The following is a 144,179-nucleotide window of genomic DNA, read 5'->3' as shown; positions in this document are numbered from 1 at the left end:
CTTATGCAGTGAGTCCCCCAACAACATGAGACATTGATCAAAATTAAAGACTACAAAATGATTACAACAATAGTCAAGAACATAAAAGCATACAAATATAATTTCTAAAAATATACAAATGCACAAATTAATAGATTCAGTGCAAGCAATAGAGATGCTTTTCTGCCATAATAATGTCTTCTTTTTCTTCCTTTTCCTTTGGCTGCTCCCATTAGCATCCCCCAGTAGCTGTGTTTCTGCCATAATAATCTAATGGTCCCATTTAGAGAACATTGGGGTCCTCCAGTGAAGGAAGTGATGCTCTGATATTAGTCTGGACATTTCTTACCACCCACTACATGATGACACCAATTTAATAAAACAACTGTGAAGCTTTCGCCTTTAAAATGGAACTAATTAACAGATGCAATGTTAGAAAGGAGGAGCTAAATGCACAGCTGACTGAATGACAGATGGTTCTCATTCATTGGTGAAAAAAGCAAGGTAAGAAGGTAGAGCAGAACGCGAGACATCACAGGTCGAATTTTTTCTCCCCCTCTTATTAACACTTCGTTGATGGTTACAGCAGGGGGTTAGAAGCCATCATTCCCGTCAAGGTAAAATATTGATTTAAAAATAATTTTGTATTGATTTTAATTGTACTTTTCACATTCCCCATCTCTTGCTGTGCAGTACTCTACCAGAAAGACACAGTACCCCCGCACAACCTCCAAATACACGCACATTTTCTTCAGGACACACACACACACACTTTCATACACATCACATTTCAACCTGTTTTTCCTTATCTCACCATGGCCTGTGAGTTGCACATTTGGAGCTAAGATGCTTGGGTAAATTTTAATTAGCTTAAATTAGCTGTGAACCTCCTGGGGCCAGTGTGCTGTCAGAGATTATTCTTTAATATTCATCAGAGCAGCCACACAGCCAGCCTTTGCCAGGTACTGATAAAGACATATTGAGAGTCGTGTCTAAACAAGTTGGAGGTAGAATTGCATTGTCCATTGTGTCAGTTATGAAAGTGCCATGGACTGGCATTGCGGGGTGCTCCGGATCAGCGTCCGGACCGGAGATTACTGTGGAGTGTAATCTAATTCCTGAGTGTTTGCACCTGCTGTTATCAGTATAAATCTTACTTGTTTGTATCTTCTTCGGGTCATTGTGTGTGTTATAGGTCCTGTGTACTTTGTATCCATGTCTGTAATAAACCCACTGTTCTTTATAGATGTTGTGCTAATGCATCCTCCAATACCACACCGGCAACCGTGACAAAAAGCCATGATCAACTGTTATGACATCCTTATCATTATCAATGATTTTTAGTCATAAAGGTATTATTTAACTCATAAACCTTTTGACTGCATGGCAATCATGCAAAAACTACATAACCATGAGGGATCAAAACAGTCAGGCTCTTCTTCTTTCAGCTCTTAATTTATTACGTCCCTCTGTGATCCTTGGATGTGCATGAAACATACAGAATGTTCTGTTAGATCAATAAAGAGTGTTGCATAATGACACAAGATCAATATACTGTTCACAGGAATATTGATTAGCTTTGCAGTGAACGTTGTATTTCATGTCATGTTCAGTATGTGAATACATGTGGTCTATATAGATAATCTGCATCATTAGTATATAGTAATTTTATATTATATTTGTTGCCAATGTGCTTATTTGATCATGTGATTGTCTATAGTAATCAATTACAACACATGCACAAGCATTTAAGGGATTAAATTTTATTCATTTAGTTTTTTTTTTATTCTACAATGATTGTACTGAATGAATGACTGTACCTGTATTGCATCGTGCACCAGACGGATCAGGTGGATGTTGTCATTACATTTAGATTCCAATATTGACCAAGATGTTATTTTTTGTCAGCCGCACCATTAGAGCAATTCTTTCTGTGTGAATCACAGTTCTCCACTTTATTTCACATTGCTGAGCAAACACACCCCAAAAATAACTTTATTTCTGTTTCAGGAGGGTTAAAAAAAGCATAATAATATCTTATATTCTGGATTCAAAATGTAATTTATTTTTTTTATTTTTATTTTATTGATTTAATTTTGCTGTATAAGCATGACAGAGCAGATGAAGGGAGGGGGAGAGAGCGAGAAATATGGAGGACCAATGCCAATGAGACAGAGGGCAGGAATGGAATTTAATCTGAAGAAGAATAACAGAACCCCAGCAGAGGCTAAAGAGGTCACACAAATGTCATCAAAATGTCATTAAAACAGGCCTTGCCCTTTGCATGCTTTCATCACATAAAATTCAGGGAAAAGAGAGCAATGTGTGGACTCGTTCCTCCCTAAATGAAAAGGTCGTTGTTGGGCAGCCATTGGTATTAAAAGGCTTCTGTTGCATCAAAGTAATACATTCATCTCTCCTTGTGCCAACAGCCCTTTAATGAAGCAACCGAGCTAAAGGGCAGTATACTGTCATATTTTCTCTAGTTATTACGATTATTGGTTGTTTCTTGTAATTTTCTGATAGAAACTTGGCATTTATGGGGCATATATAGGCATTTAAGATGAAAAAACAAGAACCAATGAATAGAGCTAATTTTATTCATGAAAAGTATATGGGAATTTTTTTTTTTATTATATAAACATATTGTGGGAAATGTGGATTGTCACCACAGAAAGTGGACAGCAGAAATGCAGCAAAACATGTTTTTTAACTAAATGTAATATTCTATAGCAGCAATCTGACTCACTCACACACTTTTCGGTTGCCAGAGCACAATTTGACACACTGGATTCAAATTCATGACCTTGGAGATGCGAGGACGCACCATGCTGTGGTCCTGGAACATTTTAACTACTGTTGATAATGGAACTGGTAATTAGCTGCTATATATAACTTATTACAGCTGCTTAACGATGGGCTACCTACAGTAGTCCTCACACCATAATTGGCCACTAAAGAAAAGGTTTCTTTGAGGTAGAAAGCAGTGTAATTCTGATATTATTTGACAAGGCAAGCAATTCGTTTTTTTAGTTTCTTAATTTCCAAAACTAAATGTAATATCCAAAGTGATTATGTCCGGTTCACATAAGTCCAATTATTCCAATTGCTAAAGTGGCTCGGTGTCCAGCACTTCAGGTTTACTTCAGGTACACGCTGCCAAAAAACCCTGCCAGCCTTTTCCTTAGTTGTACCTTTCATACCATGCCACCGGGATGGTGGATTTGGAGTTTTACTGCGTGGTGGCACATAGTCCTGTCTACTTCCATCAGGGTTAAGACTCCATTGGTTCAGGTAAGTGTAGCTGCGATGTTACTTTCAGGTAGATCAGAGAACAAAAGACGTATTTTGGTTTTATTAAACCCTTTCAAACAAACAGCATTTTTTAAATTTGATTATAACTGAAACTTTTTGGGCTGTGTTCTCATGCAAAATCTCCATGTCTGTATTGTGTGTACGATGTCTGTCCAGTGTAAAACTGAATTTCCCTGTGGGATGATGAAAGTGTCAATAAAAAATAATACATACTACTAAATAGTCAAAGTAATTTGTGATCTATTGGTTTAGGTACCGACAAAGTCCTGGATCGGTATTACCGACCCAAGCCTGGCTTCTGCTGGGTTCGATTAGCATCTTTGAATTTAGCTCTGATGCATGCAGAGCACACGCTGCAGGAATATTTCAGTGGCAGTTCAGCCTTGAAAGCTTGAGGATTGACCCCACCTCTGACCGCGCTGCTGTTTCTTTGCAGACACTGGAGATTGCTTCAGTGCCGGAGAAGATTAAAACTGTTGATCTCTCACCGCTTTTAGAGCGGCAGCAGGGCGAGGTGAGGCGCATCTGTGTTTTCTGGTCCTGAGGGTGAGTTTGGTCGTTCTAACCTAATATCCTGTGACATGAAGTGACATAGACATGTCCTTCCATGTAAAGATGAAATGATGGTATTGCAGATGATGGTGTGCTGGTTGAAAAATGAAAGTTTCCATTAGTGGTGGGCCGTTATCGGCGTTAACGTGCTGCGTTAACGTGAGACTCTTATCGGGCGATAAAAAAAATATCGCCATTAATCTATTCACAAAGTAATGGGAGCTGGGTCTATACTACGCAAGCTATTGTGCATGAGATAAAATGGTTACACTAGATTTATAAGTATATTTCTTCTTTCTTGTGTCTTTTATTTTCTTATTTCCTAAAGACTTTTATTTTGTTTTTGAGACCCGGTTCAGGTCTCTTGGACACATGGCGTGAGTTGTGAGAGGTGCGTGGGGTTTGTGTGCAAAAAGTTATTTCTTTCATTTTAATTTATGTACATATTAGGAATATTTTGCATGTGTGTTATTTTGTGAATATTTTTTTTATGTTTTTTAATACTGTATATTGTAGAGAGAGGTGCAGAAAGACGTGATGTGTGACGCGATGTTCTGACGCGACCTTGCTTTTTGTACAGAACACACTTTGCACAGAAAATCTCTTGGGTGTCAGCTCATCATTTGCGGTTCAAGAAACAAAATCAAAAAGTTACACAACGCAGAAGAAGAACCGCTACACTATCATGACTTTCACCTTGATATTTTAGCGCGGATGTATACCTAGCCGAATTGCGCTGTAGGGGGCGAGAATGAGTCTTCGAACAGTGAAATGACCACATCAAACGTGACGTGGTAACATGGATGCAGCTATTTAACTGAATAAACAGTTGGTAAACACAAGTACAGATTATTGAACATAATTTATTTTTATCACCAATTATCATAGTAGAACAGCTTTCTCAAGCAGTTTGTGATGCATTTTGGAAACAGGAGATGAGCCCCTGGTCTAATGCGCCACCTGGCTTGAGAAACCCGTTCTCAAAGACTTACTTTTAGTCATTATTTGGGTAGCACACATATTCTCAATGCCTTCGGCAGAATCCAAATAAGACATTTTAATCTAGATTAATCTAGATTAATTCCAAGATTACAGTGAGATTAATCTATTTTTAAAAAAATAATCTATGCCCACCTCTAGTTTCCATCCATGCAATAAAGACAATCCTGGACGTGTTGAACACGAGAAAACAGCTTATGAGGAAGACTCTTCATGGACAACATGTTCAAATGCAGACAGTCTGCTGAATCTGCTGAATCAGGTACACAAGAGTGACAATTCACAAACTTGAACATTAAAAAGAATTTGACGCTATGCTGAGTGGTTATGTCTGAAATCCTGACAGAAATCCTGCGACTCAGAGCAGTGTTCATATTCAATCTTGGCCCGGATAATTAGATCTGTGTGGTCAGATTTTATTTTTTTCTGACAAAGCGCCTGGCTCTTCTAATAATTCTGCACCCCGAGAGAGGTCACACATGGCAATTTCTACCCTCCGTTTCAATTACCAGCCATTTTATTTGCTGCCAGTAGGTTTCCACAAGTACCCCTGTCCCCGACAGAATTCCCATTGTATTTTGATTCCAAATAATTACTGTGCAACATTTGCACACAGACTGCAAAACAAAGAGGCTATAGACAGCATAAAACTTCTCATTCACATTGTGTAATGAGAATTTGACTTTTTCTCCACGACCACGAGGTGTAAACGCAGTCAGTTGTAAATGTGCCATTTCTGGACATTGCAGGGGCTGAGCATTTTCAAACACGTTTTAAAAAAGTGAAAAAGTGAAATGATTGACATTGTGAAACACTGAATCACAACACAAGGTGACACAACGAAATGTGCCCTCTGCTTTTAACCATCATCATCATCATCATTAGTGAGCAGTGGGCAGCCATGACAAGCACCCGGGGAGCAGTGTGTGGGGACGGTGCTTTGCTCAGTGGCACCTCAGTGGCACCTTGGCGGATCGGGATTCGAACCGGCAACCTTCTGATTACAGGGCCGCTTCCTTAACCGCTAGGCCACCACTGCCCCATATGACTCCATGCCTGGCCAGAGCCCACCGTGCCCACCATGGTTACCTGGAATCAGCGGTGAAAAGAGTACTAAAAAAAATTAATTAAGTAAAAGTATTTTAACTTTGCTTAAATTCTACTCAAGTAAAAGTACCCATCTAAAAATCTACTAGAGTAAAAAATTACGTAACTTAAAATTTACTTTGAGTAAAAGTGAATTAGTTACCTTCAACAGCACTAGTCGTTTTTATTGAACATTTGGGTGATATAATGTGCAAACCCATATAAATACACAGATGGCCACAAAAGTATCAAATTCTGAATTGTATGGTCCAACTCAAATATTACAATAAAAAGGGAAAATAAAGCAAAAATCTAAGTATCCATCAACAATCCCTTATTAAAAAATTTAGCTGTTTGTTCTTTTTATAGCAAACAGTTGTATATTGGCTGTTTTTACTGACAAATGAGCACAGTGACTGCTGATATAAGAAATAAAATGAAGTGTCCTGCCCCACAGAATACTACAGCATTAGAATGTAAGGCTTTTGTTCAGTTTGAGCAATGTAATGTATGGAATACACAGGCAAAAAGCATATACATCCAATAAGTAATCACAGCACATCACATAGTCTACATTTTGTTATGATGCAAACTTATTCCAAAATGGATTAAATTCATTTTTTACTCATTGAACATCTCTAGAGAGATTTTAAAATGGTTGTGCACCAACACTTTCAGAGATGCTGCAAAGAGGAATGGGCCAAACTTGCCAAGTATAGGTGTTCCAAGCATGTAGCATCATATTTAAAAAGCCTTGAGACTGTAATTGCTGCCAAAGGTACATCTATGAAGTATTGAGCAAAGGCTGTGAATACAGGCTGTGATGTGCAACATTCTCTAACAGCAGTCGTTGTTGTCATTAGTGTCAAATAGTGAATTTATTATAACATTAAAACAAAACACGACTTACTCTTTGCTTGAAGTGATGTTTGGGTCAACAACCTGTTCGGAAGATTTAATCACAAATAGCAGAATAACATAATAAAGAATAAATCCCCGGACACCTTTTCATTGGTTGTTGTGCTGCGTTCTGCCCAGATACAGTATTGCTGTTTTCTGATTGGCTGTTGTGTAGGCCTGTTCTTTATTTAGATTGGCTGGGGTAACTGGCTTTAGGACCCAGTGGTTGTTTCAAGGTGAGGCGCTGCGGTCTGAGAAATATGCCGCGCGGGAACCTGCGCGATTTCCTCTCAGGTCAGACGGATATAGTATATTTATATATATATATATTTTCCAATGTAGCGAAGTAAAATAGTTGTCTAAAAATGTAATTGAGTAAAGGTAAAATGACCTATTTCAAAAACAACTTAAAAATAAATAAATTAAAAATTACTCACAAAAATTACTCAATTACTCAAGTAATTGAGTGAATGTAATTCCTTACTTTCCACCTGTAATATTCACAACCCGAGGAAAGGGCACATTCGGCTTAAGCAAGGTAGCTGATAAAAGTCTGACAAAGTCCGTGCTGCCATTAATTCAGCGCAGCCCGAGCCGTGGAAAGCAGCTGGAAGCATAAGTAATTAATTTCTCAAGGTCAATTATTTTTAAAAGATTTATGAGGCACAACCATCTCAGGTAAAAGAACGTTTTAAGTGAAAATGTGCCCGCCCTAGGCAGTGCAAATGGGAGGAGAATGAATACAGATGAAAAAAAAATGTGTTAATTCTGAGGCAAATGGGCATGTTTGTTAATGTACGTTATTTTATTCTCAGCAACAATTATTCCATACACTATAGATTTTGTTACTCAACATTGTTTTTGGGATGATTCTATCACAGCTAAGAATTTAGGTTACTCAATGTGCATTTATCAACGTCACAAAAAAAAAGAAAATGTTTGTCGCACAGATAAAATAGTGAATAGTGGATTTTCCTATACATTTGTAAACTTGTCTAATTTATTGTAGTATAAAAAAAAACATTCTGAGGAAATCTGTGAAAGATGACATGTCCAGGTTGACGCTGCTTTGTTAATTGAAATTTGTTCTCTCTGAGACTGTCAGGGATTCTGATGACAGGGTATTCTGGTAAGGGTGAGGAAGATTTTGTAAAGCAATGTGATCAATACTCTCTTTTTTCAACCCTCTACCGTCCAAAGAAATTGGGCTTGATCAATAAGCCTCCTGCATGCCAAATGGTTGATGGTCAGTCCTATTCAGTCCTGACTGTATAGGCAGGTGCATTTCCTCGAGGGCACGTCCTGAGTGCCTATGTTGCAGAATATTCATGAGGTCTCTTCGACAATACCTGTCTTCGGCATGGAACCCGTCCTCACTAAGATGAGGGCAGCGATTGACAGCGAGTTTGGCAACCCTCAGTGGGTTTTGCTGACATGCATTTAAGACGGGGAAGCCACTGATGCACGCCCAAAACTCACAACCCAGAGCCCTGCTGCAGCGACTGGCTCACTTCCTGCTTGACTGAGCCCAGGCCTGACTGACTGTAGGTGGAGCAGCGACCAGGCAGCGCTGACACGATCTGATCAGCAGAGAAACATATACACATTTATATACACGTTTGTAACGTGGCCACTATGCACAGACAGGCTGAAGCAGTGTCTCTTTCAGACCCTCTTTGCACGTACGCTGTTGGCCTGCTGACGGTGCAGACTGTGACACCAGAACCAACCAAGGTACCACTGAGGTGCCACTGAGCAAAGCACCGTCCCCACACACTGCTCCCCGGGCGCCGGTCATGGCTGCCCACTGCTCACTCAGGGTGATGGGATAAATGCAGAGGACAAATTTCACTGTGTGCACCATGTGCTGTGCTGCTGTGTATCACATGTTACAATCACTTCACTTTAAAGAAGATGTGTATTTTTTATGTCTGCCGAACGTCTAGGCTGACATTGTGAATGTCTTTTCTACGTAACATTTAAACTCTTTTTAGAGATCATTTCTGCGGGTGTACTGTTTCTAGGCTCTGCACATAACTGTAATGCCATTTCAGGAGGTGGTGTACAGCATCTTTAAACAGGAAATGCATCTTTGAATGCATCTGGATAATCAATGCCCACTCATTTCTTTCCTTTTTTATTAATTCTATCCACCCACTACATACAATATATATAAAGTACAAATCACCCTTATAAAGCCCTCTGTGGCTGACCTGTCGAATTTCATGACTCCATCTGTATGAGTAGAAAAAGTGATTAGAAATATGAAGGTAATCAGCAGTCATACAGCAAGTCCATAAATACATTACCTATCCCAGCAAATGTTAAAGATAGGCACGGTAGATATTTGACGTGGTATTTTTAACGTCAACAGGAGAGGACATCAAGTTATTCAAGTTATTAATCAAGTCGAGTTATCAAATTTAGTGTTAAGAAATTACAGATTGGCAAGAGCTAATTTTCTTATCATGAACAAACATGAAATATGGGCTTACCATATTTCCCATAAGGTTTCCCATAACCTTATCTTGCCCTTTTTTTTGCCCGTTTCTTGCCCTTTTTCAAATGATATATGTAGGAACAGCATCAATCAGAATAAAGGCTTTATGACGTGACAATTGACGGTAGTAAAAAGAAAAAAGCATATTGCTCAGTGTCTTGTTGTCTCACACTGCCAATGTGGTGCAGTGGGCAGTGGTGGCATAGCGGTTAAGGAAGCGGCCATGTAATCAGAAGGTTGCCGGTTCGAATCCCGATCTGCCAAGGTGCCACTGAGGTGCCACTGAGCAAAGCACCGTCCCCACACACTGCTCCCCGGGCGCCTGTCATGGCTACCCACTGCTCAGGGTGATGGGTTAAATCCAGAGGACAAATTTCACTGTGTGCACCGTGTGCTGTGGTGCTGTGTATCACATGTGACAATCACTTCACTTTTTCTTTTTTTTTTTTAATAGAATGGAACATAAACAAAAGTGGAACAAAGATCCTTCAAGAAGGTCAGGAAGTGACATTACTAAGATCACAGCTGCATTCCAGCTTTAAATTTACCCCAGGTTGTGCTTGTAATACTAAAATATAATAAAAACTGGAAAAGAGATTGTTTTGATTGATTAATTGTTCAGTAATAAATAGGAATATCATAACAATATATAAATTATAGATCATCATCATGTTATATCCAGACATTGATATTTTAAAATTTGATGGCTTTTCACAGCAATCAGATTGGCCTTCTGTCTAGTCTAGTCTTAGTCAAAAACAGGTAACACTGGGAAAGCCGGGACGTGTAACACCCCAGAAATGACAGCCATTGACACGTTTACTGTTCAATAACAGTGGGGTTGAAAGTGATTGCAGCCCCGCTTTCCTCCCACAGTGCAAAAGCATGTAGATTAGGTGAAATGCTGAGGTAAAATTGGCTCTAGGGTGTGTGTGTGTGCGTTTGCCCGTGTGCAGAGGTGGACGTTTGCCCTTCTTTGAACTTGTGTCCTATCCAGAGGCTGTTCCTGTCAGGCTCTCAAATATTGCTGGCTAAGACTCCAGCAATGCTGTACAAACAGAACAAAATCATTTTTTATGATAATATTACTTCTTGCTTTACTGTGGTAAATACTGGAAAGTCTGGTCACCTGAGCCCATGTGTGAAAACTAGAAGGTGTTCTGGTTGACCAAATATTTATTTTTAGAGGATCAAGTTGGGATCAAGTTGGGAACAGGGATGAACAACAGACTTACTGTCCTGCTGCCGCCAGAATGTTTTGCGTTTAATCCGTCAGTGGCGCCCAATAGGAACGCTCAGTGGAACGTCCAGCAGCGTGGAACTCCACCCCGGTCAGTGATCCCTGCCAAGTCTGGTGGGGTGGTCTCATCATCATTATAATCACAAACATGGGACTCATGACGGTATTCATACTTTGTGACAGTGTTTTTCATGCTTTTTCACCATCAACAGTTTTAAATATCCACTTAGAGGATATTAATGTTTGAAACCTTAAGCAGTAGTGAGAATAAAAAAAAAAGAAAGAGTGAACATGTGCTCTCACCGTTCACATAACATAAAAGCTGATTACCAGCAGGCTGAAATATTAATTTGTGTTTGTCTGTCTGCAAGACCTGTTTATCATAGCTGGGGACGGGGAGTCTGTGGAGGAGAGGCCGGGACGTGCCGATGAAAAGGCCGCGGCTAATTAAAATGAAGGAGCCGCGAGCAGCTGGCCCGTCCACAGCTGGAAGCGCCTCAGCGCCTGCCAGCTTCCCGCCCTGCCGACGCGGCCCAAGATCCAAAGGGACAAACACCTGTCCCGTTCACTTAATGTCGTGGGCGCGGTTTCACCGTCCTCATGTTTCAGCCAAGCTTTCCACCCTCCGTCCTCATCCTAAATGAGCAAGCTAGACTTGAATATTTCACACACTAGTGCATATATTAATTAGATATTAATCAGTTTAACAAAGAGATATCCTCTCAAGGACTGTCATTGAGAAATGCTCAAGCTACGGCTTTGCCATCCTACTTCAACAAAGATTTTCTAATTTCACATTCACCAGGTCACCCACTAGAATGCTTGAAGTTATGGTGTTCATAACCTGCATGTTATGTAGAGGGTGTGGTCGTGTTTGTGGCGTGCACTGATACCATGTGTGCAAGGGGTGTGAGGAATGTTGGGAACGGAGGGAAGTGGCAGAAAAAGGGAAGAGCCAGGATACTGCACTACTTCCACGATGAGGAGGAAAGGTCATCCTGAAAATGAGGAATGCTCCTCTCCAAGCATTCCTGTCTCATTTCTATGTCTTTATTTCTGTAAATCCCTGAAACAGACTTCATGTGACTGTCACAACTACGGACTTATGGGGGAAGGAAGCGCAAAGGTGTGACATGTTGGGAAGGGGTTTTATTACACATAAACACAAATAAAGAATGGCGCAGTGGCCAAGAACGGGAAATAAAAGGGGAACAACTAAAACTAACCCGTAGGCGTGTGGCGATTGCCAGAACTCAAAATACAAACATACACACGGTTGCCAAGTGAAGTTCACGAAAATGCCAGAGATTTCGAAGGGGCGGAAGCCGTCATGATTGGCCTCTGGTGTTGAGCCCAGCTGCAATCAGTCCTGACAGTGACATTAAGAATATGTGCAAATCGGTGTCAGTTGTCATTAGACCAATATCCTCAAGTAATTATTATATTAATCATTAATTCGTTTTTTTCATTATAATCTGCCTTACATTCACCATTATTGCACTTTAAAAACAGAGATCAGAACTAATCATTTGCTTTTTCTTGACAAAGGTGATTTCAGGCTCATGCTAGTATCTATGTAAAATAAAAGTGCGTCTGGCAAATTTATAAAGTGCTTTACCTAAAGTGGAGAAGAAGAAGAAGAAGAAGAAAAAAAACTGTTAAAGCAACTTTTTTAAATTGTACCCTATTTCATCATGAGGGCTCCCATACCATCTGCTGCACATTCATTCAATGGCTGACTGATCCAATCAAGAAAAGGTCAGATGCTGATGGCGTGAAAGCCGCACTTGCCAATGGGAAGGCAGGAAGCCGGTCGACACCGGCGTCGAGGGGCCACCAGAGTTTGCTGAAACTCACCTTTTTGCGTCGCAGCGGGGGGGAAACATTGCAGCTCTGCTGAGCGCCATATGCATTTTATCATGTGTTGCTGGGACGGCAGCCTCTGATAGTGGCCCTGTAAATGATTAACACGGACCGCTGCCAGCCCTGTCTCTTTACTAAACTGCCGAGACAGTCAGAGACATTTAAAATGGGACTTCCTGCTGCAATATTCATTTCTATAATTCATTAATAATCATTTCACTCTATAATTGATGTGTATGGCAGGGGGTTACTTTTGAAATGCGACACCAAGAAGCCGTGCCTGATTAGCGAAACGACTCTGGATTAAATGACGTACAGCTAATCATTTTTACATGGCAAAAGAAAGTAGCCTGTGGCAGTTCGACTGTAAAGGAAAGTTTTTAAAAATTGCTTTCAAGTCCACCGAACGGTGGCCTTCCATGTTCACACACAATTATTTTATGTCAGTTGCTTAGGATTCCAGTGTGCATAATACATCTGAAGCCACATTGCATGGGTATTTAAAGACAGTAGGTCACCCACTTTGTCTCTGCAAATCTAAACATGCAATTACATTTGAATATTTAAATCTTTCATATCTTATACATTATTGCCTAATTTTCAATGATATTGAATATCAGAGTAATGCTGATAATGGGCCATCTACAGGCCCAGCACCTTAATCGCAGCTAGCAGCAGTATGAGTACAGATGAAGGACCTGAACAAGGGTTGTAAATGGGAGGGGAAGTATCAGTAACAACTACAGTGAAAAAAAATTAAAACTATTATTATTTTTATTATTATTATTATAAATACATTTAAAAATACAGATTAATTGCACATTTTGTAATCAATTAGTTATGATGAATTTAATTAAATACAAAATTGCTTATTATAATGCATATTTAAAACTATGACAAACAAATGTCGGAAGGAGGCTCAGACGGGAAGACACTGGAAAGTTATTTGGTAATTCCGTTGAAAGGAAAAACACTGCAGACAGTAAATAAGACAGAAAGTGCAAATTCAGAGGATCAGTGTGAAAACACAGTACACCATGTCAGGTACTGTATGTATTGAAGTAATTCTATCTGGTCACACACTCTGCCGCCTGAAATCAAGTCATGTCACGGTGGTGGCGACATGGCATGGATGAAGGACGCAAATGACTTTCACAAGATGGGACATTGTGCCTCAGCTGCTGTGTGTCTCCATTTGAATCTAATGTATATGCGCACTCAAAATGTTTGACATCTGATTTTATGTTGCTGTAAGAATTGTCTCTGTCTAGGTTGAATTTGGACTTTGTGTCCTATTTCAGACCGTACATGAAGTAAACAAGCACGACTGCATCAATTGCATTTATTTATTTTAATTTAGGATTTTTTTAGCCGCAATGTTTCATTATGACAGCCTTAAAAAATAATAGTAGTAATAATAACAGCATTAGCCATAAATCAATTGCTGCTATAAATGGGATAAATATTTTTTTACTAGATGTATTCTGAAGAGGTTATCACTCAGCTGATGCAGTTAAAAGTTGTGGTGTGATGTGCCATTGTGTACACATGGCTCTTCAGCCATAGGATACAACCTGTTATGTCTTGTTCAGAACAACGAACTTGCAGTCAATCTGGTATCTCGAGCCGCGTTGCAGAGTTGTCCCGGTCCACTAACTCGGAACAATGATGTTTAAAAATCCTATTACCCAGCGCAAATATTTGACCAGTTCACCATGGACCGATATGATCAGGTGACTGCAGCCTTATCTCTGGGAGAGAAGCAAGCAGTAGGCCACTTAATTCAGTTTCTTAAGGCTCACATAAAGCCAAGCAGCTGGAAAAGATTTTTTTTTTCATGCGGACCCAGGCTAGACTCACCAGGCCATCAATCGGTTCCAGAAAAAGTAGAAAAGAAAAGCTGCCCCTCATCCTTAATTTTAAATACGTTATAGCTGCTGATGGACAGGGTCCAGGGAAAATGTCTCTCAACTGCCGCCATGCTGGAAAAGATCTTAATTATGTGACCCCAAATTGTTGCGGTCAGCTTAACTCGGACATGAACCCGACCTCCCGTGTCTGTACGTTGGGCCGTTCCCGTCCTCCCCCGCCATATGACTGCATCGCACACCTCAAAACCGCTGAGTAATCAGCAGACGTACTTTATCAGACAGGCAAGGACATGTATTAAATCCCGCTTAGGTTTCAAAATTCATTTGAAAAGCTTTTGAAGGGCAATCACATCTTATTAATTGCCTTTATCTCATTTAAACGGGTTTCAGTCTGGAAGTTGGCACGTGCACTTTACTTTTTTTTATAAATCTTCCCTGTTTAACAAGGTTAAAATTCAAAGTCAAACACTGAGCTCAGGTTAGGGACACATCCAAATGTGTGGGACCATGAACACACATGTTCATGGGGGGGGGGGGGGGGGGGGGGGGGGGGGTGACCCGAATTGATTGCGCTATCGCTGTGACAGATGCAAAGAGAACATCCCCACTGTACATCTGCAGGCTTTTCCCTTTAGCCACTCACCGTATGCACAAGCGGACGTATTTCATTTACATACATTTTGAAGTTTACAGGCATATAAAGGTGCTAAAGGTTAGTGGTTAATTATTGGGGATTTTGTTCTACTAATGAAGTGCACTGGAGGCTGTAATTAAGAGTAAAATGGGATAAACATATTTATTTCAAATAAAGCTCATGGTCTTAAATCAGAGGAGGATAGTGTTCATGATTGGATTCTAGTGGCAGGACCATATACATTGCCTTGAGCTATATGGGTCTAAAGTGAACATTATTCAATGTCCAAGACCAGTTAGAGGAAGCATGGCAAGTCAATTAAATCAATTAATTAATTGAAGTTCATTGACCATTCTCCCGATATTGACCATTCTCTGGAGATGTTTCTTATGGGATTGAGGGCATGATTATAATGAGATCAAGAAAAAAATGATGAAAAGAGCCTGACAACATAGATATCATTATCCTAATTTATATCTTTATAGCTTAAGTTACTTTGGTAATTAAAATCACAATATTGAAATTGAAAATGGCACTTACACCTTCACTGATGTTAATTTTTGGTATTGGCTGGAAAGGTGTTCCTCAATGTTCCTGTAGTAATGAATTATGGCTTCAAAGTGATTAAGATGCCAAAAAAATACAAATGGTTTTGCAATACACATACTGTACTACAAATTTCAAAAATCCCAGAACTCACCAGAAAGAATAGTGATGACATGTTCTCTCTAGAGCTGGCAGATATTCCTTTATCCCTTACCACAGAAGTCTTTAGCTATTGATGGAGGTGGGAGAAGGTTTACATGCCATCTTTTTTTCACCATGTTTTTTTACAGAAGATAAAACATTTGTAATAATGAATATAGTCCCTTTCCTCTTCAGCCTTTCATCACGTCACATAATCATGCAATTTTCTATATAGGAGCCTATGTCAGCCATAATAAGACACTATAACAAAGGCAGCCAACAAAGTTGTGCTTAAGCATTTCCTCAGATGAAATATGCTAAACATTAGTTGCCTCTTGGGGCGATGGCAGAGCTCTTCTTTCAAAAAATGTATTTGTTTTCAAGCCGCACATGGAGACATTTTTTATTCTTTACTTGTGTGATTCAGTGGAGCACAAACATTTGGGATCTACTTTCCAACCTGACAATGCAAGCACACCACCATTATCATCGGAAGAGGGAATGATTGGTCCAGGAGATTTCCCAAACAACAAAGGGGATCTTATTAAAAGTGAGAAGAGAGATGGCCATTAAAATCTATGCATTTTGTGTTTTGAAATTAGACACAGTATGAAAAAATGTCACAAGCAACATGGTTGTTTTAGCTTTAGCTTTTATATTCTTTTACATTCACGCGAAAATAAAAAAAGTAATAGATGAGGCCGTTTTAGTGTTTAAAAGTAGATTTATGTTTATATTTGCGTTGTATGTTTTCTGCCTGTGTTTTATGCAGTGGGTGGCCTAATTGCTCTAGTGACTGCGTTGGGTTGGACTGGAGCCTGGCCCTTTAAATGGAGGCCGCTTACGTCACCCGTGGGGATCGCATTCATGCAACGCAGTTTTTGATCAGTTGGTGCTGCGTGCCACACTCCACGCCAACTCCGCCCCAAGCACGTTCTCGTGTTTACCCACGTCCTTGATTTCCCTAGACTGGGACATCACACAAACACACACACACACACAACTCTAATATCAGAATGCAGGATTTTCTTTGTCAGTCAATAGACCCATCATGTCACCTACCAGAATAATCCAATAATGGGCATCAGTCTGAAGGCTGAATACTCTTTAACTTGCGGCATGAAAACAGCCGCGCCTCCCTCTAAACTGGGCCTGCGCTTGATGGTTCAATCAATAACCACAGTCCACCAGTTTATGACTGTCTCTGTCCTTCAGCAACCACGCAGGTGCTGAGCCTCAGCAACCTCGACCGGGTTTTATTGCCCCCGGAGCATAAGCTGAGCCAAGCCATCTACAGAAGATGCATAATGAGAGATCGGCCGCAGAATTATTGTGGTTTGAACTGATGGATGGGCCTGTGGTTCCTGTTATGAGAACATTTACTAAGACACTATTTGTCAGAAATCAAGGTTTAATGTGTATTAAAAAATACAATCAGTTGTGAACAATCACAAATTTAACCATCTAGTTGTTGACAGTCAGAAAGCATTGTTTATGATTGTAATGTCACACAATATGCTGCTGCTTGAATGACTTTGTATAAGAGCCACTAGAGGTGACACTGTGACTTCAAGTGCAGACGAACTGGGAATACAGGAAGTGGTGCCTGAGGAGGGCTATACTCACAAGGCATAATTTATTGAGCTCAACACAGGCTAATTGGGTGTGTGAAAATAATTAGAGAAGTCATTACCTACATGTCACATGTGATTATGTAACCTCTCTTCACTCTGCTTACTGGACTTGGTCCCATTTTTCCACCTCTTAACAAGACCCCAGTGCAAAATAATAATGTTTAATTCGCCGGCTTTTCCATTCTTGTTAATTAGGTTACTTAATGTGACACCTACTTTTGAATTCTGTGTTATAAACCATTGATTTTGTTTACTTCCTCATAGAAAGTGATATTATAGTTTTGATCAAGTTTGTTTGCCCTCATGAACACCTGATGTATTTCAACCATTGTAAAGTGAATGGAAAATGTTAAAATTCCAGTTTTTATTTGATGTTATTAGACCACTTTGACTCATCAAAAATATTCTAATAGTAAAGAAGGTTTATTTGCCATTAATGAAACCCTCTCTAACATACAATTAAACTGAAAAACATGACGAGTTGGTTGCATAAGTGTGCACACGAATAAGTTTAATTGGTTTGTTGGATTTAATTGCAGCATTCGGTCTTCTTGAGTTCAATTCATTAACGAAAGGTTTTGATTCACCCCAAATAAAGTTCAGCTGTACTATTAGGATTTTCTGACATTTACTCATGGTTCACAGAGAGCTTAAAAAGCACCAAAGTGCCCTCGTTGTTGGGAGGTATCCATCAGGAGATAGGAAGCAAACATTTCTATAGCATTGGCTATACCATGGCACCCAGAAAAGACAGACTGCTTGTGCAAAAACAATCTCTTGTTTTCTCCACACGTCTGAAATATGGGTAGGATTGCAAGACTGAAGGTTTTTACAGTTTTTTTTTTAATTGAACGATTTTCCACTAAAGAATATTTATAGAGAAAATAGACATGTGACTACACTAAGGATCTAGGAATGTTTCTGTGTGTGTACTGTACTGTGGCATTCTGTGCTGAAATATGTCCCTTTCAACCCTCATTAGCGCCTGCTTTAGAGCACTAATTTCTCTAAAAGCATTCTTCTCTCATAATAATCCAGTAGTTGTCCATAGACCAATTCCAATCAGAAGATCTTGACAGGATTGTAAAGTACATCTGCATACCAAATTAAACAAATCACTCGGCAGTCTGCAACAGAATATTTCAGTGTGGACAGAAGCAGAGGATGAGCTTCACAATGGACTCTCTGCAGTCAACAGACAAATGGAATTAAAAAGTTTGTGTTTTTGCCTCCTTTATTATTTCAGAGACCAAATTAATTATATAACGCACATCATAATTTAACAGAAAGGTAGTTTAGCCATGCATCTATATCTCTTTTCCAATTACAGACACAATTATGTTAATGTGTAAGTATTTATGCTTTAAACAATATATTTTATTGCTCTCACTGAAACCCTCTCGCTGTACTTCCCACACTCAATCTAGTTGTTAAAGCACATTCCCATGGTTGGAAATCTGATGCAAGGGTGGCCATGTGGATTTCATTCACAGGTGCGATTGCATATGGATTGCATGTGTGTCTAAAATTAGTAATGTGAGCGAGCTCCCCTTCATGCTTTTAAATAGATTAGTCGCATGTTGATTCCCAGATTAACAATGCCCTCCCTGCTAATTACCACAAAGTTCTTGATTTGGATTCTTGCATCAGAGCAAGAAATTAGCCACTTGTCCAGGTCAAGATTTTTTCACCCATCAACTGTAATCCACTTTCTGCCTACGTTCTTAACTCCTCCCACCTCCATGTATTCAAACATGAAATTGTCCACCAGTCCATCATCAGTAACCAGTGATTACAGTTCCTGTAGGAAGCGGACCCTAAATCAGAAGGTTGCCGGTTCGAATCCTGATCCGCAAAGGTACCACTTTGGTACCACTGAGCAAAGCACCGTCCCCATCACACTGCTCCCCGGGCGCCTGTCATGGCTTCACACTGCTCACCAAGGGTGATGGTTAAATGCAGAGAACATGTTGTGTCACAGTGTGCTGTGCTGCAGTGTCTCACAATGACAATCCCTTCACATTCACTGTCAAGTGAAAACCATGGCATCTCCTGCATATGGTGTCTCCAAGGGACAATGCTGGACAGGTTATCACTGCAAATGAGGCAAACTAAAACTCTGTTTTATTCCACTTAACAGTGTTTCTGACTGCCATCCTCCGAGCAGGCTCCATCTCTGGCTAGCTTTTTACTCTCCAAAGTCTCCCTTTGGGACCTCTGAAGAGCAAATCAAAGGAAATAGAAATCTCACAGAGTAGGACCATCACAATTCAGATATTTACACAAAATGTGACGTATATGTGACACAATAATACAGCAAAATGATTCTAGAATCCATCTCTCAGCTTTACGCACATCTTACACACACTCGTGCAGACATCCTCCAGGAGAGGAGCTGAGTGGCGGCTCTCTCAGCCTCTTGAGATGGTCTCTCAGCTTTTGGATGTCCGTGTGCCTTGTGGTTGTATTGCATTTGTATGTAGCAGCTTTTAGTTTTGACCGAAAACTGTTTTCTAGAGAAGGAAACGTCACAAGAGAACATGGTACCCTACTCCTGCATCATGGATTGGGGCTCTTGAAAGGCATTCCTGAAAATGACTGAAACTTAGAGTAGTATGGAATTAAGTTTTTTGTTGCTATGACTGATTTCCTTTTCAACGGAAGAGTCTTTTCAAATACATGGGTGTCCATTTCAAATACCTGGGTGTCTACACCTTGGAGGACCTGACAAACCACATCAGAACTCATTCAGGTTTAGACCAAAAGGGCAAAACAGCACCTGTAGACAGCTGAGGAAGTTCAGGGTGTCTCCAGGCCTCCTAAAGACTTTCTATATGGGTGCTGTGGAGAGCATCCTGACACAGAACCTTACTTCATGGTTTGGTAACAGCTGTGTCCAGGATTCCAAAGCCCTACAGAGGGTGATCCATGAGTGTGTGTTCATTTCATCATCACCTACTACACCGGTTATCAATGCACAATGCACTTCAACTCACTACTGTACTTTATAACTCACTACTGTACCCTGCTGTGGCATTTTTCTGGCATTTTAGCTTGCGGTCCTTTTGTCTTTTTTACTTATCTCTCTTTTATTCCGTCTTATGCCCCCCCCTTCCCCCAATCTAAGAAATTATCCATAATGTCTGTGTTTTTAGATACAGGCCGATTGTGTACTCCGTACTATCTGCTGGGCTTTGAGTAAATATGCTGTGAACTGGATGCTGTACTTTGACAGATCTGAAGTTGGAGTACACACTCAGTTCTTTCAGGCAGTTTTCTTCTCTGCATGATTTCTCTTTAGCCTCAATCTAAAGTCTTCAAGCCCTGTGTTTATTTCTCCGACATCGTTCAGAAGCTCTGCTTTTGTTGTGAAGACGGCTGCTAAATGAAGAATCAGAAAGACGTTGGTTTAATCGCAGCAAACAAACAAAAAAACATCTACGGTCCTGCAAGGTTTAGTGATGCAGCCCTCATGACGGGACAGTACAGATTAGTATTAATTTGGTTTCATTAGAAATGCTAAAGTGCCACTCCAGTGAGAAATATATATTACCTGGACTTGCTTGACTCTAATAATGGATGAGCTTAATAAAAAAAATCAAATATTATCACGTCAAAATTTCAGCGCATATGTGGAAATGCGTTTATTACTTATTCAGCCTCCCCTGCCAGTTTGTTTGTCTGATCCACACATCTGGGTTAAGCATCAAACATTCAGCAGCGGAAACATGTTGGTGTGTTAAAAAGGCACGGTGCCTTAACACACAGGCAGAGGGGTCATTTTACCAGCGGCGGGCCTATACATCACCTCCGGTGATGCTTCAGCACATTCACAACAGCACACAGAGCAGGGGGAGGAAATGGAGCGTGGAGCGCTCATTGCTCAAATCCACCACTCTGCACCCTGCTGCACTCCCGCCTCGTCCAACGGTTCCCTCGCATCCTCGGCTCGTGGGCTCAGACAAGCGCCTCGGTTCGATGCGCTCCAGTCACTCTGACAATATTCTTTTGTTTTTAATTTTTTATCTGCCTCTGACAATCCCGCCATGTCCCTTTATTCAGATTACCCTGTCACTTTCTTTTTTTTTTATCTTATCACATTCTGTTTTCATTTCAATAGAAGAACTGAATTAATTATTGATTTATTTCATATTAAGCATCAGCTGCACTGGACTATATCTTTGCATAAAATAACCATAGTGTGCCCTTAGGGTGTTCCATGGCCATCAATATGGATCTGCAGCAAACAACCTAAGTGTTCCCATGTGTTCAGTTTAGGGCTGCAGTGTCCATTTTAAGGTCTAACTGATCAGTGAGCCAAAATCAAAAACACATTTTAAAACCCAGAAGCTGCATGGAACTACATACAAATGCGGCGAATGAACATCTGGAGTTGACAGGTAAGACTTTAATTGAGGTGGTGGGGGTGCTGAGTCTCATTTTTCATGACAGAAATGAGCGCTTGGAGACCTTGAGTGATGTACAGAGAATTTCGCATGAACAGATACTGCAGTATTGATCCAAGTTTCATAGCTCACCGACTATTGAGCTGAAAAGTATGCATCAATCTAGATAGCAGCCTTTTAACCCATTAAACACCAGAAATCAGCACTATAGACAGCTCCCCTCTTGAAGCAATAATGCAATGGAACAAAGCCATGGGAATGTGGGGTTCTGCAGGTCTGGTTTGTTGTTTGCTGCTTGTGCCTTTGCTGTGCTCAAAAGGCACTTTTGCCCTGTGTGTTCATTTAAACAGTCATAAAACGATTTATTTTTCAATTATAATCCTCGATTCATAGGAGTCTCTAGTAACCACAGAGAAAACACCTAATACATAACATACAGTGATCAGTCATAACATTATGACAGATGAAGTGAATAACATTGATTATCTCATTACAGTGGCACCCATCAATGGGTGAGACATTAAGCAGCAAGTGAACACTTTGTCCTTGAAGCAGGCCCATGTTCTTAGTAGATCAAATTGCCGAACAGTTAATTCTGGTTCTGATAGAAAGGTGTCATAACACACACTGCATTCTGGTTTGTTGTGTATGGAGCTGTGCCGCTGAAAACTGGTCAGGGTGTCACCAGGGCGACCAATGATCACAAACAAAAGTGCCTACAATGGGCGCCTGAGCATCAGAACTGTAGTAGGCGGCAATGAAAGAAGGTCGCCTGTAAGGGACACATACATCTACGCTAAATGTACACCCATTGATGGAAACAGTATGTCTTTATGGCAGATTCTACAGATCTATATTTCATCCCAGATGGAATATATTCCATGGAATATATTCCATCTACAAATATTCTGGCAAAACAAATCTGATCCTTGGATGTAGCACTTCACAGCCTACACAATTTAACCAGATACCAGAGCATAGACCTTCAGAAGTCTTGTGGAGTCCATAATTTAGTAGGTCAGGGAAGTTTTAGTGGGTAAAGGAAGACCTATATATAATGTATAATGTTATGGCTAGTTAATAAATGGTGCATTTATCTGATCTAACATTCTGACATACCAGCCAAATAATTTTAGCCAAATAAAACCAGGCAGTAATAATTTCAGTACAACAAATAAGAACCTGTATGTCCAATAAATGCTACAAACAGCAGTCACACATTTGCAAAGATATTTATTGAAGACAAGCACAATGTTAGTCAGAGCTTCACATGTATAACAGAAGCATGTGTATGATGTGTAAATAAGCAGGTATAAATAGCAAGCAATGGGAAATGTGACACGTGAGGACAATAAGGAACATAATCATGTTGCATCAATAAAACAAGGAAGTCACTGTATGAGAGGCATTCATTTGTGTCACGTCTGGGTGCTGCTGCACCGATCAACATTTCTTTCTTATGTATCCCAAAATCACATACAGTATGTCTCAATGGGCTTTGACAGGCCTTACAGTTGACACCCCCCACACTTGACCCTTCTGCACACAAAAAAAAAAAACTCTAGGAGAGAGAAAAAAAAAGAAAGGAAGAAACCTTGGGAAGGAGTGATACAGAGAGGGACCCCCTTCCAGGGTAGAGTGAGCCTCCAAATGGTGTCAGTGCAGGGTTGGTGATGGTTTGTACAATAGGAAGGAAAGAACGAAAACATAATAATAAGTCCTACAGTTGTAGGGTTGAAGTCCAGGATGTAGTCCAGTGTCATGGTCTACATTACATATCCATTATGGTGTTACTGGTCCACTTGAAGACCCCTGAAGCTGTAGTTGTTATGGTGGTGGTGGCTGTGGTGACCCTCTGGTTCGTTTCATGTTATGTCCACGTTTAGCAGTTGTCAGGAACCAGGATTTATCTGCTGGTCTCCTCACTGGACGCTTGATTCCGGGCACTTGATTCCGTGTCTCGTAGAGAACAAACAGAAGCAGCGGCAGATGGTGGCACTGTATGACCGTTACTGAAATATTTGGTAATAGTGGTATATTGGTGCTACAGTGGCCTGGTACCCTAACTAGGACAGCCTAATTAGGGTGAATTTAACTCTGTCTGTGTCTAACAGGGGGACTCTGTGATAAACTGGACTTTATGATTGACACTGTGTCAGTGATGTGAAGTGAAATGAGTGTCTAGGACTTTAACAAAAAGCCAGAGAAAACAGATTGAGATTGGATTTAAACACTGAGACTGTGTCTGAGTCCCGGACATTGACAGGCAAGCCGTTCCACAACTGCGGAGCTCTATAGGAGAAGGATCTGCTCCCATCTGTGACCTTCTGTACTTTTGGTACCAGTAGTGAACCCGCACCCATTGATCGAAGGGGGCATGGTGGGTCCTAAAAAACTAAAAGTTCACTCAGGTATTGCGGGGCGAGACCATTTAGAGCTTTATAGGTCAAAAGTAGGATTTTGTAGTCAATCCTAAATTTGATGAGTAACCAGTGCAGTGATTGTAAGTCTGGGTGATGTGGTCCAATTTCCTAGTTCCAATTAGAACTCTGGCTGCAGCATTCTGTACTAGCTGGAGTTTACTCAGGCACCTACTAGAGCATCCAGACAGTAATGCATTGCAGTAATCTAACCTTGATGTAATAAATGCATGGACCAACTTTTCTGCATCATGCATTGAAATGATATTTCTTATTTTCACAATATTTCTAAGGTGAAAGAATGCTATCCTAGTGATATTATCTACATGCGAATTTTATGAGAGACCTGCATCAATGATGACACCTAGATCCTTTACTTCAATACTTGGTGAAATAGAAAGGCTATCCAGGATTATGGTGTAGTCAGCCATCTTATGTCTGGCTGCTTGAGGCCCAAGTACAAGAGCTTCTGTCTTGTCAGGGTTTAACAGGAGAAAGTTGGTGAGGATCCACTGTCTAATGTCCTTCAGACAATTCTCTATTGTGTTCAGCTGCTGCCTCTAATCTGGCATTGCTAACAGATACTGCTGTGTGTCAGCGTTGCAATGAAAGCTAATACCGTGTTTGCGGATGACGTCACCTAAAGGTAACATGTATAGGGAAAAAAGTAACGGACCTAGTACAGATCCTTGTGGAACACCAAACTTTACTATGTGAAGACGAGACACCATTGATGTCCACAAACTGATATCGGTTGGTCAGATATGATCTGAACCATTCAAGGGCTGTTCCCTTAATCCCAATACCATTCTCTAACCTGGCAAGGAGAATAGCGTGATCAATAGTGTCAAACGCTGCACTCAGATCAAGCAGGACAAGCAGCGAGATGCGTTCCTGTCATGGCCAACGTGCCTCCAGCCCGCCAGAGGGCGCCGGACCAGCCAGGGAGCCAACGACCCGGAAGAGGAAATGGAAGCGGGCAGTGGCGAGTATAAAAGTGAGGTGACCCCGAGGAGACACGCCCGCTCTTTGAATGGGATTATTCACCAGAGACGCTAGCTCTCTCACCCACGCCCAAGATACTTTGATCCATGAAAAATGACCTTCGCCTGCCCCCGACTTTGAGAATTGCCTGACCCCCTTGAAACCACGAAAGAACCCTGACTGGAACTTCCTGGCCACGACCTCTGCCTGCCCCTGAACTTGAGCCTGCCTGATCTATCGGTTAAGACGTGATTCCATGCTCCCCTACCTTCCTGCTGACCAAGACGTGGTAGTAGCCTAGGGTGGTAGTAGTCTAGTGGGTAAAACACTCGCCTATGAACCAGAAGACCCAGGTTCAAATCCCGCTTACTACCATTGTGTCCCTGAGCAAGACACTTAACCCTGAGTTGCTCCAGGGGGGACTGTCCCTGTAACTACTGATTGTAAGTCGCTCTGGATAAGGGCATCTGATAAATGCTGTAAATGTAAATGTAAGATGTCCTCCCGTCCAGTCCACGCTCCCGGACCATCCTGAAACCCGCCATCTTCCGGTTCTCCTTTGCCCCATCTCTCCCTCACAGACCAAACGCCTCCGGTCCTCCTCCCCAGCGCGTCCAGTTTCCTCTCCCAATACGACGGCTTGTCCCCCCCACCCATAGTATGTCTGCAAGTGCATCACCGGATTCCCCCTGATCAGAGGCCAACAGCAGGTCATTAACCACTTTAACCAGTGCTGTCTCAGTGCTATGATGAGGTTAAATCCCGATTGATATACTTTGTGGATATTGTTGCTGTCTAGGTATGCACTCAGCTGCTGGGCTACGACTTTTTCTAAGATTTTTGATATAAACGGAAGGTTGGATATCGGTCTATAATTTGAAAGCTGACTGCGATCAAGATCAGGCTTTTTATCATCACCAGCCCTGCACTGATACCATTTGCAGGCTCTCTCTACCCTGGAAGGGGGTCCCTCTCTGTATCACTCCTTCCCAAGGTTTTTTTCTCTCTCCTAGAGTTTTTTTTTGTGTGGAGAATTTCCTTGTGTGCAGAAGGGTCAAGTGTGGGGGGGTGTTGTTGTTTTGAGGATAAAATTTATAATATCGGGTGCTACTTGTTTATGGAACCTTGTTGGAATTGGATCCAAAGCGCAAGTACATTGATTTGACGACGAGATTAATTTAATTAATTCATGCTCTTTAATAAGGTTGAAGCGTTCAATTGGTGGTCAGCTATTTGAAGATTATTTTCCAATATCGGCAGAGCAATTTGTTGTGCTTATAATCTTTTCTCTATTCGCGACTATTTTAGACTATATCGCTACTATGATGATATTGAGTGGTAGTATCCATTTCTGTCTTTTTCCTGGTTAGTTAGGCTATAGTTTTAAACAGGAATCCGGGATTATTTTTGTTTTTGTCTATTAACGAGGAGAGATACATTGATCGAGCCACGCTAAGAGCCTTCTTATAGTTAAGTAGGCTCTCCCTCCACTCTATTATGAATACGTTTAATTTACTTCAATGCCATTTACGTTCTAATTTCCGGGTGGTCTTCTTAAGCAAGTGCGTGTGATCATTATACCAAGGAATTAAGTTTTTATCTCTTACTGTCTTCCTTTTGAGGGGAGCGACTTTATCTAATGCACTACACAGTGTTAATCCTAGACATTTGGTTCAGTGGGGTCTGACGGTGAGTTTATCAGCGTTGATTAATCTGGTAGGGTATTAATAAACCTCTGTGCCGTACTTGATGTAATTGTCCATTTGTCTCTATAACAAGGGGGGGTGAGTTTCATGAGTAGGTCCTGTTATATGTCTTTACTAGACTCCAACTGAGTCTAGTAAAGACAGGAATGCTGTTCTTATTGAGTCTTCTCATTTTTAAATCTCCAACAATTAGGGCTTTATCCACAGATACAACTAAGTTGGAGACAAAATCTGTAAATTCACTAAGAAACTCGGAATAAGGTCCAGGGGGTCTGTAAATGATAATCAATGGAATTAATTTAGGATTTTTATTTTGTGAGACTACCGCCTGATTAGCCTGACAACAGGCTATTCATGGACAAGTGCCGCTGGAGATGGCAGCAGGACAACTCTGCTGCATCGATGTGGACACTGACCTTATGGTTTTTTTTTGTTCCTGATTTCATATCACTTGCCTTCGGGTTGGTTTCACTTCAGTTCTGTAACTTTTTGCCCTTGTGCCATTTATTTTGTATTATAATAAAATCCCCTTTATTATTTTGTCCCACTTCTTTCCTCCCTGAGTCATGACAGTATAAATTATTCAAATTAGTTCATCCTTGGATTATCTTTTTTTCAATCCTAAAAAGTAGTTTTTAAATGATATGTAATATTATCATGTAATTTGTATTCAATTACAAGGCCTGCCTGTCCTTTGGGTTCTTGTTTGTCCAAAAAAAAAGGTAGTCACACTTCATTTTACTATTTCTGGTCTATTATACACTTCGCCAAGACTCCGATTTCATATTTTGCACCTACGTCCTCCACATCCAGCTCTGTCAGTTGTGCTGGTAAAGCTACTCATAGCTGTAGATGTGTTCACCTCATCAAAATAAATGAAGACCAATTTCTCCATGGGAACAAATATATTTCCAACCATAACTAGAGTATTCATTCCAGTCACTGCTGGGGGAGATAAAAAGTATTTTTTTGCTCAGTTAAGTGGCATTTCTGCTGTAGCAAATGGAAAAAGCTTGTTATGAAAATTCAAGAAAATTGCACATTAGCCAAGTTCACAGGAGAGGCACTGCTGTGTAATTTTCTTAACAAGTCCAAAACAATAAGCCCAACAGAGGAAAGAGAAATCATTGCTGGGCTTGCTGCTTTGTTTTGGTAAAAAAAAAAAAAAAAAAAAAAAGGAGAGCCCTTGCATGGTGGTTCAGTGGTAGAATTCTCACCTGCCACGCGGGAGACCCGGGTTCAATTCCCAGCCAATGCAGCTCTGCTGTTGGGGCAGTGGTGGCCTAGCAGTTAAGGAAGCGGCCCCGTAATCATAAGGTTGATGGTTTGAATCCCGACCCGCCAACGTGCCACTGAGGTGGCAAAGCACCATCCCCACACACTGCTCCCAGATTTGCACCGGAAGAATTACCGAGTAAATTCTTACCATGCTGTGCAGAACAGGTAAGAAACATGGGAAATAAATCATTAAAATACAATGATTTCATATTTCTATTTACTCTGGCAGGATGTACAGCTTCTCTCTTTCTGTCTTTCATGCTTAGGAAAAAAATTCTTCCTACAGAACGAATCCCTCAGTAGAAAATAATTTCCCGAGAGTTTGGGTGAGGAAATAATTGTGAAAAAAAATGGTTGGAGGAGTAATTGTTTGACCTAGAACCGTAGCACATTTGTTAGAAATAAAATGTTAATTTTCAAGCTTTTAAAGAAAAAATGCAGTTTAATGTTAAACCTCATTCTTCTACATTCACCAGAGCATTCAATCCACTCGTCCCCGGCAGCACACAATAGTAAATGACAGTGAGGTCTTGGGGTTTATTGCCTCATAAGTGTCCTGTTCAGAGTCCTAAGTGGAGCTACACTGTGACCCACCCCTCAAGGCCCTCATTTTTGATTGGATGACAGGCTGGCCTCTTACCCATTAACCTACTTGCAGACACCTGAAGGAGCCCTTTTTGCTTTTATTTGGTCATTTATTAAAGAAAGGAAGCTGTGAACAGACAAGCACGTTACATTGTTATTTGAAAGGATTGTCAAGGCCGATCGCATTCTTTCAATTGCACTTTCAGAAAATATTAAATCAGTGATTAAAGAACACAGGACATTGTTTTTACAGGTAAATTCTAAAGTGCGTTGTTTGCCAAAATTCAGCAGATCCACTGAAAAAAATGTTTTGCTGCTATGGAAAATCACAATGAACATTATGAGAATAAAATAAAGCCACTGTGCATTGGCTGTGTTCAGGAATGTTAGACAGATCAATAGATATATATATATTCTTTATTCATCCAAAAAGGGAAATTCACAGATTTTGCCGCAGATTAAACTTACAAATAGACACACTGGACAGAGAATACATAATACACACATTGTGGACATGTTTATTCCCCTTGGTGGCGTGGGGCAGGCAACCTTCTCTGTCTGCATCCTGTCGCTAAAGCTGCTTCTTTGCTTTTTTTTTTTTTGTGCAGTGGATGCAGTGGAGTATGCGTCGCTCTGCCATGGATGACAAATTCTCCACTCTCCTGTGCAAACAACATAGCCGGCCTTCTTCACCCTTTTCTACATTTGTTCATTTTGGATTTACTACTTGGCCAATCAGTTTATTTCATAATGTGATGACATGTGATGTGATGACAATGTGATGACATGTAACAAACATGTTTTATGTTGCCAAATTGGGTGGGTTTTAATTTGTATTTTTGCAGAAATTACTTGTCAAGATTTAAGTTCCTTGGTATTGCAGAACTCAATTCTCATTTAACTATATTAGGCTGGTGTGGCAACTAAATACTTATCTAATATTTTTGGCATTTGTGGCTTATTTTTGGGTTTAAACATTCAGGAATCTGACATCACGGCTTCAACTAGAGTCACCGTTTCATTTTAGGATATAATTTAATATGAAAGTAAAAAGTGAAGTGATTGTCATTGTGAAATACTGCTTTTAACCATCACCCTTGTGAGCAGTGCGCAGCCATGGCAGGCGCCCGGGGAGCAGTGTGTGGTGACGATGCTTTGCTCAGTGGCACCTCAGTGGCACCTTGGCGGATCGGGATTCAAACCAGCAAACTTCTGATAACTGGTCCGTTTCCTTACCTGCTAGGCCATTACTGCCCCAACATCAAGTTCTGGGTGGCAGAAATTATTACATATACTATTACAAAAGGTTGATTTTTATTAAAAATCCTGAGGTTGCATTTGACCTTTCACTGGTGAGCAACTACTAAAAATCTTTATCTCTTCTGTAATTTAAAGTTCTGACTGTTTTTTGTTACTTAAGCTAATATTACAGGATTGTTTTATACAGTTTCAGTGACATCTGTTTGAGTAAAAAGTTGAATCTGGGAAAGTGACTTGGCCACTGTAGGGCCTGGATACGCCAAATCGATTTTCCACTGACACGCAGATTTGTTTGGCGTGTGGAGGGGAATATGATTCGTGTAACATGGCAGAAATGATGCACATGTCATCCGATCACTGAGTCTTAACTGAGGCAGAGACGCAGGATTTGGAAGACACCTGTGCTGCTCATCACTCATGCAGATTATTCAGGGTTTGTTCTTTCTTATTTTATTCACACAGAACTGTGTTATGGTAAGAAAATTAAGCTTTTCTTACAGATTTTTTTCCATTAATAGTGTAATTTATGCAAAACATAGGATGCCCATCTGTCAAACTAGGTAAAAGAAATTCTTAAATTTTTCAGTATTAATAAATAATATGCAGACATGCACATTTTATGCATACAATGTGGGTATGTATATTGTAATTGAAATACATATGTCATAATATTTATTTATACTGTGTTAGATTTAATATGGACTGATGATGAGCTGTTAATTCCGTGTAGCTGTTCCATTTGGCTACCATTATTGATCCCAAAGGAAAATTCTGGAATCCAGAAGCTTGTACAAACATTGAAGACAGGTCATATACACAATTCACAGCCACGTGGTGTCTAGATTCGTCAAGGTCACTTTAAAGGGCACATAAATAGAGAGAGTGCAATCACATTGCAACAACAGAAGCACTGTATGCATATAAATATATATATATATATTGAGTGTTCTGTTCTTTATTTTACCTTGTACTTAACAATTATTGATACTTGCAGCATCCAGTGCTTCTGCAGTTGCGATGTGATCACACACTCTCTATATATATAGTGAGCCTCAATGTTATATTGAAAGTACAGTGAGGAATAACAGTTGTGTATTAACATGTAACATCAGTGTTAAAGAAGTCGACAAGCATTTGACGAGTAGTTTGCAGTGGCACCATGACAGTTATAAAGCTGTGTGACCTGGGGTATGAAGGACTTCCTCACGTCTGACTGAGAGAGCAGCCTGCAACCAATAAAAACGTTCCTCTGCCTGGTGTTAATGCTGGACTGAGCATGGAGGGCATTGTCCATGATGGATAGCAGTTTTGTTGAGGGTCCCCTTTCTGCCACTAAGGTTAAAGAGTCCAGCTCCATGCCAACCGAGTCAGCGACTTGTCCAGCCACTGCCTTCCCAGCATGCCACAGAGTAGAAAAGAACACTGGTGACGACTGCCTAGTAGAACATCTTCCAAGAAGTACTAACAGAGCAGTTGCTGATTGCTGTGTTAAAGGGTCATGATGACAGTGTTTAAATGGCTGTGAGGGGGAAAAAGCATCAGTGCGGGAACAGCCTTTTCCCGTATGTACCCTGTGAACACTGAACAATGTCGGAAAGCTTTCACTCACGCTGGATCTGCTGAGTGACTCAGGAGTGCTAGGAAGTTCACAGGAGTCCCTGAGGTTTTTCAGACATCAGTGAATATATGTCCATGTGAGCAGAGGTCATATGTCCTACAGGTAACACTAAACTACTTATTACTGACAATTCATTCAGTCACTGATCACATACATCATCTACTATATGTGTATGCATATTTTTCTGCTGAGTGTGTGTGTTTGTGTGTGTGTGTTGAACTGAATTGAACATTGTCACAGCCTCTTTCTTAATGGTTTACATATTAACAAATGGCAATTTAAGTGAATAGTGATCTTAAATAATGTGTCTGGTAGTTGAAGTGTAGGGCTATGATTGTTACATAAAGGTAGTTACACATTTAAAGAAAGCATGCATTAAACAAAAAAAATTGTATACATAAAAGAGTAATACTCGCTAGCAACAGACCGTCAGGGTTGAAATGACGTTTGCGGATGTTTGGGGAAAATTGTATGTCAGGACGTCAGTCTTTGATCCTATCTGCTTTACCAGCCTGGAGTCACACTGCCTGCACTCCACACTCTGGTGGCTTCACTAAGCATGGCTGATTTAGGCCCAGCAAACATCAAAGCTCCAAATGTAATAATGCTTTAAACAAAAAATTCCTCTGTTTGAATATTTAATTCTGTGTACAGGAAGCCAATTTAAAAATACACTGTGTGTGTCCACCAAATACACAGCTGTAGGGAAAGGGTAATATTTGAAATGATTTCATGTCTTTTTTAGCAAACTAAATTGGATTTTCTCAATCGGTTCATCTCAATTAAACTCAAGCTATGCTGCCCTAAGCCGTCCCTGGCTTGGCACTCCTTGGAAAATGTCCTGGTTTTCCTCCAGGGGGATGAAACTCCCAGGAACAGATGAAGTGGATCCTGATGCGAACCCTGATTTGAGATTTTCCACTGTACAATCACAGTTTGTTCTTAATTAAATGATATTTTGGACATGCATCCATGCTCAGTCTTGCAAATCAGGATGAGCAAAAGACTAAATGCAAATTCTGCTGAATATAAACTAATTAACAGCAGGAACCTTGCGCTCATATCATGCTTCATATTATAGTTTCCCTGTACAGCAAATTGTCTTTGTGCAGGTGCCATGGTTCACTTTAGATAAAGCAGAGCCTTTCCTTGGATGACATTTCATCCCAGATACATTATCATAATGAAGCAGACCAAATCTGTCAAAGAGAATCCAAATTAAATATTAACGATAATTTGAGAGGCCAACTTTAAAAAGCAGCAGCCATTGAAGCCAAAGGCCATTAGGCCCAATTGAGCTGTTGCAGGGAAGAGGGGATTGTAGTGATGTGCCTCTGTGCTTTGGTGCAGAAGATGGTGCAGCTTTTTTGAAAATAGTCACACCAGTTTTAACCCTGGTTCAGTGTAGCCTGTATGTACAGTGTTGGCATGTACTGTAATAGCATTGTCATGATCCGGACCGGCAGGGGTTACTCCGGATCCAGAGTTCGGACCGGAGTTTCATGTTCGTCTCGTGTAATGTTCCCTGATCGTGTTCACCTGGTGTCTATTTATATAATTGTATAAAACTATCCTGTTCGTGTCTGTTCGCCATCGGGTCATTGTGCGTGTTTATGTTCCCTTGTCTCATAGAGTTTGTATTAAACCCCTGTCGCATGAAATCGTGCAAATGCGTCCTCCTTCATCGCCATGTCCAGCCCACCCGTGACAAGCATACATGTAACAGTTTTTTTGAGAGTACAGTATGTGTTGGCAGTAATCAATGGCCGTATATAGAATACTAAAAAAGAAAATAGGCACTGGCGTTAAATTCAGATGAATTACGCATACGTAACTTGCAGTGTTATCAGGTGTCATGTTTACCTGCTTAACATTAAGCATTGTCTGAGGAGGCTTACAAAATGCCACCTGTACAGTTGTGTGGTCTTTTTATTGGGCGGCCGATTTGTATGATCATCAGATTTTAATAGTCACTAGTATATCTCAACTAGCCATACAGCTGCATTCAATGCTGTCACAAACAATAAATGTAGATTTATTTACACGCTGCTGCACTAAACATTGGTTGAGCTTCATGTGCACAGTCATGCTTGATTACAAATAATTCTTTATGAATAAAACTATGAAGTCAGCAAGATAACTTAACATTCAGTGTTTTTGGAAAACAAATCCCAGTTTCATTTAAAAAGCTCCAGATTCCAATTAGCATTCAGCAAGCAGAAATGTGTGTTAAAAAAACACATTATTAAGTCACCTAGGGGGGGGTCAATAAGGTAAGGAACAACAATAACAAAATATCAGGACTTTTTTGGGGGCTGTATATGAAAACAAATGTTTGATGTAAAGACATCCTGAGGCGCACCAAGGAAACAATGCACACTGTGAAGCACACAAGGTGATCCTCAGTCTCAAAAGGCTGCTCCATTGAAAGCAGGAGTCACAGTCGTGATGATGGCACTTTTCCCAGCCAAACGTATATATTTTAGAGGCACTCGGCCAGAGACGGCTAATAGAAGCACAGCTGCGATTCAAACCTCTGCTGCCAGTGATGAAAGTGAAGTGATCGTCATTGTGAAACACTGCAGCACAGCACACAGTGACATAACAAAATGTGTCTTCTGCTTTTAACCAGTGCGCAGCCATGAAAGGCACCCGGGGAGCAGTGTGTGGGGACGGTACTTTGCTCAGTGGCACCTAAGTGGCACCTTTGCAGATTGGGATTCGAACCGACAACCTTCTGATTATGCGGCTGCTTCCTTAACCACTAGGCCACCACTGTAACATGGGACAGCTCCAGTTTCATAAAGCAGGTCCTATCAGGCAGTCATCACAGAAACATATACAGCAGAGATGTATTATTGTGTTTTTTGTGTGTGCCCATGCACAAGTTCATGTCGGTTTTATTTCATTGTTTACAAAATGTTGTGCACTGTGCCATATGCTGTGTTTTGGAATGTCAAAAGCTGGGCATTTCATGGAACTTGATGTACTCTGCATTTGCACAAGGTTTTATTTTTGGAACTTTCCTTCAGGGAATCTTCGTATGGTAAGAAGCAGGAAGCAAGCGCATGTTAGGTGATGTCACTTTTGAGTCATCTGTCAGGCTCGTTGTCAGAAAGCCTCCGCTGCGCGTCACTTGTTTGTGTCGTTTCGAGGAGGACTGAGACACAACAGGCCCAAGGCAAAAATAGAGAGAACATCTTCATTTTCGACTTTGATTCGCCGGCATGCAGCACTCCAGCATCTGATGCAACTGGACTGAAGCGGCAGACTGGATAACATGCTGTGTGTTCGCTCAGGTCAAAGGTCAAAAGCAGAACTGTAGTTAATTCAGCAACAAGATTAACTTGACTGAAGTGCACATTCTGGTGTAAACATGTCATGAAAAGGAGTCAGAGAATGTGGGATTCTCATCGCACCGATGACGTTAACCTTGTTTCTCATATACAGCAGCTTTGTGTGGATTTAGTGCTTGTGCACAGAACTTTAACATCTCAGATCTTGTTATACTTGTATAGTAATTCAAAGCTTTGTAGTCATGTGTTCAGTGTACAATGGACAATAGAAATTGTATTTGAATGCCTTTCCAGAGACACCAAACACTGCAATAAATCTTATTGTTAAAGTAAATGAACGAATCCTGTAATGTGTGGAGTAGTCTGATGGCAGTGGGGAAGAAGCCGTCTCTGGATCCACGTAGTATTTGTTGTACATTGTAAATTCTCTCCGCCATCGAAAGGCTGCTGAGCTGTATTTGTTTCAGGTGAATGCAACCGTCCTCCACCCAGTGTCTCACGATCTTTCCCTCCCATGCACCACTTGGCAAAACAGCTGGTGCTCAGTTGACCCCCACCTCATCTGTGCATTGTTTGCCTGTGTTTGTTCCAGACCATTGGCTTTGTGGGTGATGCTAAATTTAGGCCGAGTTCATGGGAACCAGCTCGACCTCCGGATTGCCATGAAGAGTGTACGTCCTTGATCCATATGTGTGCGGTGTTCATTTGCACATGGACAAGTGGCCCTTGACTTAAATTTGGAGTTTGGAGCCACATAGAAATGGTAACTGATCCAATGCATCTGACCTGCACATGTACTGGAAGGATTCACAATACACTCATAAGTTTGACTTCATAAATCATAATAAGCATATGTTCATTATAAATGTTGATTGGGCCTTTTCAGTCCACTCTGACGTACACATGGCCGGCACTCCTGTAGGCGATGGTATGTAAGAGGTGGTCTGCACAATCTGAAGGAATTGATTATAGCTGTTTTTTATACCCAAATGTATGGAATGGGGGCGCTATTATATGCACACAGCAACCCAACCCTCTAATCAACATCCCGGTTGCAGTATAGATATGTGTTTTCTCACACATTTTCCTTCATCATACAATTCGCATATGTCATTTGGCATAAATAGTCTTGCCGTTAAATCATCTTGATAAAATTGTTGATTTTTTTTTTCAAATAAATAATTCAAAGGCACAATATTGCAAACAATATTTTGTAATGAATGTGTTGACAGGGGCGTTCACCTCAAAAAAGCCTATAGGTTAGCTTACATAAAGGTTATATAAATGCAGAAGATTAATATTTAAATAATGTTTTCAAAGTGACAGAACTGAAGCACTAGCCTTTGAAAGTTTCCACTTGGGCCTCAGCCTTGTGAAGAGTTTCAGGCTGTCGGGTTGATGCTGGGTTGGATTTTCATCAGGACACAGCTGAAGGTCACAGCTAGGGGTTAATCTTGGATCCTGGTAGCAGCTGGTTTGTTCAGTTCCTCATGGTAACTGAAATGGCAGAAGAATAAAATTGCTGTTCAAAAAACTCAAGATACAATAAACTCAGTTCAAGGTAAAATAAACATAATACGATATACATATTTTTCCTAGTTCTTCATTGGATTCAGCTTATAACAGCCTGGATAATACTGTAAATGGTCACTGGTAACAGTCTTGAATATCTTAGGGATGCACAATTGTTTCTGACCAATAAAGGAATGGGGGAAAAAATGAAACTTTATGCCTTTGTGATAAAGGTTCTCAATACAGAGTCAAAGACTTTTTCGGGAAGCAGCCATGACTGAGTGGCTTTACCAGCAGCAGACATCAGCGAAGATGTCCTTTCTTCCCGTCTCTCTTTGGCTTTAAATGTCTCTCATCCTGTCTCCATAGACGGAGTGGTGGAGACCTGCCTGACACGCCGGTAAGATGAGACAAGAATGCCCTCCACAAGGTCCTGTGGGAGCTGAAGTAGACCAGAGGGACGGAGAGAGAAGCTCTGTGGGAAGGGTGGATGGGGGTCCCATTGTTTTAGCGCAGGATGGAAGCTTGTGGAAGTAATGAGGGATGGAGAAGTTTTTCTATTTAAATGCATGAAGGTTCTAGTAAATAAATGAATGGTTGTTTGATCATGTGAGGCAGTGAAGGCTTGTAAAACTCTGTAAGGAAAAAAGAAAAAGAACCCTTTTCTTTGCTTCCTTTGCTTTTCTGGCCATACAGGAAATTATCATTTCCTAAAGTGCACTGCAGAATCTCAATGAATGTCTACCCTTTAAATATGATGAATAATACATTGGCAATGTGCTCATGTAACGACTACAGTGGATCTCAAAAAACTTTTACCGCGGCAAAATCTAAATCAATGCACGTGATATTCTACCTCAAACAATACTGCGGCACTTGATTAATTATTTATATTATTTATCGTGGTACTATTGTCATGCATTATGCATTTTCTTGCATATGCAACATTTTACTTTAACTTAGGCAAGGTGATGCGAAATGAGGCTGACGGAGAGCAACATTCAAATGTTCCACCAACTCCGAACGGAATTGAGACAAGGACTTCAAAGGAGCGTTTGCAGAGGTGTGCTCACCTTTGTGTTCCTGTACGCTCCAGCAGAGCTTGGGCTATGTGCTCATCACCACTGACTTGCTGAAAGGTTCTATAAAAATATACCAGACTGATGCAGGAACTCACGATGAGTCATTTAATTGTCCTGGTTCAGCCAAATGGAGTATTTGGGATAGAAATGTGAATTTCTGCATGGAACAAGCAGGGGGACTTGTCCTGTAGCAGCTGTATGCAAATCCGTACCGGAGCCGTGAAGGAGTTATTTCAGGAAAAGGTGACTCTACCAACTGCTCATTCAGACGTGTAAAAGGCCCTTTTTCTTCTGAAGGAGGTTATGGAGCAGGAGGTTATAGAGCACAGGGATCCTTCTGAAAGCGTGTTTGTTTAGTTGGAGTCGAGGCAGAGCCAGAGCTGTTGACACACAATTAATCCTGCTTTAAATTGAATTGGACAGCGCCACAAACAGCCTGTGGATGGAGCCCACAAGCTGACCTTCGCACGCCTGGCGTCTGGGGAATAAATTAACGTTTCACAAGAGTGTACTTGTAGGTGCTCCTGAAAAGAATGGGTAATCAACACCTGGGGGAGGATATTGTGGGAGCCGTCGCCTCGCCTTCCATTCAAAATCCTTCCACTTAAAATGAAAGTCATTCACTTTCAGTCTATCAGCACGGCTCGGCACTAAAAACACATTCACTTGCTGAAGTGCTGCAGTGCACGTTGCGTTTGATAATATGCAGAATCTGAATCCTTTTTTATTTGCCATAACAAAAAGGCATGAACAAAAGAAAACACCAAAAAAAAAATAAAACTAGATTCTTGGTTGCATATTAATACCAGCGTTTAATGCCAATTATACAGCTAATGTGCTAATGTCAATAAAGTTAGAACTGTCATCGCGTGAGTTCGGGGACGCACTCGCAGACATGAGTTGTTGCACGGGGAGCGGGCACTGGAGTAGCTGGGCTGGACGTGAGGGGAGCTCGGGAGGTGAGGGGAGGATGCTGGGGTGGCCCGGGGCCGAGGAGAACAGGAAGGGGTCAGATGGGTGGGCGTCTTGGGGGGCAGGAAGTTGGGGCAGCATGCAGCGATCGTCGTTGCAAAAGGGGGCAGGCAAACACAAGGTCGATGGCAGGCAAAGGTCGTGGAAGAAAAGCAGGTATTTCTAGCGTCTCGGCAAAGAGCAGGCAGCGTCCCACCTGGCCACGTGACTTTTATACTGGACACTGACCTCCCTCACTTCCACTTCTGGGTCGCTGTCTCCCTGGCTAATCTTGCTCCCTCTGGTGGGCTGGAGGTGGTATGTTGGCCGAGACAATAACGTAAACAATTGAAAGAAAATTTAATTGCAGTATATAATTCAGAAGTTCAGAACATTCACAGGCATCAACAAACACATATATAGACCAAATACAGCTTTGATAGCTTTCAAAGGGTCAAAGTAGATTATTTTTCAAATATTTTATATTTGAAAAGTTTATTTAGCAGTTGAAGTGTCATGCAGTCAAGTCTATTAATGTGGTGTTGGCTGCATCAAAATTGCGAAACCTCCTCTGCACATTGAGACAAGATTGGACTGCACATACATTTTTATTGATCATTTACATTTTTTCAGTGAGTTGTAGATCCTCAAAGATAAAAGAATAGGATGGCGTTCACGTTTATACATTTTTCATCACTTCTGATGGGCTTTGTGGAACGTACTGTAGATGCAGGCCCGTCCGATCGAATCGAATCTCAGAATGCTCAAATTCTCTCTAATCCCAATTAGCCCTGCATCACCCAAAAAAGAAAAAATCTGTTGAGCATCAGCAGAAGCCATACATTCTGTTTATAATCTGAGCAGATGGCTGTGGAAAGTTGAACATAAAAAGAGCCGTATAACTGTCAGAAAAGCAAAACAAAATAACTAGCTGCGAGATTTACTGGGCCATAGAATTACGCCACTTCATAGGCAAATTCACCGCACACCGCGAGGAAGGGAACCTATTCGTGTGGTTGTGCAGAAAAAAAAAATATATATATATATATATATATATATATATAGTCACCCTCTTAAATCGTTGTTTTTTTTTTATTAACAAAACTTTTTACAGCCCTCTAGAACTGCAGATAAAGGACTGTGCTGAGTAATCATTCCGATAATGACTTGTGAGACAGTTCGTCTAAAAGCGGATTAATAAACAGCGAGTGCTGAATACCAGGATTAATTCTGCTCCAGATCGGTTATTGTTAGTATTATTATATTTTCAATACCGCTGCTTGATTGGTCCTTTACGTTACAACAGAGCATCTCATGATTGGGTTTAATGCCACAGAACTGCCATCAGCTACTGTGGAGCGACAAAGAGGAACATATTTCACACCGCGGAAATAATGCCACGCCGTCAGGTTTCGTAACGTCACAGAGCTCCGCTGCTCCCAGTCCTGTAGCATGACCTTGATCTGAATGCACCGCCGAAGCTATTTTGGATACAAAAATGAGCACTCCCTTTGTTTTCTCTCAGGTCCTCTCATTTTGATTTCACACATGAAAAGTCCATGCATGACTTCTCAGCTCCCACTGAAGAAATGTGACCTGTGAATTACCTTCTTCACCATTTTCATGGAGGCCTGATTTGGTTACTGACTAGATTCCTTTTTTTAGATAAGAAATAAAGCTCTTGAGAGTTTGCATAATGCATAATAACATCAGCATATGATATCATATCATGATACACTGAAGTGTAAGTTCAAAGCCTAAGTCAACCACTCAAGGGTAGGGCCGCAGGGTAGCACAGCTATTAGTGAAGATGTGAGTAAGGAGGGGTGTGGCTGTGTGAGTTCTTTAGTCTAAAATATACAGAGACATTAAGATTTTTTTATTTAAATTTATATTTACAGCTTTTTTTCACTTACAAAATGAATTCTCTTTCAAATAATATATTGTGTTCTATGCTATCAATATGGTCTTCTATTTGTGCTATTAATGTATTTTTAGTGTATTAATGTTAGTTACAGTCATTAATCCGTCATGGTGAGGGGGAGAAGAAAGGAGGCAACGTGCGGCAGGGCGTGTTATCACAAGAACCCTTAGACAGAATTCCAAAAGGGGAGTGGTTACATCTGTCTGCTGACTCCACCCCTTGCCCCATCACAGAAAATGGAAAACACACAGACAAAAAGTAACACAGCCGAGGCTGAGAGAGAATTTGTTTGCCCTCTAGAAGAATATGATGTTATAAAAAAATAGTGGCCTTCCTCTTTATCATGCGTGAGACGATCCCTCTGATCCTGCATTCAGTCTATAAGAAGCTCACTGAACATCATCATGGCTGTTATTTCATGTATTCGTGCAGCATCATAAGCAGCATTTTATTTAATGAACTACACTCTCAGTACAGCAGAATTTGAGTGAATTCTGAATATTTCGCTCCTTTCTGAAGCTGCGGTATAAACAGCTGAGTTCGATCCTGCTTCCAGACTGCGGCATGCTGTCAGGGCACAAAACTCTTGTGGTTTTTGTAACCCTCAATATCAACCCTGGAGGGATGGCCCTGTACTGTGGTTTGTGTATCTTTTGTTATGTATTTCTTTTCGTTTAAGCGCAGAATTTGCTCAGCCATGAATACACTTGCTTGATCAAAGGCAGGCCGGCAGGAATTTAAACCATTGTAATTATTTCATAAACATTTCATCTCCGGCAAATTATTTCATCACAATTATTCCACAGGCATGTTCAAATTCATCTGAATGGCATGGGAACTATGGAGCTGTTTACCGAAGGCTCCCGTGGAGAGATGAGTCACGTACACTGAGCTGACAAGGGACCCAAACTCAGGCTCATTCCATTTCTCTCACGGTGAAGATGAGTTGCGTGTGTCTGTGGAGACGGGAGAGGGGCACTTCATATCCCCTAAGTGAAATGGTTGGATGGTATAGAACAAAGACTTTTTTCCAGGTTGGAGACAACTGTGGAGCAATACTTTGAATTTATATCATTTCAACAATCGCGAAAACCTTATTTTCCTCCGCCACTTCTGAGTCAGCTCATACTAAAGGTATGAACTGAAAAGTAGTTCAGCTTTGTAAATAAATTTATTTTCACCTTTCTTTATGTAACTGTGGTTATGTAACTGTGGCAAAATATTACAAATAGAACATGTCTGTAATATTCACATTGTCAAGTACTACTGCACGAATCAAGATCATGGCACAATAACCAAAAAATGCCAGTATGTAAATAAAAAGTCACACTGATAGAAGACAGAGAATGATTTGGAACTCAGTTTGGATAGTCAGGAAGTCCTAGAGAACAGCACAGGTAAATGCTGTGATACAGTGTATCTGGAAAGTATTCACAACATGTTTTCCACATGTTACAGCTTAAATGCATTTTTTATGAGATAATGACAACATGAAAAAAGTTTACTTGAGGTTTTGCAAATTTAGTAAAAAAAACAAAAAAAAAAACAATTGCAGCCTCAAGTTTTTTTCAATATGATGCCACAAGCTTGGCACACCTATCCTTGGCCAGTTTCGCCCATTCCTCTTTGCCACCACAATGCTTCACTGTAGGGATGGTATTGGCCTGTTGATGAGCAGTGCCTGGTTTCTTCCAAATGTGATGCCTGCCATTCACATCAAACAGTTCAATCTTTGTCTCATCAGACCAGACAGTTTTGCTTCTCCTGGTCTGAGTGTCCTTCAGGTGTCTTTTTTCCAGGTGGGCTGCCATGTGCCTTTTACTAAGGAGTAACTTCCGTCTGGTCTCTCTACCATACAAGCCTGATTGGTGGATTGCTGCAGAGATGGTTTCTAGAAGGTTATCCTCTGTCAGTTTTAGGGCAGTAGTTTTGTTTGTGTCTTTTTGGAAGAGGTCTCTGTGTGTGTGTGTGTGTGTGTGTGTGTGTGTGCGCGCATGTTTCCTATGTTTTTGGTGTGCTTCTCCTTTTAGGCTGATAGAGGCAAGGAGCCACTTGATTTTTTCCATCCAGATACGTGCCACATTTTTTTTAAACCTGCAGGTATCACACCTACCACTTGATAGGACCTATGCACACACTTTCATATGAGGCACATAATAATAATAGCAATTTAAAAGCAATTAATTAAAAATATTTAAATGAGGCTTAGATAAGTACACAAGCAAAGTGTAAGTGATATTATAATAGAAAAAAAAAACAAGAAAGGGATGAGAAATAGAGCCAAACAAAGGCATTCATTCAGTTCCATTCATTTGTACATTTGTTCACTCAGTCAATGATTCAGTCATAGTAGACAGTGGCAATCCATTGCCAATGCAGTCCTATTTCTACACTTTTCATCCACTTTACAAGCTGAGCTGAATGCAAATTTAGCTCACAAATGACACATTTTCAGACTACATGACATTTTTTACTCGATTGTCATGAGCCACGTGGTTGCAGTGAGATGATTTCACACAGAGAGATGAGCAATTATGAAAGGAATGAGCAGATAAAACAAATGGTGATCGCTTATCATGTCAGAGGACTCAAGAAATAACAACAAAGGCCGAACATTGAGGTTACAGCAGAGCAGAAAATCCAATAATCATTTATTGGCCTGCCTGAACTTTAACAGTTCTCTGTTTAAACTTTACTGTACAAATGTGCTGACCAGTAGACAGTAGTTCACTGCACCTAGTTATGTAGTATATTAATTTAAGGTTCTTTTTTTCATATGTTTTTGTTATAAAAATGCAAAATAATGACAAGGCCTTCACCTGGGCAACCCCTACTCTTCCGTTTCTAAAAATGAGAAGGTAGATGGAGAACAGCGTACTGGGTCAAAGCAGGTGCTGACAGGAAAAAATGATAATGATGCACTGGTCATAATGAAGGGAAGGGGGCATTTGTCATACGCACATGTTGCTGATGGCATAGTGTCACTTTTCAGCAAAAGCAAGGACTGTCAGACACCGTGTAAAATAAACGACACTTTCTGCAGTGACCTTTATATATTGTTCAATGACAATGCAGCTGCCTAGTGTCTTCTAACGGTTTAATCACATATTGATTTGATGTTCTATGTTTTACAATATGGATTTCATAATTAAACGAACAGATCTGGGGCTGGCGTACTTTAAATTGAATGACATTGTAAATGCTAATAGTAGCGCTTTTTTTATTTTCTTTCATTCTTTCTCATACCCAGCAGTAATGCATGTATTGTAATTGCAGAGTGAAAAACAACATAATTTGTTAAACATGACTCACTGGCTAACTCACATGTTTGCAGAAATACTTTTTTAAATATGCAATACCAGTTATGCCAATATATATTTAGGCACTGACACAAGATTTGTTTAGTGAAACATTCAGTTACAGTTATATAATGAATATAAATTGCTGCTTCTCAGTTCTTAGTGTATACCCGTCCAGGAGGAAGGATTTAGCAACTGCAACTCTATAATACGTACTGCAGGTTTTAAAAAAAGGGTCATTTTATGGATAAGTGTGGGACGTTCTTTATTTCGTCACCAAACAAGCAGATATGTGGTCTGCAGTTGATTTCAGTTGTGGTTCCAAGCTGGCTCTGTATACAGAGGAAGATATTGTGAAGAATTGTGATGCATGATTCACTCTGGGAAGGCATTTTTCCCATGAGTAAAGGCTGTAGACACGCACCAGCTTGGTCACATACACAAAGTGAGTCCATGAAGTAAGACAAAATATGTCATCAATGGGTGTCCCTTAACTAGCAATTTTTGAATAAACCTAAAACCTAAATAAACCTAAATGCCCAGCTTAAAATGTATTACATGTATGAGATGTTATGACCAGTTAATAGACACAACAAATAAAGGTGGGAGTGATACAGGATTTGATTTTCAATGGTGAATTTAATAAAAGTGTAAATTGCGTGACTTTTATCAGGTCGCTCAGGAGCACTGGTCCAAGGTGCTCCTGCTGACCCCAAATGAGACTCCGCCCTCTGATACTTTCAAGAAAAACAAAGACAGGTAAGGACAACCCTGTACCCTATACCTTAAAAGGAACTGCATGAACAGGGACCGCCTAATCAGTCTCTGATTCTGACATTTTAAAGAATTCAGAACAGTCAATGGATTATGATCAGTAAAAATTCCTTTTTTTTTCTTTGTGAAATATCTCTCCATCAGTTACTTTAATAAATGTGTATAACTTACCCAATATAGAAGTTTTGATTCAAGCGGTCATATGCAAATGTATTTTCTTCCATTAACATGTTTGCAAATATAATTTACTGTAGCCCTGATCTGCTGATTATTTTACACGTCATTCATCCTCGTTAACAAAATAAATGCCTCTGCTCACCTGGCTGATGATGAAGTGACGTTGCTTAGCAACAACCTCAGTGCTGGTATGCTCATTTTCATTTATATTTATCAGATGCCCTTATCCAGAGCATCTGACAATCAGTAGTTAAAGGGACAGTCCCCCAGGAGACACTCAGGGTTAAGTGTCTTCCTCAAGGACACAATGGTAGTAAGTGGAATTTGATCTTGGGTCTTGTGGTCATAGACGAGTGAATTACCCACTAGGCTACTACAGTGGCCCTACAGTGCACTGCTTTCTGTACCTAATTACTACAGATAATAGATGTTCTGTATCAGTTGACACTAATATATAAATAATACAAATAATACAAATAATAAACAGTTAATTTTTGGTTGCCTGCAGAGTGATACTGCACCATATGTGTAGATGAATCAGTAGGACTGTGGGTGTGTGCAATCTGGTGGTCTGGTGGAAGAACCTGTCCTGAAGCCTGACAGTCCAAGATTGGATGCTGCAGTATCATCAGCCTGAACAGTTTGTGTCTTGGGCGACTGGGGTCTTTGATGATTTTACTGGCTTTCCTCAGACACCACTTGGCATAAATGTCCTGGAGGGGAAAGCAGCTCACATCCAATGATCTTCTCAGCGTACCGCACGCTACTCTCTGCAGAGCTTTCCAGTTGTAGGCGGTGCTCTTTCCATACAGCTGCTGATGCATCTAGTTTGAATCTTCTCAGTCACAGGTGCAGAAAGTCCTGAAGAATTGATGATGTGTGTGCTGATAGGACACATTTCAACAGTTATTCACATTATCAGTATATTTACTTTAAATTTAAATATGAGACCATTCTTGAATTATTGCATTGCACTGTTTAACTGTTATAATATGGTGTCATAGAATTGACAGAAACCCATTCTGCCTAAGAGAGGCTGGTACAGATCCTCACTTGCAGATTAATGTAAACTGGTATCCCTCAACGCTTCCGGCCCACCTATGTCTAAGATAAAGTCCCATGCTTGTGCACATTAAACCATGACATTTGTGGCACACAGCCAGATGCATGCAGAGGTCTCCGGTGATTTATTTCTCAAAATAGGTGCAAGAAATTATATGAAGAATATAAATCAGGGCAAAAGGCACCAGGTAAAAATGTATACAGAGAAAAGTCCTGGAGGACACATTGCTGACTGCGATAATGCCCAGGTTCATTATCACCAACCAAAGCACAGTTAATGTAATTAATGACTCAAATTTATCATACTTTGGAAGATGACGTTTAATGCACCAGTCCTGACAATTGTTATAAAAAAGTGACCTAAATAGGGACAGGAACAGTCCTCATGGAACGAACTCACACAGAGGAGCTGGTCCTCACAAACATTGATTTTAAATAATCTGAGAAAAAAATGACAGTTTCTGTGCATTGCTGCACAGGTAACTTGTCCCAGAGCAGGTCTGGAGTTCAGTGCCAAAACTTTCTATTTAAAATGAATGTGTGAGACTGGTTTCACCTCCTGCTACAGCCTTGTCCAGTCAGACACAACTGTTATAGAGTGAGAGAAAAAAATAGTTAGCAATGCTGCTGAAGGCTGTATAAGCCCTGAAAACATATCAGTTCTTCAGTACAGTTTATTAGTAAAGTTACGCAAGTTCAGATGTTGAACTTTTACATTTAAAGCATTTACCAGACGCTCTTACTGCTTACAATCAGTAGTGACAGGGACAGTCCTCCTGGAGACACTCAGCTCAGGGATAATAATGGTAGTAAGTGGGGGTTGATCCTGTGCTTTGTGGTCTTTTAGTTTAGAGAAATCACTGGTAAAACCTAAATAGAAGCACAATGATGTAGTAAGTATTGAATTTTTCTCTCCCAAAACTTTTTTGTACTTTAAAAAATGTTTCATTGAGGTGCATCTTGGCCCTTGTACCATACGTTGTGGCCTAAAACGTATTGTAGGTCAAATTCAGCAACAATTTGTAGATTTTCTGTGTACGGTCTTGTGTACAGGAGTTTAATGCAAGTGCCAGTAAGCTCCTGTAGGTGATAATGAAAACCCCGGTGTGGAGAAAGTGCAAGGAGGCCGGTGAATTAACATTAAAAATCAGTGTAAAAAGTGTAAAATCATCCAAAGCTGCTACATCCATGTTAAAACTCATGTGAAAAACACAAAACAGGAGATGAAAAGGCAGGGAAGCAGGACCGGAAAACAGGCAAGGTAAAAGGAACAATCTTACTGGTGGTGAGTAGAGAGCTGAGTTGAGCAGTCCAACAAAGGAATTCAATGACTGAGCGACCTGGGAGCGACCATCTTGTCCTGTTTAAAGGAGTCGCGTCACCTCGTTTCCGTGGCACTCCCGGTCACGTGAGAGGAATCACGTGACAGTCAGAAGATTGTATGCTAGCAGATTAAGCAAAAGAAGGCCCTTTGGGAGAGAATGGGAAATGTCAGTTTGAGAGGAAAATATGTATTTATTACAAATCAGGGGGAACCAACTAAATTCTAGGCTCCATAAAAACTTTGATTTTGATAATAGGTTATGTAAACACCTCACGTCAGCAGGTGGAGGTCAGAAAAGCTAAAGTAAATAGTAGTTCCTTATTGGCCACAGTTTTCTACCAAGATGGGACAAATGTACATCTGAAAGTGAATCTCTCTCTGATCTTGCAGTGATGAACCCTACTAAGCACACCAATAATGACCAGGAAGTTGTCGTAGACAGAAGCCTCTCACATTCAAATATTTCTCTACATGCATGTATTGCAGAAATGAAGAACACCATCTTTTCAACCCTAATGCCTACCAGCACTTCTTAGACTTGACATAAAATTAGGTTTGAAATTGCACAGTCATTCAATTTGTTCTTGTGAAAGCCTTCAGATTGCAAGGGCCTGGGATTAATTTATATGTGTTCATTCACATTTCTTGCCTAAGTGGAACAAGGTGGTCGCTTTTTAAAGCTAGTTACTGTAAGTGGTTTGTTGTAAAATGAAATTCCAACCCCTTTCAGGACCAGAAGGATCAATGGAGTCATCTTATCAGAATGAAAGGTTCTCCAGGAAAACAAATTAATACAATGTCAGGTGAGCGAGTCAGGTGACTGCGAGGAAGAGCGAGGATTGGTTAGGACAGGAGATAAACAGGAAGTCCTGGCACCTGGTCCTCGCTCAGACATCGTGTTTCATTCCTGGTCCATGAGCTCGATCCCGTATCCAGTCCTCTCCATCTCCGGTACCGTGAGTTCCTCCATCTCTTCAGCTCGCGAGCTACTGTTATCGGCCGGTATATCGTAACGCCGTTTCCCCGGTGGGATTCCGCTTTTAGCGCTCGGGCGTTACAACAACAATCGCGTGTGTCTTCCAACCTCCCGCGGTTCTCTCCGCGTTTGGGTCAATCCCGCACGCTACCAGGGCGTATCCGATCTCTCACGATTGTCTGTGTGGTTACACGCCTGACATACAACAATGGTTGAGATGAAAATAATCAATAATAAAATACACTATTCACCACTTTCATATTGTGAAATTTGGTCTTTGTAGTGCATTCTGTATTTGGCATTCAAACCTGTTGTTCCAGCAGTTTTTATATATATAATTTTTTTTTTTTTATTGTTTTGAATTATTGTAATATACATGTTAATGTATTCATATCAATTAACAATCATTATATTAATACATTTACATGTATATTGAAGATGTCTAGTATTTATGTTGCAATAGAAAAATAGCCAAAATCTTAAACTGGTTTGAAAGTCTTGAAACTGCAGAGGTTTTTTTTTTTTTTTTTTTCTCCGATTTCTATAGTTGCAGCTTAAAAGATTTCCACACAGTTCCCTTAAAAAAAAAAAAAAAAAAAAAAAAACACAATAAAAGAAATCATATGCAATGCTGTATGTGCTTCATGAGCTGCAGCAAATGCCTTTAAGCATATCACCAATGCAGGTGATCTGAAAACATGCTGTCAAACTGAGCTATTCAGTGCTCTGTTTACAGTGCAGGTGACCTTTAACCTCTCTTTTCTAATCCTCTAACATCCTGAGATGTGGGTTCCCATTTCTGACTGCAATATGGATTAGCACATGGAGAAGTGTGATCTTGAACAGGTCCATTTGAACTGAGGTGAGAACAAATGCAACAGGTTAAAGAAAAAGCACAGGAAATGCATCCACTATAATATAAAATATTATTGCCTAGTGCCAGGTTTTTGCATGCAATAAGGCTGGCCTGGAACACTGCTTTCACATTTACACATTTAATTTGTTCAAATGTGTGTATTTGTACATACAGTGAATTAAAAAAAAAAAAAAACACACACTTAAAATGTCAGACCAGGAAAGAAAATCATTTTAAATCTTTTCCCACCTTTAATGTGGGAGCCTATCACCTTCAATTAAATTGAAAAACCCAACAAACTTGTTAGGGGAGAAATAAGATGTTTTTATATTCACTGTGCAGAGATTATACACAGCCACAAATCACAAAACTGCACAATAAGTGTAGATGAATCAGTAGGACTGTGGGTGTGTGCAGTCTGGTGGAAGAACCTGTCCTGAAGCCTGACAGTCCAAGATTGGATGCTGCAGTATCATCAGCCTGAACAGTTTGTGTCTTGGGCGACTGGGGTCTTTGATGATTTTACTGGCTTTCCTCAGACACCACTTGGCATAAATGTCCTGGAGGGGAAAGCAGCTCACATCCAATGATCTTCTCAGCGTACCGCACGCTACTCTCTGCAGAGCTTTCCAGTTGTAGGCGGTGCTCTTTCCATACAGCTGCTGATGCATCTAGTTTGAATCTTCTCATTTCCACAGGTGCAAAACATTTCTACTGTTACTCACATCATCAGTATATTTACTTTAAAATTAACTATGAGACAGTTCTTGAATGATTGCACTGTTCTTGCATTGAAAATATAAGCATCATGATGTTTACTTTAAAATGCAGATTATTGATTCTGTATCACTGCTCCTTAGAGAAAAAAAATCTAAGAAGTCTAATTTTATTGACCATTTTTCTGCATGTTCCACACACTGCCAGCATGTTATTAACATGTCCACATAATATAGCACATGGAGCCCATACTACATCTTATTACTGGGGTAAATTCAGTGTGTTACCACTGATCCATTCAGGAGTCATTCCCTCTTCCAGACCACCCAGCTGCAAAAATCACCTTGTATATATTTCTATAAAATGTCCACATCGTAATCAGAGTGAATGATGGCCGAGCCCTACAGAAGAGACAGCTCTTTATCATGAAAGGCACGCGTGGCATTCCAGCTCTCCATCATCATCTACTCAGACACAGCGGCACAAAGATAAGTGAAAAATGTGCCGGGGCTTTCAATCAGCAGGCGGGGAAGGGAGATGTTTACAGTACATCTGCTCTCCCTGCTCAGAGGTGAACAAGGATCTGTAAAAGGGTGTAAGGGTGTGTTTCATGCATAATTTAGGGATTAATAACAGAAGTACGCTATGCTATACACCATATATACATTTTTAACCTCCTTTTCTCAGGGACATACAAATTCTTGATTCTTAGGCACAAATCTGCTATTTTTACGACGCGTGCAGGTAATCTCAGGATCAATTAGGACACATGTTCATTTTATTATGTCTGCAGAAAATATTCAGCTACAGTCTAAAAAATATAGAAATATAACTGTGCAACTTGTTATGGTTGACAAGTTGGTTCACGTGATCGGCTTTCTAATGTCTGGAGCCTGTGAGACCTCCCTTACTGCAGAACACAGCAGGCTGCAGTCTGGACAGAAAGATGAGGGCACTGAGGGTGGGTGCTGAGGGAAGGCTGTTGGTTGACTGAGGGGTTAGGCCTTGGGAACGATTTCTTTGTATGACAGAAGAGCCAAAGGCAAAAGGGCAATGACAAGAAATGGTGATGGCTTTTCTTATTTTAATGCATGGCGGTCTCTGCTGCAGCAAAGCTCTGTCATCATCTCAAGAACTGAGAGCAACAGTTTGTAACAGCCTTGGGCTAGCATGGACCTTGGTGATTATATCTCTAAAGTAATCACACTTTTCCATTTCATTGCACTTTAAAATATACTTTTGTCTCCTCATTTGTGCCTTGAAATTTGTTTAATTTTATTTATATATATATATATATATATATATATATATATATATATATATAAAACTACATTCCTAGAAATAATAGCTAGTTATATGGTGGCTAGTTATCCCAGACAAGCCCCCGATTCTTACAAACTACCCCTGGTCTAGGGTCAGGGCAACAGCGGTGGTGGAGATGTGGGTGGTGTTGGTGTTGTGAATAACCCAATGAGTCACGGCACAGAAAAGAGGAGAATAAATGCCACCACTTAGTTTCCAGGATAGAGGGGAAGTGGAAATGGGGAAAAGGGAAGTTCGACTCTCTCACGGGGATCACACCTCTCACCCCACCTGAATAGACAAAACACACGACCATATAAAACCCCAGAGGCACACAGCCTCCAACCAAGCCCATATCTTAAAAAACGAGAGCGGCTGAGCACAACAGTGTCTCCCTTCGCTCATGGGTTCATGGTTCAGTACTTGAACCCACAGCTCTGATGCAAGCACGCTGAAGTAGGGTAAGACGTCATGTGCAGGAAATCAAGGGAGTGTGGCCTGCAATCAGGGCTCCGTGAACCACTCAGGTATATCTTGTCGTAGGAGAATCCACCAGGGAGCACCACTTATCAAATAAAACCTAATTTTAACATGTAAATTTCACATAATAATGACTGTCAGTTTGATTCCGGTGCTTACTCGTATGCATGCAGTTTTATAGCAGCTTTCGCAGAGTTACAATCAAGTCTGTTCTTCAGCATCTCACCTCCTGCATTATTACTCCAAACACAAGCAACATATCGAGGTCAGGCGATGCATTCCTTCAGGTTCAAAGGACTTCTAAACAAAAAGCTCTGCCCTGCTCCAGGTGTTGCCAGTCTAAATCAGCCTGGGGAGGGGCCTGGGGAGGAGCCTGGGGAGGGGCCTGGGGGAGACACAAATCAAAAACAAACCAATATGTGCCTATGACCAGGCACGTAACAATGCACTACATAACATTTTAATCGTAACAGATCAAATTTGAAATTTTGTCCTTGCTGTGTCACTAGAGCCAAAATCCCACGCACATGGCCAAAAAATGAGGAATGAGCATCATTTTGACTTCATGATGATAATGAACGTCTGCATGAATAATATTACAGTTAACGACTAATAAAAAACATATTCAAGCCCTTTTTAAGTCAGTCATTGACTATCGCTTTAAACTAATAATAACTGGCTGTCATGCCACACGGGTGCAAAACAGAGCATTTACATCATTTACATTTACGGCATTTGGCAGACGCCCTTATCCAGAGCGACTTACAACGTGCTTTCAAGTTACCATCGATGAAGAGATCAATTCCGGTTCACTAGGACCCCAACTATGAATACATCTTTTTATTCACTCTGTTGTAGATTCTGTACACAAAGTTCGAACAAAGTTCGAGCACATTCAAATGCTCGACAGGTGAATGGAAAACATATTTATTTCAACAGAAATGAAACCAGTACAATGGCCAAAAATACCATGTGACAAAGTGTCAAAACCTGTTCAGGAAAGGTGCATCTTGCCATTATAGGTACAACTAGTGGTTCCTGTCTGCTCACATATAAAGGGTCCTGATTACTCAAATCGAACAAGCGGCAGCCGTGAGTGAGTAGGACCCAATCATCAGTTTAACAGGTGCCAACTGGTTGAGCCCAGTGGCACCTAGACGTTACACTGACTACTGGAATTAAAGAGTTAGAATTTTTCTTAATTAAAATTGGGTAAAGGTTCCTTTCACCACTTCCCTGCACGCTTAATAAAATCAGCTTTTTTATAAATGAAGCATACTTGCTCAATATTTGATGCGATTAAATTGGTGATTTATATGTATATCACTGGAGGAAAAATGGGTCACAAGAGCAGCCCCTTAAATTCATATTTGAAACAGATGTACAATGGATAGAACTGCAATTACTTTCCCTCTGCCTGTAATTATTCAGAAAGGTATCATTTTCACATAAATGAACATAAAATTCTTACAAATCCAATAGTGCAATAACGCAGTAAATGTGCTATTAATTTCTCTCCTTACTTTTAAACAGTTGAATGGTGTTAGGCTGCTGTTGATCAGGGGAGGTATATTATTATAATAAAGTGTGCGTGTTCTTCCTGCATGGGGCCATGGCGGAGAGGGAGATTGAATATCTCAGCACCACCATTTATCAAATGTAATACTGGGGTATTGCTTTCCCGTCTAATGCACAAATGGTTTGCTCAACCAAGGTATGCTTTACTTCCCTCATTTTCTCATCTAGACTTCAAATGAAGTCCCTCATTTCCCTCTTTTGCCAACATTGCCTGGCAGGCAATGCAATGGATTTCAGGCCCATTCCCGTACTCTGGTTAAGTGCTTCCTGTTGTGCCTCTTAGATTAGCTGCTCTTCTTGCCTTTCCTGGTTCCTCTTGTTCTCGCCCTGTCTCTCTCTCCATCACTACAGTAGTGTTTAACGCTGGACTAAGCTAATGTCAATACAAATGGGTGAGAGGTCGGTCTGTGGCAGACAATGAAGCATCTCATGGTTATAAAGGATTATATTGACTTATATTCTTCCTTCAAATTTAATCGGGAGAGTAAGAAGGCCTTTTGAAAGCTCAGAAGGTCATCCAAAGCCGGAGGCTGCAGCCGTGTTCAAATCAAGGTCTGGAACTCTCTAGATGGTTAACAAAAGCAACAACAACAAAGCGAAAGAAATTGGCTGCATACTCAGATGACAAAAAAAAATCATATTTGATTTTAAAATACTTTAGTGTACTTAAACATGCAGAACATTGTTATAAAGAAATTGTCCTGTTAGGACAAAGCAATAAATAAGGTATATTTGTAATAATAATGCATTCTTATAGTCAAGAATAATTAAATAATAACATTCTTACATTTATTGTTAAGTTTAATCTTAGAGACTAAGCAAGAAGAGCTGAATCACCTTGGTCAGCCTTTTTGTTGAATTGTCAGTGACCCTGACTCAGAAAGGTTTTTTCTTTTCTCACTAAGAGCATGCCTCCAGGCTGCCATGGCCCATGGCCAGGAAAAATATCATACCTCTGAAGGGACCATTACAGTTGGGGGTCAAAGGCCATTAAATCTGCAGACGTACACTTTCTCTGATTCTGCAAGAAGAGTCAAAAAGGTGATTGGAGATGAGTTTGTTGTGTGATAACAAGCAAGTTCACATAAATAACATTATCCTTATTATATATCATTTACATTAAGACATTTTAAACATGAATTAGCTAATACACATGCTATAAGAAATACATCATTTAGAGATTTTTTCCTAGTCTGAGTTTTATGTCTGTGAAGGATGTCTTCCAAATGATTTTTTTTTTTAGTTGTTTGTTTGTTTGTTGCTGAAGAATTAACTCGTTTTGTGCCCAAGTTGGACATCATATAATTGTTCCAGGCCAATGGCAGCTATGTCATGACTAGAGAATTAGCATTTATGAAAGAAAAGATGCTCCCAATGGTTTACTCCCAAGCAGGAATTGCTATAAATGTATCTCCATCAGGTTTTTAGAGAAGATTGTTTTCCATTCTGTTCTGTTCACATCCTTTTTCTGATAAAGTCTTATTGATGTAACGTAAACTCACTGTGGACCATTGCAATTGCTGCCCTATTCAGGAGAGAGATGTCTGAAGAAACATTTCTGCCATTTTCCTACAGGAGCAGCGCACATTGTTTAATTATGATTCTTTATTAAGAATTAAGAATTCATAATCTGTGTAAGCTATTTGTTTTTCCTTTTATATCAAAATGCATTATACAGTAATGCAACAGTAAGACACCAAACATCTAATTAAATATTGTGTTAATATTTAATTTATTTCAACAGAGACACAAGAAAGTGTTTATTTTCCTGTGATAAATACAGTTACGGGGTAGCATTAATTTAACACATACACTTAGCGTATGGATTTATTTAGATGGACACTTTCTTGATCCCCCTGGGAAATTTATCCTTTCAAACAGCTTTTCCACATTTTTGAGTTTTTACTGAAGGTACTTCCCAAGCAAGAATGGAGAGATGCTGGAGGTGGGATGGCGAAGGATGTGACGCAAGGCAGAAAATTTGACTGTTTTGTTGGAATTAATGGATTTTTCCAGAATCCAGGTTTCATAATTGAACATGAGAAATTACCAAATATTTACCAAATAAAAAATATTTACCAGTAATGCAATCATTTATCACTGTCTGTGCATGGAGCTAATTTATGTATTTTCATTTGATTTCATTTCTTCCAACTTCCTCACTGGCTGTGTTGAATTAATAATTTATTAACTCCTTCCTAAATGTTAATGTTTTCAGCAAGTCCTCAGACGGCTCGTCAGAGCCGCCATTAGCTGTGGGGTGATGCGCGGTAATTAGTTTACTTGTTGCTGTCTTGATTCTTGCTGTTTACACACCGATGCAAAAGGAACTCAAAGTGGGAGTGACTGGGACTCAGGAAGGGGGGGGGTCTTCGTCCCTCGCCCAGGCCGTTGGTTGAGCACCATTTGCTTAATCGTTGATGTCAACCCTCGCTGTGCTGGAGCTTTAGGATGACACGCTTCGTCGGCGCCATCAAGTGTCATTTCGACGCGTAGGCCTCCGACTGGGGCTCCGCCACGCCTACCCGGACTCCACCTCGGGATAATTACCTGACACCGGCTCGCTTTGCGCCGCCTTGTGTGTGCTTTGAAGTCGGGCGGGGTGGGGAGCTTTTCAAAGGGAAGGAAAAGGTTGTAAAGCGCTGACTAGCTGGGCCACACACTCATATTGCATGCACGTGTTTTATGTTAATCTTTCACCTCATGCAACTCACCTCTTTATGGATTTAATTAGACCCTTATGAATTTTTAACACTCCATTTGGATACAATTTTTTTTTTTAAAGATGTATTAAGTGGATTGATAGCATAGATTATCCTTTTCCTCACCAATTCCTCGGGCGCCAAAATGCATTTCCAAGTTTGATGGCTGCTCATGTTTAGTCAATTTTGAAAGGCAATTCAAGAAAGTTGAACCTGAAAGTTTATTAAGCAGATTACTTGGGCAACCATATTGTTGTAAATTGCCTCTGCCATTTTTTTGTCATTTTACAGGCAGTTATCTATTATGATGTTCTCCTTTGTGCTGATGTTCAGACTGTCCTAATTCACTTGTGTAGGAGGAAATTAAATGTGCTCCCGGCTGATTAGATTTGGGAAGCACAACTCCCTCGGCTCCCGTTGGAAGGGGAACTTCAAGGAGAGTAAAGGCAACTGCATACAGTTGCCACACTTCTTTAAATACGGGATCAAAGCTCCGTTCCTTTTATTACAGTTTGCCTTTCACAGCCCAGGCAACTTACACAGACCGATTCCACAGAGATGCCCGGCAGCCAGGAATTATTTTCGCGGGCCCACTGTGAGGTTGTGACGTTGATTGAGATGTTTTGAATCACAGTCAATCCTGGATGACGGTCGGCGGACATGCCATTGGCCAAACTCCGTAATTATTTTCAAGCGCAGCCCAGATGCACTTTGAATGCAGATTCCGGCGACACTTACTCGCCACGCCGGGTGCGACTCCACAAAAGCTTTCCATTAAGGTCTGAGAGACAGCCACACACTGTTGCATTGAATTATTTGATTCCTCTGAGCAGAAGAAAATAGCACTTAAACAATTCTTGCAGCAGTAATGGCTGTGCTTTCGGCTGGCAATTTTGTGTTAACGTCATGCCTCCACATATGCTTTGAAGAAAAAAGAGCAGTAACTTTTCAATTAAATTTTATGTGTGCTGAGGCACGGGCTATTCCCCCCCTGTTAGAGACTCATTCTACTCTACTATGGGCTATACTGTCACTCGGTGTTGGATGGTGTAAATATTTTGATCCATTCCATGGCACTAGTCTCATTAAGGAAATATGGGCCTTTTCTCATAGTTGAATACAGGAATACTGCTTCATGAATGTGTCTAGGTGTCACATAATTTTCTTCTATCCAATCAGATAAGTGCAGCATAGTAAACAAGGGGGGACATTCAGTGTGCATCTGCCACTGAATGTCAAAAAGTGAGCAGACCATTGTCTTCTGACCAGGCCTGTGGCCAAATGGCCATCCAGTTAAATTGGATGGTCTGTCCTGCAGATAATTTCCTATTTGAGTTCAAATCTATTACCAATGTGCATATTGAATCTAAAGTGTAAGGATCGACCCACTGGATGCATCAACAATATTTTTTGTTCTACAAGTAATTGAACTTAACGATGTTATTTCTTGTCACTACCCAAATGTATTTGAGATGTTTGTGCCCCTGTGTCGAACTATGACAATAAGTTGTCACAAGCTTGTGCCCTGATGCCCATGTAGGCCTTCAGTAGCAAATTCATTCATTAATCTCTGTCAACAAACCCTCAGAGGATCCCCTCTGTGATCAGTTCATATCCCTTTTCTGAACTCCCAACTCATCCATGAGTAACGAGGCGCCTGATCCAGTCTATAATTATATTCGGTATATGAACTTCCTGTTTTTCTCAATCAGCAATCTACACAAAGGCACACGCTCCCTTTTGTTTTCTGTGCTACTGCATCCCTTGAGAACAGGTGGATCCACAGGGGTTGGCGTGACGGAACTCTGTTAACATATGAAAGGACTAAAAAAAAAATATCTCAACTTGGCAATGAAATACTGAATAAATATTTCATTTTTTATTTCTTAATTCACTCCTTTATTTCCCACAGTTTTGAAAATTGTTTTATTAATGTATTAAAAATATGAGTATCATATCAGTTAATGTCTGAAATATATCAGTTAATGTCTGAAATGAAAGTGAAGTGATTGTCACATGTGATGCACAGCACACAGTGAAACCATCACCCTGTGTGAGCAGTGGGCAGCCATGACAGGCGCCCGGGGAGCAGTGTGTGGGGACGGTGCTTTGCTCAGTGGCACCTCAATGGCACCTTGGCGGATCGGGATTCAAACCGGCAACCTTATGTTTACGGGGCCGCTTCCTTAACCACTAGGCCACCTATGCACACATCAATTATGCATGTAACTGTACATAACATCACTATAAGGATTTATATTTAAGTGAATGGCAGCTCTAGCTGAAGTTCAATGTGAGGTCTATCATTTCCCCAACCTCTTCCCCTTTTACAGATGGGGAAAAGGGGGTAAAACTTTCTAGACATTATTCACACTAAATTATCAGTCTTTACCCAGTGCTGTGCCCTTTACTTATTGATTCAGGAAGGGATTATCACTGTTAAGGCTGTTCAATCATTTAACAAGAATAAGGTCTCCCCTTCTGCTCAGGAGAGGGGGGTGATCCGGGGCCATAAGTGATAATGAAAAGGATTATGTGCCCTGCATGATTATTCTGCCTAAAAATTGAATTCATGTTCTCACTTTGTTTCCTTTGATATCAACTTTCCATTTTTAGAGCACAACCTTGGTCTTCATTCAGCTCCAAGTCCCTGTTAATGTGTCAGAGCAAATAGAAATGTGTCAGTGAGCATTGTTGTCTTTTTGATTCCCCTAGACAGTTTGACAGTCACCTTGATTATTGCACTAATCTTTACTTTGCTCGTGTTGTTTCCTTGGCTTTGGAATCATGCCTGAATTTGGATTATGGATTTGTACTGACCCGCTCATAGTGCCTGTTCTGAACTTATAATTAAGAGTCTGGTCTAGTGCCATCTTCTGTTTAAAGCACATTGACCTCAAACTTCCATTTCAATGTTGGGTGTATGCAGTATTTCTGAGCCCTGGATTTCAGCCTCAAAACAGCAGTCATTTTAGTCTGCTGTGTGCTGTTACTGTCTGAGGTGTGGGCCTATACTCAGGATATGTGGTGACGGCATTACACCCGTCACTCCTGAAATCCACTCCACGATAATTTCGTGGGCAGGGCAGCAGAGAAACAATCTGGTTTAAAACAAACTTACACAACATTAAGTCAACAGCTTATTTGTGAAAAGCATGATTACAATGGAAGCCCTCCTGCCAAGCAACCATGGCAACCTTAGGCTTTGCCTCAGTGTCCAACTGTGTAGCAACCCAGTGATGTAAAAAAGTAGAGAACGCAATCACAGACGGGTGGTGTTAAGGATCTTTCATAGGCCCCCCTCCACTTCTGCATCTTGTCTATAGATAAACTATCATGAACGTTCCTGCTGGGTTGGTTTGTACTCTAAAGTAAGATAAATATACAGCTGTGTGGAAAAAGTGTTCGATGTGGAAAACATCTATGATTAAGCATGTAAAACAGTGGAAACCGGTGAAAAGAGGGAGAATTTCCATATTCGAGAATCTGCACAGATTTAAAAGCAGTGTATTTCCCCTGAAGGCAAATTCCTGCAATCACAACTGAAGTGCATGTGAAAGATTAAGCATCGAGGCACATTGAGAACAATTGGGGTGGACTGCACCTCACACACCTGAAGCTCTTTACATACAACACAGCCTGGGAATGGACAAGCAAGTCCGGCAATTGCGTAGTGCAACGATGGAGTTGCAGGGACTTTCATCATTGCATTGATTCAATTACACGGGTCAAGCATATTTATTTTCTTGGTGGCCTCATGCGTGCTTTGTTAATATTATTTTGCTTGTCTGCATATTTTTCAGCTGAGTGACAACACTGAAAAGTGGCCTGTAGGAGTGAACTGTACGACGTGCTGCAACAGGAACACTAAAAAGCGTTGCCGGCTTGAGGCTGGTTGTCATCCTTGATTAGCTTAGTGAACTTTGCAGTAGTTACTTTTTCAGAGGGCATCAGAGGAGTTGGTGCATGCTGGGATTTTCGGCTGCATGAAAAGCAGGCTTGGTGGGTAAAATAAAATCAGTGCAAATGTGTTCTTTTTAGCCTCTGTGTGTGGTCTCGGCTGGCGAGAGAGCGTTTATTTTGCAGCGTGCTTTATGAAGGTGTTGCTCAGCAGGCAAGAACTGTTGTTAGGGTGGTGAGATCTCAGCTTTCTTTCTGTCACTTTATGTCTTGAACTGCTAGCAAATTCTATCCACCTTTGCCATGCAGGTTATGGTACCTGTGCAGGTTGTCTGTTTGTGTGTATACACACACAAGATTAATTTCCATGGAACTTGGAGAACAGGTACAAGATGGACCAAAGAACAACACATTAAACTTTGGATCACTGGTTACACAAAAACTGTCATTTATGGAGAATCTCACAACAAATTTGAGACTAATGTTAGCTCTAATAGACGTTGCATGTGGGATGTGTTTGTTAGCGTAAGACCTTCTCTGGATTTACATGAATAAACAGATTAAAACAAGAAACATCAATGTTGCCAGATCCTTGATACTTTAAGCTCAAAATCACCAGAAAACAATTTAACTACCACAACTATATGCGTGAATAAGAACTGAGTTCCTCAGTACCAATTCTCATCAAGCAATATCTCAAATACACAGAAGCAAAACCTGTAATCAGAAGGATGCCAGAATCAGAAGAATCACAAGAAACCCTGAACCTCCAAGGTACCACTGAGCGCAGTTCCGTCCCCACACACTGCTCCCCGGGTGCCTGTCATAGTGGCCACTGCTCACCAAGGGTGATTGTTAAAGGCAGAGGACACATTTAGTTGTCACAATGAGCTGTGCTACAGTGCATCACAATGACAATCACTTCACTTCACTGAGCACATGGCAATGTCTCCTTCCTCCTCCTATTTTCTTTGTTTCTCTGCTCATCTTTGCACAGCTGCAGGGTGGTAGTAGCCTAGTGGGTAACACACTCGCCTATGAACCAGAAGACCCGGGTTCGAATCCCGCTTACTACCATTGTGTCCCTGAGCAAGACACTTAACCCTAAGTTGCTCCAGGGAGACTGTCCCTGTAACTACTGATTGTAAGTCGCTCTGGATAAGGGCGTCTGATAAATGCTGTAAATGTAAATAATAAAACTTGTTTGTTCATCAGCTGAAAGTAATGGCGAAAGATTCTCAGCACTTTTATTAAAGAATGTCGATTGCAAACTAATGAATCTGACATTGTTGAACACATCCAATGTCACATTCAATGTTTTAAATAATGCTTCAGAGATATACAGTACATGCCAAAAGTTTGGACATTCAATGTTTTATTTATTTTCATGACCATTTACGTTGGTAGATTCTCACTGAAGGCATCAAAACTATGAATGAACACATGTGGAGTTACGTACTTAACAAAAAGTGGAGACCTGGGCTCCACAGTCACCGGACCTGAACCCAATCGAGATGGTTTAAGGTGAGCTGGACCGCAGAGTGAAGGCAAAGGGGCCAACAAGTGCTAAACACCTCTGGGAACTCCTTCAAGACTGTTAGAAAACCATTTCTGGTGACGACGTCTTGAAGCTCATCGAGAGAATGCCAAGAGTGTACAAAGCAGTAATCAAAGCAAAGAAACTAGAATATAAAACATGTTTTCAGTTATTTCACCTTTTTGGTTAAGTACATAACTCCGCATGTGTTCATTCATAGTTTTGATGCCTTCAGTGAGAATCTATGACCATTTCATGTAAATGGTCAGGAAAATAAAGAAAACACATTGAATGAGAAGGTGTGTGCAAACTTTTGACGTGTACTGTACCTACTAAACTCTGCGTAGTGCTGAACTCTCAGCTCAGGTCACAGGTGGCTGGATAGGCGAATTTGATGAAATGTTCTTCATTCTGACCCTTCCCAAATCAACAAGGGTCTTCTTATATACTCCCTTATCTCCCGATTTCACTTGATGATTGCCCTCCTACAGGTGCCGGTATTTTTCACGACAAGAAAATTGTGGAGATTTATCTTTGGCAGAGCTGCTATGTGATTTCCCAAAGGGAGCGTGAGAGGCGTACAGGTTTTTATTATTGGGATCTTTTATACTCCACACCCAGCAGGAGACTGTATATGAACAGGGAAAAAAGAAAAGCCTGTTTGTCCAACATAAGAGATTAGTGGCTTGATTGCAGCACTTTTGAACAAAAGTGTCTTTGTTTTGTGGGTGCAGCGTTCTGAATATAGAAGAAGCTGTAGACGCTGTACACAAACTGCAGAGAAGGATCCTGAAAGAGCTGAAGTGGGTGAACACTGCAGTTTAGTTGGAGTGCATATTTTTGTAGCGCATTTTGGACGAATCTGAGCACCACATGCTAAAATGGAGGCATTCGGATTAGTCCACACACCTCATTCTGTTGGGATCAGCTTTCAGAACATGGAGTGGACAGAAGCAGGCTACGAGGGTCAGGTGGGTTTCTCCTAAACCATGGCCGTTATAGTGGTGCATAAGGTTAAGAAGCCAAGGAAAGGCAGCCACCTCGCTCCTTGGCCTGTCTGTGGCATTGCATTGTGTAGAAGGCTTTGCTGACACAAAGCCACTGGGAGGAAGGGAGTACAGATAGTTTGCGGGCAAATCCCACACCAATTATTCAGATCCTCCTCCCGACGGGTTCAGACTTCTAATCTGCATCAATACAAAGTGCATTAGCGAGCTCAGGCCAGACCTAGAGGGAGGTGCGAGTGAAAAGCAAACAGATCTAATTTGGGACTGTTCTTTAAACTCTGGGGCTCTCCCCACCTGCATTCTAATAAGAGGTCAATGCTGCGCCATCACACAGATGGCTATAGGGTGACTTTGCCTTCAAGGTGCTTCGTGAAAGAGCGCGACTGGCTACTCTGGAGTCGACTGACAACGTGAGACAATATGCATCTGTTTTCCTGATTATTTACGTGTACCTGTTCCCAGGGTGACTAATTAAATACTCCCCCCACTGGGCGTCTTACGTCAATTAAACATTCTACAACTGACTCTGCTGCAAACGAATGCGCCTGGATTTGAGCAATGGGGAACAGACGTTTGTGACACAATAGACTCTTAAACGTGTCTTCTCAGAGTTTGGAGGGTTCAGGGAACAAAGCCCCCTGGGTCATATTTTCTCTGGGTTTGTATTTCTAGATTTACAGAAATAAGATAAAAAGGACAAAGGGCTACTTGATGCGTGTCCTGCAGAGGAGGAACTAATCATGCTTCTGGACCTTTATTGTTTGTGTGTAATTTTTTGAGTGATAAAATCCAGAAAATGTACCAAATAAAACATCATAAGGTTTTTTGAACAATGTTTATATAGGAAGGAGCTGACAGGAACAATTTATACCAATTGCTCTTAATATGTCATATTCCCAGGTGACCCTCCCTTTACAGGAGTACAGGATAATGAAGACATACCGGTTTATGAAGACATGCCTGTAGATAGAAAGTTCACAGGTTATAGGACATGATCACAGCTAAGCCGTACATGCCACTATTCAGGTGTTCAGATGCTGGAACCTACATTAGTTCCATATCAGAACAACAGTTCACAGTCATTCAGGAAACCTCATGACTTCCCTGGTCGTTCCTAACTTCATGGTAAATTCTGTTTGCCGAGGAAATAAAAATCTTTGTCTGTTAGGTTTTACGAGGAAGCCGTGAGTAACAGTAGAGGAAGGCATTGTTGTGAATTTTTTTATTGCGCTCCAGTTGAACAAGCTGGAAATCTGGCCTGTATTGGAATTGCTTCATTGCCTTTGTGTAAATTCTGCTCATACAGTGTTTGTAAGGAGAACTTATTAAGAGAAACTACCTGTTTTTATGTGTGTGTGTGTGTGTGTGTGTGTGTGTGTGTGTGTGTGTGTGTGTGTGTAATAACTCACGTTTTGCTTGTAGCATTTACCTGAGTACTGGAGTTTGTATAGGACAGTAATCTATGCTGGAACTTTGTTTTTTCAGCATTCTTTATCAGGCATTTTTATGAGTTATTGCCCCCGAGCCCCCACTGTGGTAGCTGGAGACTTGCTCAGCCTCTGTTTTTTACCGAAATGAGAAAGACCTTGCTTGTCTGGCAAAATAAAACCTCGTGTTACATATTGCTCAGTTTTCATCTATTCTGATTTAGTTGCAATCCAAGTCTGTCAGGTGGCTGACTTGCCGTCCTCCCTGGGCGGCCAGTGCAGAAACTCAGCCATCGTCACAGATGAGTCTTTAGGGGCAAAACACCGGAGGCGGGTCTGGCTGCAGCCGCTGTGAGGTGTGGAGCTCCACAGTAGCCGGAGACACGTGACCCCCCACTCTAAACCTAACCTTAACCCTTAACCCGAACCGTGAATAAAGTTGGCTTACGGTGAAGCACGTTTCCACCTACTGTGGAGCGCCACATCTCACGGTGGCTGCAGGCCAGGATGATAATGAACGTGCTGATTGGTCGTGTTTTTCCAGCGATACATTATGGGGGTCGGCCGGGCAGGGCCTGACGTTTGCAGTTGCATCCAGAGGGCGGTGATGCCGTCGACCTCCAGCTCTCCCCTTTTGCTATTTAGCCACGATCCTCAGTGCCTTGCTGATGGATAACGGTGATCCTACAGGATCTGGTGGATTCATAATTCTTCATTTTCTCTCTCACTTCAACTTGTAAAGTTCCACAAATTAAATCAGTCACCGTCGCAGTCAACGTAATTTCGCCACCGCAGAGCCTAGTTGCATTTTTCTGTGGCAGATCACTTTTTCTTGTTTACCTGCTCCCCCGGGGAAAACTTACTCTTTAATTAATATGGTGTTGTTGTTGTGGTTTTTATTCTCTGTCTCTTCCTGCGACAGGTGCGCCCTCCCTCGACGAAGCTGCACCCACAGGGACGTAGCATCACCTAGTGGCCGGAGCAATAACTGCACTGCGTGGTTTAATGTATGCAGCATTTGCGTGGAAGCTGTTTAGATATTCATAGAAATGCAAAATGAGGAGGAGCAACAACTCTGAAAGCGCTGGAAAACAAATTGCGTTTACAGTTTCTGTGATGTGCTCCCTTTTTTAATTTCTTTTATAGGGCAAAACATTTGATGTGAAATAATCATATCCTGTTTGAGTTCTGTTTACAGCTCTGAACTGAACTGAAGCAATTAATTGTATGTTTGTTTCCTTCTTTCTTTCTTTCCAATGCAGTTGGCTGGAAATTGTGGATATGAATATGGAAATGATCAACTTTACATTTATCCACACGTATTTAAATTGTTTGTTTGTTCATTTGTTTTTCTGGAATGACGGACCTTCTCTAATCTCGTCCATCATCGCTTCTGTAATGGATCACTCCTTCACAAGAGCTCTCCCATGCTCGACTGATAAGCATCGACCTGTTTGTCTAGTGGAGTGTGGCGCACACTTCATTAATAAAAATCAATGGCGCCGTTCATTCAGAGGGCCATCAGCTTCCTCGGCGGCTGAGCTGATGAGCCACCGTCTTAGCAGACTCTCATACGTGGACTTGATCAGTCCGGGAGGTCTGGCTGCTGAGTTTGTCATAATGGTGGCGGCGCATGTGCCTTTGAGAGAAGCAGGCCATTTGGGGGCTCGCCAGCTAATCTCTAGACGCCACATTTCGCCCTGTCTTATATTTCATAACCAATAGATGATCGGTGATAAGGGCAGAACTAATCCCGATGTCATCAATCCTGTTCATGCAGCGCTTATCACGCTGTTATCGGGGCAGCAGATGTTGAATTCCCTCTGTGCCGAACACATGGCACCTTGAGATACAGAGAAAGGTAGATTAGACCCAGAAGATCAGAGTTATGATTCCATGGTAAATGCACTTCTTTGTCGTTACATTCATGGCGGGTTTGATCACAGGTCTCCTCTGTTACCAGATCATATCCGTAACTCAACATTTCTTTGTTCATTCATTCATGAATTCTTATTTAGAAGGTTCCAGACTGAAAGTTGTCATGAAGAGCCAAACAATGCTGAAAGTGTGTGTGTGTGTGTGTTGGGGGGGGGGTAAAATTGTAAATTGGCTAAAAATCCATTGCGCAGGCTTCTAATTTCATTGGGATTTGAATGGCGATAAGAACGTCTGATTAGAAGTGGGATCGGGATGTAAAATATTTCTGTCATGAGCCGGTCCGGCAGGGGCCACTCCGGGTTCAAAGTTCGAACTGGAGATTCATGTTAGTCTTGTGTAATGTTTCCTTATTGTCATCACATGTGTATGAATGTGTAAAGCTGCCCTGTTCGTGTCTGTTCGCTGCGGGTCATTGTTTGGTGATGTTCCCCTTGTCTTGTCCACCATGTATTAAACCCCCATTTTGTGACGTCATGTGTATGCGTCCTTCTTCCTCGCCATGTCCAGCCATCGTCACATTTTCACTTTTAATCTGGCCATATTTTGTACAACCAATGGTCATCCTACTTGTATTTTTTATGACTAAAAGAGGAGCTTTAAAAAGATAGTAATTTTTGGCATATTAAAATATAAAAGAATAGTTCCTGAACTCTTGGAAACAAAATGTTCATTTGTCCTCGGCAACATGTGGGCACAGCGACTGGTGTCATGGCCTCACACCTCCAAGGTTATGAGGTTTCCTCCAGCTAGGTGTGAGGGTGAGAGTGCGCATGGCCTGGCACCCCACTCAGATTCAGCAGGTTTGAATAGTGAGTGAGTCAGTGACTGAGTGTAATACAAATAAAAGGAAAATACATTAGATGAAACATACACTTTTCCGATGAAAATAATCCTTCGTGATAATTTTTCTTTATTCAATAAACAGAAGGCAGGCAGTGATCCATGCCATCGGGAAGCAGCTCTCTGTCTAGATATCTGCCGTCTGTCTGTAATAATGTGCCAAGATGTCTGGCAGGAAAGGCCAACTCACCACATCACCCTGCCCCTCCCTGGCAGTAAAATATTGCCAGATGGTGTGAGAGATCTTCTGGTGAAGAAATGTGTTTTTGTTTGTTTGAGACAGAGATCAGAATAAATCATCTTTTTCAGCTCCTAAGCCGACACGTATTTGTGTTTTAAATATTTGCCACAGTCTTTATAATTGTCTGAAAGATTTAATTCCTGAATCATCTCTGTCTCTCCCTGTTCTGGGCCCTGAACTTCTTAACATCATCCCTTTGCCACACATCTACGAAGAAGCGAGACAACGAAGAGACATGTTGGCAAAACAGACATGTGGCCCTCTTCCGTCACCCCAGAAGTCCCCCATCCATAGAGGCAGCATGTGAAAGGAGCGTAGGACAGGTCATAATGGGGCTGTCTGATCTGATTATACACTTCGGCTTTTACAGCCTCGCAGGGCTCACCTGGGTGGCCTGGAAGCTACGCATGAAATGTGTCACTAATGCCTCCTCAGACGGCGCCACAGCACGTTGCACATGACGAAACTGTCATTTCCACAGCAATTCCCCAGCTCCCCTTCACCACCCCAGCCATCTTAAGGCAGGAGTGACACACCGACACTGCCACCCCGTAACAGCGACACGAACCATGCAGCAGGTAGGCACCGTTCAGGTGACGAGAATGGTACACCCTCTGATGCAGGGTTAACTACAGGGTCATCACGACCCTGTACTATTCACTGCTGGAAATGTAATCGTAATCCAGGCAGGAGTGAGAGCTGAACGAGGTGACGTAGCGTACAGCCTTCTCGATAAAATAGTCTGGCTTTCTGTGGTTCAATGAATAACAAAGTTAATCTGCAGGTCGGTGATAAAACACATTTGCATATATATATATATGAAATGAGTGTCAAACAACACAGCTATCCATCTTTAATAACCAGTTAATAAAAGAACAACCCCCCCCCACACACACAAAACTAATCTGAATACTATATATATATCATAAAATAGACATATTCTAATCTTCTTTGTCTACATGCATTTAAAAACAAAATATATCTTCTATATCTTCTATTTTGTATTCTATATTGTTTTTTTTTTGTCATTTTATTTTATTATGTTAGAGACCAAAAGTTTCATGTGTGTGATACATACTTTATGTATCACATTTCTACCTCACTGTAATGTCCCATTTTAAAATCTTTATGAAATAAGTTCCTTACATACAAATTTTTGTTGCCATTCACAAAAAGTTTGTTTGCATGAAATTAGTATCACCTGCTAGTGTAGGTGAAATAGTGAAAAGGGTTCATATTGCACATCCATGCACACTGCGTTATAGCTTGCCTCCTTTTTTTTTACTAGCCTTGCTCTCCTTTTATTTTACTCTATTTTACGTAATTATATAACCTTTACTTAACTATGCATAGTCAAAACAGGGTGGTTCAGGACGCATTTCACTGCGTGTTGTACTGATATGAACCATGTGAACATTAAGAATCTTGAATTGCAGTTAATGCAGACCAAGACCAGATATGTTGCAGATTCGTCAATGTATGATGCTACACACCAGTTGAAATGAGTACCTGTCAAAAATGACGCAAATACAACATTTTATTCAACTGTTTCGACTTTCTTAGACAGTTTAGCGATAAAGGTAACTTATTTTGTTTGTTGTACATTTTAGCAGATTTAATACCTTATATATTTCTTTTGACAGTTGTCGAATCTGCGGTCGCCAAATGGTCAGCGATAACGCAGCTGAGGACAGCCAGGGTCCCGGTGCTGACTAAATCAGAGCGGCCGCCTCAAGCATTTCAGACACGTCGTCTGTCGTAAGTCTTCTATTTTATCAGCATTTTATCAGCAATTCTCACAGTGAACGCGTCGCCGCTGAGTTGTTCTCTAAAGAGACAGAAGCGGAATGAGAGTTAAAGGAGCTCTTCATTCCCGTAAGTCACGCGTCGGGTGTTTTTTTTTCCCCCATTCATATTTGGGAAACGTAACCGCTTTCTGTTTAATAAATATGTATTCATAAGAAATATGGACTGTCGCCGGCCGCTCAGCCAATCAGAAAACACCCGGAAGTTCTCCATTCAGAACATTGGTCTGAAAATTCAACGCTACGACTGATGTCAGAATTATACCGGTTAATTGATGGTTAATGGAGCCACTTGTTGAGCCCAGAGTTACGTTGTGGAGAAGCCAATGAATTTTGAGGTCGACATTCAGAATGTTAACATCATTTAAAAAGGGAGGAGGGGGACTATTAGATTATTTTACCTTTCGAGTACACATAAAAAAACGTTAGCATTGCAGTGAACTGTTTTTTTATGATAATTATTGCCAGAACACCGTTTAATTCGTGACAGAGAACGGTGGTGCCGTGACGTGGCATAATGCCATGGCGACGGCAGTGACGCTGTTGCGCGTCGCCGTCAAGTCGTTTCATTTGGATCGCGTAACATTGCACAGACAGAATATCTACATTTTATATTATTTTTGCAGAATATCTACATTTAATATCTACATATGCTTCAAAGTCAGGACGCGACGTTCGTAACCAGATCTGTTTGGTGTGATTAGAGTCGTCGCGACGTGAACTAATGTGAACTAACACGGTATGGCTGTGACTGTCTGTACAGGTCGTGAGGAGAATAAAAATGAAAATGTTCTCAACTACTACTAACCTACGGTCATTTAAAGTCATACATCTACTCGAAAGGAAGAGGCTGCCCCGCCCAGGCCCCGCCCCTTTTTACGGCCCCTCCCCGTTTGTGTTCTGTTATTAGAGCTCAACGGAGAAGTAGCTGCACTGAGCTTCCCACCTATACCCAGTGGGATTTCTCCCATTCTGCATGGCAGACCTGCTGATGTTCCTTCAAGCTGGATGGACGTGCCTTGTTTACATGCCAGAGGTTCTCAGTTGGATTGCGGCCTGAGCTTTGACTGTTTCTTCTTAAAGCACTGGAGTGTATTTAGGGTCGTCGTCCTGCTGGGAAATTAACCTCCAGCCTGCTCTTACATCACTAGAAGACTCAAAAAATTGTGGTATCTATCTTTCTCAGTTTTTATTGATGATAAACATAAGCACAGCATGACACTTGGTTGTAAGGAGGGTCTTCTCAGCATGATGAGAGGGCTTACACACTATTACTCCATATTAAAGTGAGTGCACAATACTGGCACATCTTTTAATTTATTCACTAAACCTCTGCAATGAAGGAAAAAAGTTAAATGTTTTTCAAAGTTAGGCAGATTTCATCACTTCAATAACTCAATAACTTGGGGGGGAAAATGAGTAGTTAACAGGTAAACGTGAAGCATTCACAGGATCTAGCTTGACAAATAGGTGAATGGTGAATGTTGGGGAATCCATTTCTGTGCGTGACCATTGAAAGCTCTTGGGTGTGGTTTGTAGGCTGGGCTCTCAGTTCTTGACACCTTCAGTACCTCACTCTACTGCTGAATTCTTCGTCAGCAGCAGGTTTCTCAGGTTTGTCCATGAGAGCAGGTTTGTATTTAATGATGACTCTGAATGTAAGATTGTGTCATCTTCTTCGCAGACCCTTCTTCACCATCATGCTCCCTGCGGTCCAGATGACTCGCATCTTTGTCTACGGCACCCTGAAGAAGGGCCAGCCCAATAACTACAGAATGCTGGACCCAGCCAAGGGGAAGGCCATCTTCTGTACTAATGCCCGCACCGTAGACAAATACCCACTGGTCATCGCAGGCCAGTTCAACATCCCATTCCTCCTGAACATCCCCGGCCAGGGCCACCACATTCAGGGCGAGATCTACTCCGTCGACGACCAGATGTTGCGGTACCTGGACCACTTCGAGAGCGTGCCAGACATGTACCAGCGCACGCTCATCCAGCTCCAGGTGGAGGAGACGCCTGGATCATGTGGCCACGCCCCGGCCGCAGGGACCACCGTCGAGGCCTACCTCTACAGCACAACCACTTATAAACCTGAATGGGTTAATCTGCAGACTTTTGAGAATTACGACTCGTATGGTGACCATGGCCTGGAATATGTCACCCGTGAGGCCAGAGATGATTAGAGCTCAGAAGCACAATTTTATAATTTGAAGCAACTTCTCTCTCAGGTAGACATACCTTAAACAGGGTCCATTTAATCCCACTGTTAATGTTTCATCACTTCAGGGAATTACTTTACTTCTAGCCAGCAGACAAACTACACTGTTAAATGAAAAACCATAAAATATTAATGAAACGTGCGGCTTTACCGCTACCTGACAATGATTTTTATGCCTCTAAAAGGGTTTCCCCTTCAAATGATGAATCCCAGCCAATCAGAAAAAATATCTTACATTTGAATTTTTGATTTTCTCAGCATTTCAAAATACTCTGCAAGCCAAAATGACCTCAATAGTGTAGAATGAGATTAACTGGGAATGTAATGCAAAGCTTTTGTTGCATTTTATATAAATCATCCTGATCAAATGAAGCTCCTACAGAGTGAAGCACATGATATCCTACGTTATACAATGACATTTATTGTGAACATATCAACGTACATGTATTCCATTGTCCTTTAAGGTATATTACTTAATTTGTATTCCGACGGGAAAGAACTGTTCTTTGTAAACATAAAACATATTAAAATTACATAAAGGCAAAGACAGTTCAGAAAAATAATAAAACTAATAATAATTTGGCACTGGAGCAGGCTCACATTAAGAGTCAAGACGCCGATCATCCACTGAAGACTGAGAAGCCAACAAACCATAATTACGTGGTTCACAGTCGACATTTTAAAAAATGTATAAAAGACATCCTATATAAAAGGGGGGAAAATTGATGTCTGTGGTAGTCTTAGACCAGCTGAGGGCCACTTCTGAAATATTAAAAAGCTCAGTTGTGCATAGACACCGGTAAATGAAGCCTTTTAACACAGAGAAGACTATGTGATATGTGAGCGATGGGGCTGGAGGTGGGACCAGTCGATGGCTCCGTTGCCACCAGCTTCTTTGGTCAGTAGGGGTACAGCTCTTTCCGGCTTGGCAGGTGGACGCGGCTGGAGGACGTGGTGGCACTTCGGATGACCTCCATCCACCTGCGGGCAAAGAACCGGAAGACGAACGTCAGCACTCCATCCTGACCAGGGATGTGGTTTAGGGTGGTCCACCCTTTTTGATCTATCACCAAAAAAAACTAAATGTTTGGGGTATAATATTGACATTATGATTCTAAGAAGATGAAATTAAAATAATTAAATAGAATATAAGAGAATATAAGTAAATTCTAAAGCTTTCATGTACATATATATATATATTTTTTTATAACCATGCAAATGCCCCAATATATTTTAAAATTTAATGACCCATCAATTTCATTTGAGAACTTGCTGTAAATGCACAGACACAGCACGACCATAACAGTCCCAAGTCAGTCATCTACACTTGCAGAATGTAAATGAAGACATAAAACTTTTAATTTCATTTTAATTGAATCCAAATCCATAAACACAAACTTAAAGTCAAGTAAAGTTAAAGTATTGATCTAAAGTAAATGACTTGCTATGTTTCTGTCAGTATGAAAGGGGATCAGATTATACATTAGGTTTGTCCCTTTTTATGTATGCATAAATTCATTATTTTGGGTTAAAGACTAATTTGTAGTCTAATTAGATGCTTGTGGATATAAAATCTCCATGGAAAACAGTAAATCGTTGGTATTCATGGTTCTTATTCTGATCCTTAAGGATCTCAGCCAGTCCATGTTTTTCTTCTGTCCCAGAAGTTTGGCACTCAACAGCCTTTGTAAATAGCGACCCGGTGTGGAGTCGACTTGAGAAAGCTGCTGGTTTTCAATAAATGTGTTTGTTATAAGGATCCATCCAGACAAAGATCAGAAGGACGATGTCCTGATGTTTCCTGTCTATGCGGCACTGTACAATACATAATCCACATATAAATCTTTCAAATTAATCTATAACACCCTCTGCCATGTTCCACTTTCACCTCAATTCCTTGAGCTAGCTAAAAAGAAAGTTTAAGAAAAATAATAAATTACTATGGAAACCCTAAGAAACTTGAATTATGTTGAAATCTCACCTCTCAAAAGTGTATTCACTCTCTGATCTGAAGTAGTAGACATGGGATTTGAAGTGAAGTTTGAAAACGTAGTCCTTGTGTATGTTTTCCGACTCCGATGGCATGGTGATGGAGTAGCCAAGCAGGGGTAGGCTGGCCAGTGGGTAGTCATCCTAAATTAAGAACAAACTCATCAAGGTCCTGTTAGAGGCGGATGTGGCATCAGAAGCGACTTCCTGTTCAGTGCTGCTTCACAGCTCCTCACCTGATGTGTTTTGTAGAAGAAGAGGCTGAAGTTGGTGAAGACGACCCAGAGTTTCTGCCAGCCATTGCTGTTCTTAAACTTTCTCAGCAGATTCCCAGACAGCTGGTTCTGAGAGAGAGGTTCAACAAATAGTTCAAACAGAGAACAGTCTATGTAGTGAAAGGATTTCATCACTTGATGATGAAACTTTGTCAAACTTCCTCAGTTTGGCCAATAGATGGCAGTGACACCTAATATTTCCCTTTCCAACTTCAATCAAAATGTGGGGAAATAAATAAGCATGTTATTTTAATGCATAAGGGTTTCAGAATCTGCCATCTAAGCATTGAATTTTCTAATAGCAAAGTGTCAAGTGTCTGGTATGTCAAATGAAATCAAGAGAACATGGTTGGTGGAACCACACAGTATGAACAAGTGTGGGACGCAGAATCATGACAGGTGTGGCACAAGCAACGTGGGCCAAAGTCATGCTGAACTAATGTTTAGCATTAATGTAACTGCAGTAATTGGAGTGAAAGCGCTGATCATGCATCAGGGTTCACTGCAAAAAGTGGCCGTGGTTAAAAAAAGGCGTGGCCATCACTGTGCACCCCGTTTTTTACGTTTAAGTTAAATAGCCCTGGACGCTCAAATAGCCCTCCTAGCTCAAATTCACTGTTCAGGAGGGCCCGCCTTACCTGCCCGTTTCAGGAACGGAGTGGCAATCAATCATTATTTCTGACTGGTGACAACACAGCCAGCTTAACTTGCCATAAACTGGCTTGCATTTGTGCCACACAAAAAAAAATGCAGAGTGATGGGCCCATGACTCAGTTAGACAGCGCATTACATCACCCTACCCCACTCAAAGTGAGGCATTAAAATATTGGAATAATAGTGTGGCATAATAGGAAAAGTTTGAGAACCACTGGTGTAGGACTATGTTCGCATAAGTGAGCTAGAGCCACTTCTCTGAACTCCGAGGTTACCTCTCCACTCCTGAAGGGGTCAGTGAGGAAGAGGCTGAATATCCGGTACCAGCAGACAACAGAGAGAGACACTGGGCCCTGTCATCTAGGCACAAGTGAGGCCACTGAGCCTTATGTTGGACAAGGGTCCTCTAGCACAGATGAACAGAATACACAGAGATGGGACAAGCAAATGGAATGATGGCCAGAGATACGAGGATGGAAGGACGAGAGACAGAAAATGGAAAACAGGAGACGATCAGAGAGAGTATCCAGGGGAGAAAATGTTGATGGTCATTCACACAAAAAATGTCTTCTTAAAAGAAAAACAGCGCTGGGCCATTTAGAATTTATTGATTAAAAACCATAACGAGGTTTTCGTGATCATATTTAACGCCACTGTGTTCTTCTTTTTCTACAAGGGAGCCTATAATAATGGAACCACTGTACATTGTTCTCATGCACAGTATACATTTAATTGCATTTAGTATTATTTAGAAATCCTTCAAAGGCATTTTTGTCAAGTGATGAACAACATAAAAACTGAACTGGGAAAAATGCCACATCAAAGAAAAAGAAGGAGCACCCACACATGCAGGTCACCACTTTCAACAAGCTGAGACATTTACATTGACAGAGTGAATGATGTTAGTGAGAAAATCCTGTAATAACACTCATTCAATAAAAGAATAAAAGATTCAATGACAGAAGACAGAAGAAGCACGTGAGCATGGAAGTCTGGTACCTCCACAGCCACGCTGAAGTCCACCATGGACACGCTGGTGTTCCGGTGCCAGCACACGTGCACGGTAGTGTTGCCGCGGTGAGGCGTCTGTCTTTCCAGGGAGGTACGTGAGGCGCTCAGGTCATCCTCTGACTCTTGATCCATGCTTGGTTCCTCCAGGGATTCTGTAAGGTTAAGAAATGGGAAGATATTATAATTTACATAGCACCTATTTTACAGATACAGTAACAGTAAATTAAATAAAAAGTTATAAAGCGTAATTTAGCCAAATCGAAAACAAATAAAATATGTGTGCAATTATGACAACTGAATAGGTTTAAATTAAAGCACAATTAAGAAAATGCTAAGATAAAGGGCAATAGAGATCAATAATAAATTAAGTTATCTATAGTCTATTTCATATAATTTTAAAACTGTGCCTTTTATCAAACAAAGATTCTGGGCATTCAACTTCTACAGCTAGCAGAACCAGGATAAAATTAATGTCCATGAGACATAGTAGTAGCGTTACATCAGCAGGAACAACCATGTTTAGATGGTGACATTAACACTTAGTGAAGGGACGTGTCAAATGATCAAATCAGCATCCATTCACACAGAATACATGAGAAGGAAAGGACACATGAACCTACTGCTGTCAGTCAGACTGCTGGCCAGGATCTCGGGGGAAGGACCGTTGCACTTGTCGGTGAGTTCAATAGCCATCCTGATGTCATCCACCCACTTCTCCATCTCTGCCGCTGAGCTAATATAGAAATGCAGTAGGTGATGCAATTAGTAAATGAAGTGACGTACTTCTTATAGAATTTGACACGGCAGGGGAAAACATGAGGATTTCATTTCCTCTATGAAATCCGTCTCAACAAAACCGATGAATCCAAGGCAAGAACATACCTGGCTGCTACCACCACCGACTGCCGGTTTCCAGACAGAGTGAAGGAGTGAGGAACTCCCCATTCATCCTCACTCTCTCTGATCTACAAAACAAATAGTTGAGGTCAATTCCCGCTCTGTAACACAATGTTTACGCAATACATTATAAAATCGGTTCGGTATGGTGTTGCTTTTTGACAGAATGCTTGTTCTGTATTCAATTTTAGAACTACAGCTATAAAAATCTGAAAACCATTAAAATCCATTCATTGTATGTTAGGCACTAAGCAAAGATTTAACTTCACACGACACAATGATTAAAAAAAGAAACAATGGAAAGGGAGATAATCCCAGCTCATCACTTCATGGCCAGTGTATGATCAGAAATATCATTAAGATCCAAAGTGCATTTACGTTTATGGTGAGACTTACCGTTATGCCATACAGGGGTAGCTGTCCATGTACTTTAAACTGATTGGACGTGGTCATTCCGCGACTTGTGTAGAGAAGCACATCACTGAACTAAAAAGGATCAAGAAGAGACAATATTCACCAGCCACTACTGCCTATAAGGTCCCCTGACATGAATTTTTTTTCTCTATCAGTCTTGTTGGTCCCCTAATACTGTATCTGAAGTCTCTTTTTATGAAATTCAGCCTTGGTGCAGAGTTACAGCCACTTTGATCCAGTCCCACAATAACATTTCCCAGGATGCAATGTTTCTGTGCCTGTAGCTTTAAATGCAAATGAGGAGGAGAGAGGCGGGACAAGGAGGAGAGCGACCTATCAGAACTGAGGGGACATTCATCATCAACACCATTCATGTTTGGCGCAGTCAATTGTGTCTGCGTTTTAATTTTTACATCAAATCACCAAGCAACTGTAATGCGTTGCATATTTGGAAGCCATGGCGGTATGGGAGGGGTGGGAAATTCTGTGTGTGGACAAAGCATGAAAAATGGGAGGTAACCTTTCCCCTTATGTCGTCATAAGGGGACCAATTCCAGACCTGAACACCTGAGCTGCCGCTCTCTGAACAGCAAAGCAGAATTAACAAAGCGCACTTTATACATATCGCCATTTCTATCCACTGCAGGACCATAGACAGGCTAGGGGAACTCGTATTAATGTTAAATAAAAGTGAAGTGAAGTGATGAAAGTCATGATAAGGGACCTTTAACAGCTTCTCAATCCTGTAGGGACCATGCGCTACTGCTCTTCCGCCTCAAGAATCAGCTGCGTAGAGAGCTTGTATTATCTATTATCAAGTATCTACATCTTATTAATACACATTAACGGCAAGGAATGTTGTCATAAAGTACAAGATAAATAAAGGTGCAGATCTAAAGAAAGCAAACATTACCAGGAAGAACATCCTTTGCTGCAGGCCTTTTCCAGACAGCTTACTGAGACACCCAAGCCTGATGAATTCCTGCCAAGAGGGGAAAAATTGTGAAATGCAGATGATCTGCACACCTGATTTCACCATGTTCAGCGGCCTTCAGAGAGACCCCTCACCCGCCCGGGAATTGCAAGATTGTCGATGCCAGTCAAGTCTTTCTTCAGCTCCAGAAGTTTCTGGAAGTTCTCCATCTTGATCATGGTACCATGGAGTTGGGAGATCATCTCGGATATGTCTGCAAGTGCAGCTGTAACCGAAACAGGGTTTGGCATAGGTATTTTATGCCATTTTTTTATTTCTAACCATGACCCCTTCCTATTCATTTGAAACAAACTTCAGACAGACAATTTTTTTTAACAATATTAATTTCAACAGTTTTAGAGTTGCTTTAACAGTCACTAGCGTGTCCATCGAGCATGTTACCTCTGGAATCCCTGAAGTCTTCGTGTGTCGGTGGGTAATGTTTGCACAGGCGCTCCAGGATCTGCTTATAGTGCATGAGGCGATGCATGGGGCGCAGGAAGAAGATGTTGAGGGGCAGGTAGCAGACCTTCTGTAGCTCAAAGTCCCGGCAGAGTCCATCCAGCTTCCGCGAGCTCCGGCAAGTCTGTTCCAGCTCCAGCAGAGCCTCTGAGTGCTTGTGGAGGTGAGGTGTCAGCAGCTGAGAGAGACAACACAGGAAACAGGGACCAGGTTGATCCACATCCAGGTCTTCACCAGGAGACATGACATTTGTTTATATTGTAAGCTACTCTGAACCCTACATTGCTAAATATAAATTAATAAAAATTGTCACTTACTCCCACACACCTCAATTTAGAGTACAGAAAAAAAAACAAAAAAATTTGATGTAATAAAAACATTTCCGTTTGGGTCAAAATGTCACTAAAGTCTGATTGTTTTTTTTTTTATTAATTTAGTTTAATACAGACAAGACCAAGCCATTCATTACATGGCTTAGATGAACCAGTCTAGACCATTTTATAAACAATTTTTACACGTTCTTTAGTCAATATTCTTCCAGAGTCATGTATACTGCTTACTTGCTTACTTTTTCTTTGTCAGACTACATAATCCAGGACTATGAAACAATGTTTCTTCAGACATGCGGCACTATAGCGACACCAGCAACATATAATTAGCAGTCTGAACTATTCTGGGGTAAAGTTAATACAACATTCCAACCTTTAGGCCATGGATGTTTTTCAGCATGATGTCCCCGATGCGCTGGTAGTCTCCTTTGATGTGGGCATTAGAACGACCTTCCCTGTGGTAAAAGGTAAGGAAACGTGGTTGTTTCTAATGTTCTTGCACACTTATGTTCTCAGACCATTTAAGAGACGACTGCTAAGAACTTGTTTTTGGCTGGGACTAGTAACAGCATATTATTCAATCTCTAAATGCCTATTTCTATGGAAAGTAGAGCTCTGCCAAGTCTGAATCAGAATCATCCGAATATCTTTTCTGTCACTGTAACAAAACAGTACAACACAATTAGGTGTCGTCCCTGAGCCGGAGAGGTATCTATAAATATATAATAAGAAGAGTTTAAAAAGGAGAAAGATAGTGTATATACTGATATTATACAAAAGATCATACAAATATGATACAAAATATAAAATTGTACTTTAAGAAATGAGATAAGTAAAAAATCTAGCTCCATGGGAATCTATTCTGTTGAATTATATAATCATGTAACCTACAACCTATAAGTGTATGTTTTTACTTTTGTTGCAAGAGCCATGGAAAGTAATTGCAAATAAATTGCAAATAAATTTAATACACAAGCCACAAGTTTATAAAAGTTATTAAATAAATTGCATTTTCCCTGTTTGGCCAGTAGATGTCTCTTCAGACCAACAGGTCCTACGCACGTTTGAGTATAGTCTGTCAGCCACTGTGTAATCCCTGGAAAAATTCACCCCATCGCCCTCAACTGTCAGAGCACCAGAGGTGCGTCAGTCGTCAGTCAGTCCTCAGTTGCATCGATCCAGAGTTGTCCAGAAAATATCCTCCTCACCGTGCTACCGCACCATCGACAAATCGGCATTTCTGAGCATGATCAGCAAATGGGCAGCAGAGGCAACCGGTTCAAGACCACTCACGTTCAGATTTCATTACTGCTCAGGTCTCCAAATGCCAGACAAGCCCCAGCCTGTTTAGAAAGTGACCGCATTGATGAGCGTCCACATTAAAGGATGCTCTGGATTCTAGGAGAAGGAGGAATCTGACTGACAGGCAGGCGCTGCATGGGTTCAAGGTGGGTACAACCCACCCAATGTCGCCACCATCCACAGGGCATCTGAGGCTCAGAATAATCTCTTTCTGTGGAAGCGACTTGCAACAATACGGAGGGGAAATGATCTGCGCCCTAGGGTTGCCATGACTACCACAGGACCCATGTGTTCTGAGGGGATGAATCAGGCAGGACATGCTCTGACAGCAGACAGATCAGAAAGAATGAGCCCTGGAGCCTAGTGTGAAGGATTCTCCTCATTGTAGTTTAATGCAAAGACTCAAAGACACAGATCTCAGTCTTCTCTAGCAGACCAGATTGTGCTGAAAGGTTTTGATTATCAGGATATAATTCCCTTTTAACATGTATCAGTACCACTGTACCTGGGACTGTACTAGGACTAAAACTGATAAACCCAGAAAGGTTCTAGGGAATGACGGACCATGATCCGAGCCAGATGGAGTGGATCATTATTAACCTGCTGTGATGTGGTCTGTATACATCCTGGCTTTAAAGATACTCAACACCGGCTCATCTAGACAAAGGGGGATAATGTACGCCTCAGTCCAGGGATATCGGACGCTGTGTAATTGCTGTTTTGAGTTGGACATGAAAGAAACTCATGCATCACCTGGACTCAGAACTGCAAGGCACACACACACACACACACACACACACATACCACTGGGCCAGCCTCTGTTCCACCTCCTTCAGAAACGCCTCATGGAACTTGTAGACAGGCTCAAAATTGGCAAATATCAAATTCTTCAGGGAGTCTGGCAAAGCCTCTTCTTTCCCCATGGATTTCTGGAAGGACTGAGAAGAGAGGAACGGACACAGAACATCTGTCACAGAACATTTCAGGCTCTAAAATTAACACCTGACAGCAGGGCACTGCAAAGAGCTTCCTGCATAGATTCAGCACAACGATTATTCACAGATTTCAGAGAGTGAGGAGACTAAAGACTGCACAAGCAAAGGCATGAATATTTTATAAAACGGCCCGATGCTTGCCATATACAGAGGCCACAGTGTCCCTGCAGATTTTTTTTATATATATATTTATATTGCAGTCTTTGAAAACATGTATTTCTCTCCCGTTCAGTACTACTGAGGGAGAGATTTTCAGAAGCAAGATGCTGAATGGTTTATGGAGATCCAGGGCTACTGGAAGCAGCTGGGGCGGATGGGTGGAAGCAGGAGCTGAAGGTGCAGCGCAGCTGTTGGGCAACACTGGTTCGGGCGGGGCGCCGCAGGGTTTCCTGCAGGGGCGTTCAGATCCAGGGGCCAAGGAAAATATTTATGAGACGTGTAAAAGCATCAGGCCCTCCGACACACGGGCGCACGCACACACTCCACCACATCCCCACATGAAAGGGGCTGGAGAAGCCAAGCTGGGTACAGAAGAAACGACAGAGGAACAAGAGAACGGGCGGGTTCTGTTTGTTCTTGAGAATAAATCCCTCGTTCCCCCATGCCCCCTTCCAGTACCAGCTTCATAAGTGATTACATATTCCCGTTTTTTAACGCACAGGAGGAAAATGGTAAAAAAAAAAAGCACGTTCTGGGTGAAGCCCACGTCCATATTACTCAGCTGTGCTCTCAGCGAAGTGTTTACTGCTGACCCAGTGACCACAAGGCGCTCATGTCTGGTGGTGAGTAAATGGGCCGGTGTTTACAGAGTCAACACCGGAACTTACCACAGTGATGACCTCCAGGTCCTTCAGATATGTCCGCTCCGTCATCAGGAGTTCTTTGGCAATGAAGTAAGCCTTGTCAGTGGGAAACCGCTGGAGTGAATACAAGGGAAGAGTAAGTCCACGTGATCTAGAACTTTACCTCAGTAGAGGGACTCGTCTGGGGAGTCCGAAGTCTGGTTTTGGTATTCGGTGTGCCTAATAAAATCCAGTCTTGTGGAAAAAGAAACAATTGAAATGAGTTAAATGGGGCAACAGCCAAGGACAAACAAGGCTTCTGTTCCCCGTGCGTGCGTACGTATCCGCCTCAGTCCCAAATACGTGGGAATTCAGGCTGCCGTTTCTGGGTCTTTTTCTATTCTAAGCAGCCCACAGGGGCTATGAAATAAGAAAAAAATGGCTGCTGTCCCAGCTTACTGCCTCCCCACCCCACCCTGAAACACAGCTGATGCCTCCCTCCCCGAAAGACAAACCTTCCTCCGAACCTCATCCTCGTCGTCCGTGCGGACGAAGCCGGCGTCTGTCAGCAGGGGGCTGGTGAGGGGGGAGGGCTGCCGGCCATCTGGGCTCCGTCCCTGAAGGGGGGTCTGGCCGTTCACCACCGGGGAGTCGTCCAGACGCGGGCTGCTCCTGACGGGACCTGGAGGAAGCAGGACGGGGAGACGTGGACCAATTAATTCCAGAAATCCCTCCAGAGCCAACAAACAGTTGAATGGCTGGAGCGTTACGATGGTGAGAGTTTGGGGGTCCGGTGCTGGCCATTCCGACTCAAATTCAGAATCTGACTGTACTTACTCAACACATCCAGGTGAAAAACTGACATTAAAACAAGACAGTTACTACAACTACATCACTACACAGACACTACGTCACTACAATGTCAAGATACTTGCCCCGGACAGTTCACCGCACGTGGCGGCCGATGCACAGAACCAGGGCATGAGTGCTCATGCGTGCTTCCATGAGGATGGATTTAGCAGGCAGGAGAGTTGCGGAAGTAGCACAAACCCGAACACAAAAAAAATTAAAATTTCACACAAACACACACACACAAACTCATACATACCTAGCAGTACACAAAAAATACACTAACTACCACCACCGCTACCCTACCACAATCACAAGACAAGGAAGGGACGCTACAGCCTAAAAGGGGGGGAACCACAGGACAACGTCCAGCCAGCAATGAAAACAGGAGTCCTGCTCCATGAAGGTGAACTTTATTCCCACTAGTGCACGGTTACAGCAACACAAATGATGGGGAGCCCACTGAAGTCTATCTACAACACAACATCTCGTACATTACAGCCACTAGAGAGTTTCTTACACAGTGTGAATAGTCCCAGTTCATATTTCTGGCCCTTATTTAATTAGTCCAATAGCGGGCGAAGTGGGCCATCGGTGTAAAGACACAGTGGAACAGAAAGTAGAACATTCACAGCCAGCTTTACAGGTCACATTGTCTAGTTAGGCAGCAAAAATGCGCTTTTGCATGTTTTTGCAGTGTGGTCCTAATTAATCCTGTGCTGGATGGACAATAGAGGGGTAACCTGCAAACATAAATCATGCAGGGCATGACAGGTTTGTACATCAGTAGACACAGTGGTGGCAGGTTCACAGCCATGGTGCCAGGACATAAGACGAGGGAGACACCGAACCAGTGGTCCGTCCCCCATCAGTTCGCGTGACCTGACTTCCTTCAGAAAAGAGGCTGTCCAGCAACTTCTCACCTACCCCGTAACACACCCTGTGTGTTCTACACCACAGTAGAACACAATACAATGACAATGGTATTACTGTGGTATACACACTTACAAACAATTATTTTCAATTGCTACACCAGAAAAAAAAGGTAGTCTAAGAATTTATCCTTCATTCTGAACTATGCAACTGTAATATAAACTGTGCTGTGTTTTTGTGACAGAAGGTTTATAAAACAAAACAAAAAAAAAAACAGATGAAAATAATGAATATTAAAAAATAAAAGGGCCTTAAAACGCCCACATATGGTACCTTCGTTTTTTTCCTCAATGCACTTTCATTTTGTCCCTCAACTTTAGGATCATTTACAGCATGCTGAAACCCTGTTTCCATCAGTTAACAAGACGAGTGCAATAAAGGGAACCCATACGAACCATGCACATCCTGTCCTGTCATGAAATGTAAGACAAACGTCTCACTGTGGCACAAGTTGGAAAAATATGGTCAAAAAGACATTAAAGCAAGACATTGAGAGAAAAGCACGTCTTTGATTACATGCTTGCAGGAATCGTGTTAAAACCGTTTTTAGTGAGGACCCAATGTGCCCAGTGGGATAACACTGACAGCGCAGCAACGCGTCCGGCAGAGGAGAGAAACAGAGGAAATCAGCATTCCACAAGTACAATACATGCTTACAGGACAGCGCTTACATCGGAGACACACTCTTCCTTTCTTTCCTCAGCAAATGCATAGCACAGCCCATGACTGGCCAAACATATGACAATGATGAAAATGAAATCAGTGGGCATTCTCCAGCATTAAAAAAAAACATTATGAATAAAAAATTATAATAAAATAAAATGCAAAAGATTGTTCACAACGCATGCTGGGAAATAAGAAGACATTACGAAAACATGCCAGGCACTAGTGGTGGTGTTGAGTAGTGCTGTGAGATGGTGTGTTTAGGTAGTACTGGGCAATATGGCATAAAGTTTTATTTATATATATGCATAACTGTACATACATACAGGAGACTAAGGATCAAAGATGTTTTATGGTTTCCCTCAACAGACCTACACAATATCACCTACTGACCAATGAGTGAAAGCTCCTCAACTACAGCGTGCGGCATCACTCAAACAAGGGAAGACGCTGGACTAAAAGCAAGATCTAAAGAAGTGTGTGCATTTTTAATAAATGTGTGTGTAAAGGAGGAAGCTATGTAAAATCTGTCAACAACTACAAATCTTCTAGGGGGTGTAAAAATACACATTTAGATTTGAAAGGAAAGGGCACATGCATTATAATTCCAATTACAAGCTACATTGATTTTCATTTGTGACTTCATTTCATTTGTCACTACATACAAGTAAAAAGTAAACACTTACTGATAATCATTCAAGCATGGTGTGTGTGTGTGTGTGTGTGTGTGCAGCTGTTGTCAGTGTTGATCTGTAAGAGCTACTTTTTCATTTTGTTAACTTGTTATGCTAATTTAATCCTTCCCAGTCTGCACAGAATAAACATACGTGTCAAAGCAAACGCATAACCGAATATTAAAGGGCGCGCTAATTAACCCCAGTTTTATACAGCGCAGACTAGACAGGGACGTTGCGACTCTTGGCACTTTGTGAGAAGCCCTCTCTTTTTTTATATTTATATATATATTTTTTTCTTTTAAACTTCCTCCAAGCAGAAAGAGACATAAAGCCAAAGACATGAGCTCAGCGCAAATTGCAAACAGATCTGCAGACGCTTCTCGCATTACAGAATTACAGAAGCGCTCAGGAAGCGACGGCCTGAAGTGTGCCACAGTGCACTGTGGAACAGCAGAGAGCAGTTAAGCCGTCTCTGTTTCTTGCTTTAAATACACTTAATGCAATTAACCCAGTTAGCCAATTATTAAACGAGGGTATAGCTCACGGTCTAGCAGCTGAACACCCGGGCACCATCCTCTTCTTCCCCCACATCCATCTCTTCGTCCAGCTGCAAGCTGCCGAAGGAGAAATTGCTCCTGGAAATGGGGGAGGAGTTGGCTGCCCCGGGGTTCCCGTACACCAGCGGTTGCCTGTACGAGCTGCTCCCGGCATCCGACTCGGTGTCACTAGACTCCGTCCCGCTGCTGGTGGAGCCATCGATCATCTGCACGCACCCCGGCCTGTCGTTGGCACCCAATCGACTGTTATACTGCCTCTGGATGCTGCTGGACTTGGCCTGGTTTGGCACCGTGAGCCCACTGGTGGCCATGCGGCGCTCCAGAGCTGCCATGCGCTCAGCCCTGGACACGAATGGCGGAGACTCTGACGAGGTAGAGCTAATCTGACTGAGGATGATGGGATCGGTGTCAGAGCGATTGCGCAGGCCGTTCTGGAGTTTCTGCGGGTGCGCTGGGCGGTTGGTGACGGGGGAGTAGCTGGCATAATGCGCTGCGTCTAGCCCCGGGCGGACGTTGCTCAGGTAGCGGCTACTGTCGTCCCAGTGAGATGAGCGGCCACTGTGACCGTTGTGCCCAGCGTGGCTCAGCGAGCTCGTCCGGTAAAAGCTGCTCACTATCGGGCTGGAGCCTGAGCTCCGAGTGCCCTTCGCGTGGCTCCTCATAAGACCGCGCCTATCTCCACTGCGGAACAGGTCGTCCACAAAAGTACTGTGTAGAGGTGTGGGAATGGACCCGTTCCCGTACGATACGGACAGATCTCCATCTCTGAACTCGCGGTTTGTGACGGGGCAATTTTTCCCTGACCCCTGACCCACCCTGTCACCATGGTGCACCCCATTTATCATGCCACGCCTACCCCCTTGGACCACTGGTTCATCCTCATCATTGTCATACGTGTGGGAGCGTGACCTGTTCACATGGCCCATTAGCAAGTCATACTCGCTATCTATGTCACTGCCGTCTATGTATGGAATGGATGAGCTGCTGCCCTTGGCGGCGCGTGAGGCTGGACCTGTGCTGATGGTCTCGGGCGGCTGCTGCGTCCGAGGCCGGGGAGGGGAGGGGTGTAACCCCTCGTGGCGTCCGTTGGGCTGTGTGGCTGGGCCTCCTCGGGGGTTCTCCACTACGGCCTGAGTGGAGCCTGGTCTGAGTGGGGTGTCGGTCTGGTCCCCGGAAGTGCTGCTCGCCCTGTGTCTCTGAAAAGACATTAAAATGGCAAACTGGCTTTCATGGTCATTAAGTTTATTTCAAATTCATAGCACAAAACCAATAATAGGGCAGTGGTGGACTAGCAGTTAAGGAAGTGGCCCCATAATCAAAAGGTTGCCGGTTCAAATCCCGATCCGCCAAGGTGGCACTGTGGTACCACTGAGCAAAGCACCGTCCCCACACACTGCTCCCCGGGGCGCCTGTCATGGCTGCCCACTGTTCACCAAGGGTGATTGGTTAAATGCAGAGGACAAATTTCACAGTGTGCTGTGCTGCAGTGTATCACAATGACAATCACTTCTCAAATAAACAGCAGGAACAACACATTTAATTTCCAGTTAATAGAGGGAACAATTTCCAAAGGTGCATCTGAAATGATATGTACATTCTTCAAAATGGTGCTAGATTGAAGCACAAGCTGATGTACGCATATATCAAAAGAATATTTAAATACATATATTATCTCAATATGTACTTTATAACAGTGGTAGAGTTACTGCTATGTAGCCAGAAACCCTAAATAGCAACAATTCCTAACTTGGTATAGGAAACCGTATAGCAGGGTGACACTGACCTCTCTTGGGCCTTCAGAGGTCAGGTGCGTGGGCAGAGAAGTCTGGCTGCTGCTGAACTGGATCCTGCTGTGTTTTCTGGGAGACGGCAAAAAAAGGAGAAAATGGCAGGAAAAGAATAACAAACGCTGCGCATTCTAGATGCAGAATCTTTGTAAACTGCTTTGTAAATGCTGGGTGGAGAGGAAACTGACTGAATTATAGATCTAAGAATGAGAGCCTTGCAGCTTCCAGCTCAAGCGTCGGCTTACTGCTGACAGGATGACTGATGTTCACTGACTGCAGCTTTAACCCTTCAGTGGTTTCAAAAAAAGACCCACCTTTCAAATGGAATCTTCTTGAATTCTGAGTCTTTGACGTAATCTATGATCTGCCTCTGTGTGCGACCACTGAAAGGGAAAGAAGAAGGAAACTTAGCGTGATGAAATCATTTTCTTTTGGTAAATGCTTCAAAAATGCTTCAGTGCTTCAATTCACTCTCTGCATTTAATGCCATGAGTTTGCTGGTGAATGTTCAGTATCCACTTACCTAAACCTGAAAGAGGATCCACGGGTGAAAAGCACCGGCTTGGGCTTGGGCTTGGGCTCCTCAAAAAGGCGGAAAAAGGCATGGTACTCTACGCAAATCTTCCAAAATACCTTGCAGCAGTCACGGCTGCCCATCAAGAACTCCAGGGTGTCTTGGCAGTTACTCTGCTATGAAATGAGAAAAATAGCCCATCATGAACTGAAAGATGAGTGTTTGATAGATAAACACAACATACAGAAGCTTACATGACTTACATTTATGTCTGGCCTCAGTTTAATGAGAAATCGTTTCCTCTTGAAGCTCAGCTTCCGTACCTTTGACCAGTTGAATGCATTGATTTTGGTATGTCCCTATGAAAGGTATAAGTGGTTAAACCCCTGAGCATGTCTTCATCTGAGGTAGAATGAAAAATTTATTTTAAGAATGAAGAAAGGAAAACAGACACACACACACACTTCTGGTCTTCCATCTGGTCTCCTAATATTAAACAGGTGGAGCATATTACAACTTTTCCAAATTCAACACAGGCCATTAAATCAGTCATGTCCAACATTTCCCAGAAATTGGAAATGTTGAACCCAAATACCCTCAATCAGCCCAAGATGATGAGTGGTCAGGTCACGTGGTTTCCCCCAATGGCTACAGTCTAGCACAAGACGAACGTTCCTCGCTGCTCACCTGGAAGACCAGGACGCCGGTGTGGGCTACAGCCAGGCTGAGTCTGCTGCCTTCCCGGTCCTTGGCTGGATGGAGCCGAATCCCGTACATCTCCAGCTTGCGTGCAACCTCCAGCAGCTGGAAGTCTGACTCAGCTGGCGTCTGACCTCTGCAAAAAAGAAAAATATTGAAGGAAGAAATCAGATCCTGCAGTCATTTATTAAGCAAGTAAGTCTTGCTTTAGAAAGATTTAAGTTAACATAATAAATATGTACACACAAAAAAACACAAATCAAGTGTATTTGAGGCTAAGATGCAACATTTCTGAAAAAGAAAAAAAAAGTTCATATCAGATCTCAGAAAATGACTTCCTGTTTCCTGTATGGGCATTTTAATTAGCACTTCCTTCCTCTGCTTGGTGAAATAGTAGCTGGCACCAGTCACAAGACGATTGAGGAAAAATGAACTTTATCAGTCACAACAGCCACTTCAGCATAATTTACAAATTAATGTTGTGTAGATGTTAGACTATTCTGGTTCCACTGGACAGAAACCTCGAAGAAACCACATTTAAAAAAAAAACAGTACCTTGAGACTAGAAATGTTGGGTGTGTTTCTGTATCACCCACACAGGTTCTGACTGCACTTCTTTGTAATTTTGCACATGGAACTAATCACTCTAATACGGCCACAGCAGTTACTTCATCATTAACATCCACAACAGTGATCATGGAAAACCATAAAAAAAGCCAGAAATGCCCAGAAATGGCACACATGCTACTCACACGTGCTTGCGGTGGAAGTCCACGATCTTGTCCATCAAGGCATCTTGCTCTGAGATGTATTTATTGTTGAGCAGGTGCTGCCGACACTGGGCTTCTTCAAAGTCCCCAATCTCCGCTGTTGCATAAAACTACATGTTAACGGGTCTCTTTCACGATTCAGAAAAAGCACAGCATTGCCAAATGGAATGGCGGGACCTTGACAGTTGACTTAATCAAATCAGAATTGCATTTATTGACCAAGTATGTGAGTGGAATTTGATTACAGCCAATGGTGTCTCACAAGCACAAAAGTATAATACAACAACAATATACAATATATATAGTCAAAACGATTACAAATGACAGAAATAATACAAGTTGATAGCCCAACAACCTCCTTCTGGCAAAAAAATAAAGAATATATATAAAATGTTATATACATTGATATACATATACACACACACACACACACACACATATATATATATTTCCTCCCCAGCAACTAACTTTATATTCGGTTCTCTGGTTGAAATACTGCTGTTTAGGATCCAGCTGTTGGTGTTGTTGCTAGGCAACATCACTGAGTCAGCACTCAGGATGGTAACAGATGCATATTTAAGGCAAGTAGACCATGGAAGAACAGCCTTTATTAGCTCAAGCTCATTCTATTAGCACTTTCTGTGTGTTCCCACATTACAGTAATATGAGCTTTACACACCATTACGCACAGCCGGCTGTCCCAGGGTCAGAATGAGGTAGCAAGGACATGATGTGTATTCAGCTGTCAAAGGTTCACGTTGGTTTGGTCATACTGGCCACAAAATGACTTTCACTAAGTGTCTGCCTTGTCTCCTGTAAGCCTTTCCGTATTGCCATTAAACATTTCACCAAGGTGAAAGGCTGCCCAGTCTCCATAGCAACCAAGTGATTTGCAATTTGTTGCATGGTACAGCGGACACCACTGGGAGACTGCTCAGTGAGAGTGATATCCCAAAACCTAAATCTGCCCCACCTATGCGTCTGTAGCCATTTAATAAATTTGTAGCTGGTGATAGTTCATGCCATTCTCAGCATCTGTATTAAAAACTGCATCAGAGTCCAGGGAAAGCAGTTCACTACAAAATAAACACACATTCAGCAAATTCAGTCATTCATTCATGATGTATTATCCATCATTTTAATAACATGACACGTACACAAGCAACCATGTAAATTGTGATCCAATGCCTGAAGCAGTTCAATTAACAATTTTGAAATTTAGAGAGAGGAAATCAGCTCCTTACACTGAACAATGTGAGACACCATCAGGGCAGCGCTGGTTTCATTGCAGGTCAGCCGTCCACAGGCAAGGTCATGCTTGATCTGCAATGCAAACAGGTACCTGAAGAGAATAAAAGGCAGAAGGAATGGTGAAGGACAGTAGAAAACATACTATTTGTCTGCATGAGATGATCTTTTCACACGTTTCAATCCAACATAAAAGAATATGCATTTTTACTGAAAAAATCATATGGATGTTATTTAGCTTCTAAAGTTTTTTTTTTTATCAGATAAAGGAATTAATTTAAATATGCATAATCCCATCAATAAAGCAATATGGGAGACATTTTGTAGTATTCATTGTCTCTCTTTTCTTCTGCCAAAGTACAGTGCAGTATTCTAGTCTCTAAGTGGTCCCAAAAAAACTAAAGATTGTGTACAGGCCAGCCAGGGATCTTTTATAGCATGGCCTCTTTTCTCCACTGGGTCAAACGTCAAAATTGTGTTACTGGGGTAATGCCTTTAGGTATAATAACCAGAATCTTTGGGCAAATTTTTGGAAAGACACACCTGTCTATATAAGGTGCCACAGTTGACAGTTCATGTCAGAGCACAAACCAAACATGAAGGAATTGTCTACAGACCTCAAAGACAGGATTGTCTAGAGGCACAAATCCAGGGAAAGTTACAGAAACATTTCTGCTGCTTTGAAAATCCCAATGAGGATCTCCTAAGTGGAAAAAGTTCAAAACCACCAAGTCAGCAAGGTGACCAAGAACCCAATGGTCACCCTGTCCAGAGGTCTTCTGTGGACAGGGGAAAACCTTCTAGAAGGACAACTATCTCTGCAGCAATCCACCAATCAAGCCTGTATGGTAAAGTGGCCAGACAGAAGCCACGCAAAAGGCATGTGGCATTTAATGTGGAGTTTGCCAAAAGGTACTTAAAGGACAAAATTCTCTCGTCTGATGAGATGAAGATTGAAGTCTTTGGAATTAATACCAGGTGTCACGTTTGGAGGAAACCAGGCAGTGCTCATCACCAGGCCAACACCATCCCTACAGTGAAGCATGGTGGTGGCAGCATCATGCTGTGGGGATGTTTCTCAGCTGCAGGAACTGGGAGACTTGGCAGGTAAGATGACTGCAGCATTGTACAGAGACAATCTGGATGAAAACCAGCTCCAGATGACAAAATGTATATATTTGTCAGATGTTTGGCAAGAACAATGGTTAATTCACACAGAATGCATGAGTGCAACAAGAGCCATTGGCTGAGTGACTCTCAATGCCTGCAAAAGCATGTCAGCCTTCACTCAGTCCCAATTACAGGCCCCATCATGGGAAACCTCACTGCTGTACAGCAGTCATTACTAGCAACAATTATGAGCTAATCATTTTTTTATTATTAGAATTTTTAAATGGTTTGCTGCTCGAGATGGTTTTAAACCTGACTCTGCAGAATTTGCATAATGGCTGTTAACGTGACCCTTGTGGCATACCATGTTCAGTGTACCGGCTTACAAAAAGATCATTCATAAAATGGGACAGGACATGTCACCTGATCAATAACTGCGTGCTTGTTGTAGATCTCCAGACAGTCAGAGAAAGATCTGTGTTTCGAAGCGGCAGAAAGAAAACTTCTATTCTATTGGTTGTGCAAAAATACGTCACTGCCCACTTGTGCCGCTCAATTATGAAGCTCTGATTCAGACACTTTTTTGTCATCATGATTCACAGCACATCACATGCTGCACACAAAAAAATGTGTCCTCTGCATTTCACCCTGCATTACCCTTGGTTAGCAGTGGGCAGCATGAAGTGTACCTTGATCAAGGGGACCTCAGTGGCACCTTGGCTTTTCAGGATTTGAACCTGTAACCTTTTGGTTACGAGTCTGTTTAACCGCTAGACCACCACTGGCCATATAAGCGACATCATACAGTCACATCCTAATCAAATGGGCAAAGGATGAATTACACTTAAACAGATGCATCAATAGTGATATTGCTAATCTAATAATCCCTCAAAGCTAATCAAAAACTGTGGTGAAAGCAATAATTATTCATTTACGTTCCGAGTTATGAACAGAAAACAACAAGACTGTGTCGTACTGTGCACTAAAATGGAAACATAAACAAGACATTAATATTGCAGGCAAGCGTGTTATGACGGAACATCAATATTTTAGCATCAGCGCATTTTACACCAAAATGACCCTATTTTACACGCATCACATGAAACAGCTCTCGCAGCTCTTAATTCCATATTTCTTCACAGCCAGGAAAACATATGAGCGACAAATCATAGTAATGAAAACGACAAATGGAGTAGAACGGTTCTTTGGCATGCATAATGCGGCCCTGCGTTGGCGGACCGGCCGACAGTGAAATGGTTGTGCAGACCCTCTTTGGGGCGGTGTGTGACCTGACACAGGAAGAGAGCAGCTAATGGCTTCTGGCTGAATGTTAGGCCCGCCTCCGAAACCATTAAAGAAAAAAAAAAAAAATCATTCATTATGACGAGAAAGGCAGTCATGCATTTTAAAAAGGCCAGAGCATGGAAATTTAACCTGGCAACCCTACACCCGCAACGACTTACGCCTGAATGGTGCTGCACTGCTGCTCAAATTACCATTCAGTTTACCATTGATTGGCGCTCAACTCAGATAAACACGATGCATGTTTCTAAAAAAAAAAAAAAGCTTTGCCTCATCAGAGAGCAGTTTGCTTTATTATAATCATCATAATAACAAGAAAAGAAATGATGGCCTGTAAATTCAGCAGGCACAGCAAGGACTTGGAGCGCCTTCAGGAAATCTTACAGGCCACAACAAAACAAAGGAAGATGGCATCAGACCTCTTCCTCTGGGACTCTCGCCTGTTCTCCTACGTTCTCTGCTCTTCGAAAATCTTCTTTTTTGGCATGTCACTACTTATTTAAATGCTCTGGATGTGCTGTAGTGTAGCGAGAGGTCAAACAACCCTGACAGTCACCAACGGTTTGTTGTGACATGAAACTCATTAAAAAACACTTACCTGGTCAATTCTTCCATCAGCTGTGTATGATCGGGAGGGAAAAACTTCACCACAAACTTCAGGATTGTATTTTTTGGCTCTGAAGCAAAAAAAAAAAAAAAAAAAAACTTTTAAATGGGATAGTGATGTGTAATTTAAATTCATTCTTAGCATTTCACAGTACAATCATTTCATCTGAAAATAATAAAAATAAGAACCTAGAAAGTTCTGGATGTGTGAAAGTTCAGGTAAAAGAAGATGAGTCCGTTCATTTGCTTATTTATTTGAGCCAATTATAAGTACAAAGTACATAAGTACAAACAGATGAAAATAAAAAGTGTATTAAATATTAAATACGATGCCATTAAATTGTGCTAGTGGCCTAGGATTCTCATGCTGCACTGTGCTCGTTTACGTACGTCTGATCTGTTTCATCACTGGCTTCAGAAGGTCCAGCCACACCTGCAGACACATTCAAAAGGAAACAGGGTCAATAGCACGTCACACCGTCCTTTTTCTTAGTAGAAACACAATAGTGTGCAGGTGCTGCCATCTCATCGCAGCTGATCTAAGGTTTCGGCACGGACGCAGATTACAGGGTTTTACTGCGGGGCCATGTCGAGGTTTAGTCTTCTGATGTTATCTAATCTCCTCACACAATGCTGGGGTGAGACAATACTATACAGGCTTTCAGTCGTTGGTGTTAAATACATTACTATCTGTCGGGAGAAATATTATGTACATTGTAAAATGCACTTTATAAATAAAATTAGATTGATTGATACCACCATGCTCTTTGTAAAATGTAAACTGGTAATTCAGGACAACATGCACATATTAATGGTATTTATGGAGTAGCAGCAGTAAAGCATCCAGAAAGGAAAAGACGCTCCAGTGCCGGTCCTCTGTGGGCCTTGAACAGATGGTTTCAGCAGCTTCACCTCTTTCTCGTAAAGCTCTGCCCTTGTGGAGCATGGCCTGCTGCAGCTGAACCTCCACCCCCAGCAGACATTGTGTCACGGAAACTAATGTTCATCCGCTAATGTTTCTGAGTGACGAGCTGTTATTACAGATGTGGGTTCCTACTCACCATCATTCGCCGGTGGTCCTGGAATTCCAGGCCAAAGTAATCGCCCTCAATGAGGTTCAGGTGAGAGCACGCCAGGTCAAAGAGCACCTTCCCCGTAGCCCGTGGCTGTAGAAAAGATCATAAACTTTGTGATTAGCCCCACTTTGAATATTGTGATCTACACCACCTTAAAAATCTGTTTTTAAACATGCTGTTTAATTGTTAGTCATGTGTAAACTGTACTCTAATCATAGTTATATGCTCTATTGTAAGGTATTGGTACTGGTTTAAGCCAACGACTGTAGGTCATTTCATAGCCACCCATGTAATACTGAGGTTGTAAAAATATACACAACTAATGATGTATGGACACCATAGGCCACCACATCGTCCAGAAGTGACGAACTGTCCGGCTAACTGCGCATACCACAGCAGATGGCACAACACCACCAGGGGCATCGCTCGCCATTCAAGGCTGTAACAAGCACCTCAGAGAGCAGCCTGTGCAAGGGGCATCTAGTAATGAGCCAAGGCGAGGCTGATGGACAGAGCTGTATTTTGTTGCCAACAGAAAGAGACACACTGATGCAGTAAGGGTCACTGAACGTCCATGCGGCCATAATTAAATAAATACAGTAAATTACCATATCCTGACCATCGCGTACAAATGCTATTTATATATTTACCTTAAACTACATTCGGGAGACTCCAAAGACACATTCCGGTTGTCTTGGGAGTTGGTAGCCAGTTTGTCGATGTCACAGCATTTTATGTCAGTATGTAGCACCAGATTCCGGTTTCACTATGTACTGTCTAACGTGTGTGTAGCTGAAACGACAATAAAGCTCAACATAACCAAAGCCTCATCTCCCTCCACTATCAGCCCACTACCAGCATGGGGGAAGCAGACCAGGCGGCATTCCTGCCAGCCATTTTCCTGTGCCCGGCCTGTGTGTGTGTTTACGGTGACGCCAACCAGCCCGGCCAGGGCCAGCGAACATCCCTTGGGAGGAACTGTCGTCGGGGAGCCACCCCACCTTCAAAGGGACGGCTGTTCCAGAGAAACTTGTAATGTAAATCACATATGGAAACAGGCTGAGAGAGACAAGTGTGCCCTATTTGTTTTTATTTGAAGCGCAGGCCCTGAAGAATGAATGAGGATAAATAAATAAAAAAGATCTCATGCACATTTAAGGAAATCTTCTTAGGCAAAATCCAGAGCCATTTAAGGAGAACGGCTGTATGCAATCATAATTATGACCGCAAAATAATTCAAATCAAAATACTATTAAAAAATATATGAGCACAAGCTGAGGAATCTTCTAGGAATCAGAGGACATGACCCCATCTAAACCCTGGCAGACACACTGCTGTCTGGTTAAGACATTTCTGCTCCATATCATTGCAAAATGGGCAAGGATGGCGATGCCCAGGGGTAGACTGGCATCGGTGTAGCATCTGTCAAATCTAGCCCACCAAGCAAGAAAAGCTGGCAAGGTAATAGCAACGAAAATCTAGATCCAAGCCAAAGATGTGGAGCATGCCAAAAGAGCATGAGGCTCGACCTGTGGGAACTTATAATGCATCGTATTAACTGGTCACTTTATTATAATTATTATGATTGCAGTGACTCATTTATCCAATTCTGCACAACTGACACCTAAGATCACGATACTGATACTCCGGTCACGATACTGAAATTTCAAACCCAATACAGATACTAAGGATGTGCAGGTGTGTGTGTGTCTATCTAAGTGTGAGGCGCCTGTTAACAACAGTAACAACACTCTGAACAGCCATGTAGTGGTAACTATTGTTACTGATGTTTAGTTCTTGCCCTGACCAGGTTGTTTAGTTGGGGAGTTTTAAATGTTTCCAGGGTGCTGGAAAAGGTACCAAGGTGGCATTGAGGCAGAGGGGGTATAAAAGATTATTTATCATTATAAATGATTTATAAATGAATTATTGTGAAATTCAAATGTTTTCAAATGTTTATGAGTTTACTATTTCATTAATGCACAGTATTGATTATAATGAATTTGTTTTTATGTTTGTGTAAAGATAATTAATTTATTGTCTGTCTCATAAAGGGTTTGGTCCAGAACCATAAAGGCTGGCCCAAGGGGGGTGGCTGCCGGCTGCAATGCCTGTTGAAAATTGTTGTAGTTGAACCAACAGATGCAAAATTCCAGTTTTCAAAACCTGTGCTAATTGATATTGAAATCGATACTACCTTTTAGTATTAATAAGTATCTGAGAATCGATTAGTGCCAACACAACACCGACATCACACTATAATAACTGCCACTGATGTTATGACACTGACTGCAGTGAGCAGCAGATGATTCAAGATTCAAGATTGGTTTATTGTCAGTACAACAGTATACACAGTATACGGTGTATTGAAATAATGTTTCACACAGACCTCAGCATAGTGCAATAATAAAAGCAAAATATAAAAGTTATATACACACTAAACTAAACTATACTAACTAAAACTAAAGCTTAAATACTGTACATACCTCTATATGAGAAAAGTAAAACCTTTCTGTACAATGAACAGGACAAACAGGAAAAACAGGACAACATCATGTAGGATGCTTGTAAGTGGATATGTTGGATATTACAAACAGGACACACAAGACAAACATGTGCAAAAATGAAAAAGTAACCTGTAAAAAAGTAAAATGGCAACGTAGCAAAGGTTGGAGAAGCAAGTGACAACTGTAACTGTATCGCAGTTAAGTAATCAATCAAATGTATACACTACCCAGGACAAATCTAAGGAACATTATTTTATATTTAAATTGTTGAGCATTGATATGTGTATGGGGAACATTTAGAATCAGAAGGTCACTTTATCACTAACAAAAGGCATCACTGACAAGCCTTTAATGGTCCAAGTGATGAAGCCCCACAGCGCAGCTCCTCAGGGTCTCACTGGAACGTGCAAGAAGGCAAACCTGCTGTTTCAATACCTTAAGCAAGTAGCAGGACTGGAGGAGGCATACCAGGAGCCCTGCCAGATCCAGTGCCCTCCGGATCGCTGGTGCTGCCGAATTCCACCATAGAGGTTGTTTCAGGGGGAGTGTGGCACCACGCCATGCCCCAGCACTCTGCCCTGACCACAGGCACCAGGTGGAGGCAAAAGCTGTCTGTTCATCAGTCACTGAACAGTCCACTTCGGACCACACAGGGTTCAGGGATATGCACAAAATATATCCATAGTGATAGAAATTGCAATATGACATTTACGAGAGAGAGAGATAAAAACTATGGTTATAGCCTTGAACTTCTCACACACCTAAACATAAATATTATTGAAACGGTCTTGGAATACATAAGCCCAGATAAGCACTGAAAGCAATTACAGTGCAGTGGGTGGCTGATGAAGCTGCAGAGGAAATGAACTCATTTCTCAAGGTCTGGCAGAGAAGGGCAGCGGACAGTAGTTCTGCTGCACAGCAGTTTAAAACCAAATAAAACCCTGCAATCTGGAATTTCCATAAACGCGTTTAGCATTTTAGTTTCGGTGAAAGTAGGCATGCTTCATCATCTTATCTAGACCACTGCTCTTATTACTGGAAGAGTAAACAGCAACAAAACCATCTGCTCCATTCAAACAAATCTATGAAATTTTTGCTTGCGCAGTAGAACGTATGCATGCAAGATAAATTGGCATGGACATTGGTAGGACATGCTGCATCCTGAACTCATGCAGAGCCACAGAAAAATAGTGTCAGCCCTGGCAGAGGTCGGGCAAGAAAAATGGAGAGCGAGGCTCTCATGTCCAAAGCTCACACTGCATAAGTGAAGACCGGAGCGCTAGCGAACGCGCCCCAGGGTTTGGGCCGTCCACGTGGTGCTCTCATTGAAACCAGATGCGTTCGGAAGAACTGCAGGGAGCCCCGAGCACCCGCTTACCTTCCTATGAACCGCTAAAACAAATCAGTGCTCGGATTTCCCCAAGTACTGTGCGATTTCCAAAAAATAGGGGGAAAAGAAGAACATGTAGCATGAAAGACACACATAAGACTGACACTGGCTAGACGTACGATTCACTCGTCTGAGCCGTTCGGATGATTTACTGCAGAGGCTGACATCTATGTGGCAGTAATTACAAACACTCATATTTTCAACGCAGGAAAAAAACGTTTGTTTGACTCTGAGCCCACATCAAGCGGAAACTGTTGTAGGTTAAGATTACAGCTATTGCTGCCTGTTTTTCAGAAGCCTGGGCCTGAACAAGGAGCACAAAACAAAATACTTTGGATCCTAAATACTGAGGATCCTATAAAACACATTTAGACTATGTATCCCATATAGCTGTTTCATTACTGTAGACGACAAGAAAGTGAAGTTTGATAATCCCAGAAAGACATTCGTCATTTTACCATTCAATCCAATATACAGGGTGGGCCATTTATATGGATACACCTTAATAAAATGGGAATGGCTGGTGACATTGAACACATTTTATAAGTGGTCAGAAACTTGTAAATAACTCATGAAATAATAAAGTTACAATAAAACCATGAAATTACCAATAAATTTGATGTGTCACATGACCCTATTCCTATTGAAAAAACAAAAGTTGGATCCAAGATGGCCGACTTAAAAATGGCCACTATGGTCACCACCCATCTTGAAAAGTGTGCCCCCTCACATATACTAATGTGCCACAAACAGGACATTAACATCACCAACCATTCCCATTTTATTAATTTGTATAATGACACAAACATCACTAAGCACAGTGTACCAATGCTTTAGATCAATAGGCAAACCCACTTGATCCTCTTTTGAGATTGATCCCTGGCCTAAGTCTCAGTGATGCTGAGAGCTTATTGGACCTAGAATTTCAGTGAATGGACCTCAACTTTTTTTTTTGTGCCCCTTTTTATGTATGTGGTCCAATGGACTGCCAGATGATAAAAGGTAAACACTATTGTGGCATTGTGGTTGAGTTTTGTGTTTAAACACAAATCACTGGTTAGGCTTCTTAAAATATATTTTCATGTGTATCTTTTAAATAGACATAATCATAACATGACACCGCAGCTACAGGCTACTGTTAACTCACAGTTATGTAGATATAGAACAGCCTACCTAAAATATGACTCTATATGTTTGATAGTTCTACAATTCTACATGTCGTACAGTGTGAGTCACAGAAACCACAAATCAAATAAATATATGAAGTAAATCAATCTGAACAATTGTATTCATGGTTATTTATGATTCATCTGGTAGGGGCGGTACATTAGGGCAGGCATAACCCAATTGGGGGGAGGGGGGGCTGTAACTCATTCAGGCTGTTCAGTGTTACAGTTGCATACCTACCAATGAGGAAAAAAATGCAACTGTCTGCTTTCCGTTCCCATGACCCCCCTCTCTTGACCTCAGTCATAGTTTTTAGAGAGATGACAAGAATGAGGGTCATACTAAAAAAAAAAGATCCTTCGTCTTCCAAACCCAGTGCACAGGGCCCTCAGCCAGTCCACAGTTTCTACACTGTTCTAGCATTCCACCGACACTCCTGCACCATGTTATATTCATATTCCATGGCTGTGGATTATCTACCATAGGTGGGCTCGGGCTTGGAAGAGGAGAGGAGTAAGTGTAGAGGGGCCGGTTAGAAAGTTATATAAAGTTATAATGCAGTGAGGAATCCAAGATGAAGGTCAGAAAATAAATTTGATTTGACTAAAGGCTTTTTTTTAGTCTGATGAGGACAGCTCTTGGAAACAGAACAGTACTTGCAGTATTGACCAGCTTGGCCAGCTCTTTACAGCCTGGATTGGGGCAAGGGCAGTTCTGGCCCCATCTCAGAATGACAATCGGCCTATTCATCTTTCCTTCAGCGGGCCTCTCCCAGCGCAGCGGTTCTTCGTATCTAACGGGACGCACGCGGATCCAATGGCCACGCTGACTCACGTGGACCTGAGCTTTGATTGCGGAACAGCCTTGCTATCCATTCATCTAAGGGCGGAGTCGGCGCTTTGATGTGAGCAACAACAAACACGATTCTGTGATGAAGTTCGCATACATGACAGCCGAGGGGCGAAGCAAGGAGAGAAAGATTCCATCAATGCCTAACTGGCCATGATAACGCGAGCTCCAGGATTGTTAACCATTGTGGGCAAACACGCCATCCAAGCAAAGCAGTGGTGAGTGAACCGGTGACCTAGAAGGCCGTCAGTTACTGTTAATGACAAACAGGCAGCTGTGTTCATCCAGGGTCAGCAACACGGGCACAGCAGGGGTGGAAAATTTTCCACTGCTTATCCAAATCGAGGCAGCGAAAAGGTGAAGAGACTCATCTCTGAACCTGGCAACGGCACTAAAACATCAGTATGATGGGGAATGCACAAATTTCACTTGTGTTACTTCAGGGTTAAATGTAAGATTGATGCTAAATGGAGGGATTACTGGGGAGTGAAATAAAGAGGCTTAAAGCAGTGATTAACATCAGAACTAAGCAGATTTCTTCACTGGTTTTTCTTCCCAGAGTTGTTTTGAACATAAAATGCTGGGAACCTTACTCAAACTGGCACTAGACGATAGACTGGCACTGTTCGTTGGGGTGATTTCAGAGGCGTCCTACCAACCACTTGGAAGATTCCTGTATTTTGAGGAAGAGAAACTAATTTTGTGCATGTGATGTATTTACAATAAGGAAGAAGCTAGCATGAGAACTATCGATTATCGCTACAGACTCCACCCATATTCTGGGTGTCAGAAATAATTATATATGGAAAAAGGGTATTTTGTTTCTCATCTTCAAGCTTCAGATAACTTAATTGTTTTCTCTACAATTCTCATGCTGTGCCAAGTGCCAGGTTGAAAGCAAGGCCTTCAGTCTTCCATGTTTGACCCTGACCTATATTTATACTCATGACCCATTAACCTCACATGTTCTGAGTCAAAAAAAAGATAACGTTGCATGAGTTGACCAGACTGTTGCTGTACAGATTAAGCAATGGCTGTGTGGGATTAAAGGATTCCGTAACTGTTTTGAGAAGCCATGGCAAGGGGCACCTTGATCCCCCCAGAGACTTTCCTCCGTCTCAACACTGCGATCGGCGATACACAACTGGACCAGCAACTGGTGCGTGTCCAATTTGGCCGTGAAATTTACAGCAGGAAACCTGAGCTCTAAAGCAACGTGTGGTAAAGTGTCTACTCACCAGTCCATCCTGGTCTAGCAGAAACCTTCACAGTTTGTGCATGGAACAGCGCAGGACTCCAATTAAAATGCAGAATCCATCCTCGCTGCTCAGAGGCTACACTAATCACGTCATGTACAAATGAGAGCTAATGAAGGAACAGAGGAGCGGTACATGTAGCTTGTACCCACAGATATACGTAGGGGCCAGGCGACACTCGTGTTGCTGCTGACAGGAAAGACTAATCACCATCAAATTAGATGGCCGCCACAGAACTCCTAGACCCAGGGTACTACTGATGAGAATCATCATGGAAGGACAGCATCAAGCGGGAAATTAGGATGCTATGTTTTGCATATTTGTCTCAGGGGAAAATTAGATATCACTGCAGGGGCGTTACAATTAGCCATGGGGCTATTAAATCCATTAATTCAAAATGATGTGGGACTTCATTAGTCCGTGTTTATATAAAAAATGGCTGTGCTATAGCACCAGCTATAGAAGCTGTGCGCGAAAAGCATCTTACACACTTCTTGGTTTCTCAGCAGAACTTGCCACCATTAACTCGGGACGAATAACCTAATATCTTCAGTCAAGCCTTGCAGGACAATTTAGCACAGACACTTGCTCCTCACCAAGGAAAAGAGTAAAACAGGGACATTTGTGTATGGGCGTGTACATCAGATTTTTCTCCCTGATGATCTTCTGCCAAGTTGAAGATCCCCATCTTGGGGACCAGGAACGTAATTGTTCCAACAAACATCCTAAATAGCACCACAGCCAAAGCATCCAGCCTAGATTAGCGGTTAAAGGACATGAAGTGTCAGCAGACTTGAGTGAAGATCACGGCACCCATCGCTCCTCCTCTAATCCCTGCCACATCCCTCCCTCAAGCCACCAGGGCAGACCAATCGATTCACCTTCCCCCGGATTACGCTTAAACCGCTTAGCCTCCATCGCAAGAGATCCAGTTATTCTCCACTGGGTGAAAGCCAAGCAGAGCCAAGGCCCATCTTTGGGCTGAGTGGATCGGGCTAGAGGTTGGGGACCGGTGTGACCAACAGCCAAACCTCAGACTTGCAACCGGTGGGGGGAGTTTTTACACCTACATGCATCCCCCACTCGTCCAGACTCTCTCGTTTAATTTATGTGCTTTGTCTCGTATAATACAGAGGGTGTTTATTACCCACAAGCCATAAATACATTTGTGGGCATGAATGACGAGAGGAATGCGGCTTCCCTTTTTTCACAAGAAATATGGTGTCATTACTCAAAGGATTATTGTGTTATATTAACATACAATGTTGTTTTCTCCAGGCAATAACTTCTTGAATACTCCACTGTTACTCCCAGAGTAACATAAATAATCTCAGAACATACGTCATGTTCAACTGTCAATGATAAACTGCAGGAAACAGGAAAATCGGCTGCCTGAAACAAAAGCAAAGCTGAGAACGAACACATGTTCGTTCAGATAATCTAAAGTTCTTTTTTTCTGCACGTAGGTCTTAAGGTTGTATTTTCAATGGGCAATAAAAGAGCCATAAAATACTCTACTGCCTACTCCTACACACAAACATATAAGCATGAATAAACAAGTGAATAAACGAATAGATCCATTTTTCTCTTCGGGCCGCTGTTGTAGGGGATTCTCCCACCAATGCGGCATAAAAACATTAAGAAAAGTTTCTGGTTATTATCCCACCAGGCATGTTTACCTGGACTTTCCTGAATAAAAGAGATCCTCTCAATAACTGAAGCTGCCCACCGGGTCATAAAGTCAGACCAAAGTCAGAGTTCTAGCCTGCTAAGCAGAATCACTCGTGGCAGATTTACGAGCGAAGCAGAGGCCCAAGACAGAGATGAGAGGACGCTGGAATCTTTTTCTGCGGTTGGGAGGGGTTATGAGCGCCCCGGGCTTTTGAGATCTCAGGCACGCACCCATCACAGCACCACAGTAAACTTGTTGCCCACAGGCCCACAACACCACGGCGGAGAGCTGCGGATTCGTGCACTCTGAGCGTGGAGGCATGCCAGACATAAATAAAGACAAAGTCTTGTTTGGAAGAAGAAGATGGAAGAGAAGGAAAAGTCCCACTCTCGCTCTCACACACGTGTCTGCATCGCTTGCCCGAGTGCACAAATGGAAGGAGACAGCGGCGCGGCGGGGAGCAGCCCTTCACCTCCCCGGTGTGAAGTTGAACGCCGGAGCAGCTGGACGAGTGCCGACTGCGACGGGAGACTGCAGTTTTCCTTTAAAGCCCGGAATCCCCCGCTGCCGTCGCAGCTTCTGCTTTTCAACTTCCCACAGTAACTCGTAAATCTGCGGAGTTACGGCAACACCAAAAACAACTCAATCCTGGTGTTGTGGCAGTCGAGACTCCTGCAACAGTCTTGACTTTCTCCCACGAGCATAGAAAATGGAGGTCTTGTCCTGGCCTCAAGTCTCTCCGGTCCTGATTAGTAATGGACTCGTGTTTTTTGGTCTGAGACATCCTGAAGCACGCCCGCTCTGAGTGTGTGCGCACTGTAAACGCTTGTGACTTGCGTTGTATTGTCTGCGCTTCTTTGAGCAAGTGTCTTGTCGCACTGGCGCGACTGTACCATGGTGCTTTGCTTCTGTCCTTATTGCACACCACTGCGTGCCCCTGAACCCCAAAGTTCCAAAAGAAGAATCCAAAGTTCTACTAACTCATCTTTGAACATGGTCAAGTTCCTTAAATATGTTTTTATGGTCTTAATTGTTATTTTGTACTTTATTGCATGACAGTCAATAGTAAATGTTAAATACAACTAAACAAAGACGCGTTGGACAAAGCAAATCAAGAGGAAGCACTAAATTAAATCCCACAGTTACCATCATCCAATTTCCTACCAGCATCTTCAGCTACAGGGTTGTATCTCTTGAGTATGGATGGAATATACCACTGAAATATAGAGTGGGTCAACACAATCCAGAACCAAATGGCGTGATGATTGCGGAGGGGCGGTTGTTATGTAACCTTGGCGATTTCCAGTGGCTCTGGTCCATTTTCAATTCACTGGGTCCTCACAGACTGTACAGTCGAAGGAGAAGGGGAGGAAGTCCCTGACCGTCAATGCCCCTCAAACAAAGGGTGCCAGTCAGGGGAACACCAAGACTCTGGCAGCCCAAAGGGAAAATGTTCTACCCCCGACGGCCTCAGATTCACAGCCCTTCATGATTAGTCCATTAAGGGTTGCATAACAATTTTGTTTTGTTTCCAGCTCAGTTGGAAACCGATTCGTGTGCCAGACACCTGAAGCTCTATGAGAAATCATCACTTTAGTTAACTGACAACAACTTCATCTGCAGAAAAGGTACCATAGGATGAGAAATTAAAATCTTCCAATGGTGGTATAAAAGTGAGTAACATTAGTGCCTTTGTGGAACTAAGGTAAGGCTCCGCTCAAGTAGCGTTACTCCAAAATAATAATACTCAAGTACTAATAAAAAGTAAGAGTACAAAGGTACGTGGTTATAATACTGAGTACTGAGTAACTGTTTGAATTTAATCTCGCATTTATTTTTTTGAAACTATGCATTCTGAAAAAATATGTGATAATAATATTAATATCTTGTTAAAGTATGATTTTAGTATCTTTAGTAATTAATGGACTAAACCTGAACATACAAACTTTTATATGCTAATTATATCTACAGCTAAATGATGAAACAATAATTCCTAGCGGTCTACTTAGCTTATGGCACCATTTAACAAAACGTTTACAAATGCTAAAAGGGTCAATGTTAAAGACTGGGATTCTGTATTCTTACTGCAACATTTGGTTTTAGCCCTGGACAGTCGGATCTGATATTTTCATTGTGTGTGGTCATGTGACTGCATGGCTACTTCTGATTGGTCAAATGGTGTCATGTGATTATTGTTGCTACGTCTGATTGGTGCGTTAGATCTTGTGTTAGATATAATTGTGTCACCGTGTGCTGTGCTTGCTGTGCTTCAATGACAATCACTTCACTTTTTTCACTTTTTACTTTCATTAGAAAGAGCTGACCTAGAGCTTTCTTTCGATAAGTATATCTCAATTTTGGCCAAAATGTCACACAGCCAAAGTAGTCCTCACCCCTGGATCAGGCAAAGTGAGAGCCAGAAGCTGGGATGCACGACTGAAGGACCCCTTTGTGGGGCCGTGTCATCAGGTTTCCTGGTGGGGCTCCCGGGCTGAGCTCACCATCGTGCACCAGACGGCCACGCTGGGACCTCCGCCCTCACATTCCTGAGCGGGACCGCTGCGGAAATGTACTGGAGTGAACAGCAGACACATTGTGTTTTGGTGAATCACACCTGCCCTGCACGACGTTTATCTGCTCGTGAGACACACACACACACACACACACGCCCTGCACATATGAACCGACTGCAGAACGTTAATTAGCACAGTGACCTTGTGGAACCATTCATAATTAATGCAGAGGGAGAGATAAAAAGTAGTGAATGAAAAGAGGGTGTTCGACGCTGCGCCACCCTGCCGCCAACAGCGCCAATCTACGGTATCAAGGAAGCTGAGGCGAGCCACAAAAGCATCATAATGATGTCCGCTCCTGTTTTTTATGACAAACTGAGGTGGAATTCGGGGACAACACAGGGTAACCAGGTGGGTGTGAATTGCTTTATGAGACATCTGTCAGTGACATTTGGTTGTGTGTTTACAGCTCACACTCCACACCTTGGGAGTCAAACGGAAGACACACAAAACCACAAATTTTACACGGAGAAAAAAAAGACAGTGATCCCTATGTAAACAAAAGGAAATAAATAAAAAAAGAAGCTCCTGGCCATTGGGTATTACACACAGAAAGAGAGAGAGAGAGAGAGAGAGACCCATGCTCATTAGAACACCTGAGCTCAAAGACGCTGCAGACAGCAGGCCCCGGGGGAGCTGAAAGCGCCGGGCCACCTGAGAAGAAAATGTCCCCCTGGGGACATCCAGGTCTGGAACTGGTGCCACCACCTCCAACTGTTAACAACACATTAACATAAGAAAACACACACACACACACAGACAATTATGGGTATCTGATACAGGGAAAGGTAATGTAGAAGGAGGAAGAATATCCTGTTGCCATAGGAACAGCCCTCCCTCCTCGGTACAGGGAGTCAGGGAGGACACGTTCTGTTACGAAGTTGACGGGAGCTCGACGTGTCACACATTGTTATTCTACCCACTCACTACAAGCACCGCAGGCTTATAGGGAATTAATTTAATAATCAAACGGAATCCCGACCCGGATTGTGGAACACCTGCTGCCAGTTGTCTGGAACGCTATTCTGGAACGTTGTGTTTTTTTACTGCCCTCTCAATAATGCGCCACAAGGGCTCTTCACACAGTTTTATGGCTCCTCCGCACCCCTGCAGCCAGGTGGGAGCTACTAACGTTCGGCTTTATGGGCCCCGATGGATTCAACCTGCCATGAAGAGAAAGTTATTTCTGTCCTGGGATCAACCACCACAAAAACCAACATTTTGTTGAAGCTGGAAAGGAAGTTGGTGCCTTGCGAGGAAAAAAAACTCAGAGTTAAAGAGCAGCTTACAGTCGAGGGAGAATTAAATTTGGAACCTCGTCGGCCACACGCGAACGTCCGCTTCGTGTCTTTAGCAGAATGCTTCGCACCCAGCGCCGGACAGGGAGGGAAAAGAGAAAAGAGAGGCGAGAACGCATGCACAGCGCGACCCAAACACATTCATGCATGCTAATGCCAGGGTCTTGCGGGAAAGTAATTTCCTGCTGATGAATAAGGCTGCTTTATGAGCTGCGATAGGGAGGCTATGGGCCTTTCAGACGTCTTCGTTCACTGAGCGCCAGTAAAGGTCTCCGGCCCAGACTCCAGCGACAGAGAATTTCATTAACGCGGTCACAGCGTAAAACTCACTCAAGGGGATGAATGCAGACTTTACCACAAAAGGGCAGTCCTGAGAAAGGTCTGAGGTAAAATGATGAAGATTAAGTGTGTAATTCAGAGAACACATTACAAACATTTTCCAATTTTTTTCTCAGTTTATGGAACTTGTTCATCATATTTGTCTATTAACTAATGAGCAATAAATTCCAACTTTTCATATTAGGTCATATTAAAAAATACCAAAACAAATAATGCTAAACAACTAACAAGACAGGTTAATAGCTACTATTAAGCAATCAGATAATGTGCAAACAATAATGAGCTGTATATAAATATCAGACAGCGTACTGAAGGATATTTCTAGCCGGTGCATAATCAGCCTGGCAGGTTACATGCCACGATGTGGGACGTGGCATCAGGAGAGAACAGTCATTTGGACGCGGTCACCTGGAGACTTCCTGCTCCGTCTCCATGGCAACCCACACTCAGCTTGGCAGGCAGTCCACAGATGTGCACAGATGTTATTATGTGTTATTCACATAACAGGGAGTTTACAGAGGAAACGCAAACACTTGTGGGTCTGTTTTTTAACCACGTCATCTTTTTTATCTACAGTAATCTGATATCTCTTCCAGAGAACGATTTTTTTTAGTCTATTGATGCATAAGAGCACTTGGGAATGAAGCGAAAGTGAATTATTTGTTTTTTGTCATTGTGATGCACAGCACATGGTGCAATGTGTGGGGACGGTACCTTGCTAAAGGGGACCCCAAACCCATTGATGGTTCAGGATTTTGGTCTCAAGACCGCTTCCTTACCCACTAAGCCACCGCTGCCCCGTTGTGACGGCACCATTGGGCTGCAGGAGAGCGGCTGCAGCACCTTCATCGCAGGGCGGAGTCTACCACATGAGTAGCACACACTCCTTAGGGGACATTTCTGGAGTCACTGACGCTGAACCTGTGATAAATGCCATTATACAGACTGCAGGGGACAGACTCCAGCTTTCCCACAACCCTGCCATGGATGATGGAGGAGTCGATAAAATAATATGCACCTTCACAGCCCAACCAGAGAGTACTGAACAACACAAGCAACTAAGATTGATTGTGTAACCTTTAGTGTACAGTTACGAAATACTGAATGCATCTCATCTGTGAATTAAGAAGTGACTGGAGGAAAGAACATGTCTAACTAGAAAATATTAACCTTAAGTGGCTTGACAGAACGCCCGACTGAGGTGCCACCTGTCATGGCTGCCCTTGTTCACCAAGGGTGATGGTTAAAAGCAGAGGACACATTTCGATGAGTTGCCGTGTGCTGTGTATCACAATGACAATCACTTCGCTTTTTTAAAGAAAAGATAATAAGGAGAAACAGATCATGAGGACAGTGGGGTCCTATTGTCTGTGTGGGATATAGAAAGGTACAAACCTAAATACACACACATACAGTGGTCTTAACTAGTACAGTGGAGGAAAAGCTATTGTTTTACTGGCATTTAACAGAAATCTATTACAGGAGGACATGTGATTCGGAGCAATAATTAGCATAATAAAAATAAAATAAAATTGCAAACAAGAACAAACTTGTTTGCAAAAAGTTACAGTAGCTGCATAACTGTGGGTTAGGACCTCTAGTATGCACATAACTCACGCTCTCGCGTGCATAAACAATACCACCTCACCACTCGTCCAATCAAATGGCGGAACGGGAGGCAACATGCGGTACTGTGGGGCCGCTGAGAGGATTACCAGGGCAATGGAGGGCGACCTCTGCGCCTCCCTTTCTCCATTGTAGGATTATTACTGCGCTCATGGACCGTGCTGCTGCAGCATGTATAGAGGATTAGTCAAAATCAAGCTTTTCCTGCATGCACTAAAGAAAAATGCATTGTGGGACATTCATGCCGGCTGGTTTTTGCCGTAATGACCCTAGAGGCTAGAGGTTAGTGGTACATCAGTAATTATAAACTGATCCACCAAAACAGAGCATGATGTTTCAGTAATCTATTGTCCCTAAACCTGAGCGCTATGCTTAAACATTTTTTTAATCTTACTGTTACCGAAGCATCTGGACCCATGTTGTCAAAAATGAGTCCCCGGCAGGCAGGGGAGTGCCATCCGTTAACATGTCACGCTGAAAATGATCCTTTGTCACACTGCGGTGATGTGACCCGCCTACTGGGCCTTTCCACTGATGGGCTGGAGCCCAGACTTCTGGGGGAATAAATGGGGTGAGGGGACGCTGGTAGTGCCCTCAATCCCACACTAATCATACGCCTCACCTCAGATCTCCACAACATCCACACACACACACACAAAAACCTTTATGGGCCCCGGGGCTGGCGTTGCCAGATATTTCTCTAAATCTAATTTGCCAAAGAACAGCTCACAGGTGAGCAATCAGGAACCATCTAGAAGTGCCATTAGCACAAAATGTAAATGCTGTGAGTTGTAGCTCCAACTTGACAAAGGTCTGGTCAACACTTTTTTTGTGTGTGTAAATGTGTACTGTCTGCTGCTTCTGCTTAATGGGAATAAAAGGGCAGATAGGAAAAAAAAAAAAAAAAAGATGGTGTAAAAAAGACCATGAGGTGTTGGAGAAGAGAATAGAGTGTGTAGAAAAAACTCTTTCTCCCTCCACACAAAGCACTGTATTCAACCACTCCAATTTGATGTTACCTGGCAGAAAGAGGCATGGCACAACAGAGGTTAAAAATGAACAGTTTCTAATTTATTAACACCGGTAAATAATTATTGTAGTTACATGTGAATATTGAATGTAAAAAGGTACCAAGGTTATAGAGAAAGTAAACATGAGAAGAAAGAGTAAAGAGGGAGAAGAGAAAGAGAAGGGAAGATAAAAGTCCCAGAAGCCTTCCGGCTTCTGAGGGAAAAACCCCCCTGAGCAAGATAGCTCAGAGGTCCCTTTTCCACATGTGTGCAGACATTTATACCCCTGGCCTACAGGAAGTTGTCACTGGCCTACAGGAAGTTGTCACTGGCCTACAGGAAGTTGTCACTGACCAATCAGAACCTGTTGTTTCTGATGTCACGCCCCCGGTGCCTCCCATTTGGTGAAGACAAAGAGGGTGGGCGGTCCTGACGGCTGATACTTCGCACGTTGACGTCGGACAAAAGACATGTAAAAACCGGGGTGTCGAATCTTCACCCACAACCGTCGACACAGGAATGTTACACTTCCCCCTGCAGACATCTGTTATGCAAGACAAAGCAGGCTCCCGCGATGTCCATTCTTACAGACGGCCGGTTGATCCCCTGGGGCACTCGAGTATTCAGGGTCCATGGGGATCACAATTGGGTCATGATTGTGTATCTGCTTGCTTCCTGGTCAGTCGGGAATTCAAATGTAGCCGATAGTTGTGGTTCTGTGTTCTTTGTGATCCTCAGGCGTCTGAGGTCACCCTTGTAGGGAAACCTGTCTTCTTGGCAAACACAGCAGCATACATAGAATATTCAACTGGATCCAGGGCTTTTCACACTTGGTTGGGTTCTTTGTCTGGAGTGTGATGAGGTTTGCATACAGATTGTGCATGTAGAAAAACAGTGTTCATCGTACATTAAAACCAAACCAGAAAAACAAATGACAACAATGATCAGATACTGTAATGCAAAAAACATGTAAATATAGTGGGAGGCTTAAAATGATATCAGGGAATTCATAACTCCGCAGATTTGCACTGGCTTATCAAGTCTAATCAACAACAGTGGCCGGAAAAATAAATACAAATAAATAAATAAAAAAGTCCCGCTTGTTGCCATGTGATTGGAGAATTACACCTTTATTAGGGAATTCATAACTCTGCGGATTTGCACCGGCTAACGAAGTTCAATCAACAACAGTGGCCGGAAAAATAAACACAAATAAATAAATAAAAAAGTCCCGCTTGTTGCCATGTGATTGGAGAATTACACCTTTATTAGGGAATTCATAACTCTGCGAATTTGCATCGGCTTAACGAAGTTCAATCAACAACAGTGGCCAGAAAAATAAACACAAATAAAATCCCGCTTGTTGCCATGTGATTAGAGAATTACACCTTTATCACTAAAAGCTATTATTTGAGATTATGGCATTGTTGAGGTGTTCAGAGAGAGAAACAGTTTCACATAAATTTAAATTCTGATCCTAAACATGTTGATCATACTGAACATGAATTTAAAATAAAAACATTTAAGTTTAACAGTGCAATTTCCAATCCCTGATCAGTTATTATCAAATTGTTCACCGTGGGACATGGTTTATGATGTTCAATGTAATACCAGTAATCTAAAATGTCACAAATCCTGGTTAACAGTTTGGTTTGTGGGTTCATCTATTGTGCCAGCCATATCTACATGCCACATTGTAAGTGATACAGTAATTAGTCTATGTTCATTTTATACCTTGTCGGAGTGGATCTGGATTTAGAAATGCCTCGGTTTCTACGGTCCCGGGCTTTTAGGATATGTAGATCCTTTTTATTTAAATTAAAGCACATAGATTCTATTCTTCCCTATGCAGTAAAATTCAGATAAAAGAGACTTACGGTCACAGATCCACATCCGAGCAAAGGTATCACGTCGGGATCACCATTTGTAAAAAACCACACGAAGACCATGTGGCGTGTAACTTTGTTTCATTGTTTAACTGTTACGTGTAGCACCAGATTCCAGGGAAACTCTGTACCGTCTAACTTGTATGCAGCTGAAATGACAATGAAGCTCAACTTGAACTTCAACTTAACCCAATGAGCTGCAGGCATATTAGATTTGAACATGTTACTTTCTTAATGCAAAATATAATTCATTTCCCTTTTACTAAGTTTGCAGTTTCTAACAAAAAAAGGGAAATTGGCTGATCTAAAATAAAAGCTCTTTATGTAAATACACTAGGTCTCGTACCGCAATTCACTTTTATCTCAACTGGTTTTAATCCTTTTGATCCGATTCACTGTGCATCGTTACATCCCTGGTCTCTACAACATATATACTCTGTGTATAAAACATGTGGTGGGCCCTCAAGATCCCAGAAATGATGTGAAAATTCGATTTGATTAATGAATATGTACACAGTCCCACATCATGGCACTACCGTGGGGAAGCCTTCCCGTCATCTCTGTCGACTCCGCGCGTTGTCTGGATGTGGGAGGGAGTCGATCAGCGGAGCTGTATATAAATATCAGACAGCGTACTGAAGGATATTTCTAGCCGGTGCATAATCAGCCTGGCAGGTTACATGCCACGATGTGGGACGTGGCATCAGGAGAGAACAGTCATTTGGACGCGGTCACCTGGAGACTTCCTGCTCCGTCTCCATGGCAACCCACACTCAGCTTGGCAGGCAGTCCACAGATGTGCACAGATGTTATTATGTGTTATTCACATAACAGGGAGTTTACAGAGGAAACGCAAACACTTGTGGGTCTGTTTTTTAACCACGTCATCTTTTTTATCTACAGTAATCTGATATCTCTTCCAGAGAACGATTTTTTTTAGTCTATTGATGCATAAGAGCACTTGGGAATGAAGCGAAAGTGAATTATTTGTTTTTTGTCATTGTGATGCACAGCACATGGTGCAATGTGTGGGGACGGTACCTTGCTAAAGGGGACCCCAAACCCATTGATGGTTCAGGATTTTGGTCTCAAGACCGCTTCCTTACCCACTAAGCCACCGCTGCCCCGTTGTGACGGCACCATTGGGCTGCAGGAGAGCGGCTGCAGCACCTTCATCGCAGGGCGGAGTCTACCACATGAGTAGCACACACTCCTTAGGGGACATTTCTGGAGTCACTGACGCTGAACCTGTGATAAATGCCATTATACAGACTGCAGGGGACAGACTCCAGCTTTCCCACAACCCTGCCATGGATGATGGAGGAGTCGATAAAATAATATGCACCTTCACAGCCCAACCAGAGAGTACTGAACAACACAAGCAACTAAGATTGATTGTGTAACCTTTAGTGTACAGTTACGAAATACTGAATGCATCTCATCTGTGAATTAAGAAGTGACTGGAGGAAAGAACATGTCTAACTAGAAAATATTAACCTTAAGTGGCTTGACAGAACGCCCGACTGAGGTGCCACCTGTCATGGCTGCCCTTGTTCACCAAGGGTGATGGTTAAAAGCAGAGGACACATTTCGATGAGTTGCCGTGTGCTGTGTATCACAATGACAATCACTTCGCTTTTTTAAAGAAAAGATAATAAGGAGAAACAGATCATGAGGACAGTGGGGTCCTATTGTCTGTGTGGGATATAGAAAGGTACAAACCTAAATACACACACATACAGTGGTCTTAACTAGTACAGTGGAGGAAAAGCTATTGTTTTACTGGCATTTAACAGAAATCTATTACAGGAGGACATGTGATTCGGAGCAATAATTAGCATAATAAAAATAAAATAAAATTGCAAACAAGAACAAACTTGTTTGCAAAAAGTTACAGTAGCTGCATAACTGTGGGTTAGGACCTCTAGTATGCACATAACTCACGCTCTCGCGTGCATAAACAATACCACCTCACCACTCGTCCAATCAAATGGCGGAACGGGAGGCAACATGCGGTACTGTGGGGCCGCTGAGAGGATTACCAGGGCAATGGAGGGCGACCTCTGCGCCTCCCTTTCTCCATTGTAGGATTATTACTGCGCTCATGGACCGTGCTGCTGCAGCATGTATAGAGGATTAGTCAAAATCAAGCTTTTCCTGCATGCACTAAAGAAAAATGCATTGTGGGACATTCATGCCGGCTGGTTTTTGCCGTAATGACCCTAGAGGCTAGAGGTTAGTGGTACATCAGTAATTATAAACTGATCCACCAAAACAGAGCATGATGTTTCAGTAATCTATTGTCCCTAAACCTGAGCGCTATGCTTAAACATTTTTTTAATCTTACTGTTACCGAAGCATCTGGACCCATGTTGTCAAAAATGAGTCCCCGGCAGGCAGGGGAGTGCCATCCGTTAACATGTCACGCTGAAAATGATCCTTTGTCACACTGCGGTGATGTGACCCGCCTACTGGGCCTTTCCACTGATGGGCTGGAGCCCAGACTTCTGGGGGAATAAATGGGGTGAGGGGACGCTGGTAGTGCCCTCAATCCCACACTAATCATACGCCTCACCTCAGATCTCCACAACATCCACACACACACACACAAAAACCTTTATGGGCCCCGGGGCTGGCGTTGCCAGATATTTCTCTAAATCTAATTTGCCAAAGAACAGCTCACAGGTGAGCAATCAGGAACCATCTAGAAGTGCCATTAGCACAAAATGTAAATGCTGTGAGTTGTAGCTCCAACTTGACAAAGGTCTGGTCAACACTTTTTTTGTGTGTGTAAATGTGTACTGTCTGCTGCTTCTGCTTAATGGGAATAAAAGGGCAGATAGGAAAAAAAAAAAAAAAAAGATGGTGTAAAAAAGACCATGAGGTGTTGGAGAAGAGAATAGAGTGTGTAGAAAAAACTCTTTCTCCCTCCACACAAAGCACTGTATTCAACCACTCCAATTTGATGTTACCTGGCAGAAAGAGGCATGGCACAACAGAGGTTAAAAATGAACAGTTTCTAATTTATTAACACCGGTAAATAATTATTGTAGTTACATGTGAATATTGAATGTAAAAAGGTACCAAGGTTATAGAGAAAGTAAACATGAGAAGAAAGAGTAAAGAGGGAGAAGAGAAAGAGAAGGGAAGATAAAAGTCCCAGAAGCCTTCCGGCTTCTGAGGGAAAAACCCCCCTGAGCAAGATAGCTCAGAGGTCCCTTTTCCACATGTGTGCAGACATTTATACCCCTGGCCTACAGGAAGTTGTCACTGGCCTACAGGAAGTTGTCACTGGCCTACAGGAAGTTGTCACTGACCAATCAGAACCTGTTGTTTCTGATGTCACGCCCCCGGTGCCTCCCATTTGGTGAAGACAAAGAGGGTGGGCGGTCCTGACGGCTGATACTTCGCACGTTGACGTCGGACAAAAGACATGTAAAAACCGGGGTGTCGAATCTTCACCCACAACCGTCGACACAGGAATGTTACACTTCCCCCTGCAGACATCTGTTATGCAAGACAAAGCAGGCTCCCGCGATGTCCATTCTTACAGACGGCCGGTTGATCCCCTGGGGCACTCGAGTATTCAGGGTCCATGGGGATCACAATTGGGTCATGATTGTGTATCTGCTTGCTTCCTGGTCAGTCGGGAATTCAAATGTAGCCGATAGTTGTGGTTCTGTGTTCTTTGTGATCCTCAGGCGTCTGAGGTCACCCTTGTAGGGAAACCTGTCTTCTTGGCAAACACAGCAGCATACATAGAATATTCAACTGGATCCAGGGCTTTTCACACTTGGTTGGGTTCTTTGTCTGGAGTGTGATGAGGTTTGCATACAGATTGTGCATGTAGAAAAACAGTGTTCATCGTACATTAAAACCAAACCAGAAAAACAAATGACAACAATGATCAGATACTGTAATGCAAAAAACATGTAAATATAGTGTGAGGCTTAAAATGATATCAGGGAATTCATAACTCCGCAGATTTGCACTGGCTTATCAAGTCTAATCAACAACAGTGGCCGGAAAAATAAATACAAATAAATAAATAAAAAAGTCCCGCTTGTTGCCATGTGATTGGAGAATTACACCTTTATTAGGGAATTCATAACTCTGCGGATTTGCACCGGCTAACGAAGTTCAATCAACAACAGTGGCCGGAAAAATAAACACAAATAAATAAATAAAAAAGTCCCGCTTGTTGCCATGTGATTGGAGAATTACACCTTTATTAGGGAATTCATAACTCTGCGAATTTGCATCGGCTTAACGAAGTTCAATCAACAACAGTGGCCAGAAAAATAAACACAAATAAAATCCCGCTTGTTGCCATGTGATTAGAGAATTACACCTTTATCACTAAAAGCTATTATTTGAGATTATGGCATTGTTGAGGTGTTCAGAGAGAGAAACAGTTTCACATAAATTTAAATTCTGATCCTAAACATGTTGATCATACTGAACATGAATTTAAAATAAAAACATTTAAGTTTAACAGTGCAATTTCCAATCCCTGATCAGTTATTATCAAATTGTTCACCGTGGGACATGGTTTATGATGTTCAATGTAATACCAGTAATCTAAAATGTCACAAATCCTGGTTAACAGTTTGGTTTGTGGGTTCATCTATTGTGCCAGCCATATCTACATGCCACATTGTAAGTGATACAGTAATTAGTCTATGTTCATTTTATACCTTGTCGGAGTGGATCTGGATTTAGAAATGCCTCGGTTTCTACGGTCCCGGGCTTTTAGGATATGTAGATCCTTTTTATTTAAATTAAAGCACATAGATTCTATTCTTCCCTATGCAGTAAAATTCAGATAAAAGAGACTTACGGTCACAGATCCACATCCGAGCAAAGGTATCACGTCGGGATCACCATTTGTAAAAAACCACACGAAGACCATGTGGCGTGGAGAAGAGAATAGAGTGTGTAGAAAAAACTCTTTCTCCCTCCACACAAAGCACTGTATTCAACCACTCCAATTTGATGTTACCTGGCAGAAAGAGGCATGGCACAACAGAGGTTAAAAATGAACAGTTTCTAATTTATTAACACCGGTAAATAATTATTGTAGTTACATGTGAATATTGAATGTAAAAAGGTACCAAGGTTATAGAGAAAGTAAACATGAGAAGAAAGAGTAAAGAGGGAGAAGAGAAAGAGAAGGGAAGATAAAAGTCCCAGAAGCCTTCCGGCTTCTGAGGGAAAAACCCCCCTGAGCAAGATAGCTCAGAGGTCCCTTTTCCACATGTGTGCAGACATTTATACCCCTGGCCTACAGGAAGTTGTCACTGGCCTACAGGAAGTTGTCACTGGCCTACAGGAAGTTGTCACTGACCAATCAGAACCTGTTGTTTCTGATGTCACGCCCCCGGTGCCTCCCATTTGGTGAAGACAAAGAGGGTGGGCGGTCCTGACGGCTGATACTTCGCACGTTGACGTCGGACAAAAGACATGTAAAAACCGGGGTGTCGAATCTTCACCCACAACCGTCGACACAGGAATGTTACACTTCCCCCTGCAGACATCTGTTATGCAAGACAAAGCAGGCTCCCGCGATGTCCATTCTTACAATGGACTATCTATTTGGCCCTTGTTGCTAGGATACATAAATGCAACAAGAATATATTGGATAGACCGGCTATGGCGCCACAGCTGAGAACTCTACTGGCGACATAATGTAATCTTCATACAGCTGCATGCAAAACCTTATGGACGCAGAAAAGGGAGGGTGTCGATTCTTCTGCTTTTCCACCACTAAAACACGAACGCCACTCGTTTCCTTTTACGAACTTCACCGTAGCTAAGAGGAAAATGCAAGCTTTCACACCAGCCAGGAGGGAATACAAAATGATCAAACGCACCACGTGGATAATAACATTCATAATGAGTGATAAGGTCATAACTGCAAATGGATTGAACCCTTTGGTTTCCTAGCAACAACTTGGCAAAAATGGCATTCCAGTAGTTAAATAAATATTAACGACCAACTCGATTGCTGCCGTGTCTTGGAATCTACGTTGCAGATTGCAGAACAGGAACCGATTGGGTGGCTTTCACAGGTCGACTGGCCTTAAATCAAATAAACATTTACAACCCTTATCTAGTAGTTACAGGGACAGCGTCAGGGACACGATGGTAGTAAGTAGGATTTGGTTCATTAGCGAGTATATTACCCACCAGGCTCCTACCACCTCTAAATAAACAGATGCCGATTACACCATACGGCAAAGGAAGCGTCACCTCCCTTACTAGACTCATTATCCAGACCAGGTACCACCTCTGGGACCGAGCCACTGGCATCAGACAGGACGTGTCCATTATTCATACGACTCCGCTTTATTTCCTGCTCGCTGAGAGGGACGCGACACAATAACGTAACACCAGCTCTGCCTCCCGGCCGCTGAATTATTTACAATGGCAGCGGTTACCAGCGTGGTGGGTATCAGCGTTGGGACGGCGGTGACATATAAACACATGAGCGGACTGGACAGGCGCAGACAGGCGCTGCATGAAATATTCAGGGCTGAAAATGCATTTTGAACGTAAAAATTCACCGCTGCTTCATTACCAGTTCATGAGGGGTCACACTCAGGCATGCTTTTAAAGAGGCCAAACCAGAGCCGAAATCCACAAAAAATACCGATCTGGACACAAACAGAGGCATAAACAATTCACAAGAGAACGTCTTTGGACTTCATGTCCGACAATTTTTACCACCACCGCAAATAACGTGCATCCATCCGCCACGGAAGCATCCGAGGATCCTCTATCGGGTTCTGACACTTCGCTCCGTGAACCGCTTCCATCTGGTGCCACAACCACAGTCGTGCACGTCTGGCTTTTCTACTTTCAGATAAGGCAGCGGGAGCAAGGGAGCAGCCGGCCGTGGTAAAAAAGGTCAAAACGGAGGCCGGCCGACGGCACCTGTACTCACGCTTCCCAGATGCCCAACTTGTTTGCGTAAGGAAAGGAGGCCGACGGCAGAACTCGGTTTTAAAATCATGACGTGGTTTCACTTTTTTTAACATTTAATTAATGCACTGCTCCATTTTGCACAGCAGTATTTGCACATTCATTTTGCTAGTTTAGCGCTGTCTGTCTCATTGTTGTCTACATGTTAATTTTTGTTAAATGTTACTCTTGCAATGCATGTATCTCATTTGCACTTTATGAAGCCCCGTTTGTCCGTGTCGCACACGTGCACTTTGTGTCAGTATGTAACTTTGTTTCATTGTTTAACTGTTACGTGTAGCACCAGATTCCAGGGAAACTCTGTACCGTCTAACTTGTATGCAGCTGAAATGACAATGAAGCTCAACTTGAACTTCAACTTAACCCAATGAGCTGCAGGCATATTAGATTTGAACATGTTACTTTCTTAATGCAAAATATAATTCATTTCCCTTTTACTAAGTTTGCAGTTTCTAACAAAAAAAGGGAAATTGGCTGATCTAAAATAAAAGCTCTTTATGTAAATACACTAGGTCTCGTACCGCAATTCACTTTTATCTCAACTGGTTTTAATCCTTTTGATCCGATTCACTGTGCATCGTTACATCCCTGGTCTCTACAACATATATACTCTGTGTATAAAACATGTGGTGGGCCCTCAAGATCCCAGAAATGATGTGAAAATTCGATTTGATTAATGAATATGTACACAGTCCCACATCATGGCACTACCGTGGGGAAGCCTTCCCGTCATCTCTGTCGACTCCGCGCGTTGTCTGGATGTGGGAGGGAGTCGATCAGCGGCCGCGCCGGTGAACAGATGGCACGGTGCTAATGTGGGGCGATGGAAGGGAAACCGTTATCCGCATTTCCTCACTATGGGTCCTGCCAGATCAGGGGTGGTCCCAGGTTTAATGAAGGTCCATGCAGAGCTTGCATGACAGTACGAACGCAACTGTCGTTGCAAATAATGATGGGAAATGTACAGTTCTAAAAAAAGAAACTCCAGAAAGAGACGTGGACACGCCCCAGGCGTAATGACACGAAACCCATCGTACGCACAGGATACCAATTCCAGCAACAATTACAGCTGACCTAAGAGGCAGCCGGAATATGCATAATTATACTTCTGTTCAGAATCGAGGGAAGTTTTATAGGCGCATGCAAAGGAATTATGCACACAAAGCACGAAGATTCCTTACAAACAAGGGACCCCCAACAGTGCGATGACCCCCATCCTGCATACAAATGTCAAGTGATAATATCAATAATATCAATGCAATGCAGATTGCTATATTTTGCGGGTGAGACCATTTACATGCAACTACTGCTGTGTTTTATTTTAACAGACTCATGTTTGCAAATGCTTATTATGGCGTTTAGATGATGAAGGGTTCCTGCTCCAATCTGGTTACACCAGGCATATTAGATCCTGAGAAAGTTTTAAACTGGTTGTTTTGGGGTAAAAGCCGACGGAACGCATGTTTTCGTGAGCCTGTAATGACGGGCACCAGCTACGGAAGTCTTGGAGCAACCTGTGTGCCAAATGGGGAAGGCAATAAAGCTGGCAAATGTAATGACCAGCAGAGCATCTGCGCTGTGGCTTCTGGCCAGAATCTTTCCATCATTCCTGGTTTGAGGGTGCCTTCACACACCTACAGGCTTCAGTTCGTTTGAATCAACTCAAGTTGACACAATGTTACAAACTCATCGACTGATTCAGACCAAAGCAAACGTGTTTAGAGGAAGAAGTGGACAGAGGACTGCAAGGTCTTTCCCGACGTGACGTGAAGGCGTATATGACGGCCCGGAGTTAACGACCACGCCAATAACTGGCACTGACATCAGCAAGTGATTCATAGCGCGAATGAAACCACGGAGATAGCGATCGATTCTGATCAAAAGCTTCTCCTTTTCCAGGAGTTTCAAAGGGTTTCCCTTTCATGGCATTTCATATGGAATTCATATGCGCTGAAAAAAATCCATAACCGAAATACACAATGATAAACAGTACTAAACAAGACTGAAGCCATTTCAGGATGGAACAGGATGCAGTGGTGGTTCATCTGATCATCCAAACTGCAGCTCATTGCGTGTTCCTGGCACAAGTCAAGAAATAACGTCGATGGAACGGCTGCAGTAGACAACATGAGATGCAAAATAACGTGAGATTAATCACATTTTAATTACATGGAATCCGGTTTACATGAAATGTCGTGCCTTTTTAGATGTCTTTATTTTTTTATTTTATACCCCGGCCCTTCCCTCCAGCCTGTGTTCCGCTGCACTTCCTGCCTTCAGAGAGACATTCCATTTCTCTGTGCTCCAACACAGTGTCCACTGATGAATTCCGATTTAATTCAGATTCTGTCTGTAATGGAACTGCAACAGGACAGAAATAACCCAGAGGGACAGGAAATTGTTCCATGGAAAAAATGTCGGACTACGAGCCAGGCTGAAGATGATAGTCTGAGAATCATAATTTTTTTTTCTCTTGTGCCACTAGACTTTCTCACAGAAGGTCTCTGTGACCAGATGGTCCCTTCCCTGAGAGGGCTGATCCTATGGGGGCTCCACAGGAAGCCGAACTGTATCCCTCTAACCTCTGGGCGGTTTGTGACATGAAGGAACCCAACTGAGACAACATGATCTAGATAACAAACATCACCCACCCTCTACAATAACACCCTCCTGGAATCTGGTCTTCCTACAGCCACTCATGCCAGCCCCGCCCATGCCATCCCAGACCACAGCACCAAAAAAAAAAAAAAAAAGACTTCATGACGGACAAAGGACGGATCATTTTTAAATGGAGTCCTTTTTGAATGGAAAATAGAAGAATCAGCCCCACTAATGGAGCACGTTTGCACAGTGCGTGCAGAATAAGGAAGAATAAATGAAACCTATTCTGGTCTGTGCCACCCGCTGGCCACAGACTTTTTTCAACAATCACACAAAAGGGCGTTAAAAGCAAAGCGGAACCATTTGCCGTTCCCCTCGTCTCGTTTTTTTATTCCGTTAAAGCGATTTCCGCACGAGCGAGTGACACGTGCGGTTTCTTTTTCGCCCGTTGACACGGCACGGCGGCAGGAATATTAAAGCCCGGACACAGAGCCGTGGGCCACATCAACGGGAGGGAGGAGCTGTACTGATCCTGGGGGTCCTTCACCGAGAGCGTATCGCTTTCCGCCCGGCCAAAGACCAACACGAATCAAGTAACAGGCATTTATCCTGCCGCCCATGCCGCCGCTTTCTCCCCGCCGCCCGCTGATTGATGGCAGATGCCTCAGTTTGTATCATATTAGCCTCCCGTGTGGCCCCCAAATGGCTCTTCAGGCAACAGCTCACAAAGGGCCCATTCAGAGCCGTTCCACGGGCGGCCCGAAGGGCCAACAGCCCCCCCGGGTGGCAATCAATGCGGCCTTCTCACATTACCACCCCGACCCCGCCAACATGAACTTGACCAGGAAGGAGTCTGGGTCTTCCGAGCGGAAGATGGAGGGCTCTTCCCGCGATTGTTCGTGCAGCGGCCAGACGAAGCGAGGACTCGACAGACGCTCATTTCACAGAGAAGAGATATACGCATCACACACCAAAGCGCTCGTTCAGCTCAGTTACTAAACTAAAATCAAGTGCCATAACGCAGGACACACGAACACACAACTTTCAGCCTGTGGACTTAATGAAAGAAACCCGAGAGACTCACCGACACATCGAAGACCTCCTGGGTGTCGTCCAGCATCTGGACGCGGATGGAGACCTGGCGCCCGGGCGGCATGGCCGGCGGCCGGCGCCCGGGCTCCAGCGTGCTGATGCCCAAACTCTCAGGCGCCCCCAGCCTCTGGCCTGCAGTGGACGGTCTGTCCTCGGGTTCCACCATGGTGGCTGCGGGGCGGGGGACAGAAAGGACGTCGTCACTCCTGGTGGTTCTACTGCACGTGACCTGATGTGTGCAAACTTCACTGCAACAAAACGCCGCTGCCTGATGTGTGACACTCTGGCAACTGTGGCCTTTTACACAAAACGTTGTCGTCATGGAGACAGGAGACCGGCCACGTCCCCGAGAAAGTCATGGCGCATTACAGGACGAGGACCTGATGCGCCCATCAGACTGCGAGGAGACAGGACAGTAAATCACATTCGCAAGATTCCCGCACGTTCTATGTTCCGCAGGGAAGTGAGAAAGTGCCAAATCTGCCATGAGGGGGGGGGGGGGGGGGGGTAATTACTAATTACAAAGAACGGGTCAGTCTCTACCTTCAATGGCAGCTTTATTACAACCTGTAATAAACTAATTAGCGGTACCGCCCGTCCACAGGCTCCGTGGCCAAGACCAAGGACGTCAGAGTCGCTCACCGTTCAAATAAACGTAGCGGTGAACTTATAAACGGCGTCTAATCACCTCCATTAAGAACGGTAAAAAACGAGAGATGTTGCTTCGGTCCCGCTGACATCGTGCACCGCTGTACTTCATCCCGGAAAACCAGAAGTGCAGGCGAGCGGCACAGAGGCATGCGGGTGGGGGCGGGGACGCTTGTCCCGTGGTGAGACGTGTAAGGACAGGCGACACACACACAGACAGCTCCCTGGTAATGCCACGATTCATTCAAGCCGCGGGCCGACGGGATTAGCTCCGCCCGGTCACACTTGTTCCTTTAAGCTTCAGCCTACTTCAGCGCGAGGTCAAAGGTTAACGCGGCTCGCAGCAGATTCTGTTCTAACATGCAGTTTTCCCCCCGTGGAAAATGACTCTGAAGGGGACACGAATCCGGCCGGTGAGCCCCGGTGTCTGTGGTGAAAATGCTGGTAAAGGACGGGTGGGAGGGTCTGGAAAGCAGGGCCCATTATGCCCCCTCGGCGGCCGAAGGAGCCAAATCCCTGGTCCCTGGCTTAATGACGGCTGACTATTTTAAAAAGCCCTCGTGGCATGTTCACCGTGTGGGACGTCTATTAAAAGCCCCAGAAATGACGGTCACTCGCAGGTGACAAACGTGTCCTTGTCCGGCACGCCTGAGAAAGGACAGTTCCCATGGGCGACAATCATGTTTAGGGTGTGTCCTCAGTCACCTATAACGAAGGAGCTACGGTGACACAGCCCGACACAGGCAGGTGACACCTGGACAAAGGCGGCAGCGCCGGGGTTGATAATTCACCCCGAAGATGCCCTGAGGTCCTTCCACATTTCCAAAGTGGGCGGGGGCGGCACCAGCGGTCAGGTCACAGCAGGCTCCACCCGACGCCTGGATCCTTTGACCTTTCACCTTTCACCCCGGGCGTCGGCAGGTACCGCCAGAACAAGCGAGCGACCTGCGCCCAGTTTACTCCACGCCAGCTCGCACAAGTGGTCTCTACCCCTCCAAAAAAATAAAATGTTCTGGCGTACTTACCGACGCGGGCTCCGGGCGGAAGAATAGGCAGCGCGGAGCGGTCAGCGCATCTTTTACGTAGCGAGGTGTGTGTGTGTGTGTGTGTGTGTGTGTGTGTAAATGCGGTCCGGACACGCAGCGCCGCGTGGCACCTTCGGCGTAAGAAGGGCGTCAGGAAGGAGGAAGGAGGAGGAGGAGGAGCAGGAGAAACTTGCTCCGAATTCCGCCTACCTTCAGCTCCACACGCAGATCCGCTCAGCGGGCAGAAGCGAGCGCGGCGGCCGTCTTCCACGTCGCCATGGCGGGCGGAGCGGAGAGGTGAGTCCACAAGCTCCGCGCTGGAGCCACTGGCGGCGGAACAATGAGGGGGAGGACGGCGCCTCCAGCTAATCTGAGCCAGCCGTCGACGGGGGTTTAAAAAGCGGTTCGGCGCCACCTGGTGGTTTTATTACGCATTAAAAATGTAAAAAGCGTAACACGACGCATGCTTTTATCGAGCTCTGTATGAAGCATTTCATATACTTAGTGGGCTTTTAAAAAAAATAAATAAATACAGAAGACCAAATTAACTTGCAGAAAGTGGTTTATTGGTAAAAGGATCTGAACCTCAAACCCGCTTGCTGTCCCTCCGAGGTGAAAGCAGTACTGAACCAAAAAAGGCTTCGTATTGAGAAAAAGACCAAGAGACTGTTGATAACAGGTCAACTTGACATTTTCAATAGGGGAAAAAAAATGGCTTCCTTGAATGCCTCCAATGTTCTCCATGATGACAAACGTGTCTAAAAACACCCAAAACTCAATTAAACTATTCCCATTCGTTTATTTAATGGTTGAGTATGCAAGTCAGACAAAAAGAAAGGCCATTTTCCTCAGATGCCCCACTGTCCTTCGAAGAAATAAGAGTGGTTGGAGGGGGCTCCTTTACGCTCTGTCACCAACATTCATGTCCAGTTCTGCTTGGTTGTGGGAATGGTCCAAATCAGGTATTAGACAGTCGGCACAATAGAGTACTTACATAATTGATAGGAGGCACAACAAATTGAACTTATGACTAAGAGGAAGATGTTAAGGACCCTCTCAGGAAAAAGGGTGCCTTTAGGAGGGGGGAAAAAAAGAAAAAAAAAAAAAAAAAGTGTGTGAGAGGAAGGGGGGGTTAGGTTGGCCTGTAGAGGTTGGACGTGCAAGCACACACTGGAGCAGGGGGTCCTGCAGCTGGAAACGGAGATCGAGACTTCCAGGACCGAGCTTCAGAGAAGTCCAAAAACACACGCTACAGCTCAGCTCGTCGTTTGAGGAGGAAAGGGCCAGTCTAAAAGAATTTTCCCTCGCAGGTACTAGGATTAATACGTGGTAGAAGGATAAGGCTTCTCTCAGGCGGTGTTGAGCAGGTCCTGGATGGCCTTCTGCTGAGCTTCATTAAGCGTTGATACACACTGTGTCCACAGCTCTCCAGACACCTGCAAAGAGGGTGGAAAAGGTATTTAATAAAAATTGCTTCATTTCTTGTTTGATTCTTAACACACAGGGGTCACAGTTCAACAATCTTCAACTTTGACCGTGGTGTCTGCAGAGTAGCGCCAATCATTTGAAGTGTAGCACCATGCTGCACGCTTACGGTCTGTGAAAGCCTTTAGCATGCTCAGTTGATTGAAATCAGACACAGCCATGTACTCAGGGACACAATGGTAGTAAGTGGAGCTTTAACCTGTGACTTCATTTGTGTTACCCACTAAGCTAAACCAGTTAAGAATCTGGGGTTTGAACCACAGTTGATCCCATTTTTTAAAAGTTTAACATGATCAGTTCTTTTGTTGTACTGGGAAGGTAATACACAGAATTGCACAATCACATTTTGGCTGCATTATTAAATTTAAAAACCAACCACCAGGGGGCAAAAGCATAGACTGAGCAGCAAACTAAATGGATCATGAGATGTGCACTGCTGCAAGAAAGTCCCTCATTTTGGGGTGAAATATGGCAACCCTAATAGATATTTACACCATAGATATATACACTAGATATCACATTTCGTCCTGTCGGCATGTCAAAACCAGTCATATTTGGTCTGGGTCCAAAGCTCAAAAAAAAAAAAAAAAAAAAAAAAAAAAAAAAAAAATCACGATTCTGATTAGAAAATGCAGAACTTTTGCAGCATGTATGGCTATAACAAGCAAAGAATCAATGCATAAATCATAAGATTATATTTTGTGTTACGAAATTGTGTTCAACAAAGCAGAACATCAATCTTCCCACAGGAAAGGCACAGATTCTGTTCTGACCCCTCTATATATTGTATAGTTCGTTCATAGTCTATAGTTCTTAAATCATACAAAATGCATCTGTATATGGATCTGCTGTCTATAGACACCCCAACCCAATAATTCACTATTAAAGACATTCTGCATACTGTAGATATAAAATATTTACCTGCACTTGATGAATAACATTGGCCAATCTTTTGCTACACCCATCTTCTCCTTTGACAGACTCATTAGCAACACCATCAGCAATGATGAGGAATATCTTGGGCAGGTTTGTATTGTCAGGTCCAAGTACAATAGGATTGTTGCTATACAAAAGCAGGACAGAGGAAATAAAGGTTACACACTGAAGAGGGAAGGGGAGGAAGTGACAGCAGAGAGGAGAAAAAAATAAATAAATACACACCTTTCAATCAGGTCACACAGGAAGTTAAAAGTATGGACTGCTTCCTCTTTGTCTTCATTGAGTGGCAGCCATGACAGCCAATGGGGAAGGACTTCGTTAACATTGACACACTCAGGCCGGTACCTCATAACCTTGCCCACTGCAGATATGCAGTTCTCAGTTGCATTGACGTTCTCCTTGGCTCTAGAATCCGCTGCTTGGATCACTCCCACTAGCAGCGGGATTGCCTCTACAGACAGAACATGTGTGTAAGAGGCCTGACAAAGTTGATTTTTACAACTGGTGCACCAACTAAGAGTCCGCTTGTGATAATTGGCTAATGAGCGATGACAACACCCAGTCAACAGTAAGAGGAGTCTCAGTCTTCTCTTCCAGTTGACTGAGGTGATAATGAAAAGCTTTCAATAGTAGTTACAGGAACTAACCACCTGGAGAGGTCCCCCTAGTGTCCCCACCCAGGCACATTGTCTAGGTTAAATAACACCCCCAGGTGGAATTATGAAATGCCAAGCTGGCTGGCCGTGTGCACAATAACAGCACCTAGTACCAGCGGGGAAACCGGCCTAGCCTGTACACTACCTGTGCAGAAAGGCCTGTAGCTCTCGCCTCCAAACTGCGCCATGACTCCAATTCCGTAAGCTGCTGCCTGCCGGACTTCCGGGCTGGAATCGCACAGGGACTGAAGCATGGGCTGGAGGAAGTACTCTGCGTATTTGAAGGATGAGGGACTGCAGTGTTCAACCACGTCATCAAAAATACACAGACCCCACTGCCTGTCCGCCCATGGCCTGTGGGGACACTGAGGGTAGGAAAACAGCAGTTAACACAGTGCAGTATTTATAATAAATACAAAAAAAAAAAAAAAAAAAAAAACAGTGCTGATAGTGGAGAATTAATGATTTTAAATGTCCCAAATTTATTAACCCATAATAACACTGATCATAGGCAAGCATGGTGCAGGGGTACGTGTCCCTTTGAGTAAAGTAACCCCTTAAATGATCAATTCTGGTGAATTCAGACATGAGATGAACAAAACCAATATAGACCTGTATTTCAGTAATCCATCCCTGCTTGACTAAATTAGTCAATGGGGTGGAATATCTGCCATGGCTGTTGCCCACACCAAAAGTTAGTTTGTACTTTTTGGGCAAGAGTTCTATGTTCAACATCCTCAGCAGCCATTTTCGGATCTCTAGCGATAATAAAAATGAACCCAGACTACGGTGGCAGAGGAAATAAACATACATAAACATTAACATGTGAAACTTTCACAAGCAGCGAAAGAATAGGCACTTGAGACCGGAAGTTTGTGGTTGACTGTCCGTGCAAGGTTTACAGGATGACAAACTGAGCTCTAAAGTGCCTTGCTTGGCTTGCTGTGCCTCTCAGATACAGTCAGATCACTGGGAGAACCTGCTTATTTTTCGCTGCCATGTCTGTACACCAGAGATCCTGACTGCTTATTACCCCTCCAACGGGTACATAAAACCACACCAATGGTTAAAAATAATTACCAAGACTTTTTGAAACCTTAAGTAACTTAAGTCACAAGAGGAGTACTCACAATAAGGTTGACTATGAGCTGCAGAAGCTGCTCAAACCAGGGCAGAACCTTTTCTTTGTAGCTGCTGAACAATGAGTGCAAGATGTCCGACACCTTGGTGAGTATGTACACATCATTTTCATCCTAGAACGCAAAAAATTATTCAGAAATGACAGTCTGGGCTGAAGAACTAAATCAGTACTGCTGGGCTGAAGATCTACTCACTTCATCTTGCAAAGTTTCCTCCACTTGCTCATCATAATCTTCATCTTGTCTTTTGGCTTAGAGGGACGAATAAATAAATAAATAAAATACATCCTACTAAATATGCTTTAAATAAAACTTGTGAAGAGACTAACCTTGTCTTAACTCCTGGTTCTTAAAGTGCTCCTCCAGCTTGCCCTTCAGAATCCCTCCCAACTCTTCAAAGTGCTCATTGTTCAGGCAACCATCTCCCATTAGTTCAATGCACTGATGGGAGAGAAAAACAATTGCTTTTGGGACCACCAAAAGGCAAAAAAAAAACCACAGAAACACTTGATAAGATGCACCACCTTGGCAAACGAGTGCATGATTTCTGACAGCACATCGGAGTCTGGCTCTGTGCCGATGGCCTTTATGAGGGCGTCACACATGAAGTGCCACATCTGTGTGAGGTACTCTGGTCCACGCACCCGGGCACACTCCAGGAGCAGAGGCATGGACTCTGCAGCAGCCACTCGCACACGTGAATACAGTTAAAGAAAACCAGTAACAAATTGACATGATCGCTCAAACCTTGGAGTTCAAATACCATAAAAAGTTCACAAAAGCAGGAAGACAAAACGCTCTTTGCATTGCCTTCATTTCAGCTTGTAGTCATTCTTTCAAGGATATCATCGTGAAAGTAGAACTTCAGAAGAGGCACCATCAGCTTCACCACTTGCTCTGTGTACTCCACAAAACCTTCCTTCAGTTCCTTGGCATAACACACCTTAGAACATTTGGGAAGCAATTTAAGACTTCAAAAGCACCCCACTTTAAAGGAACAGTATGAACATTTAAATTGAACTTACCAACATCTGACAGGCTGTAGCTTTCTCCTCCAGACCAGCTGTTTTGATGCCAAAGCTCTGTTGATCTCCCAAATTCACAAACTCCCAGCCATCATCCTCAGACATGTTCTCCATATCTTGGGCTGATGAGAAAACACAAAGGGGACTTCAATTGAAGTGCAGTGCTTTTCATGGAGCGGAATGCAGTCTAGAACTTTCAGAAACGTTTCTTGAGACAAAAGCACAGAATCATACAATTCTATGCTGTTGCACTCACTGTCTAGGAGGGCCACTTCAGGCTTGATTGAGGCGGTTTTCATGAGTGGACCCATGACCACAGGAAGGTACTGCTGGAACTCTTTACCCAGAATCTTGCACATGCGAGCCCAAGCGGAGATCATGTATGAGATCTGCAGAGAAAGGGAGACTGAAGCAGGTCCACTAAAGGTTTTATGCCTCAACTACCAGAGTTCCAATTAGCAAGAATAAAATAAATAAAAAAAACCTTGCTCAACGCAAACTCATACAAAATGGCAGCCCATTAGAAACATCTCCAAAATTGAGCTCACCTGTGGGTCGTCATCCTCCAGGTCGTTGAAATCAGTCTGAGTTTTGAGGAGCAACTGCATGACTGCAGAGGCATCAGGCATAAACTGAAAAAGAAAGCAGCACATTTAAAGGGATCAACTACAGAAAACTGGAGAGAAGACGCGACAAACGGACCCGAACCTGGTGCAGGCCACAAGCAATTTCAACTCATGGCAAATTAAGTGAAAGGTAACTAGTAGGGATGCTCATTTCGATTAAATTTTCCAAACCGACAACCGCTGTTCTTTAACCAAACATTAACCGTTAAGTGGTCAGATGAGAATATGGTCACGGCCAACCTCACCTCCAGCCCACCAGAGGGAGCAAGATCAGACCAGGAGACAGCGGCCCGGAAGCAGAAGTGAGCGGAACACACGTTGACATCAAATTAGAGTTAAATGAAAATAGAACTGAGGAGTGTCTGATTAAATATGTGAACTTTCCCCCAGTTATTTTGCAATGGGCGAAGAGCAGCACAAAGAACATATCAAGAACACAATCTGGATTCACAGTCAAATTTCACACCTGTTGCATTTGACAAAAAACATTTAATATAAATAAAAAGAATAAAATAAATAGAACACTAAATATTTTAACTTAAAGATTACAAAATGAAAATATGTTTTAGCTGCAAGGTTCTCAGCTTGATATACTCTGTAAGCAGGACAGCTGAATTAACATGCCAGTTCTCATCTATGTAGTGGCAAGTTATTGTTATAGAGCTTTCCATTGTAAGTGCAGTCAAGCAGGCAGTCGTAAGGGCCACAAACTTTGTGCAATTGAGTTTTGTTTCAAGCAATTTTTCCCCTCTCCTCAAAACAGGCTTCAATTCTACGGGTAATAGTAGGTCTTTGATGGGATATCATGATGAGTTAAATAGCATGTGTGTAGCATATTTATGCCACAAAACTTTATACTAGTAATAATTTAAAATATATAAACATTTAAACCATTTAATTGATAATCAGTCAAAACTAATTTTCAGTTAACTGTTAAACGGTCAATATGAGTATCCCTAGTAACTACCTATGCCTGCTTGAAGACCTAAGGCCATCTATTCACTGGGAGCAGAGCAGAGCATGAATACCTTCTCTTTGCCTACAGCCAGACCGATCAAGCTGATGCACTCAATGGTCTTCCCTCGGAGCAGGCGCAGCTCCTTCTGCACAGCGTTCTCCACAATGTGCTTGAGGGAGGGCATGAAGAGGTCGTAGTAGGGCACAAACTTCTCCTCCGCTGTGTCAGCTACGGAGGCGATGGAGGTTACCACCTGCTCTAGTACCAGCTTGGTGCCCTTTTGAATTAACTGCAAAAAGAGAGAATGGCTTAAAGGGTTTAAAAGAGAAGGGTTTAATAAAAAAAATAAATAAAATTAAAAAGTAGTCACCCACCTCTTGCAGTTTGGCTACCATTATGATGTGCAGATGCTGGACCAGGTTTTCAAGGTAGGGGATGAGCAGGTTCTTCGGGCAATCCTCTGTGAAATTGATCAGGGCAGCTGCGGCGTGAGCCTGGACCCTGGGGTTCGTCTGGTCCTCCATGGTCTGGAGCAGGGCTGAGATCACCTGATTGCAGCGAGGAGGAGGAGGAGAAACGTTGGAACGAGAACCATATAAGGATGAATAGACAGAACTGGGATGTTGGGCTGAATATACCTTATCATGAAACTTCTTCTGAAAATTGGGGGCAAAGTCAGTGGCCATCTGTCCAATGGCGTTGCAGGCAGCATAACGGACTCTAGGATGCTGAAAAGTAGGAGGAATAATGTTTTTATAATAATAAAAATGATTTAAGACATCTGTGTGTTAGACAAAGCGTGAAGTAAATAAAATTGAGTGATTGCTTTGTGATTAATTTGCAGGGAGTGAAGCAGGCTAATGGTATCTACATAACCACAATGACCATATTATATCATAGTGTGGGGTAAAATGCAGGAGAGTTAAGCAAATGCCAAGAGACTTTAGCAAATGCATTTACATCCTACACAAAGCTATACAAATGAAGACTACTTTAGATCCAGCAAGACCACAATCTATTGGGACACTTACAGGATCCTGGCAGAAAAGCAGCACAAAGTTGACGATCTCATTCAGGATGGACTCCATCTGCTGGTGGCAGCCTTCTCCAATGGCAGAGAGTGCCATTAATCCAGCATGGCGATACTTCCAGTCAGCTAAAGGAGAGACGGCCCACTCATTTGCTACATACAGAATAGGTACAGGCAAAACCAGCTCTGTGTTCTGCGTATGTACTCACGGTTCTGCAGCATTTGCATGATGTGTTGTTTGATCATGGGCAGCACAATCTTGCCTCCCAGCCCACAAGCAATCCTGTCCAGAGCGCTTTCTCCCGCTACGGCATTACTAAGGGACAAAGTAAATCGATGTTAGAAGACTGGACAGTAGAATAAGTATGTACTAGCAGATGCTGAGCCCTGCCACGAAGCAGGGAATGTTTCTTGCCTACCTGTCGAAGTCATCGTCCTCCAGCTCATCGGCCATGGCCCACTCTTCATCCTCTTCCAGATCAACCATCATGGCCAGCATTTGTGGCACTTTAAAAATAATTAAAATAAAACATTGACCCAACACCCAGCAGTTCACCCACAGTTCTGAATTGACTGGGTTTATCCCTACAGTCTAATGCAGTCAACACTGCATGTTTCAGAACTTTAGCTATAATTAAATAATCATGCTGCTGCATTACAGGCCACTTTGTGAATCCCGCTTCTACTTACCACTCTGTGCTACAATAGCAGTGTGTTTCCTCAGCATGGCAGCAGCAGTCTCTGAGAGCGTGACTATGACCTCGAGAGCAAGCTGTCTCTGCATGTTGGTCAGGTTGGTGTCTGCACACAGCTGCAGGAGACAACTACAGCTTAAAAACGGTCATGAGACCCACCACAGATAACACGAGTCTCACAGAAGGCTGCCAGTCATCCACACACTTATGTCTCTGTGCCCGGGCTATGATAACGGCATGGTGATGCAGCTACCATGCATTAAGCGACAGAGCTTCATTTAAGCCTGTTTGTCAAAAAACCCAAAAGATCAGCACGGTAAAGCTGCCTTCAGGAACCACCAGGCATTGACTAATCTAAAAATGTTCAATCTTTCACACCACCTCAGCCACTGACAAAGTGACACCACAGACTGACCTTTAAGCTGAGCTGGAGAGTAGCCTCAAGGTTCGGGCGCAGATACTTGGGTGCCGTATCTGCAATCTCCACTAGTGACTTCAGCACAGAGTCATCACCTTGGTAACAGGACTCATTCACCGCCTACAACCAAGGATGAAGGTTCAAAATTATTTTAAAATGTCACTTATTAAAAAAAAAAAAATAAAAATAAAAAAAAAAGTGGGCTTTAAGGAATCCCTAAACGTAGGAGGCTAAGGACACCTGTAGAATGCCAGGAAGGAGGTCAGAAAAGTGCTTCAACAGGGCGGTGTTGCTCTCATTGGACAAGACGAAGGACGCGGCAGCACGAGCAGCAAGGGTGCGAATCTGAAGTAAAAAGCAATTAAAAGGGGGAGTCGATCAGGTTTAACATGATAGGTAGTTTTTTTAAAAAAAATAAATAAAAAAAAATCTTAAACATACCTGTGGATTTTCCTGGTCCTGCATACACTGGACCAGCATGCGCTTGATCACTTCCAAGTAGTGCTGCTGCTGGTTGCCGAAGATCCCAGGGAAATTCCTGTACGTGACGATACAAGATACAAACCCATTAAGACGATTGACACGCGCGCACACAAAAAGAATCACGACACTTACCAGAAAATGTGCAGGGCCGCCTCCCTGAGGGCCACGTCCTGAGAGTTGACCGAATCGAACAGGAACTTGAGGACCTCTGGCCACTGATTGTTGCCATCGTCGTCTTGAGTTAAAAGACACGAGAAGAATTGAATGTCAGCCGCAGTTTGGGTGGGAAAGACGCAGGGGTCTCTGAAAGCTTTTTAATGTCTGCACCATTATCAATTTCTAACCACAGAAAAATAATCAAATATTAATGTATTATTACTTAATATGTGGACAGGTAATTAGCCCTGGTTAGCACCAACAGTAACTGTTTAATTAGCTGTAAAATGTTAGTGTAAGAACCCTCACAGGTCGTGACAGCGCCTGGACTAGATGCGTACTCACCAATGAGGTTGCGGGACAGCTCAGCGGCGACGTCGCACACCTTCTTGCGGATGTTGGAGGAGTTCTCGGCCTGGATGCAGTTCAGCAGCTCCGTCTTGATTGCGGTCTGGAGCTCCACGGTGAGGCCGGGGTAGATTTCGTCAAAGGCGGACGACAGCAGCCGGCGCAGCAACACCGCCGCCATCTGTTTGACCTGCGAGGTAAACAGTCAGTCAAGTCTGGCATTGGAGCAGCCAATCAAAATAAAATAACTAAGAGGCTTCAGCAGTGCAGACCACCAGAAAACGTGTTCCGCACATTCTTTACGCTGCTTTGAGGGGCATTCCGGGACACATGGCGGCAGAATTCGACGTAGGACACACTGCTCTTGTTTCTCTGATCTATTAATAATCGGAGGTCAGAACGCTGGTGGGACCGGGAGCTTGGAGGGATGCTGGAGCAAAGTCAGTCTCACGCCGCGCGGACAGAGCCATGCGGCAGTAGTTAACAGCGGGGCTGAATATTACACCCTCAAACACCAGACAAAACTTGACGAGGCCAAAAGAAGCCGTTTTCTATTAAAAATGGGTAAAATATAAAATGCAGCGTATCGTTTTATATTATTCGTGAATAAATTTAATGTCATGATAGAGAGAAATGATAACGCGCCACAAGAGCAGACGAGATTTTGGCAGCGTTCTCAAACGCTACACACCTCCTCCGCTGCGGCCGCATCATGGACCGCCTGGAGCAAGAACGTGATCTTCGTCTGACCCGGGATGTTCTCGTAGGTTTCCTGCAGGAAAGAAGAGAGTGACGTCAGGTTTGGATACATTCTGTGGCAGCTCCAGTCATGAAGGCAGGTGACACGGTGGAATCCTGGTGCTGACACCTCTGGAATGCTGCAGGAATGTCTTGCAGCCACGTGGGGTAAAATAGTCTAGTGGTTAAGGAGGTGGCCCCGTAATCTGAAGGTTGCCGGTTCGAATACAGAGTGGCCAAGGTGTCACTGAGCAATGCACCGTCCCCACACACATCTCGCGGGGCGCCTGTCATGGCTGCCCACTGCTCACCAAGGGTGATTGTTAAAAGCAGAGGACACATTTCGTTGTGTCACTGGGCGCTGTGTTGCACAATGACAATCAAGCGATCAAGCACGACATTTAAAAGTCTGCTCCAGGGTCTTCAAATCGTGCATGACGTGTCATTCATAGACATTACAGAGTTTAACTTTAAAACTGAGACAAAAAAAAGAAAAAGACAAAGAGACCAAATCCTCCCCCGTCAATGAGCTCGCTGCTCACGCCGCGTCTGCCGGGCGCGGATTGCGGCGGGCATTAGCCGCTCATTGTCGGTAATAAAAGGAAAGTGCTGACCGCTCAGGGGATGAGCGCGATAAGATCCGGTGTGACGGACACGGCCTGCTGGCCGGGGATTTAAAGTAATAATGACAAAAATATACATCTTCCCTCGTTTAACCGCGCTGCTATTCAACGCGTTTACAGAAACGTAGCAGCGACCTGCGGAGATAACGAGAGGTTTAGGAACGTTCAGCCTCGCCGCAGCGCTGATTTTTATTTTACAACTTTAACCCGCTTCTTTGGTATAAGGTGGCGCTAGAAAAACACGCCGCCAGGCGGCTAACGAGCTAACAGGCTGCCGACGCACACAACCTCCGCGGCACTAAAACACTCCAGACCGGCCGCGACCGGCGCGAACATTGCGACGAGTCGCGTAGCAGTTCGCGTTAAACGAACAGGACCAACACGGCACAAGTTTACGAGGCGCCAGAGGTGCTAACGGCTAGCGGGCTAGCTAGCTAGCTTAGCGGCACAACACTGCGGCCGGCCGCGCAGTGTCGGCGCGGGAGCGAAGCGTGTCGTTTTAGCGGCGGCGAGACGATCCGGAGGATCAGCCGGGGGGGGAGACGCGCCGCGTTGACCGCGGCCGACAGCGCTGGCGGGCCATCGGCTGCGGGACCAACGTGCACGGGCTCCACACGTGGGACGGGCCACGGCGACGCGGCCGCTCCGGCGGGGCTCGCGTACCTCCGACTGCTTCCGGGCGGTGTTGTCGGGGCTCATCAGGTTCCCCAGTAGGAGGTAGAACTGCTGTTGCTCCGCCATTGCAGCAGGATCCAGAGAGAGAGCGGACGCCGCGAGAGGAGGGAAGGTAAGCCGGCAGGCGCTCGCCGGACACGGAGACCTAAAGCCTGCGATTGGCGGGCGCGGGGAAAAGAGCTGCCCGCTGATTGGTCGGTCGGAAGCGTCCACGCCACGCCATTGGTCCGTGCATAAATTAATAAAGTCAGCCGCAGATTGGGTCGCCGTCCAGTCACGCCGTGATTTAATTGGGAAATGACGCAGGGCCTCGTTAAGCTATTGGAGGATTCCGCCGAAAGTCCGCGGGTAAAGTGATGCCGGGCTTTCAATAGGCCAGATCGTGTGACGTCATTAAAATATTACACCCGAAAGCGCGGGAAATTAGCACGCATGGGGAAAACCGCCTGATGAAAACCCCCCAAAACAGCTGCGTTTTCCTAGACATCATAATTACATAAATATCACTTAATGTCCAACAAACAAACAGAAAAACTAAATTATTTAAAAAAGTACTTGGCCTACAACATTCACATATATACTATTAGCTTTATAGACTGATAAATATATATACTTTATTTCTCCTGAAGAATAATTGTGTCCAGTAGTTATATAGACATGGGTTAAAAGCAGAGGACACATTTTGTTGTGTGCACATGTTCTGTGCTGCAGTGTATCACAATGACAATCACTTTCACTTTTCACATACACATAGGCACACAGACACATGGCATCCACACACATACATACTAACACAAAACAAAGGAAGATATCAGCTAACCTGATAACCTGAGCTGTGTGGGAAAATGCAGAAAGGTGCAATAGCATCCATAATGCAAAAAAAAGTGTCTGTGCCAGTGGAGCAGTATAGCACACAATAACACAAGGAAATGTGTCCTCTTCTTATAACCATCACCCTGAGTGTGCAGTGGGCAGCCATGACAGGCACCCGGGGAGCAGTGTGTGGGGACAGTGCTTTGCTTAGTGGCACCTCAGTGGTACCTTGGTGGACCGGTATTCAACCTTCTGATTAAAGGGCTGCTTCCTTAACTGCTAGGCCAACCCTGTGGTTAATATACAGTACAGGCCAAAGGTTTGTACACACCTTCTCATTAAATGTGTTTTCTTTATTTTCATGACCATTTACATTGGTAGATTCTCACTGAAGGCATCAAAAAGTGAAGACCTGGCCTCCACAGTCACCAGACCTGATGGTTTAAGGTGAGCTGGACCGCAGAGTGAATGCAAAGGGGCCAACAAGGGCTAAACACCTCTGGGAACTCCTTCAAGACTGTTGAAAAACCATTTCAGGTGACGACCTCTTGAAGCTCATCGAGAGAATGCCAAGAGTGTACAAAGCAGTAATCAGAGCAAAGGGTGGCTATTTTGAAGAAACTAGAATATAAAACATTTTTTCAGTTATTTCACCTTTTTTGTTAAGTACTTAACTCTGCATGTGTTCATTTATAGTTTTGATGCCTTCAGTGAGAATCTACCAATGTAAATGGCCATGAAAATAAAGAAAACACATTGAATGAGAAGGTGTGTGCAAACCTTTGGCCTGTACTGTATGTATGTGTGTGTGTGTGTGTGTGTGTGTGTGTGTGTGTGTATATATATATATATATATATATATATATATATATATATATATATTAAAATCCAGGCTATGTGTATGTATAAAGGCACTTAGATGAAGTTGATGATATAGAGTAAATATACAAATTCATAAATTACACTTTTTAGGGTTTATATTTTAATGTGTGTGTGTGTGTGTGTGTGTGTGTGTGTGTGTGTGTGTGTATATATATATATATATTAAAATCCAGGCTATGTGTATGTATAAAGGCACTTAGATGAAGTTGATGATATAGAGTAAATATACAAATTCATAAATTACACTTTTTAGGGTTTATATTTTAATGGATTAATCTATATAATAATAAATATTAATTATAAGTTATTAATATAATTTACAACTATTTGAACTCTCACTTTTACATACGTTTGTCACAAGAGGGCAGTACAGCATAGCGTTCTAGACCAAAATGTGAACAATTAACCCATAAAATCCTTTCGAGGCTCATTGCAAATAGTCACTGAGATTAATTGATAGCATCTGCATTGCTGTCCACCGCTCATTTTTAATGGCATCTTGGGTGTTTTCAGAAGGAAAAATGGAAACAAAACGCTTAAACTGAATGCGTCAGCTTGTGTGGTTCTTATGCTCCGGTGGTCCCAATGATGCTAAAGCACTTATGTTGGGTCTTACTCATCACACATATTCAGAGTTGCAGTCATACACATGGGAACACAGCATATAGGACTAAGCAAAATATCGCAGTGACACTTGTGCTCCAAAACTGCCGAAAAGTCATTTTAGTCAGACCACAGCGGCTCACAAACAGGGAGAGAAAGGTCTCCCACGCCCTTTGTGGTAAGGGACAGCAATGTGGAAATAGCATCTTGGCAACAGGACAGTCTCTCTGGGGTGCTTTGGAGAGAAACCAAGACTAAGTGGAACACTCTGAGTGTGGGAGGCAGGGAGAGGGGGAGAGGACTGGAGAGAACAGGAAGATTTTTCAGCCGGCATTCTGGGTCATTGCGTATGCAGGGGAGATGATTGGTATCTCATCACTGTGGCGTTATTTCCACGTTCTCTCTTTGCGCAGCAGAACAACTGTGGACTGTATTCAGGGCCTGCTTTGGAGAACAGTACACCTTGTGATGTTTTCTAGATCAAACAGCACCCACAGCTCTTCCGGAAGGACTAACCACATGACTAACTAAAACAATAGAACATATATTACATATTTATGTCTTTTTGTGTTAATCTTTGTATTAGGCATATCACAAATGCAACAATCATAAAATGCAACAGAACATAATACACAGAGGGCACTTTGAGATGAGACAGATAAGTAAGCAACAGTTCCCACTGTTATCCATTAAATAACATAATGGCAGTGGAAAGTGGGCTTCATATATAATTTATCTGGCAACGTATTAAACAATGCAGTTGGTGACATGTGGGGGCACTTGTGAGGTTAATTCAATAATGTATAACACGTAACATTTTGCATTGCTGGAGACGTTCTAGGAACATAATAACAAATTTGCCATCACCAATTTATGACGGCACATTTCAGTGCACTTCCTCCAGGCAATTTGCTTGTTCAGTTGGCTCTGTGTGTGTGTGTGTGTGTTGGTGTACAGTCATGGCCAAACGTTTTGAGAACAAGACAAATACTGTTCTTCACAAAGTTTGCTGCTTCCGTTTTTAATATGACAATTTGCATATACTCCAGAATGTTACGAAGAGTGATCAGATTAATTGCAAAGTCCCTCTTTGCCATGAAAATGACAATTTTCCTGCCCCAAAAGGACCTGCTGAGATCGGTTCAGTGATCTTCACGTTAACATAGGTTAGTGTTGGCAAGCAGGGCAAATTTGGAGCCTTTGGCAAGATTTTTTTGTGGTGCCCCCTTGCATCATAGTAAATTCCTCTGCTAGTGTAGATATGCTCAAAAGAAGCTGAATAGTTTTATATTAGACATTCTTTTGTTTAAATAAACTTAAAAATCTAAAAAATATTAACTTGATCATGTTAGGCCAGGTGGGCCATAAGAGTGGGGGTGTTTCATTAATAATTTTATTTTTTGTGTTGTTGTTATTAATCACTCAGAAGTGGAAGTAAAGATTTGATACATGGCACAGACAATTATGTAAAATTATTTGGCCTATTGGAGAGAAGTATGATTAAAATGTGAGAATATGTCAGTCATCCTGTGATAACGAAATATAATTTAGACTACTTGTTCTGAACAGGTGTTGTCAGTGAACAGGCTATAGACAGTCAGCATTGAAAAACTGATGCTAATTATCGGGGAAACATTCTCTAACAGCAGTCAAGTTGTCATTGCTTGTGTAAAAAAATGTGAATTTGTTGTAACATTAAAACAGAAGATGACTTACTCTGTGCTTGAAGCGATGCTCGGAGCTCCTATGGATTGGAAAAAGTGAATAATTCCAGAATGCCTTTTTTCATTGGTTGTTGTGTTGTATTTTACCTAGATAAAAATACTGCTATTTTCAGATTGGCTGTTGTCTAGGCCCTTTTTTTTTATTGGCTGGTAGTGACAGGTTCTAGGACCCAGGGGAGAGTCATTTGTTTGATAGTGAGGCGTTATGGTCCACAGTCTTAAACCAAAATCACACCAAATCATTGGAACAAGGGCAACCCTTCACTTGACACTTTCACTGTCAGTCACGTCAATCACTTCTGGACGGAATTTGAACCCTTCTTCCCAGTCCTGGTCCATCTGCACACAATAAGCTCAGAACAAGGACTTAAGCGTCTGATGGAAACTCCCCAGTAACCCCACACTTTACACATTGTAAGTGGTGGACTGAGTGGGCTTTACACACAGTGTTTTAGAGCTTGAGCACACATGTTGAAAGAAAAGTTTGAAACCTGATCACGCTATCTCTCGTGGAATGCCAAAGTAGACACAAACTGGGAGAGAGTTTTTACAACTATGCGAATGGTGATGGTGCACAGAGGATAAGCAGCCGGGTAATGGGTAGCCTGAATCATCACAGTCACAAGATACCAATCACCAGATTTAGCTGGAGGTAGAGGACCTACACAGTCCACAAGCAGATACTCAAATGGTTTATTAATTGCAGCTATTGACTGTAAGGGTGCAGGTGTTTTATTAGTTTTACCTTTAAACCAGCAGGTATGACAGCACGTAATACACAGTAACATCTTATTTCATGTGTGGCCAAAAAATACCTGAAGATATCATAGTAGTCCTTCCTCACACCCATATGCCCAGTTCAATCATGAGACACATCCAGGACCTTATCATGACAGACGTTTGGTACCACTACCTGAAAAACAGACCTTAATGCCACCTCCCCACAGAATATTTTCTCCATCCGGGAGAAAATATCCAGCACCCAAACTCCCACTCTCACTTAAAGAAAGGGCCCCATCAATCAATGCTTTTAAGGACTGGTCCACTTCCTGTTCGGCAACTAGAGATGTGAACCTTCACTGGTCTCACGATTCGATTCGATTACGATTATCAGTGCCTCAATAGCGATGCAGTGACAGTTCAGTCACTTAATATCTAATACCTTTCTATTAACATAATTTTTATAATTAATTCAGGTAAAAATTGGTAAACAATTACATGTCAAAACCTTTATTGAAATATAAACTTCCAATTTCACATCACCCTGATGGGACTAGTCACAAACGGCAAAAAATTGCCTGGTTCAGACGTCCAGTGAGAGCCGACTGAACACAGACCGCTTTCAGACCAAACGTGCTGCGCTCGCCACGGGGCTCAGCATAAAAAAAGATTAGTTGTTCCTCCATTTTCCCATGTGTGTTTTGAAGTAGAAGAAAGAAAACTTGCCCGCATGGATTCTGGACGAATATACGTCACGGCCGCTGGGTGCCAGTGTGAAACTCTGACCAGAAAAGGAAGACACTCATCTAGACTCTTCTCCGTCTTGGCCCCTCGGTGGTGGAATGAACCCCTTGAGGTCAGAACAGCTCAGTCACAGAGAACTTTCAAACGGCACCTCAAGACCTTCCTCTTTAGAGATTATTTAGATTAACTTAACTTCTTATTTAAATTCAAATTAAAATTTTATTTGTCACATACATAGTCATACACGGTATGATATGCAGTGAAATGCTTTTTGCGACTGATACAGACCACAGTATTGCAAATGTTGCAAGTATACAATGAAAACCAATATGCAAATATGGGCTCCTAGTGATGACAGGGGTCTGGTAGGTCCTCTCCTGTTTGGTACTAAAGTCCACTATTAACTCTTACTGACGTTCAGGTGGAGATTGTTCCTCTGGCACCAGTTCACCAGATTTCCAACCTTCTCCTGGTAGGCCGTCTCATCGTTGTCAGAGATCACACCCACCACGATGGTGTCGTCAGCAAACTTGATGATGGTGGTGGAGTTTGTGGTGGCTGCACAGTCGTATCTGTACAGGGAGTACAGCAGGGGGCTCAAAACACAGCCCTGAGGGGCTCCAGTGCTGAGAGATGAGAGAGAGAGATGAGAGATGAGCTCCAGCTTGGTGGTGAGTGTGGAAGGGATTATTGTGTTAAATGCTGAACTGTAGTCAATGAAAAGCATTTTAACATAATTTCCCTTCTGAGTGTCCAGGTGGGTGAGTGATGTATGGAGGAGATATGAAATGGCATCGTCTGTGGATTGGTTGGGATGGTAAGAAAACTCTAGTGGGTCGAGTGTGTCCGGTAGTGAAGAAATGATGAAGTCTCTGACCTGCCGTTCAAAGATCTTCATCACTACTGAAGTGAGGGCTACAGGGCGGTAGTCATTGAGGGAGGCAGGGACCGGAACTATTGTCTAACTTGTGTACAGAATCTACAACAAGAGTGAATAATAAGATTGTATTCATAGTTGGGGGTCCTAGTGAACCAGAATTGATCATTTCATTGAAGCACGTTGTAAGTCGCTCTGGATAAGGACGTCTGCCAAATCCCTAAATGTAAATATGATATGGAGTGGTGCTGTACTCTGTAGATCAGGCCGCCACAGTCTCTACCGCCACTACTTTTTAACAAGAATTTTTACAACACTGCCAGAAAATCACCAAGCAATGTCATTATGTTCTGTACTGTATCGATGTTGATTTATAATAGAGGGTAGAGATCGGGGAACCGGCTCGGCCCCTTAACAATATGCCAATATGCCAAACAAACAATCCCCCTATCTGCCCAACCCAACTAACTAATCTCACCCTTAGTCTCCATGTGGTGTTATGATATTTATGCATTACAGTTCACTGGACCAAACAGGCACCTGAACAAACAGCGACCCATCATGGACCATGGACGTGCTACCGAGACAAAATGTTGTAACCAACCAGCCACAACAGTAACAAAACAACAAACCCGACACATCTAAAGACTTCACCTGACACTCCTAAACACCACAATGGAGCAGCATGTTCATCACCTCCATAACCAGACAGAACTGAAATCCCAACAGCACATATCATTCATGAAATCCACTGTCATGGCAACCGTCAAACCAAGGAGAGTCCCTGTGATGTCCCAGCTGGACCACGCCGGAAAAACACCACACCATACTCGTGGCCATGACAAATGAAGGTGGGAGAGATGCAGAGTTTGATGTGTAATGGCAAACCAGGGCAGTCACAACCAAAAGGTCTAAAAACACTGGAGCAGCAAACCAGAAGACCACAAAGTCACCGTTTCAAATGGCACTTACGTTTACAGCATTTGGCAGATACTCTTATCTAGAGTGACTTACATGAGTGCATTTAGCAAACACCCTTATCCAGAGCAACTTATAATCAGTAGTTTTAAAATGTCTGTTATTGAAAATGCTTCATTTGATTCACTAAGATCCAATCTGTATATATCATTAGCTTAATATTTAAAAAAAAATGATTTTTTATAACTATTTTATATAAATACTTTTAAATCAAAATAAACATTTGAATCTAAGAATTTCCTAAAAAGGAAGCTTTTTAGCTTGAGTTTGAAGATTTTAAGTGACTCTGTTCCAGGGGGACTACTGATTGTAAGTCGCTCTGGATAAGGGCATCTAGTAAATGGCATAAACGTGTGTGTGTGTGTGTGTTTGGCAGGAGGAACCTTGTTGGAGGATTATGGATATGGTGAGAGACCATGTGTTTGGTGTGGAAAAGGTATACGCAGTGGACAGGAAGAAATGGAGACAGTTGGTACACTGTGGAGACCCTTAACATGAGCCACCAAAGGTAGAAGATGACATTTTGTATGTGGTTAAAGGTCCCCTAATATGAAAATTTCACTTTGTTTAACATAATACGAGTTGCCCTAGCCTGTCTATAGTCCTGCAGTGGCTCGAAATGGCGATATGTATAAAGAGTGTTTTGGTCATTCTGCTTTGCCATTCAGCTAAGACGGTCAGATCTGGAATTTGTCCCTTTATGTCGTCATAAGGTGAAAGGTTACCTCCCTTTTCTCATGCTTTGTCAACCCAGAGAATTTCCAACCCCTCCCATAAAAAAAAGGAACTCCTCTGTTATGTCCCAGGGTCTAGGGACAGAGACACAACAAAAATAGAAGCCACGTCAAAGACAAAGAGCATTTTAAAGAATTTATTGTACATTAAACAAAGAACACAACCTAAATAAAAACTACACAGCGGTTCGGAAGGCACAGATTCCCTGCTGGCTGTAGGCGTACACATGACAGCGCGGACGTCTCCTCTTCGCCTTCCCTTCTCAATGTAAACCGAGGCCATTTTAAATCTTCCTCCTTGTTTCCTGTCACCAATCACAAACCGGAGTGGGAGGAGTCAACCATGCTCAGGCAGACCATCTGCAATCCTGCATAGAATATACACAGAGAGAAAGAGAGAGACAGAAACAGACACAGCACCACACACCAACGGGATGTCACACCACTGACTGTCGTGGCTTGAAAACGTGTGAAGCAATGCAGTTGTTCGATGATTGGATGTAAAAATGAGCACAAATAATTTTTTTGTTCCGTCGCCTGAGACTCTTAAGATCTAGTGGGTTAATTTATTTTTCTCTGGAAAAAAGATTACACTATGTCCTGTCTGCGCCAAACAGGGGCAGTGATGGCCTAGCGGTTAAGGAAGTTGCCCAGTAATCAGAAGGTTGGCGGTTCGAATTCCGATCTGCCAAGGTGCCACTGAGGTGCCACTGAACAACGCAGCGTCCCCACACCTGAATGCCCACTCACTTCTATAGGCCTCTCTCCTCCTCATTAGAATTTGCGACATGCACGGAAGCGGCGCATCCTGGGGAAATCTTAGTGTGGGACTGTCTCAAAGTGGCTGTAATTCTGCAGACTTTGG

General features: G+C 42.6%; 3 protein-coding genes and 1 non-coding gene across 10 annotated transcripts; 1 reads left to right on the top strand and 3 right to left on the bottom strand.

Annotated features, from left to right (window-relative positions):
* Window positions 1–47,771: 47,771 nt before the first annotated feature.
* Window positions 47,772–71,028, top strand: LOC114790263 (gamma-glutamylaminecyclotransferase-like). Of its 5 annotated transcripts, none has more exons than XR_003749789.1 (3): window positions 47,772–47,869; window positions 64,323–68,177; window positions 69,135–69,387. XR_003749789.1 is itself a non-coding variant. In XM_028980171.1 (3 exons), the coding sequence occupies exons 1-3, from the start codon at window positions 47,833–47,835 to the stop codon at window positions 70,408–70,410; spliced, it is 654 nt and encodes a 217-aa protein (XP_028836004.1). In that variant the 5' UTR covers window positions 47,800–47,832; the 3' UTR covers window positions 70,411–71,028. The 5 variants fall into 5 exon arrangements, 2 of the variants coding, with proteins under 2 accessions (XP_028836004.1, XP_028836005.1); XM_028980171.1 differs by lacking the exon at window positions 69,135–69,387 and adding an exon at window positions 69,909–71,028 and having other exon boundaries at window positions 47,800–47,869; window positions 68,063–68,177; XR_003749790.1 differs by having other exon boundaries at window positions 47,808–47,874.
* Window positions 70,847–123,593, bottom strand: farp1 (FERM, RhoGEF (ARHGEF) and pleckstrin domain protein 1 (chondrocyte-derived)). 3 transcript variants are annotated; one of them, XM_028980168.1, is made up of 27 exons: window positions 123,456–123,593; window positions 121,565–121,743; window positions 93,305–93,409; window positions 92,634–92,676; window positions 92,236–92,314; window positions 89,222–89,319; window positions 87,960–88,074; window positions 87,196–87,343; window positions 86,772–86,867; window positions 86,518–86,684; window positions 86,309–86,377; window positions 85,991–86,066; window positions 85,220–85,403; window positions 81,044–81,210; window positions 80,574–80,663; window positions 79,556–79,689; window positions 77,823–77,904; window positions 77,061–77,298; window positions 76,754–76,884; window positions 76,599–76,667; window positions 75,668–75,757; window positions 75,257–75,339; window positions 74,995–75,107; window positions 74,363–74,526; window positions 72,671–72,778; window positions 72,427–72,578; window positions 70,847–71,426 (listed from the first exon to the last, which is right to left on the bottom strand). In XM_028980168.1, the coding sequence occupies exons 2-27, from the start codon at window positions 121,736–121,738 to the stop codon at window positions 71,345–71,347; spliced, it is 3,057 nt and encodes a 1,018-aa protein (XP_028836001.1). In that variant the 5' UTR covers window positions 121,739–121,743; window positions 123,456–123,593; the 3' UTR covers window positions 70,847–71,344. The 3 variants fall into 3 exon arrangements, with proteins under 3 accessions (XP_028836001.1, XP_028836002.1, XP_028836003.1); XM_028980169.1 differs by having other exon boundaries at window positions 81,056–81,210; XM_028980170.1 differs by having other exon boundaries at window positions 86,518–86,681.
* A 196-nt stretch (window positions 123,594–123,789) lies between these two features.
* Window positions 123,790–135,390, bottom strand: kpnb3 (karyopherin (importin) beta 3). The gene is made up of 26 exons (XM_028980167.1): window positions 135,228–135,390; window positions 133,895–133,975; window positions 133,201–133,393; window positions 132,832–132,934; window positions 132,658–132,754; window positions 132,457–132,561; window positions 132,214–132,336; window positions 131,794–131,914; window positions 131,523–131,610; window positions 131,313–131,419; window positions 131,105–131,229; window positions 130,712–130,801; window positions 130,448–130,621; window positions 130,144–130,362; window positions 129,038–129,121; window positions 128,746–128,878; window positions 128,490–128,611; window positions 128,311–128,407; window positions 127,989–128,161; window positions 127,794–127,905; window positions 127,660–127,715; window positions 127,456–127,578; window positions 126,471–126,690; window positions 125,892–126,120; window positions 125,652–125,793; window positions 123,790–124,681 (listed from the first exon to the last, which is right to left on the bottom strand). Exons 1-26 carry the CDS (start codon window positions 135,303–135,305, stop codon window positions 124,595–124,597), a joined length of 3,282 nt encoding a protein of 1,093 aa, XP_028836000.1. The 5' UTR covers window positions 135,306–135,390; the 3' UTR covers window positions 123,790–124,594.
* On the bottom strand, window positions 132,004–132,142 carry LOC114791393 (small nucleolar RNA SNORA84). The gene has a single exon (XR_003750002.1). It is a non-coding gene; the product is annotated as a small nucleolar RNA SNORA84 (small nucleolar RNA).
* Window positions 135,391–144,179: the final 8,789 nt, after the last annotated feature.

Source organism: Denticeps clupeoides, chromosome 5 (genome assembly GCF_900700375.1).
Source record: "Denticeps clupeoides chromosome 5, fDenClu1.1, whole genome shotgun sequence".
NCBI lineage: Eukaryota > Metazoa > Chordata > Actinopteri > Clupeiformes > Denticipitidae > Denticeps > Denticeps clupeoides.
Note: the sequence above shows the minus strand (reverse complement) of the source record. Positions and strands in the feature narration are given on the sequence as shown.

What these genes read in the sequence shown, in the direction of transcription:
- LOC114790263 (XM_028980171.1), top strand. Translation starts at nt 47,833, where the DNA reads ATGAGCTCGATCCCGTATCCAGTCCTCTCCATCTCCG. An exon ending in TCCAGTCCTCTCCATCTCCG is followed by an intron (nt 47,870 to 68,062) that starts GTACCGTGAGTT and finishes TTCTTTTGACAG; the next exon opens with TTGTCGAATCTGCGGTCGCC. An exon ending in TTTCAGACACGTCGTCTGTC is followed by an intron (nt 68,178 to 69,908) that starts GTAAGTCTTCTA and finishes TCTTCTTCGCAG; the next exon opens with ACCCTTCTTCACCATCATGC.
- farp1 (XM_028980168.1), bottom strand. Translation starts at nt 121,738, where the DNA reads ATGGTGGAACCCGAGGACAGACCGTCCACTGCAGGCCAGAGGCTGGGG. An exon ending in AGTGATGAAACAGATCAGAC is followed by an intron (nt 92,315 to 92,633) that starts GTACGTAAACGA and finishes TTTTTGCTTCAG; the next exon opens with AGCCAAAAAATACAATCCTG. An exon ending in AGTGAATACACTTTTGAGAG is followed by an intron (nt 71,427 to 72,426) that starts GTGAGATTTCAA and finishes CTTTGCCCGCAG; the next exon opens with GTGGATGGAGGTCATCCGAA.
- kpnb3 (XM_028980167.1), bottom strand. Translation starts at nt 135,305, where the DNA reads ATGGCGGAGCAACAGCAGTTCTACCTCCTACTGGGGAACCTGATGAGC. An exon ending in TGCTTTTCTGCCAGGATCCT is followed by an intron (nt 130,802 to 131,104) that starts GTAAGTGTCCCA and finishes CCTACTTTTCAG; the next exon opens with CATCCTAGAGTCCGTTATGC. An exon ending in GAACCAGGAGTTAAGACAAG is followed by an intron (nt 127,716 to 127,793) that starts GTTAGTCTCTTC and finishes CGTCCCTCTAAG; the next exon opens with CCAAAAGACAAGATGAAGAT.